At 38.4% G+C, this 106,834-nt stretch overlaps 1 protein-coding gene, 1 long non-coding RNA gene and 1 pseudogene across 6 annotated transcripts; 1 reads left to right on the top strand and 2 right to left on the bottom strand.

The window, feature by feature from the left end:
- Window positions 1–12,884: 12,884 nt before the first annotated feature.
- LOC113109584 (phosphatidylinositol 4-phosphate 5-kinase type-1 beta-like) lies at window positions 12,885–28,054 on the bottom strand. 5 transcript variants are annotated; one of them, XM_026273237.1, is made up of 16 exons: window positions 27,934–28,054; window positions 23,648–23,730; window positions 23,013–23,083; window positions 21,774–21,842; window positions 19,970–20,100; window positions 19,605–19,722; window positions 18,453–18,605; window positions 17,796–18,092; window positions 17,522–17,718; window positions 15,858–15,938; window positions 15,717–15,765; window positions 15,537–15,621; window positions 15,300–15,440; window positions 14,056–14,191; window positions 13,767–13,872; window positions 12,885–13,645 (listed from the first exon to the last, which is right to left on the bottom strand). In XM_026273237.1, the coding sequence occupies exons 3-16, from the start codon at window positions 23,034–23,036 to the stop codon at window positions 13,643–13,645; spliced, it is 1,590 nt and encodes a 529-aa protein (XP_026129022.1). In that variant the 5' UTR covers window positions 23,037–23,083; window positions 23,648–23,730; window positions 27,934–28,054; the 3' UTR covers window positions 12,885–13,642. The 5 variants fall into 5 exon arrangements, with proteins under 5 accessions (XP_026129022.1, XP_026129026.1, XP_026129027.1 ...); XM_026273241.1 differs by having other exon boundaries at window positions 13,784–13,872; XM_026273242.1 differs by having other exon boundaries at window positions 13,803–13,872.
- A 9,913-nt stretch (window positions 28,055–37,967) lies between these two features.
- LOC113110443 (uncharacterized) lies at window positions 37,968–44,812 on the top strand. The gene is made up of 2 exons (XR_003293140.1): window positions 37,968–38,338; window positions 44,261–44,812. It is a non-coding gene; the product is annotated as an uncharacterized LOC113110443 (long non-coding RNA).
- An 8,457-nt stretch (window positions 44,813–53,269) lies between these two features.
- Window positions 53,270–103,731, bottom strand: LOC113109583 (interferon-induced very large GTPase 1-like; annotated as a pseudogene).
- Between the last annotated feature and the right edge of the window lie 3,103 nt (window positions 103,732–106,834).

Here is a 106,834-nt window from a genome sequence, read left to right as displayed (position 1 = left end):
CTGCTGCTCTGAATAGAGTACACTTGATCTCCTTGGCAAGAAAATTGTAATTATTAATGGTGCTGTTTAACATAACTGCTCAGATTATGTTTATGCGGTCTTTGCCAACAAAGTAGCCAGAAGGAATGAACTATTGTTTCAGTAACATGAGTCCTTAGGTTCAAGAAACTGGAACAGCTAATCAAGACTCAAAAATGTTCAAAAGAAAGCTAGTTTTCTGAGTGACATTTCCTGATGAGATGGAGTGGTGCTCATCCCTGAAAAACTTGCCACTGATGTCTGGGTCGGCCTCACTTTGCTTTGATTGTCTTAAGCCTATAGATATGTCAGAGGGCCACACAAATACGCTCTTAGAAAAACAAAAACAGAAGCGGTCACTGGGTGGTACTCTTTCAGAAGGTACTAATATGCACTGCACTATTTAGGTACCAATCTGAACACTTTTGGTGCTTTAACTGTATGAATGTAATTCTGTTGTGCTACATCCCCCATGTTGTCGTTATCATGTGACCTATAGTTCTATATAGCATCAGTTGCGTCACTTTTCTGTTATTTATAAATCCTCTCCAGTGGCTTCATGGGATAGTAAATTTTTTCAACAGATGCACACTCCCGAATCTTGCATGAATATAAGGTCATCTGGATCTACTTTTCACTATGTATTCAACAAAGTCGGACATACTACGTTCATGAACTGCGTGTATCCTACTGTATAGTTGGGAAATTGGGATATTCAGACATAGCCTATAGTATTCTGGAGACTAATATGACTAAAGACACATTGGCTCAATTTCACAATACTATATACATACTTTAAATCTTTGTATGAATAAGTAGGGATTTGCAATTAATATGCCAGTTCCATATTTATTATGTGCCGAAACTGGAGAGAAAGGATCCCCAAACAAACATTCAGTTTGAGTCCTTTTGTGGTTTGACTGAGTTCCCTTTTGATTGTGAACATCAAAAGCACTTGAGGTCAATTACAGCTGGTTCCTTTTCTGATTTGCTTTAACGGAACTGAGTTTCATTAAAAGTGTGCAATATGTAAAAACACCTGTAAAGTGAATCTTTAAAAACTTTAATAATTTCAGAACAGTTCAATGTAATCTTCAGCAAATACTGTAATAAATATACAACATATTGCATGTCATAATTAAGTACTGTGATGCCCCAATTCACTTGTAGCATTTAAAACTACTGATTTTAGTTTTTTTAGCTGTCTCTTTCCCATGTTTGGTACATTTCCAATAGCAATCTTGTGATATGCTATTGAATATATATCAGGCCCTTTCAAGGGGAACATTCTGCACAACTTCTTCTCCAGGCCCTTGCCATTTCTAGGCTGGACTAAGGCTATTCATGCACAATCAAACCTATACAAATGATTTAGAATGCAGCGGCTCGACTGGTCTTTAACGAGCCCAAAAGAGCATTTGTTACACCTCTCTTTATCTCCTTTCACTGGCTTCCAGTTGTGGCTCGCATCAAGTTCAAGACATTGATGCTTGCATATATAGAACATCCTCAGGCTCAGCACCTGCTTATTTCCACTCACTATTACGAATCTACCTCCCCTCCAGAACTCTGAGATCCGCTGGTCTCGTGATACCATCACAGAGAGGCTCAAAATCACTTTCCAGAACATTCTCATTCACCATTCCTGGCTGGTGGAATGATCTTCCCACCCCTATCTGAAGACTGAATCTCTGATTTGTAGATTTTCAAGTGAGAGCTGAAAACTCATCTCTTTCGAAGCTACTTGACTTCATTGTGTATATATATATATATATATATATATATATATATATATATATATATATATATATATATATATATATATATATAAAAGGTTTCTTAAAGCAATTACGCTTTAAGAAGAAACACTTTATGTATCTGCCAATTGTAAGTTGCTTTGGATAAAAGCATCTGCAAAATGACTAAATGTAAAATCTAATCTAAATGTAAAATCTAAATGAATCATAATTATGAATCACAAAGTGTATTGCATGAAGTAAAGTAGATGGTAATACTGAGTGCCCTTTCAATGTTTGTACTGTACTGACAACCAAAAAAACAACAATCCATCTTTCCTAAATGACTATCAACTTGTGGCACTCACATCATCACTAATTATGAAGGTCTTTGAGAGGCTTATCAAGAACACCATCTGCTCCTCTATCTGTAACAGCAGTGACCCACTCCAGTTTGACTATCACCCTAATTGGTCTACTGAGGATGCTGTCTCCCATCTCCTGCAGGCCACTCTCACCCACACTGACAGCAATAAAGGGAATTATGTTAGGCTGCTGTTTATAGAGAATAACTCAGCCTTCAACACTACAGTCCCCCACAAGCTTGTCTCCAAGCTCAGAAACCTCATACTGAAAGCCCCCCTCTGTGACTGGGTTCTTGATTTTCTATCAAGCAGAACTCAGGTAGTGAGGGTGGGTCAGACCACCTCCAACATCATCACCCTGAGTACAGGAGCCCCACAAGGACGTGTTTTAAGCCCGCTGCTCTACTCGCTCTACACATACGACTGAGTGTCCTCTCACACCTCCACTTCTGTCATCAAGTTAGCGGATGATACAGTGGTGATGGGCCTCATCTCCAACAGAAAGACTGACATTTATGGTGCCAAACAAACTGTCTCAATCTGAATGTCAGCAAAACCTAGGAGCTGGTTGTGGACTTCAGGAGGAGGCAGCAGCAGATCTACACCCCACTCATCATTAACGGGACCCCATTGGAGAGAGTGAGCAGCTTCAGATACCTTGGTGTACACATCTCCGAGGACCTGACCTGGACTAATCACATCTAAGCTCAAGTTAAAAAAGCCAGACAACGACTGTACCACCTGAGACTCCTGAGGACATTCAAGGTTTCCCACTGGAATCCTGAAAACTTTCTATATCGGGGCTACAGAAAGTATATTGACTCATGCATTTCATTGTGCTGTGTAAACAGCTCAGCCCAGGATCATAAAACCCTGCAAAGAGTAGTGTGAGCACATCTCCAGAACATCTCTCCCTTCTTTGCAAGACATCCACACCAGGAGATGTAAAGCTAGGGCTGTTAAGATCAAAGACTCAACCCACCCTGCAAACCCACTGTTTCATCTGCTACAGTCAGGCAGACGCTTCCCCAGTCTGATGGTAAAAACAGAGAGGCTCAGAAGGAGCTTCTTCCCTCGCACTATAAGACTGTTAAACAAGACATTAAACACACTGCTCTTTAGAGACTTTTTGAGATGAGCTAGCTATGCAACTCAACCTCACTGCACATTGTTTACATCTCTGCACATCATCTGTGTAGTAGTTTAATATATTGTATATTTAATTTTTGTATTTAATTTTCTGCACAGTCTATAAAGAGTATGCCAGACCTACATTTCGCTCCTTGTTGTATGTCATATAACTTTTATGTGACAAATAAAATCTTGAATGGTTTTTAGTATCTCCTACATAACTCACCCCGAGGGTCTCCACAGCCTCCGGCCGGGGGCAGCAGCTCGCGCTTGTTGAGAGGCGCGATCCCGGCGGCCGCTTGCATGATGGTGATGAATTTCTTGTACTTCATTTCAAAAAGTTCTCTGGTTCTTCTACAGATCTACAGAGGCTCTCAGTGCCACTTAACCTCTCCGTTTACCAACTGTAACATCACGACAAAGCTAAGTATAATCTCATTTAAAGCAGTAAACAGCCATTTTTCTATTAGACGCAACATCTGCAGTAGTGAATCCGTCCTGCTCTGTGGAGCTCATAGATGCCCATTTCGTTCTCCTCGTAGGACACGAGAGGGAAAAGAGAGAGAGGGAAAACAACGACCACGTTGGGCAGAGCGTCACTCTTACATAATTCTGGAGATCTCAAACATTAGTCTAATGAAAATGCTGTGAGGGGGATAATTGTGGTACTAAGCCATGTCAGATCATGGATGCACCCTGGCCTGTTTCTCTGTAATCCCTCGGCCGCCGCTGGCTTAGCCTGCACCCACCATCACGCCTGCATGCACACATATGCACACGATTTGTCTGTTCGCAAACAGACCATCCTAGAGATGATTTTCAGCATGTCACTTTGGTGCAGTGATGGAGTAACCAGGCATCCAGGCCCTTTCCTCCACCCAGTGTCATGAAATTATCATCCAGTGGTTTGTGCACTGGATTATGGGTAGGAGGGGATTGTGCTGCTCTAAAATCCCCTCCACACTAATCCAAATCACCTAAAGCCCCGCAAATGAAACCATCTATTTTTAGGTTTGGTTACAAACGTATGGTTTGTTTAAATGCATAAGGCATTTCTTGACAGGTTGGATTCATCAGTTAGACCTCAGAGCAGGAAGAGGATTATATAGAGACCACAGAGTGTGGTTCTGTCACTGTGTGCTGGCAGACCACCTGCAAAACACTGGAGCTGCCATGATATGGGAAAGTGAAGGCCAACTAAAATGTGGAAACAAATTTCCTAAAATTATTTAAACATTACTTAAACCAAAAAGCCACTGAAAAATAGTTTCTAGATGTTTAACAATTATTTAATAATATTTCTAATACATAATCATTTATAAAAATAAATAAATAAAAAACGAATAAAATGTGGAACACACATTAAAGCACATATTCAGAATGCTACTTAAAGGGATAGTTCACCCAAAAAGGAAATTATGTCATTAATTACCCTCATGCAGTTCCAAACCCGTAAGACCTCCGTTCATTTTCAGAACACAGTTTTTTTGATATTTTAGATTTAGTCAGAGAGCTCTCTGTTCCTCCATTGAAGCTGTGTGTACGGTATACTATCCATTAGGGGTGGGCAATATATCGATATTTAAAATATATCGAGATGTTTTTCTTCTATGTATTATCTTAAATAGTAAATCCCCTTTGTTTACCAAAAAAAAAAGTTTGCTTAATTTTAAATAATTAAAAGATAAATTAAATGAATGTTTTATGCCTTCATTTGTAAACCAGAAAAATGTGAATACACAGAATTTCAGAGGGGAAAAAACATTTGACATATGACTTTTTACAAATTAGGTTGTTTTTATGCATTTAAATAATTACACTTGCTTACACTTGCTTAAACACAGAATTAGGTAACAATAAAACATATGGTGAAGAAAAAAATAAAACATTTCAAAGGGCCTCAAACATGTAGTATTTGGCATATTTGTTTTTACAGTAGTTTTTGTTTTTTGTTTTTTCTGTAAAGATATCGAGATACATATGGTATAGCAAAATATCAAATGAATCATTGGATGTAACCGGATCTTTTTGAACCAGTTCACCAAATAAAACTGAATCGTTTTAAACGGTTCTCGTCTCCAATATGCATTAATCCACAAATGACTTAAGCTGTTAACTTTTTTAATGTGGCTGACACTCCCTCTGAGTTCAAACAAACCAATATCCCGGAGTAATTAATTTACTCAAACAGTACACTGACTGAACTGCTGTGAAGAGAGAACTGAAGATGTAAACCGAGCCGAGCCAGATAATGACTCATTCACGAATCAAATACCGTTTCAGTCAGATGCATCCGATTCGAGACCCAAGGAGCTGATGATACTGCGCATGTGTGATTCAGCGTGAAGCAGACCGACACACAGAGTGTCTGAACCGAACTGATTCTTTTGGTGATTGATTCTGAACTGATTCTGTGCTAGTGTTATGAGCCCAGGCTTGAATCAAGGGCAATCATCACCAATGACGCCATTACGTTGTGACAAGTTGTAAGTTGTAACTGACGAAAACAACCATAATTTTTATCGTTCTGGTCAAATATGCAGCTCAAATATTATTAACATCTTTAATATGTGAATGCTGGCAAATTACCATAGCATAAGCCGGATAATCAATGGCTAGCTGTGCATTAAACAATCAGAATGCACGCCGCTGCGCGTCGGGTGGTTCTTCACCTCCACGGCGTGCATTCAAATCGTTTAATGCACAGCTAGCCGTTAATTATCCCTTACTTGACTTCTAGAGTAAACAAACATGAATAAACGCACCTTCCAATATCAACACAAATGGCGTCTGAATCAGACACTAAATGATACAGTCAGCATTACGCGCTGAAGCTGTTGCAGATGTCAGCAGTGTTATGACCTCGCTCATACAGACAAGCCCACATACAGTTATGTTTGGCAATATGTCAGGCCACTTAGAAAAGTAAAAAAGATAGTGCTTTTCCTCAACAACCTAAGCAATTTGAAGGGACAGTTCATTCAAAAATGATTATTCTGTCTGTTTACTCGTGCTCCTGTTGTCCTAAACCTTTCTGGAACATGGAAGATGACATTTTAAAAATGTCATCTTTTCATCCATGCAATGGAAGTTGAAAAATAAAATTGTTTTTTATATTTTGAAGGGAACTACTTTAATATGTCATTCATACAGCTACATTTTCAGATCAAAGTTTAATACTAAGGATTTAGTGTTCGTTTTAAACACAATATGAAGAATAGTCTTTAGCACGCACCACTAATAATAACGCAGAAATGCACCAGTAATCATATCCTGCTGATTCTGTATTGTGTGGGCTACCTCCAGACTGTTGACCTTCATGAACAAATGACTTTGTCCTCCACTCTGACACAATGTAAAAGCTGCTCGGGCACGTCAGACCCTGCCCAAACGTGAACACGTTCTGTAATACGCCTGAGGAACATTAAATAGCACCACTACTAGAGCTTTTTCCAATAATATGGAAGGCAGACGTATCAAATTACATATTCAGACCAGTCTGATCCTAAACATTATTTTGTAGGAGATACCAAAAATCCACCAGTATTAATAACACCACGCATGAAATAATACGATTCTTAATATCCAGAAACTTTTGCCAGGCTTGTCAGAATATACTTAGATATTTCTAAGAATGCTCATCTAATGAATTTTACAGCATAAAGTTCAGAAAATCCCTAAAGTCAGCTCGAGGGGATTATGAACTCAAATGCATTATGAAACCAGACGTAACAAAAGCGATTGGCTATTTCACTCTTTTCATTCTACTGATTCGGAGGGACTCATGTTAAATACAAGCCAAGAGCATTATGTTTTAAACCTTGTAGAAATGTCAGAAATTCTCATGTACTGTACCTATCGTCCAAATCTTTAATGCCTTTACGTAAGCGGAGCGGGGCAGTGTAAGCCGCAGTCTTTCCCATGTGTTCGGCTCATGCAGAATCACGCCTACATTATGCAATGCACATATGTACTGCCATTCTCTGACAGATGTATACTCAATCCACAGAGAAATCATTTCATATTTCAATCACACCTCAGACAGCAGAACGGAGTAAAAACATATATATACCATATATATATATATATATATATATATATATATATATATATATATAGTTGTTTATTTCAAAATGCTTTGAACAAATTGTACTTTATATACATTTTATCAGGCTTTAAGATTTTAAGGATCATTACTTTTGATGCATGAAAAGGTAAATTATGGTTAGTTGTTATTCTGGGTTTATTTTCCAGAACAGCAGCACTGAAATGGAAACACTTATGTATTTGTGCCTTTCTAAGCACAGCGGTCCTCATGTGAGTAACTCTGAGTCACTGTCCAAGCTATGAGTCCCTCACATTTCACACCTGACAGACAGACACTAGAGGTGTTACATTTACTACAGTTACAGTTCAGAGTTTAGATGAATTGAGATTTTTCCCTCTTTTGTTCACCAAAGCAGCATTCATTTGATTAAAAATGCAGCATTTTTTTTATGCTGATTTGTATATAGATTATAGTTACTCTATTATTAATAATAATTTTTATATTATTACAAATGTTGAATCCCCTCCACGCCATGCCCCGTTTAATATTTGTATGTAAACTGTTTCTTTGATAAAGAGAAATTCTCTTTTGTTAGACTATAAATCTTAATTACCCCACAATTTTTGAATGATTGTGTATTATGGTTTACACAAAAACATTAAGCAATAAATAAAATAAAATAAAATATTTTCAATAAATATGATATAATAATCAGAAATGTTTCTTGAGCAGCAAATCAAAATATCAGAATGATTTCTGAAGGATCATGAAGAGTAATGATGCTGAGAATTCAGCTTTGCATCATAGCAATAAAATTGTATTTTAAAACATATTCAGATTTGATATTTCAAAAATATTTCAAAATATTAGTTTTTACTGTACTTATAATCAAATAAATTTTTACTTTGTCAGAAAAGAGCACATCTTCAAATATAAGCAGTTATTATTATTATTAAGAAAATTGGCCTAATTCAAATTATGTGAAACTACAACAGCTAGAAGCTCTCTTTTTGAATACGTTTTCATTGACTTTTTTGTAAATTTCTCGGTTGTTTAAAATGGAATCAATCAATTAATACTAGAACAGATTTGTTTACACAGAAAACGTGTCAGAATGGCAGCGGATTGATATGAAACTACGCGTGAGTGGAAATCACTGAAGTCTCGTGAGAATCATGAATCAGGACAGAGAACATTAGTTACATATGATTCACATGTAGGCCTGTGTTTTAGCTGCCAGTTCTCACAGGAGAAGACCAAATCAAATTCACTAAAGTTTACAATAACGTGTACGTTACCTAAAAGCAGCAGTTTTATGTTCAAATGACGTTACTGAAGTTTTAATCCGCCGCCTTCCCAAAAAAATAGAACACCGAGACCAGTCAAACGCGACAAAAACAACAAACCTCGTCCAGAGTGAGAGCACGTACCTTCAGAAGAGCTGGAGATGCATGAACTCTGACACACACACGGCGCTCGGTAGGATCTATATCGGACAGGACACCTAATCAGAACGACTGAACAGCCCAATTCTGTGTACAATCCCAGATTTCCTGAATCTTCCAGGTATGGGTGTGTCCACGAGCGCGCAGGTGAGTCCAACAGCGCGTTCCCAAACCACGTGAGCGCGTCCACAACTGACCAGAGGAGTTCATCAAAACATTAGCCTCCATATGTCATCTTTAAAGTCTTATGATGCAGAAGATTTGTGTCGCGATGCTTTCTTCTTTCTGAAATCCAGTGGTCAGTCTTGTAGGAAATATTGTTACCATAAGGGTCAGGATAGAAGATGATAATAGCGAAAAAAACAATACATTTATAAATGTGTTTAAAGATGATTTATGAAGTTAATTATATTACCTGCATTAATGATGTAATATTTGTGAATAATTCAGATGTTAAGGCATGCTTAAAGTGATTTGAAATAAAAACTGTGCTAAAGAGGTATTTATATATATAGCCTATATATATATATATATATATATATATATATATATATATATATATATATATATATATATATATATATATATATATATAACTTTATAGGTAAAATATCTTATCAAATTATATGCCTATGGTGATATTTAGTTTTAGGCATATTTGATTTATATTTAAATTATTTTATAAATTATTTAAAAATCCACATAATTTGAGTTAATTGAATCAACATTCTTATTGTAATATATATATATATATATATATATATATATATATATATATATATATATATATATATGTGTGTGCGTGTGTGTGTGTGTGTGTGTGTGTGTGTGCGTGTGCAGTCAAATGATTAATCACATCCAAAATAAGTTATTGTTTACAAAATATTTGTGTACATAGTTTATATTGAATAAATACACACACATGTATATATTCAAATTAATATAATTTAAATAATGTATGTATATATTTAATATATGAATGTAACATATTTTGAAGTATATACATACACTCAGCTAAAGGATTATTAAGAAAACCTGTTCAAGTTCTCATTAATGCAATTATCTAATCAATCAATCACATGGCAGTTTCTTCAATGCATTTAGGAGTGTGGTCCTGGACAAGACAATCTCCTGAACTCCAAACTGAATGTCAGAATGGGAAAGAAAGGAATTTTGAGCGTGGCATGGTTTTTGGTGCCAGACCTCAGGTCTGAGTATTTCACAATCTGCTCAGTTACTGGGATTTTCACGCACAACCATTTCTAGGGTTTACAAAGGATGGTGTGAAAAGGGAAAAACATCCAGTATGCGGCAGTCCTGTGGGCGAAAATGCCTTGTTGATGCTAGAGGTCAGAGGAGAATGGGCCGACTGATTCAAGCTGATAGAAGAGCAACTTTGACTGAAATAACCACTCGTTACAGAGTCAGAATTTGGCGTAAACAGAATGAGAACATGGATCCATCATGCCTTGTTACCACTGTTCAGGATGGTGGTTGTGGTGTAATGGTGTGGGGGATGTTTTCTTGGCACACCCTTAGTGCCAATTGGGCATCGTTTAAATGCCACAGCCTACCTGAGCATTGTTTCTGACCATGTCCATCCCTTTATGACCACCATGTACCCATCCTCTGATGGCTACTTCCAGCAGGATAATGCACCATGTCACAAAGCTTCAATCATTTCAAATTGGTTTCTTGAACATGACAATGAGTTCAGTGTAGTCAAATGGCCTCCACAGTCACCAGATCTCAACCCAATAGAGCATCTTTGGGATGTGGAGGAACGGGAGCTTCGTGCCCTGGATGTGCATCCCACAAATCTCCATCAACTGCAAGATGCTGTCCTATCAATATGGGCCAACATTTCTAAAGAATGCTTTCAGCACCTTGTTGGATCAATGACACGTAGAATTAAGTTAGTTCTGAAGATGAAAGGGGGTCAAACACAGTATTAGTATGGTCTTCCTATAATAATCCTTTAGTTGAGTGTACGTGTGTGTGTATTTATATATACATTATAAATATACACAGTGCACACACATACAATAATTGTTTATTTTGGATGCGATTAATCGCGATAATTTTTTGACAGCACTAAATATATTCGGTTTGAGACTAAAACATGCAAATTATCCTTTAAAAGGGACTTTACCTCCTTGTAATACTTATATATATATATATATATATATATATATATATATATATATATATATATATATATATTAGTGCTGTCAAAATTAGCGCGTTAACGCATTCGATTAATTTGAAATATTTAACGCGTTAAAAAAAATAACGCAATTAACGCGGTTGAAGTTTTTTTTTTATTTCCAGTTGTGGCCTATGTGTTTTCAACGTGCAAAGAAATATGGTTAAGACCAAGGAAGGACTTTTAGACGGAAAGTTTCAGTATAAAACTCTGCCGGATTACTCTTCAGTCTGCCACAAGAAACATTACTCTTCATTTAGTCTGCCACAAGAAACAGCAACATTAAAATCATGAACTCAAATGTCATTGTTTAAAAAAAACAAAAAAAAAACAATGACTGTAACAGTGCGTAAATCAGACCTTTCTGTAACGCTAACGTTAATAAGCTTAAACGAAAATAACGAAATAATTGTGTAGCGGAGTATTTTTTGTACACAGTGCCGCGAACTGTCAATCACCCCTGTGCGCGTGCATCACTGTCCTCCTCAGCTGCAGCAACTTGCGCTCTCTCTCTTCATCAAGCTTTAAAACAAAAAGGGGACAAAAAGATCATATTGTCTTTGTGCATAGGCTATAGATTAATGAGATAAATATATATCTAAATTTGTGCCTTGCCGTCTACGGTATTTTTTTAGAACTTAGAAAAAAGATGCTGCAGCCAATGAGCAGCCAGCGGGGGCTGCAGGACGACTCAACCTCCGCAGACAGTTTTTAATGTTTATCAGACAATAAATACTCAAGATTTTGCTTTAGTATAACTCACAACGAGTTTCACACACCTTCTCCGGCCACGTTGAGTTGTTGACACTTAACAGTGGGAAAAGCGACACATGCGCTATTCACTTGTATAACTTAAGGGTGAATGGGTAATGTAGTTTCTGCTCTCGGTGGGATGAATTAGGAAGCTTGCATTGTGAAGGGCGCTCTGAAAATCGGCAGTGCAGGTAAAAGATTAAAACCTCTATTAAAACAGATGTCCAAATGAGCGTACCGGTACGCTACAAGCACGTTCTGGGCGCACGGAGAGGTGGCGGTACGCTCAAGAGCTATATTTGGAAGTGACAGTACTGAGTACCAGTGCGTACTGGCCCACTTAAAGCACTGGCAATGACTATACTTTGGAATTTTTTTGCAGTCCACTTAGAATTCAACATGGAAATCATTTTTGTTTTTTATTGGCATTGATCGTTTTGAAATTCAAATGGTACTTACATGCCTGTGTTTTTATTTCTGTAATAAATATGGCTTTCAAGCCAACAGTTAATTTGGAGGATATTGATGGTTTATTGCAGGTATGTTGTTTACATGAGAAAATCTGTGTTACAAGTTAAACAAAAATTCCAATAAACAATCATATTTTAAATTTAAATAGTTTCTTTGTCTTGAGTTTACATTAATTATTTACATTTTAAATTTACATATCCAAAAAGTTTCAGTCTTTTAATTGCGATTAATCGCGATTAATTTAAAAAAATGTGCGATTAATTAGTTAAATTTTTTTTATCGATTGACTGCACTAATATATATATATATATATATATATATATATATATATATATATATATATATATATATATATATAATACAATATATAATTTACATAATATATTGATTTGAAGAAAGCCACTTCTTTACTATATTAAAAAAAAAAAATGCTACAACTCATGATCACAGATCATTTGTCTTACTGAGACAAACAACAATACACCCCTCTAGTGGACTGCACGCGACTATTGCAAACAGTGAAAACACTTAATAGCATTCACTATAGCATGCACTATAATTTTTCACTAACAGATGAAGAGTGCTGCTATCTTTAATTTTGAATAAACATTATAATAGCTTAAAATAAAACTACTGTTGTGTTAATATTTGTGCAGCGCACAGGTTTGCTATCTGTGCATCAGATGCTTGTGAATAACAGACAAAGTGAAGTTCTTGTGTAGATGCAGCATTTAATAGCAACTATAAACATTATACATCAAAGCACATTTAATTCATATATTACTCTAATCACAAAACATTTAAATTTAAATACATTTTATAAAAAGGTTTTAAAGATTGCTGGTTTTTAACATCTTAAGCCCCTGTAAATCTTTACACGAAGTAACATTGACCATGATAACACCCCCCCCCCCCCCCCATGTAATTACATTATACTGATTGTGCGTCAAAATCACATGACCAAACATAATATTCAATCCATGTTCACTAGTGACAATGTTACTAATGTTTGGTACTAGTTACTGTATTGTAATGATCGGGTGAAACTAAATCATTACTCACACTATTCAGAAGTGCTCAGAACATAATTATACCAGGATTATTATAATATAACAAACCTATTTCTCTGTATGACACATGCTTTAATCAGGTAACTCACCTTTAACATGCATACCAACCAGCGTGTTGAGATACAGTTACAGCACACTGGTCTAAAGGGAGTGTAACTATTATTATACAACAATCTTGTGCTTGCAAGTGGGTACAAAGTGCACAGACAGTGTAAGGCACTGCAGTACTATAGTGTGGCAATCGCTCTGCCATTCCTTCAAACATAAGGCCTTTCTCACTCAGTCCATGTGTATTAGCAGCTAGAGATATCCTTTGTGCAAAATGTTGACAGCATGTCCGCTGTTTCTCAGTCTTACAGACGTCTGGATGATCTGGTCCACATCAGAAGGCCTCACGCATCACTAAAACAGAAAACAATATGAGCCACAAACACAGATCCGGAGCGAATGACACAAAAGCGTTTGAGTTCCAGGGGAACTTCAGATCAGGTGTCATTACATGACAACCAGTATCTACACTGACCAAGTAGACGTCCAGACCTGACTCAGGTGTGCTTGCCTGTGAGTCTGAAGCAGGAAGAGTGCTCTCCTCTAATGCAAGAGTCGTGCTGGACGTCCTATAATCATCTCTGAGGACAAACAACACAGTGACGTCAGCCAAACAAGAAGGTGTGTGCCAATCACATCCAGTTTAGAGCAAAATAAAGAAGAAGAGGAAGCTCGGTGAAGAAATATGGAAGTTTACAAAGACCTTTTTAGTTGAACTAATACGTATGTCTGATGGGAAAGTGTGTGTGTTTGTATGTTAGCACCTGTTCTCTGAATCTGTTTGCGGTTCGGTCTTCACATCATCTAGAGAGGAAGCAGAAGACACCGTGGCGGCTGAGATGGCTGGGTTGAGTCTGGTGGAGCTGGGAATTACATCAGGTTTCTGAGAGGGGTGCGTTTCTGTCAAAAAGAAGCATCTTATCTTAGTAAGGTATCTATAGTGAATGTGTAAAAATACAGTTTTGAATGGTATCCCTTGTGAAACAAAACTACACCTTAGCATATGTTTAAAAAGAGTAGTTACTGCAAAAATAATCTATTATAGTTTAAATTTTATGTTTTCAAATTATTAATCGCATCCAAAATAAAGCTTTTTGTTTACATAATCTATGGCTATGTTCTGTGTATAATTATTAGGTTTATATACATACATACACACGCATGCATGTATATATTATTATATTATTATAATATTATTATATTTATATTATTTATATTCATATAAATTATATGAATATAAATATATACATGTGAATATATTCAAAATATATACTGTATATATGTGTATTTATATATAAATAATACATATACACAGTACACACACATATATTATGTAAACAAAAACTTATTTTGGATTTGATTAATCGCGATTCATTATTTTACAGCACTAATTTACATTAAAAGCAATTAGTTGAACGTAGTTAGGGCATCAGTACAACTTAAATATTGACGAATGTACCGACACAAATTTATGACAAACTAAAATATACTTTAATGTCAGTTTTAGAAACTTGTATTCTATTTAATTAAATATATTCAAAATAACATATTTGTAATGATGACGATGCAGTTTAAAATAAATTAACTTGTCATAATTTAGTACTTTACATATGCTTTAGTATGCTAGTCAACAAAAGCACACTTCTTCTTGATCAGTATTTGGCAGAGATACAACTATTTGAAAATCTGGAACCTGAGGCTGTAAAAAAATCGAAATATTTAGAAAATCGCCTTGAAAGTTGTCCAAATGAAGTTCTTAGCAATGCATATTACTAATCAACTACAGTTTTTAAAAATATACTTGTAATATTTGAAGAACTCTACAAGTGCATATTTAATAAAATTATGCACACCTTTTCAGAAGTGACAAAATAGTGTTATTTCAACAAAGAGACTGATTTACAAATTTCATAATATCTCATGCATTTATCATAATAACTGCTCCTTAAAGTAAAAAGAAAAAAGTTTTGTGTGCATTAGCGAATTTCTCTTCAATAGCAGTGAGCACCTGTATCATCGAGGTTTTCGAGGCTTTGTGCCCTCCTTTCTTCTTTACTCTCTTCATTTACAGACGACAGAACTTCCTGTGAGGCCGACCTACACGGCTGGATTGAGTTCTTCTTCCTTCTCGAGGACGCACCACGGAGAGCTAAAAATACAAACAAAGAGGGAAACATGTGAGATGTAGAAGGGCATTTTAAATGATCCTGTTTCACTGGAAATAACAAAGAATCATTAAACTTACGGTGAATCTTTTTAAACACCGTGGTGCCCATGAACTTCAGGAATCTGTCAGCGTAGAAATTTGGTCTATGGACAGATACAGTGTCCTAGAATGCAAAGCAGCAAAGAACCATAAATCATGATAACGTTTAAACAGAAGGATATAAAAATATAGATTTGATGAAAAAAGAAAAATGCATACGCCATCATGCACAAGAGCCTTCCACGAGTGCTCAACCTTCTTTATAAATCTGTATATAAGATGGAAATGTTAAATATTGGAACTTTTTGTCATCTTTAATGGAACAGTAATTATTCTCATATTTTGTCAGCTGATTCATACCTATAGGACTGCAGGATATCAATGATTCCCAGAAAGATCAGCAACTTCTCATCTTTGTGTTTAGCAGGGATGCCACCCATTCTAGAACAAAAACGCATGATTACTTCAAACCGATCCAAAGTCAGTCAGAAAATGTATTGGAAATATTTTAGCAACATGATGGATATTATTACAACTTAAAATAACAGTTTTGTATTTAATATGTATTAAAATATAATTTATTCCTGTGATCAAAGCTGCATTTTCAACATCATTATTCCAGTCTTCAGTGTCACATGATCTTCAGAAATCATTATAATATTCCAATATCATTCTAAAGAAACATTTCCGATGATCAATGTTGAAAACTTTTGTGCGTGCTGCTTCATATTTTTGTGGAAACCATGCTACAGTTTTATTTTCAGGATTCTTTCAAAAAGCAGCATTTATTTGAAACAGAAATATAACAATACAAAAACTGTAACAATTTCTTTACCGCTACCATGTTCCTTTTTGGTTTCAGTTTCGTTTTCATAGACTTTTAGTTTGTATCACCTTGTTTTCATGTGTTTTGTTCTTGTTTCCTTTGACCTGAAGTTTCCACAGTTACTCATCGGTTCATTGATTGTGTTTGCTTGTATCTTATTTACTTCTTTATCAGCCTGTGTGTTTATACGTCCTCCGTTTCCTTCGTTTTTATTTTAGTATCGTCTTTGAATGTTTTGTATAAAGCTGTTGCGCTTCTTCTGCTCCTACAGTACATTATTGAATTGTTCTTTTGTTCTGTTTGTTAATAAAAGTATTTAAGCTTAAATAAAAAAATAAATAAAAACAGAAGACAAATGAACAGTCACTTAAGAATAAGAAAATAATTACAAGCAATATGACACAAAAACTACAGTAGAACAAATAAATAATACATTCTATAAAGTACAGTAATAATATGTATAAAACACTACTTTTCACAATGTAAATTAAAAAAATACAGTAATATGAACGACAGGAATATTAGACTGCTGTCACTTTAAGAGCTGCCTGGATCCAATATTCTCTTACACCTGTTTTTTTTTTTCTTTCTCAGCTGCTTTTACTTAAGGCCTAAATGACTATGTTTATAAGGATACTTGCAAAAACCTGTGTATTTAACCATTCAAGGCCTTCAAAATAACTGTCTGATCACGTCTTGCATCTTGACGTGTGTGCACCTCTCTGATAGCGCTCAGAAACAGTCTCTCAGACAGCTCACGGATATCGCCAAATGAGTCCTCTTTTGCTGCAGATTGCATTGCAAATTCTTAAAATCACTTGTTTTTAAACTGTAATGCTTAAAAATGCATGCAAACTTGAAGTTTTCATGAGCACGTAGCACAGCAACATCACGTGAGCATGTAACCGCGATAGAAACGATAGTCTAGACACATTTCTACCGGTTAATCGTGTTTACCGGTATATCTCCCACCTCTACAAGATAGCAGCCATTTCAATCTATTTAATGCATCCTTACTTGATAAAAATAGTAATTTCTTTCAAAACATATTTCTGAGTCCAAGCATTTGAGCAGTCGTGTGCATATGCAGTAAATATTCAGACTGGCGGATGTGTCTTTGAGAAAGGGCGTGTGGTAAAAGTAAAACTTATTTTTCTTTAATTTCTGTTAACTCTGCAAACGGAGCAGCTCCACTCACGTGTCGTCATCTGCGTCAGGAAGAGGCTCGCCTGCTTTGCCGTCTCCTTGAATGGACTCGAGAGCTGTGGAGTACAGGACCTTCTGTCCACCATGGCGCTTACTGTCCCCAATCCCGCCTCTCCCCCTCAGCTTCCTGTCCAGAACATGGATGCCCAGCAGCAAACTGTAGTCCATGATTTTAAAGCTTTCCAGCACCTGTGGAGCAAAGTGAATGGAAATCACAACCACATATAATCCTGAAGAGCTCTCCGGCGATCAACAGCTCGACTCACCCGACAGTCTCTCTGAAGAGTCTTCATCAAGGCGCTGTATGTGTCTGCATCAAAGTAAAGACCTTCGTGCATCTCCTGGAAGTCCAGATCTTTAAAAGTCGGGGAGGATTTGGCGCGCTCCTTTCGTGACGCTCTGCGTTTGTAAGTAGAGCCCTTTAAGTCATATTTGTAGTGCATTTTCAAAGAGCGAGGCAGAATGTTGTTCATCACCACCAATCGGATATTAACACCTCCACACTGAATACAGTACAGCCCGTAAAACTTGGGCAAGAGGGTCCTCGGGTTCTGATTCAGATTCTGAAATCAGGAAGGACAGAGCAGTTTTTCATCTTGAAAAGAATATTAGAAGAGCTTATTAGTGTTAAAAATGCTGTAAGTTTAGTGGAGGCAAAGTTAAATGCATTATGCTTTAAAAAAAATGCATTAACATTTTAAACTGAGAGGCTGAATATTTAATGTTTTTAATGTGTTTTAATGTGTAGTGTATTTCTACAGCAAACAGGGCTATACCACAGCTGTGAGGTAACAGTGCTGTAAAATGATTATCTGTAGTTGTTTTCCGTATTAATAATTGAATTGTCAATATGAGCAGCTGAGCTGAGATAGCAGTGCATAGTGTAGTTTCTTCCTGGTTATTTTGCTGATTGTGTGGCTCACCATGTAGTAACCTGGAAGCAGCTTCTGCAGAAATTCAGCTTCTTTGTGCTGCACGGTCTTTATGATGAACTCGTCATCACTGGTTAGGTAAAACCATGAACTACTCGCTCCGGGGTTTGACAGCTCTATCAGAGGCTCTTTACAAATAGAGTACTGCAGATGAACAAAAAGAAAATGCATTATTAATGTCGGTTATACAGAAGATACAAAAGCAAGTGCATTCGGATCAGTTTTAAATGGTTTCATTTCAGTGCTGTTATTAACTGCATCCAAAATAAATAACAAATTGTTTACATGATATATGTCGGTGTACTGTGTATATTTATTTTTATTAAAACTTTTATTTTGAATGCAATTAATCTTTTGACAGAACTAACACACATGTGTGTGTGTGTGTATATATATATATATATATATATATATATATATATATATATATATATATATGAAATATATGAAATATGAGTCAAAGTACTAGATTTACTAAAACTGAAATGTATTTAAATAAATGCTAAGTGGAAATATTAATAATATTACATAATAAAATATGAAGTATGACAAGTGAAATATTATAAAAATATTAATAAAATAATATTTCAGTTGTGTCCCCATAACTTTGCCATAATATAGTAATTTTCATGATAATAAACTTTATTTTACAATTCTTATAATTTATTTGATATATTTATAAAATATCCTATATTTTTTTATATTTATACATTTTTAAAGTCCAATTCTGCATGACCATATTTAAGGTCCTTAAATAAACTACCGTACTAACTATTAAAAAGCAGCTAATCAGGAGTTTATTGAGGGAATTTGTATTCCCGACTTCAAAGTATAACTATTTTTTTATATATATATATATTCATAAAGTAATTTTTTTAATCATTAATTATATTTAACATTAATTTTATTTTAATTTTTTTCACCCATTAGCATGTACAAGCCATCATCATTACATTATAACTGAATAATTTTTGCGGTGAATGAGTTCAGCAGTAATTTTTCCAGATGAAACTATATTTTGTCTTCACTGTTTTCCTGAGAATGATCTGCTTACCGTCTAGAATTTCATGATTCTTGACAGTAAATAATTTCATCATCTTTCATGGCTGTTTTAGTAAGTCTCGTGTGGTTTCTTGGTCTTACCAAATAATCGTCTGGTTTAATCCCAAAGAGCTCCCTAAAGTAACGGAAAGCCAAGGGAGCATAATTTTTAAAGCGAAAATCAGGATAATGGTGAGCTGGAGTCAGATTACTGCCTTCACTGAAAGACAAAATGATTTCACACAATATTTAAAAACTGTAAACTCTTATTTCAAATCCTATAGTGGCTCTATTCAGCATTGTGTGGATTCAACCAATCACAAAAGAAGTTCAGCTGTACTAATTAATATTGCAGTAGACATTAAACAAACTACTACAACAGAACTGTTGACATTTGGAACAGAGTCATTGTATCTCAGTGTTTGAATAGTGAGGCTATGGCAACCACACATCACATCTGTCAATACCTCGGGAGAAAGACGCTCTCCACAACATAGAAGTCTTGCATGAGAACATCTCTGTCTGGTTTGGACGTCATGTTTCCGACTGAGTACCCGATGCCGAGCTGGATGGCTCCTCTCAAGGCTTCTGCTGTGGGCTACAGACAAACACACGGAAAACCAATGTAAAACAGCCTCAGATCATGAGCAAACACTGGCACGTACAGGAAAAGCAGAGATAACGCAATCCTTATCAGCGCTAAAAACACACATGGGAGGAAGTTGAAGACAAGGAAGTTGAGGCACACTGTATGGCCAGGTTTGAGGCCTGGTTTTACAAGAAGTAATTTACTGCTAGTGTCACAATGAGAGCAAATAATAAACTGCGATAACTTAGCAACGCCCCGGCAATCACCCACAACGAATTAGGACTGTGAAGTGTAAAAATACTGCAATTATGAAGCAGTTACAATACTAGTCTTCCACAACCTCAATCATTGTCATAAACAAAAATGTGCATTGCGCAATAGTTATCATTTTAATTTCAGTAAATGTTTTAAAAGATCTGAACTATACTTAGTATGAAATAAATGTATTTTAAATATATTACTTTTTCCACTAATGTTAATAATAATATTTTTATATATAATACGAATTATTTGTAATTTTCAGACACTCAAAGTATAATTAATCAACTTTAATTTTCTTTTCTTTTTTTTACTATTTAAAATTATTAATGATTAACAAAAATCATTAATAGACGCTGCTAACCCTAACATGAAAATAATCTCTATAGATTTCTAATTATTATCTAATTATTAATTCTAGTTATTTTTTTATTTGGATGTGAAGATGCTATCTGCTATATGCATACATAAAATATGAATTATTATCCATATTCTGGACAAACTCTTAAACAGTTCTTGTGAGATTTACACAATGTGCACATTTTATTCTTTTCTCTTAAACCTGTGCTTTTTTCTTCTCGCTATTACTTTAAAAGAAATGACAAACAAATATTTAAAGCCTATAAGTCATTTTGTGGGCAAATATCCACTATGTGAATTTCCTAATATCCCTAATATCATGAGCCTCCTGATGCATGGTACACATGGCATGACACACGGGTGCAGTGTGCTCACCGTTACATAACAGTCAGCGGAAAAACAGCATTTCAGAGCACAAATATGACAAATCAGAGTGGGATATGCAAAAATCAAATCCCACTAAATCCCAAAAGAGCTCACAGCACAAACGCCACATTGTGCCACGGAGAAAAATATGCTGGGTTGAGCAAAAATAATCTATTGCACACAAAGGCCTCGAAACTGGACAGAAAACTAAATGAGAAATCATTTCTCCTAAACATTGAACATAAGCACAGAGATGCTTGCCAAAGACTCCTGCTTCTCAGATTTTCCTCTTTATAAGACCTCATGTGTCTCATATGAGTTTCAGAAGAAATATCCAACACTATTATTCATTTTAAAGCTACACTGTATACTTTTATTGTGTGTAAACAGCTGTCTCATTTGCTCCGATGTTATGTTTCTGAGGAACTTTGGTTCCATTAGTACTTTATTTACTTTAGCAATGCATTATTCATTGGGCAGTGTGCATCTGTTTTAGCGATAACTAATATCTAATATAAATGTAAGCTACTAATTAAATGTGTATGTTCTCCTTAAACATCTATGTGTAGCCTAAATACTTGTTCTGCTTCCTTCAGTAATATATCAAATTAGCAGTGGAAATAAACTAAATCAATGCATCAGTTGCATTGTTGATCACTGATACATACAGATAAAAGATTGTGCAGGGTTTTACACACCTTTTTGTGGTCTTTGCCCCCAGTTTTTGGAGGTCTTCCACCTCCGGTCTCATCTGCCGTTGAACTCATCTATTATTTAAAGTAAATATACAAAATGCATAACATTAAAAATTGCAATATGAATGTCTCAAGACCCTCAAAATGATCAAATGAACATGCTAATAGTGTACTATTAAAATAAGAATATGCAAAGGTAACTTCAACTGTGGGCGCTTTGCACATTATCAAACAGGAAATGAAGTCATGTGATGTTCCTGTTCTTGGTAGAAGTCAACGCTGCTGATGCAAGAGATGCAACTCTAAAGCAACTCATTAGAAAGAGACTCGAGTTTCCTCCTGACATGAGTGAAATGATGCAGCATATGCAGGATATAGCTGCAGCTCTGCTCGGTGACAGGATGTTGATGGCAAACAGAGGAGGGAAAACACATGAAAACTGAATACTTGTCTTTTCAAATGAAGCGGTCAATAGCCTCAGGGACCATTAAAGCTGGTTGTCTATATGAGGGAATGTTACTAAACATGTCTGGGTCTCATTTCACCCAAAAGTGGGGATAAAGTACTCAACTGAAAATAAAATAAATACAATAAAATCCTTATGAATCAGTTAATGCATAATGAATGCATTATTATTATTTATAATCCTTTCGAATTAATGCATTATGCATGATTATTATTATTATACAATTATTTATAATCCCTAACAATTAGTTAATGCATAATGCATTAATGCATAATATATATATATATATATATATATATATATATATATATATATATATATATATATATATATATATATATATATATATATACACACACTGTACACACCTGGTTGAGGTGTATGCACCTGGTTGATGACTTCATTTTCTTTATGCAAAATACATTTTCTTGCTTTTTCATTCTGATTTTGGAGTGAAATACAAACGGGTTGTGAGCAGGTTTTGGGAGATATGTAAACACATAAACACATGCTTAACTGTATACACCACTTCGGCCAGTTTTGTGTTCAGACGACACATTTCACTTGTGCAGAAATGTTTCCCCGAAACGTTTCATAGTAGTACCATAAGTACCATATAACTACTGTACTATAAACTACTGATATGCACTAGTTAGGAGTAGATGAAGTACAAAGCTGTCCTTTTAAGTGTACTTCCCCAGTGACACGCTGTTGCAAGCCCTTTAAAGATAAACAGTTAGCACTTTTTTTCTCTGACAGCTTGGCATTTTCCTTACCTTGTAAACCGCTCTGCTGTTCATTAGACGTTAGAGTCGCTGCATATCCAACCCAAAATGACTCCAGGCGTCTAGTGCAGGAGGAATAAATAGAACATGAGTAGGTGTCAGGGGTCTGTCAGTGACTGATACTGAAAGTGAAAGACATTAAGTGCCCAAGCAAAGGAAATCGAGTGCTATAGCGAAAGTAAACAAAGATGGAAAGAACATGTTTATGAGGGAAATGGAATAAATGAGCACTTAAAGCTATTTATACACACGCATTAAACACATGGCAAGCGCTGTGAGAGGTTCGATCGTTCCAGAAATGACAATCACATGCCCACACGACTCCGAATGTTATAAAACAGACTCTGGAAGATATTCAAATCCAACTTATGATGTGCACAGCCTGTTTCCTGTTAAAAATGTAATTGCAGAGCCGCTACACAAACATGTTTCTCACGACGATGAGGAAGCGCTGTGAGGAGAAAGAGTTCATCTCAAAGCATCACACAGCAGTGGGAGAATCATTGCAGGTTTTGATTAGTCTATACAGGCATTATTTGACGTTGAACGCTCCTTCTTTGACGTCAACAGAACTCAAGACCCCTTATTTGGCTTGCTAATAGAAATGAGAAATGAGTTGTACATACCTCAGCGACACTAACTGCTACAAACCACCGCGGCAGCTAGAGGCTTAAAGTTTCTCGTACTGAGCGGCTCCTCGCAGAAAACCCTAATATCACAGAAGACGGATTTGTAATTAATCATGCAATCTTTCCTAAGACGGCCTGGTCCTCAATGTGCCTGCCCACAAAATAAGCAAACAATCGCAGCTGTAAGTATGTAGAGTACATAAGAGTCTGATTCTGGAGGCATGGCCTGCAAGGTGAAGAGGATATTGCTCAAGGCGCTATTGTTTTCATGGTTTTGCTGATTTGCTCATATCTGTCAGCGCTGTGGGTGATCTGATATACAGGGCACAAAGCTATAAACATCGAACTTTATCATACTTTGTGCATTATAAACAATAACCTGAATTTATGACCAATTTCAGACATTTAACATTGCTCAGCACTGAATGCAGGGTTTTAAAATGAATGGCAGGCATAACTAACCATTAGGATATTAAAATGGCGTTCTCTTGAAAACAGTTGGCTACACTGTACACGGTACATACACAATACAAGAATGCTAATAGAATCACAAAAACCATAAATAAATAATAGTAGCAATATAAAAATAGTAATATCAACACAATTATTAGTGTTGCTTTCTACAGACGCAATATGAATGGTGAGTCAGTGCTCTTTTCCATCTGAATATATTAATTATTTCAATTCACACATATAATTACTTCTTCTATTTTTTGTATTTCTTATTAAAAATTTCATAATTCCTTTTTTAATTTTAGGGGACATGACGTTAAACATTTACAAAGCGTTTTACATTTTTTTTTATTATTAATATTATTTACACTAAGTGCAAATAGTGATAGATGATATTTACACTAAATTGATTTTATTTACACTAAGTGAAAATAGCAGTATTTTATATATATAGATAAATAGTAGCATTATTAATGTAGTACATTATAAAACAGTATGCAATAATAAACTATTGAGTGTAAATTATCATATTTTTTATGTCTTATGAAATTATTAAATGGGTCATGACATGAGAAACCAAGTTTCCTTTTATCTTTTGACACAAAAACAGATAAACATGAATTTAGGATTTCGGTGATGGGAGTGAGATTCTTTGATTTTTTTTTATCATTATATAATAACCTAACAACCGTTTAGAACACCTTAGAAACCACACAGCAACACTTCTTTTAAGAAAGTGTAACTTCTGTTTCCTTACAGGCATTACTTAAGTGTTCTCGCAGCTTGTATGAAATGTTATATATAAATCAATGCGTCACAAGCTGTCAAGGGTGATGCAGGGTCATAAACAAGCATTTGCATAATGAGCACAAACTTCTTAAGAATCAGACTAGCCAAAGAAATGTTGCTTTAGATAACAAGAACTAAAAAAAGGTTTAGTAAACCTAAATTTTACTCTCAAATCAAAATGAGAGATCTAATAATATATGGTCAATATTACTGTTCCCAAAAGGTTTATATAGAAATAATTGAAGCTTAGAAATGCCACATGGTTTGAAGCTTTCCTGACCCCTAATTCCAACTCCCATGACCCAATGATTGCATAACTAATCTGACCGGTGCATTATATGTATGGGTGGACTTTAAAAAGCCTATCTATAAATCTCTCACCACAACTGGCTAGATGGACGCATAAATGGACATTTTCCAGGGCAGCCGTTCTAAAACCTGGATGTTCTCAAGCCTCAAGGGTCTAATCGTGTTTTTCAGACAGAGAACAAAGCAGTTGCCAGAAATAAGGATATTTGCAAGCCAAATCACAGGACGACAGGATCAGCAGGGCTGAAATTTCCTCAAATCCAACAAAGTGCAGAATAACCTAATTTTTGTTAAACGATCACATCATGATTTCACCCCTCACACCCGGCCTGGACTGAAACAATAGGTCTTTATCAGCGGGGAGAGGCGTGGAGTCGCACACAGAAGCATAAGGACTGTTTGCATTTGGCGTGGAGTGAGGGGAACGCAAATGACATGAGTCATGACATCAGCGATCACATGACCCGCTCGGATCGCCTCCTGTAAACACGGGGCAGCTTTAAAACAGAGCTCTGGGATCAGCATTAAATGGAGAACAGTGACCAACACAGATGATACTAATGTGAGCAAGAGTCTAATACAGAAATGAGACGGAAACAAAAGCAGATTTTGAACTTCTGAAAGTTGATGTGGAACTATAAATACATTTATTGCATACTAAGTATAGTTCAAATCTATTAACATATTTAAAGGGATATTCCACCCCAAAATCAAAATGTTGTCATTAATCACTTACCCCGATGTCGTTCCAAAACCCATAAAAGCTTTGTTCCTCTTCAGAACACAATTTCATATATTCTGGATGAATATCTCTTGGGTTGTGACTGTCCCGTAGACTGCCAAGTAAATAAAAGTGTCAAGGTCCAGAAAAGTATGAAAGACATCATCAGAATTATCCATCTACTATCAGTAATTCTAATGTTATGAAGCGACAAAAACACCTTTTGTATGCAAATAAAACAAAAATAACAACTTTATTCAAGGATTATTGAGTCAACAGTCTACTGTGTGTCTCTCCACATCACTCAAGCTGCGTACGCCACAAAGATGCACTGTTTCTATGTGTATTTATGCTTTGATTTGATAGAAAACACAGAAGAGCATACACAGCATACAGTGTTATGGAGAGACGGAGGAGATCGCTTCATAACCTTACGGTTGAATCACTGATAGCAGATGGACTATTCTGATCATGTCTTTCATACTTTTCATTTACATTTACTTGGCAGTCTATAGGACAGTCTCAAGCCTCGCAGTTTTCATCCAAAATATCTTAAATTGTGTTCTGAAAATGAACGAACATTTTCATTTTGGGGTGGCTTATCCATTTAAGGACAGATCGCTTGAGACTTACTTTTATAAAAAAATTATAATTACACTATTTGGAGTATGACTTGTGCACAAAGCACATTTCTTTATATTAAACCTCAAATGTGTTTTAATGACACTTATGATGAAGACTGTATGATCTTTGAATCTGTCAATAGCCATGCCTTCTTATTTCACTGTAAAACGTGAAAACATGCAATTGTAACCTACTTGATCTGACCCTGAAAATATTGTTGGAGATCACTAGATGCTGTTAGGGTTGATTCGACCAATTTATTTTAATTTAACTGAATACAGACACTTATTTGGAATGTTATCAGATATATATATATATATATATATTTACAGTAATCCAGTTTCTGCTTTCAAATGTCTTGGTGTGATTTCCAGTGAAATTTGTGTTAAGTTAATGATAAATTATGAAATTTTGTATCCGTCTCTTTGGCTGATTACCAATGAAATGCTGTGAGTACACGGTTCTCTGGAAGCGCTGATTCTGATGATTCTGCTCAGTGGCTTTCTGTGATCAAATACGTTTGTGTAATGACGTTAATGACCACTGTCCTTCTGTGTCCTTCTTTTTCAAATTTCATGTTTATACAGTATATGAGTATTTATTTAATAACCGGAATAATAATAGTAGGCTAATAATATAAAGTAAGTCATTATGACAAAATAAACCCCTTCAGGATGGTTTATTTTGTGTAATAACTGGTTAACTGAAGCATATCCTTGACATTTTGGCCATTTTTGTGCTCATTCTTCCTACTGACAGGAGCCTTACCACTGGATAATATAGTTAATTTTCAATTAATATAGTGTTCATTTAAATATTTAGATATATTATGTAATACACAATGCCAATCATCAGTCACCCTCTACAGATATCTGCAGTGACCATTAAAAAACACTTCAACCTTGTTATTTCCAGCCCATCATTCAGTTATAACATCAGTCTGTGATGTGACAGTCATTTCTTTAAACTTTTAGCTGCATAATATGCAAAGTATGCGAGGCTCGGCGGTGAATGTCGAAGAGCGTTTGAGGAAGCACATCCTTCTCTTCTACTAAACCCGCTCCTCTCAGAACAAAGTGCAGCCCTGCGGTTTACTCATTACACTTTTAACAGACAGTGTTAATATATAAATGCAGAATATGCATGCAAAGCACTATGAAACCCCGTTTAGCCTTTTAACACAAAAACATATTCGGTTTAATGTGTTACTGTTAAACGTTATGAACAAAAATATGATTCTGTTCTCTATGAGCATTAAACCGCAGTGTGTGTGTGTTGCGTGTGAAAGCTTGTGTGTGAAACGTTACTGTCAGCTCGTATAACTACATCAAACAAAGCATTAAGCTGTATGGAATACAAAAGAAAAGAATCGAGATATTGAGCTTACCTTCAGTGTTTATCTTAGAGAAGATGTGACGAAAAAGAAAAAATGTAGCCTGTTAGTAAAAACTGTATTTCATGAAGTCATGGTTTGTTTCTCTGAGACATCTGCGAGCGTGTCAAGCTTCAGTTTGACTGTCTGTCAAACTCTCTCCGCCCACGCGCACGCACGCACGCGCACAGCGCAGCCTACTTGTTGCATATAGCTACATGGCAAAAAATGGTTTCAGTTTAGCGAAGGAAACAAAAAATTGTAATGGACTGAAACAGTTATGTCAGTCGAAGCTAAAAAAAGTGATGTTTAAAGTGATGTTTGATCTGTCTTCTTTTTTTAAGCCATGCACTGAACACTGAATATTTATTTATTATTTGTATTTTTTTTATGAAGGACATTTTCCATTTCTGAATTCTGAATTCTTCTAAACATTCAAATTTTTTTTGTATTATATATGTTGCTAAGAACACGACTTTAATGTTAGAAACATACCAACATACCAGCTAAAAGCTTCTGCACAGGTTTACAGTCATGCTTAATACAGACTGGTAAAGAAGGGTCACCTCAAAATGGTACTGTGGTCAAAAACATAACACCTCCTGTACATCTATAACTAGTGCAATTTCTTGTAAAGAGGTTTGTATACAAAGAATCTGAAAGACAGAAACTGTCACTAAAATTTTGCATTTGGCCTGTCACTGTATACATTTAAATTCAACTTAATAATCTAATTATTAATCATAATGATGATGACGAAGTCATTCAGTCTGAAAAACCTGCATAAACTCCTCAGTCAATCCCACTGAACTCGATTTAACTGAAATATTTCAGAAACAGTTTGCTTATGCTCACCTGAGTTCAGAACAGCATCCACATCATTCAGATGAACCAAATTCTGATGTCAAACGAACCAGTGTGCACAAGAAAAACAAAAGTATTCTGTCTTCTCACAGATCTGACAAAGAAATGCATCCAGCAAGACCCAGATTACTCAAAGTGATTCCTGTTAAGGTCAAATGTTTTGGAAGCATGGGGGCTGTTTAAAAGCATTCTAAAGAGCTTCGTTGGTGGACAGTAATTTCCTCTTTCAACATCAAGTAGTTCCCCATGAATGAGAAAATTTATACAGTATCAATTCAAACAGGTTGTAAAATAGACAACAAAGATGTTTGAAAAATATGATTTACCTGTTTTTTTTTTATTTTTAATCTGACTCTTACCAGAGTTTTATGTTTACCTACTGTACATTTCCCCTTATAGCAAACATCCGTATTGTAGTGAATGACAAAAAGATTTAAATCCCAACTACAGGTTGTACAATAGAGAGCAGAAATTCTTTAACGCACCTGTGCTTTTTTATTTTTAATCTTGTATTCGCCTGTGTTTATTTGATCTCAGTTAACTGGCAGAAGTTCCTCTTGTAATATCCAGGCAGTGAACATCCCTACTGTAATAAATGACAAAAGATGGACAGTATCCGTTAAACTACAGGTAGTACAACAGAGAGCAAATATGACTGAAAAACATTACTCAGCTGTGCTTTTTTATTTCTAATCTGGCATTCACTAGAGTTTATTTGACCTCACTTGACAGGTGACATCTCTTATAACATCCTAGCAGTTGTCATTCCTACTGAATGCTGAATGAGAAAAGTTTTAGTATCAAACCAAACTAAAGGTTGTACAACAGAGAGCAGATTCGCTTGAGAAATATTACTCACCTGTGATTGTTTTCCCTTGTTTGTGTTTAAAGAGCCACACAGATGGGAAATCAAAAATTACCTGTATTACAGTGTATGATGTAGCTGTCCATCAGTGTAAACAATGTGCAAAGTAATTAAACCAAAAAGTACACGATTTATAAAGTTATTGGCTTCTAAAGTAAGGAGTCGACTCTGAATCGCTGAAACGAGTCGTTATAGATTTCAAATCTTTTGCCCATCTCTATGTACGTCACTAGAACACTTTGCATAATAATCTCCGCCTACCGTCTTGGGAGAAACAAAACTCTGACCTGCCCCACCCCTGACACAGACGCTCTGGTTGGTGTGAGAGCATCATGTCGAGGAGACAGTGTGTTTTTAATTGTAAAGGCAAGTTTGTGTTATTTTCACTGCCAAAGAATGAAGATCAGAAGAACCAATGGCTAAAATTCATTTTTACCACAATACCAGAGCAGTACAACAAATCCCTTTTGTTGTGTTCACAACATTTCACTGATGACTGCTTTTCTAATCTCGGTGAGTACAAGGCGGGATTTTCAAAGCGTTTGGCCATAAAAGATGGTTCATTACCAACTTTATTTAGACCAACGAGCATCTCCGAATCACAACGCGAAGTATGATTATGAAGTTATGTGTTTGTTTTCTCCCGAGCGTCTTATCAGTATGTGTGCTGTCTGCAGCCTGTCTGCGCTGATCTTCATGTACAAACACGTCATTAAAATGAAGTGTAACTCTGGGAATACTCAACGAAGAGACATGAGAGAGATGTCTATAGAAAGCTTGACATGTCTACTTTAAAACTAAACCAGTGCTGCCGAAAACAGATATTCTGTGATAAAGTAATCCATATGAAAACAATACGATATCTGTTTTTCATGTCTCCCTTTGTTATATCTAATGTGACCACGCCCCAGCGCTGAACGCGCTATTCAGATTCAAACTGAAGCGCGAGGCTTGAATACACACACGCAGAAGAAAAAGCAGCGAGACTGTTCAAGTTTTTTATTTTACTGTTTGTTTCACGATGAGAGGAATAAGAGATAATTCACCCCAAACAGATGCTAACGCATAGTTTACCGTGGAGGTGTGTGCGGAACAACCAATCAAACCTAAAAATGTTAGTTGACCAATCAGAACACAGTATGCTACCGAAAGGTGGGGTTTAAGGAAACTGAATTTTTTGAACAGCTTCGTGCGAACCGTTTTGGGATCTCTGAGAATTGAGGTAATTTTAAAATGATATTTTGACAAAATGACAATGTTTTTTAACCTTGGATGGATTTAAACTTAATGTACAGGACTTATAAACAGTGATAGGAAGCTTAGAATTTTCATCTTACTGGCTCATTAATCTGTCCCATACCACATTTTTATTTTACCTCAGTGGATAAAAAACTGTGTTTCTTTAAGGGCAGTGAACATCACTTGTGATAAAAAAAAAAAAAAAAAACCAGAGCATTTCTAAGAAATATTACTTACCCACAGTTATCATTTTAATTTTAGGTTTCTCAATCTGTAACATATTTGTTTTCCCCCCCAGAACATGATTCCTCTTGCAACATCCAGGCAGTGAACACATTACATAAATGACAACAAATAAATAAATAAACCATATTGCAGATCTGGAACTTCAACTTGAGAAATATTACTATCCTGTTTTTATTGTGTTTTTAATCTAGCATTCACAAGAGTTATGTTTTCTCAGCTGAAAGGTTGTATTTCCTCTTGTAACATCCAGCCAGTCAACTTCACATTTGTAACTGAATGCAAATAAGATACACAGCACAATTCAAACTTCAGGTTGTACAACAGACCGCAAAAAAACCTTTGCAAAACATTAATCACCTGTGTTTGGTTTAATCTAGCATTTACCAGACTTTCATTCAGTTTTACTCTTTCTTTCTTCAGTTTTCAACATTCAGGCAGTGAACTTAACTATCCTCTATTGAGAAAATAAAGATAAACAGTAGCAAATAAAACTACAGGTTGTACAAAAGAGAATAGAGATGCTTTAAAATATTACTCAACTGTTTTTTTTTCTGCCATTTACCAGAGAATTATATGACCTCAGTTGACTGTCTGCATTTCCTCTTACAACATAAAGACATTTGCGATGTAATGAATGATAATATATACAGTAGCTGTCTTTTTAAACTACAGGTTGTACAATGCAGTAGAGATGCTTGATAAACATTACTCACCTGTGCTTTTCATATTTGAGTTTTTAATCTGACATCCACCAGAGTTTTATTTTACCGGGTGGACAGTAATTTCCTGTTACAACATCAAGTAGATCCCCATGAATGAGAAAATGTATACAGTATCAATTCAAACAGGTTGTAAAATAGACAACAAAGATGAAGATATTTTACCTCACTGTTTCCTCTTGCAACAGCCAGACAGTGGAATGACAAAACAGGATCTGCATCTAGAGCTCAATCGTCATGACAAAACTTCCTTTAGCTCTCTAATCTAAGAAAGTTTATAGATACTGTTCATTAAATAAAAATAATAATAATTCAGTGAGAGTTAGTGAAGTTTTTTCGTTGAATACGGTTGTTGTTGTTTTTTTTTTTCCTGCATACGTTGAAGTAATTCCAACTGTCAGCTCTAGAGGGCCACATGAGTTCTCGTTTATTTCAGGCACTCACTTTCCACGTGAAAGGAGGGAATGTCATGCATTTCCATACACTGAATGAGAAATCATCATCACAGTTCCCTGACCTGGCCCCTGTTTTCCTCATCATGGCTGAGGGGACATGTGGAATAGCTTGTGCAGTGTTATAATAGGTGGGTGAGACATTTAGCATTTCCTCCTTGCTGGCTGATGATGTAGTTACAGGATCTTAGTAGCAGCTAACAGGTTATGCTAACCAGATAAACCAAATTATCAAGTCTTCTAATGATTTTCCAGAGTGAGGGGGTTGTACTGTACAGCTTTGTGCCAGGCCTAAAACTGGTAAAAATCTTAGTTTCTCAATTGATTTAATTGCTTTTCTTTTTTTGATTTTTTATGACTCTTTCCACTTATTAAATGATACATTATTGCATGTGTCCTGTTGTCTGCCTGTTGTTTATTTGACTACAGTCTGTAACGAATTCTGAAGCTCACTTTACGCAAACAATATTTAAAAGTAAAACAACAACAACGACAAAACTTGATTATATTATAAAGCGGATCGTTCCGGTCCTTGATTCTGATTGGTTGAGCTGCGTTCAAAGCTGTTGCAAATTACTCTACAAACAAACACCTTTGTTTACTTCTGTGTGTTGCTCGGCAACCACTTTGTTGGAACCACAACTGTTTCTGAGGAACTACTTTATTGTTTGGTGGAAGTATACTGTTTTTATTAAAGGGGGGGTGAAATGCTATTTCATCACTGATCTATATTATAGATCAGTGTATTTCATAGCCAACGCTACTTTGGCATCATCGAAGGGTAACGCCCCTTTTTGGGGGAAAACAAACGGATTCCTGATACAGAACTTGCACCAGGGACCTTTTGTTTTTCATTGTTTCTGATGTGTACAGGCCTGTCAGACACAATTACAAACATATATTGTATAATATTTATATTGTTTAGTCCTAGCCTGCGAATATTTGAAACTTAAACAGCCAAGGTAGCATGCCTAATGAGAGCTAACGTTAATCACGTAGCTACTAGCAGCTTCGTTTTTTTTAACTACAACAAAACTGTCAATAGCTTAAATCAAGTGAAATATGATCCAAGAAAACCACCGACTCCTCTTGACATGGCCTCATCGTCTAGTTTATCACACTGTGAGTATGTTAATGACAAAAATAGGCTGGTGATTCCAGAGATAATGGTAACATTAGATGTCCATATTTGGCCACTGCGTGGGGTTATTAATCCAGTTTTCGACCATTTCAAAGGGAAACCTCTGTAAACACCGTATCCAGTAGCTTCATTTAATACCTCTCACAGTCCTCTGCCCGCAAAGAGAGTGTGTTTGTTTCTGCCATTTTTGCTATCAAGAAATTAGAGCGAGTTCTGTTCCAAAAATACTCCTTCCGGTTTGTCACAAGTTACGGAAAGTTTTTTTCGAGTATGGCTCTCTGTGACGTTAGATGGAGCGGAATTTCCTTATATGGGTCCTAAGGCACTTCTCCCGGAAGAGCGCGCGCTCCCGTGTAGCAGAGCACTGAGAGCACAACAGACTTCACTGATCAGAGCGAGAGCCCAAATTGTCACAAAAGAAGTGTGTTTTTGGTTGCCAGGGCAAGACAACCCTGCACAGATTACCAAAAAAAAAAAAAAAAAAACAGCATTAAGGGACCAGTGGATGGAGTTTATTTTTTACAGAGCATCAACGGAGTTGTGCAAGTGTTTGTGTTTGTTCCCTGCATTTCGAAGATGCTTGTTTTACAAACAAGGCCCAGGTTGACGCTGGATTTGCACATCGTTTATTTCTTAAGGATAATGCAGTCCCAACGAAAAAGGGTCACGATCGTGTGTTGGAACCACATGCGGTGAGTAAAACTGCTTCAAATATCTCTGTTGTTAACTTAGATATCAGCGCGTAAGCACATCAAGTAAACAACATGCGATGTTGTCATCAAACTGCACTTTCCACATGTACAGCTTAAAAAAATAAATAAAAAAGACGACAAAGTGGAACTTAGTCATTTTCCAAAACCGCTAAACAAATATATACAGTTTCAGTACATACCACATAGAGACGTCCTGCTGTAGTCGTTGCTGATGCTGCTCTTGTTAAATTTCAGCCTCTGGATCTGATTCTGGATCATAAATATACGCTGAATCTGACTGTTAGCCATGGTTTGTTTTGGATGATATTTTTTTTTCTTCACGGTAATGTCACAGCTTCCACACGCTCTCAAAGCAAAAGCTTACTCGCGCTCGTGATTCTTTAGCTCCGTCTTAAACTAAAGACTTTTTGGAGATATGAAGGATGCAGTACTACTCTATAGGTGCTCAAGATTAACAGGATATTGAGTGAAACGAGCATTTCACCCCCCCCCTTTAATATTGTTACACTTTATTTGCTCTGTTTTATTCTGTGGAACCTTACTACGTACATGGAATAACTGTTTTATAATAGCAATAATCCTTGTGAAGCCATGGTTTACAGTGAATTTATAACAGCTTTGCGTTGTTCCTAACTGTTATAAATTCACTGTAAACCACAGCTTCTTGGGGCTTTTTGCTTTATTCTGCACCACCCAAACAAGTGCATAATTTGAACATGAAATCAACATTTAACCCCTTGTGTACTCCTTAGCTTACTTTTAAAAAGAGTAAAAGAGTACTTATATATAACAATATATAAATGCATAGTTACATAAATGCATAAGATTATATATATATGGTGCACTTAAGTCTACTTAATACAATTAAGTTTAAAGTTTAAAGTCTAAAGTTTACCTTATTATGTTATATAAAAAAATTCTATTGGAATGAAATATTAACCAACAGTTTTTAAGCAGATATTGCATGACAAGTGAACTGACTTCACTAAATCAGATAATAGTCCCTTCAATGTCACCATCATTCTTTCGAAGCACCATATTTTCCAGCAATTAAATGTATTGCATGTCTTCAGTTGAACAGAGTGCAAAGGTTGAAAGGGGTTGGTGGCTCTCATTAATCAGACATCTGGACTTTGTTATTTTAATGTGCCAAGTGTTGAAATTGCAGGAAGGTCAGATTGAAGCAGGCGGCCCACATGGCCTATCAAAGCAGAAGAGCAAAGTGGCGGTAGAGTTGGGCGATCTCATTAACTACACTGGGTTTTGCTGCATGCAGACATGCAGAAATGCTCTGTGATCCTCCACATCCAGCCAGAAGCACATATGGACCGCATCCACAGCCGAGCGGCGGCGTTCCTGACGAGTTGAAAACATCTGCGAGGCTCTGTTTCTTTCTCTCCTTCTACATCCATTTCTCTCCCTGCATTGGTCTTTGATATTTATATTTGGGCACGTTGGCCGGCCTTACATGGTCTGGTGTTGGGTCCTTCTAGAAGACGCCCACTGGTCTGCCCTCCGTCTGTGCCAGTGGCAGGATGGGAATACCAGACGTTTGAAGTCATCACTTTAAAGCAATGCATTACCAAGTTTTCATTGTGCTTTGGAGATATTAGTTTATTAGAATGAGATTTATTCCAGTGGCAAACAAACAATCGTAAACAGACTTTGTTCGTAATCAATGCCGTTGCAGTTTACTCATCAAACTTTGAATGTATAAACAATGGTGATTAAATCCGTGTGTGTGATAATCATCATGTACACAAATGAAACTGAAATAACAATGAATGGTTGATGCAGTGGTATGAAGACTGAAAGGACCTATTTGCCTGGATCTCGCTCAGGACAGTTAGAGAGAGACAGAGATCGGCCAGATCTTCCCACACAGGGAGCGGGTGGTGAATGAGACGCATTGTGCCACATAGGACACGGCAACAAATCGCTCATTGAATCGTTGTGGGGTAAGATTAATGCACAAACAGCACAATGCTAACTCATAAAGCCCAATTTAGAGGACGACACGGAGGCGTCAGGCGCCCCATTCTCCATCTGATGGAGTCACTAGGTCAAGGTTTTCCTTATTCATGCTGGATTTCTGGATTCTTTATTAAATCAGCTTTCGAATTTTAATGTGATTTGTCAAGAAGTGGTAAGAACCAGTTTTGTGTTACCTTCTAATGCAAATGAATGATTAATATAGATCTAATGTTCTATAAAAATTATTTGATTGAACTTATTATCACTGTAGATGTAACAAACTCCAAAACTCAAGGGGGCGACAGATTCCTTCAAACGTGTGCACCATTAAAGCAAATGTGTTTTTATTGTTTATCTAGGCTAAGCATGTCAACAGCTTACCTTTAACTTATTTAAAGGTAGTTGACTTTAAAGCGCTCCATAGATGTTCACTGTAATGGATACTAAAGCGAACATTTTATCAGTGCTTTGAGTTACAAATTGCACTATGAAACATTTCACAATGTGTAAATTTGAGCTTGTACATCCAGAAGTGTCAGTTTTCATGACATACATGTCACAATAAAAATTGTTTTCTGATTAGCATTATCAGTTTATTTAAAAATAGGTTACATACAAAAGACAGTGCCTTACAGCTCTTCTGTTATCAAAATGTTTTTCATTTCTGAATGAGCTTTGGTATTTTTTTTAGTGGCATAACATAAAAACAGGGAGGGTGATGATACTGTCTTAAAGTCACGATGAAGTAAAATAAAATATAATTAAATTAGTTGCAAATGAAGAAGTAGTTTGACATAGTATTTATTATAATTATTGTGTTATTGCATAATGACACTTTAACATCAATTTATTTATTTTTTTTTTTGCTGAAAATTATACAGAAATCCATAAAACCATACAAAACCTAGCATTTACATGCATTTTAAACTTATTTTGCAATTTCTATATTTATTGACCCACTTAGATTTGAAATAGTGGTGATATTTACCGCTAACTTCATTCTGCACAGTTTGTGCTAAATATGAATGATACTTCAGATTTTCCAGTTTGTTGAGAAGAGGTTACTTTTCTAACCTGTAAGATATTTATGATGATAAAAAAAGATATTTATGGGAAAAAAGTTCCCATATCCATACACAAGAACATCACAGACACTTGGGTATGGGGTATTTTGCACTTAACAACAACCACCCAGAACACCCTAAATACATAGCAACACCCTTGCAGCCAATCTCAACACCCATGATAGTGGACCTGATGTACACTGGCAAACAAGCTTGGTGATATTAGTGAAATCCCCCTACACTGGCTCTATTGTGATCCACTGCGCTGTCCTCAGGTGATGAACTGAGCTCTGAGGCAGAGCGTGCAATGAATCCGAACACAACAGGATATGATGTTACAGTGTGTCCAAAGCTCTTATTACTCTTTGTGCACAGGATTAAGATCCACACAATGACTACAAAAGTGCGCAGGTTACACATTACACACATGATTAGGCTTCAGGCACACTCTATATAGGTACAATACATAAAGGTACAATATGTTGGTCTCTCCTTAAAGGTAAATCTATTGGATTTGTTCCCAGGTTTTATAATACGCCAGACATACATATATATTGTACATGTATATTGTTAAGTCCATGACTTAGAAACTAATAGCACAGTTTTTGTCAACAGGTAGTATGATGCATCTGTTGCATAAATGGTGCACACCAAAGTTTATTTCGTCAGATTAGGGGTTTGTTTAAATTTGTACCTCTAACCTTCGGAGTGAGAAACATAGAGTAGCAGAGAGCAGCAATGCTTGGCATCCAGCAGAAGAAAGGGTGGGACTGGCAGGAACAACAGCGATGAGTAAAGCTCAAGTTCTCCTTTATGAGCCCCTCATCTAACGACCGCATTTGATTACAGTCAGTCTCAGAGTTGAGGAACTTTTTACAGGATTACTGCCAGTTTCCTCCAGCACACACACACACACACACACACACACACACACTGCTGGATGCTGGAGCGTCTCTGTGAAAGCGGAGTGGGCTGAGGCTATAATGAGAGCGGTATGAAGGGATGATGTTGAAGACTGGCCGAGCCAGACAGGGATAAACAGTGGGGAGTTTCCTTCAGATTCTACCACCGCTCTTCTGGTTTGTCTCTGTTAGGCAGTTCATTCTGCTTTGATCCTGGAGAAGTTAAAAGAGGCTAAAAAAGGTAAGGATTTCTGTTTTTTATGATATACGCAAAGGTTTTTTAAAGAATCTAGTCGTCAGTTATATCTCAGAGGAAAGTAAAGTGTCAAACTGTTAAGTTAGTTGCTTGTGAGAAATTATATTGAGAGCAAACAGATGTTTCTTAAGTTCCATGCTTCTCATATTTCTCTCCTGAGGGAAAAAAAATCAGTGTAATGTCTTAAAAGATTCCAGTGAAAGTATCTCAAAATGTGCTCAAGATCCCAATAATCTGCAGTCAGATAGGAAGTTAAGTCCCTCAGGAAGCAATTTAATTGACTTGCATGTTGTTTTTAACTCGATTGTGTAGTTACAATCATTTCATTTATTATTTGTATTTTTATTTCACATTTTAAGAGAAACATTTAAGACTAAATTGTTGATAAATGTATTTTAAAATGAGATTTTATGGTGCATTGTTCATTTATCTCCTGATAATGAACGTATTTGAATGTGTTTTTAAATCTTATTACAAGCATCCACCATTTCAGTGTGATGTAAACGAAACAATCATTTTCTTCAAAATAGTTTATATGGATATGTGTGTAGTGACAGATGGTTACCATGTTTCTTTAAGGAAACTTTGATTTCATGTATTGATTTTTTATTTTTACAGAAATAATATACTATAAAACAGTTTATGCTTTGAATGTAATGTTTTCACACACTTAATGCATGTTAATTGTAATTGAATGAAATTTGTATTTTTAAATGCAGCTTTAACTGAACTTTCCAGTGAACCGCTTAAGTACATATTTATGTATAGGCTCATTTCAAAATGACTTTTGTCTTTGAAATATATTTAAAGATTACAAGTATTTCTGTTAATGTTAATTCTATTGAAACTTGTATGTCATGTATTTAAATATATTTGTAATTACAGATTTTAATGACGTCGCAATTTTTACTTTAAAATATGCACCTTAAAGTACAGTTTAAATGATATCCAAGTACTTTACATGTGCTTAATAATCAACACATCTAAATAAGTGTACTTCTTTAAAACAAGATACAATTATTAAAACATAATGATTCTAAATGTACTTTAAAATAAAATCTGGCATTATTATAATATGCACTTTTTAGTCACAACAGTGTACTCTTTAAATACCCTTAAAATACCTTTTATTTTATTGATATATTATTCTCAAGTCTTATGAGACGTAGCCGCACCCTTTAAGGCGTAGTCTTAGTCTCGCATGGGTGGCATCCCACAAACAGTTAAACTTACAGCGTTGATTGTTAAGACTTCTTTACCCAGCTCTTAGAGAACATAAAAGCATTGCTGAAGTCATGCTGATTTAAGCAGTCTAATGAGTAATCCAGTCCAGACCAAACACAGTCTGTGTGGGTTAAGAAGACTCGTTCAGGAGGGGGCGAGGTGGAAGTAAGGTGAAGATAGACTGTGCCACACTAAATGTCAAGTGTGAAAGGCTGCGCTCTAATTTAATCTAGCACCCTTGACTCGTGGCCAGTGAGGCAATGTTGAACGAGGGGCCAGGTCCTCTAATCTCAGTTCGCTCACATGATAAGGTTAGACCGGGGTCTGTGTTCAGTATGAGTGGGCTTGATGGAGGAGGATCAGTGCTGTTTTCCTGACTGTACAGAGAGTGCACATTCACGTTAGTAATGGAGGCACTGAGAGACAGGAGCTGTACTTTCTCAGATCATTTCCTACCACTTTGCTTTGGCCTTGGCCCCCCTTGTTCATTAGCAGTCATTAATTCCCAGGAAAGGCCATCAGAAAAACCTTCGGTGAGGCTAGTGAGGGCCGCTGAAAGGCAGAAAAACAGCAGTGAAACAAAGGATCACGTGTAGAGGTCATGGGTGAGATGTTCTGGGGCCCAGTTTGTGTCTCTTATATCCGAAAGCGTGTGTGAACAACTACTCAAACCCTACGGAGACTCACTATCTCAAGAGGTTTCAGTTTTTATTCTGTGTTATTCTGTGTATTATTATTACCATTATTATATTATGTAGAACACAAACTGAGAATTCTCAAAAAATGTTCACGTGGCTTTTGTGACCAAAAATAAATAAATAATAAAAAAAAAAGTGTCAGAAATACAGTTCACTATATTGCATTTCTTCTGAGGTCATGTAATATATAAATATGTTATATTTTTCTAAGTTATAAATATAGCTGTGTTTATTAATACTTCACAAGAAAATATGACTTCTTTCTACAACTTTTCATCTATTAATTGCCTTTGCTTTGTAATTATTTGTGAAATTTAAAAGCTATTTCTGAGTTAAAACGGATTCAAATAAATTACACTATTTTTTATAGTTTTGTGAGAGGATAAGCCTTGAAGAAAGACTGTATAATATAAACTCAACCGTGTCTCAAACTGAACACAACTTTTAATTTTTACCAGATACCAAAGGCTTTTCAGTGTGAACTCAAATATGTACAAATCTTTTTATTTATCTATAATATTCTAGTACATGTTTCATTTGTTGCTGTTTAAGGTACAGTTGATTCTTAACTGAGAGCTTCTGTTTGTCTCTTGAGCAACATTTGAGCAAGAAGACTTTCCTCCAGGACCCTAAACCTTTCTGTTCAAATCTGTGGTTAGTGCAAAAAAAAGTGAAATTGGCAGACAGCTTTCACATGGCTTTATAGTTTCATAAATTCATGGTGACTGACAACTGTAAAAATCGTCTGCAATGCAATTGCTCACAAATCATCTCACATTAAAGCAATTCTCTTGCATCACATTGCACAGCTAAACAAAATATGAGGTAAAGAGTAACCAGTGTTAAAAAAATAAAAATAAAAACCTTACAACAAAGCTGGAACTAGGGACATTATGCTCAGATTTGCAACTAAGTGTAGTTATTAACCTTGCTTGATATTAATTTTCTAAGCGACTGTAAGATTTTAAGCTTGGAGGTTGAATGTACAGTTAAGGAAACCAACCCCATTTTTCTGTGGGCAAAATATATTTTAAATATATGCCAAATATATGCTGTTTAATTAAAGGTCCCGTTATTCGCGCTTTTTTGAAGCTTTGATTGTGTTTAGAGTGTACAATATAACATATAATATATGTACATTATTAAAAAAACAGTATTTTTCACACAATTCACCTATCTGTATACAGCTGTTTTCACTGTCATAAAAACGGGCTGATGACTTCCTTGTTCTATGAAGCCTCTCCTTCAGAAATACGTAATGAGTTGTGATTGGGCCAGCGGTTCCTGTGTTGTGATTCGACAGCAGCTGAGCGCGCGCTGCCCTCCTGGAAATGTGCGATTGGGCTAGAACGCACGTGCTGGAGATGTATTTATAATCACAGGAGCGTTTTTACTGACGAGATGCGCATGAAAATCGCATTCGTTTTTTTTGCACAGTCCTAACATCTAGTTACCAAAGCTAAACAGCGTTGCACCAACTTAAATAATAAAATGCACTTACCGGTTGTGGTCCATAAACAACACCTTCTACAGACAAAGAGGGAACTGCTCCATCTTTCAAGAGTAATCTTGTGCGAATCCGGCATTAAACTGATTGAGATTGAGGAAGCTGTCCTCAGCAAAATGTGCTGCACATAGTTTTACATGTGGATTATAATTTTCGGGAACAGAGTTAAACATAAATTGTAACCATTAATCTCCAAGTACAGCGTCCCTGGGAAGCCCAAACAAAGGTGATTGGACTCCGAGATGAAAATAACAGCGTTTCAACGACATGGCGACAAAAACACAGCTCTTCCTTCTTCTCCGTCGGAGCACAACAAGGCCACGCCCCCCTGTTTGTGAATTCATGTGGGCGGAGGTTAGTCAAAAAACTGTTTTAGTGACGTCATTACTGCAGGAACTAGAGGGCTGTAGTCCAAACGGGTCGTTCGTTGTAGGCGAATTCTGTTAAATCAAATATCTCGCTTGGCATTGAACTTTGAGCTTTAGAATTTTACAGATATTATTTATACTCTAACAACAACATTACACACTAACTAAAGTTTAAAACATGGGATCACGAAGAAGGGGACCTTTAATATATTTTAGAAACAGAAAGTATATTTCGTTTCAACACTAATATACCAAAATAATTGAATATAATTGGCCATTTTTTTATATTTTGAAATGTTTAAATATATATATATATATATATATATATATATATATATATATATATATTTATATATTAATTCCTATGTCATTTCTAAATATAGTCTAAATGTGTATCAAGTACTATACAGAAAGCTATAATCAGTAATGATATTACTAACGATCCTGAAGAGCAGGATCTAGCCGCATGCACAATGTATCACGTAATATAATATTCCTCCTGTCTGCTGAGGACATGAGGCCGTTTCTTCACTCATACCCACATTACTCTACACAACGTGGAGCGGAAGCAGCGTTTGATTAGCTTCTGTAATCAGGGGCTGCTCCAGACACAACAATCACATTATTACAGTATCACAGATTCTTATCAGACAAAGCCCACAGGTCATGTCCTCAAAAACACAATCTGGCCTGCACTCAGAGCCACACAGATCAAGCACACTGCTCCAATATCTGTCAAGAGCACAGAAATAAAAGAGCTGGAACCAGAAGAAGGATCTGGATCAGTGCTTGACTTTCAGAAAATGGTGGCTGTCTGCCACGGGAGGTCAAACAAAAATATTGCATGATCTATTATATAATGAATAGTATCAAATTACTAAAAAAAATTTGGGAGAGGACCTGTCACTTTGAGCAGTATAAACATTTTCCTAACAACCCATCTCATCTGAAAAGCCAACTATATTACAAGTTTCCACTTTAGTATGAATTTTTATGATGTGCATTGTACAAAAACCAATGATTTTTAGAAAAAGGTAAGCATGAAGGTCCACCAGTTAGCCAGCACATAAAATAGTTATGATTACCATGAGATTGTGTAGGCTAATATATTAAAATTTTCGCCTATAATGAAAATTATGCAAGGAATTTGTAACAACACAGCTGCAATTGTAAACATCATGCTGAGATTTTCAATAGTTATTGTAGTTATTATTAGTGTTGGTACTTTCCTAATTGCAATTCAATTATTTTTGCTTGGGAGATGAATATAAAGATGAAAAAAATATATTAATTTCACTGGATAAGTTCATTATTTTACAAATTTTACAATTTGTTTGAATTTGTAAAATGTACAAAAAAAAAATATTTTTTGAAAAAAAAGTCAACCCCATCTGTCACTGTGTGGCGTATGAATCACACAAATAAATATCAATCGTACATACAGTATACATATCCACCAAACATAGCATGCATATTCAATATTTTTTTGCAGATTTAGGACACATTAAGCTATCACATGGCATAATTTAATATAAAAATTTAGAAAATGGTATGAGATTATTTTACTATTTTATTTTATATGATTCACTATTTCATTAAAAACACAACTAAACCTGGTCAAAATTAAAATAAGTATCTATTTTTAGTTATTATTTCCAGTGTTGGGGAAAGTTACTTTTAAAAGTAATGCATTGCAATATTGTGTTACTCCATAAAAAATTTGTTACTTTTTATGGAAAGTAATGTATTACAATATTTTTGCCTTACTTTTTGTCAACTAAGTTCGACTTAGTCATTTTTTGGGCAATTGTTAAGCTCTTTTCACATCAAAAGTGAAATGAATAAGCCTCAGACTCTCAACACAGATTCAGGAGAACTGTCACTGAATAAATGGGAAAACAAAAGATCTTGTGTTACTTATTTAAAAAAGAAACTCAGATCTTTTTCTTTCTTAAGTAATTTCTTACTTTAAAAGTTACTTAAAAAAGTGCTCTGATAATGTAACTTATAATGTGTTACCCCCAACACTGATTATTACCATTTTTATTTTATTTTTAGATTTGAATATGACATTCAGCTCTAATTTCTATATACATATTTTGTTTTGTAGCCTCGCTGGACCCCATGACTATCCTCCTGGCGTGGATCACTGGACATTTCAGAACAGCAAGCAATATTACGACTGGAGAATTACAGTGCTTCTTAGGAGTTTGTGAGGCTTATGGATTTCCCATCACCCCAGACTGCACTTTATTTTGCAAGAATGTGATGCGGTCTGTTTGACCCATCCTTGTTTCAAGAAAATGACTTAATTTAGCGATATGAGAAACATCAGACAGAGAGAAAAGCCAAATGGAGGACGTCATAGGAAATGGGTTTTCATAAAACATCCTTCACAGGCATTTTGACATGATTACACATGACTAATGATTTCTTCAAATGACTTAATCAGGTTCACTCGTCTTGGGAGGCAAGTAAATGCAGAAATGAAGGGTTGCATAGGCCTGCTAAACTGTAAAACCTAAACCAGCCAACATGGAAGTGATTCAGATTGCATGTTTACTGCTACATGTCTTATTACAAAATAGCTATGATTTTCCTGACTTGTACCATGGTAATACTGTGGTATTCTTAAAGTACCATGCAAATGCAATTTATGGTTCTACAGCATGTCTGTATGGTGTTACCATCTGAGAACATCACTATACTCTGACATAGTATTTTTTTTTTTGTGCAAAAGATACAGACCTTCAGATAACAGTCTTTTCCCCAATATAACACGAGACTTTTCACATCTGCCTCACAAAGATCGCAGATTAATCTTATTGGATGCAATAAGTGATGTCAACTGTTCATTTCAAAACTTGCCTTTCTAGAGAGAAAATTGCATCAAGTTTCTCATCTGGGTGCAGTGGATAATTAGGGAAATACCTAGAGTCAAGCCAAGCATGAGAGAAGCAGGAGCTGGGGTGGGACGGCTTGTTGTGACTGTGTGGGTTCCTGGCATGATGATTTGTGACTGTAGTGAAAAATCACATTGCCAGGGATTACCACACTGCCATGGCCTTACCAGCAGTTCAGGAGGACATGGACAAAAAATGGAGGAAATTTGGAAAAAGGTCACTTGACATGACAGAATGAAAAGGGGAACTCCATTAGGGAGGTTAGCAAAGCATTTGTGATGCTGTTCTGAGCGGGTGCAGAGCTTAGCTGATTGGTGAACGTGCACGGTTTGCTTTTTTGTTCACAGTGGCTAAGTTCTTCATCTGAAAAGAAACTGCAGCTTTTTTCTTTTGGAAAGTAAACGTCCTTTATATGTGCTATCATGGCAAAGAAACTGATAATATATGTATATACCCTTGTGACAATTAAGTACACTTTAGCATACTTTCAAAAAGGACACTTATTATGGAAATAATTTATTATGGAAATACATTATTATGGTTTTTAAAATTTATTTTTAAAAGTGCTTAAGAAATAGTCATAGTCAATTAATATTATAATATCTGCAAGTACAGGTTTTTTCCATTTATAAATACCTCACAATTTGAAGTACACCACAAGTACACATTCAACACAATTAAGTGTATATGTGACCCTGGAGCACATAAGCATTCATATAAAGGTCAGTTTTTTGGAAACTGATATTCATACATCAAATGAAATCTGAGGTTGCAAAAAAATCCTTATATATTGAGAAAATCACCTTTAAATTTGTCAAAATGAAGTTCTTCGCAATTCATATTACTAATCAAAAATTACGTTTTAAAACGTTTACGGTAACAAATTAACATAATATCTTCATGGAACATGATCTTTACTTAATATCCTAATTATTTTTTGCATAAAATAAACATCTATAATTTTGACCCATACAATGTATTTTTTGCTATTGTTACAAATATACCAGTTCTACTTCAGACTGCTTTTGTGCTCCAGGGTCACATATCTTTTTCAAAAGGGTTGTATTCCAATAATAGTTGTAAATATACATATATATTCTATATATAAGTTCTGTCGCCACTTATTGTTATATTGTTTGAAATCTGTATGACTTTCTTTGTGTGGAATGCAAAAGGAGATACTTTTAAGAATGTTCATGCTGCTCTTTTCAATACAACTGACCAAAATAATAATAATAAACAAGTGCTTAAAATGTAGTCTACTATAATCCAAATCATTTGGAGCCCTATAAAAGCTTTGTGTGATAAATAGAGTAAAATTGATTAATAACTGAAAACCTTCCAGTCTACTGTAAAACTCAAATATAACTTTTGCTTTTAAATCTTAGTACATAACAAGTGGTTTTAAGATACCCAAAATTAATCTTTGACATAAGCAAAGTGATGTGCATAAATGTGGTTTGAATACATGGAACCAAATGAGATTATGGGCTTGTTCCTCAATCAAAACTAAACATTGAATAATTTGTGGTTCAAATATTTCTCTATATGAAAAGAGCAGCATTAAACTTTAAAGTATCCCCTTCTGTTTCCCACAGTACAGAGAAACCCATGCTTGTGTCAAACAATATAAGGCTGGATGAACTGCTGATAGAATTTTCTCAGCCTGTTTTTCAATTGATAACAAGGAAGGTATTAGCATCACTAACAAACATATCTAAACTGAAGATGATAAATGTGCAATGTCATAATTAAACACACATGTGTAATGATAAATCTTGCTTAAGAATAGAGAAACGTGCCAAAGTTAAAATGGAACACAGCTCCCATGTGACTGAAGCTATCTTTGTGTGAGAAAATCTCTTATTCGAAGCAGATGATCTTTCTTAAAGGTAAAGCATGTAATTTCAGCGCCACTAGAGTCACTGAATAGAATTGCAAAAATAATACTGTTTTTAAACAGGTTTCCCAAGCACCCACTGTCTACCATTGGTGAAACAAACAGATAGCCCCGCCCACTCAGAGTTCTTTAACATGAACCATCAGCTTTAAAGATGCAATTTAACATGATTTAAAGTGTAATAATATAATATGGTAAATGGTGGCAAGAAATCACATTCCAGAAAAGGTAAGAGTTGGCTTTCTAACTAATTTTGTAATTATGTGAAATGGTCATCCGTGAGAGATCAGGACCTGAGCTCCGGTGCCTTCTGAGCTGATATCAGTTGTGTTGATTTACTGGCTCAGTTCAGCAGGAACAGGAGTGTGGCCCGTGCACACAGAACCACACATCCTTTCACAAGCCAAGGGAAAACACTTCAGCAGAACCTATAGACGATACCAAAAGAAACGAGTCTGTGCTTGATGTGTGCTCGTCTCTAAATGAACGTCCTGAAGTGTCTTGACCTTGAATGCACCAGGAGAGCTGGTTTCCCAGACACAGATTAAGCAAAGTCCCACAGTAAAAATAATTTCCAAAGAGAAGGATCAGAGTTCAGAGTGAGAACTTTTTTATCGAAAATAAACTATTTAGTTGTTATTTGACATATCTGATTCTTATTTGCATGACTTTATTTTTCATATCTATAGTGGAAACAAAACAAATTATTAGGCAAATTAATTAAAAGAGTAAAATAGGCAAACAGTTTAACTTTGTTTAACCAAAATCTGGCCTTAATATTATCTCCCAGAGTTTGTACTGTACTAATTATTAAAACATGCATCTGTAAACTGTTTGTTTGTTTTTTTACATTGAGAAAAACTGCAACCAGAAGTTGCATTTGTTTTTTATGGCTCAGTGGAAACAAAAATGGTCTTTACTGTTGAGCTTTACCAATAATACACTGTGTCCAATGTGTCAGTAATACGCCCCCTAGTGTTTAAACTGCAGTCTAACTTGAGGTCAAATACTTATTTACACTGCGTGCAAATTTTTTATTCTGTTAAAAGGCAGAAAAAAAGAAGGAAAAAAAATGTAAACAATTTTAACCTTTGGTGATCTGAAATGTATTTCTACATTTTAATTGTACAGGACTTTGACAGTACAGCAGATGAGGGGGAGGCAATGCATGATGCAAGGTCTTAAGACGGATGCTTAATATTAAAGTTGATATAGCCTACATAATATCAACAGAACAAATAATGCATCCATAATCCTGAATGACTCCTAGAATTGGGACAAATGTGTTTAATCCCAGGCATATAGTCATAATATTAATGTATAACATAATACATAACTCCTTTTTATTCACGTCATATTTCATATTACATTTGACCGTTGCTGCTCTCTCAATTCACGTTCACTTCTTAGATCATATCAATTATATCACAATGATAATGCGTCACTAGGCGGGAGTGATGCATCAGATCAGGAAAGCTTGAAGGACACTGATTGAGCACTGCAAGTGCATTTCACAGAGTATTAGGAAAATTAACATCTATACTCCATGTGTGCTTTCTAAGCTGTTACAATGCTGTCAGGTAGGACAATTTAAGATATATTATGCTCTGGTGTCCTACAAATGACATTATATTCTAGTTAGTAAATTGCAGTCAAAACACAAGACAGTTTTGGGCAGTTTAATTTGATTACTTCTGATAGCTTTTACATTAGACTACTTTTCAACAGTGTTTGGTAACATGTATAATATTTTTGTCATGAAAAAATAAAAGAAAAACATTATCTAATGAGTCACGATTTTGCCACAAATAGAGGAGTGGATAAAAATGTACATGGTGTAAAATATAAAGGGAGTCATGCAGATAAAGCATTTATAATAAAAATGTTTGTAATCTGATTTAATATCATGCATTATGACCCATTATTAATTTATCATCCATTGTAAAATAGAATTAAATAATATGAACATAAAATTCATCTAAAACTAAAAAATCATCACATTTATTCCAATAAATCACAGCATACAGTACAATCCAGTAGAGTTACAGCAATGCATTTGCTGAGAGATCTTTTAAGATTCATGAGAAGCCAAAGGTTTAGAGAAGTTGTGTATCTCTGTGAAGCACCATCCTCTGAGGTGCTTTAAAACTGATTCATGAGCTTCACGTCAAACATGCATCTGAAATCCTGTATTCAGCAAGTCTTCCCCAATCCTTCTGTGAGAAGTGTTTAGTGTGTAAAGTTATCTCAATGTTCCTCTCCTGTTCTAGCAGTATATTAGACTGGTTCACCTGTAGTCTGGAGGAACGGGTTTCTTCTTCGCTGATCTCCATCCGAGAGATGCTTAGCACTTGTTGGCCCTTTTGCCTTCTGTCTGCGGTCCAGCTCACCCCTAAACCATCTGGATTGGGTTCAGGTCCGGTGACTGTGGAGGCCAGGTCATCTGGAGCAGCACCCCATCACTCTCCTTCTTGGTCAAATAGCCCTTAATGCCTTCAGTGTGACTCTACAATTTTCATAGTCATGAAAATAAAGAAAACTCTTTGAATGAGAAGGTGTGTCCAAACTTTTGGTCTGAAAGTGAAAGTGACGTGACATTCAGCCAAGTATGGTGACCCATACTCAGAATTTGTGCTCTGCATTTAACCCATCCAAAGTGCACACACACAGAGCAGTGAACACACACACACTGTGAACACACACCCGGAGCAGTGGGCAGCCATTTTATGCTGTGGTGCCCGGGGAGCAGTTGGGGGTTCATTGCCTTGCTCAAGGGCACTTAAGTCGTGGTATTGAAGATAGAGAGAGAACTGTTCATGCACTCCCCCCACCCACAATTCCTGCCGGCCCAAGACTTGAACTCACAACCTTTCGATTAGGAGTCTGACTCTCTAACCGACTTCCCCCTGTACTGTACTGTCTGTACTTGTAAACCCTGAATTCAAATCAGAAACAAGACACATCTTTTGGAGCTGAAATAGAAGACTTTATTGATTTTAAAAGAATTTATAACTTTGAATGTCATACTCGTTCAAAACACCTACAGCACATTCCTCTAGGGGGCAGTAACACAGTGGAGACTGTATGGAAGGTTGCTTAAGCGATTTTTTGTGTCAATAGCGTGACTTCGGCATCACTTTTGACAATGAAAACTACTGCACAATGTACTATAAGAAATCTGTAAAAACACACAGCCTTTGTAGCTGAGATAGAAGACTGTATTTATTGGAAACTAAATCATGTATTGGGTTTATTTTCAATAGTTTGTGTTCTATTATAGTTCTGTGGATAAAACCACCATCAAAATGTTCTTCTAGGAACCAGTAACATGACAAATCCTTTGAAGATGAGATGGAATACTGTATGTTTTAAAAATAAGTGAGTTAACAGATCCAAATTCAATTCAATAGTATGCATCCTGATTTACATATGATAGTAAAAGATGGCTGTAAATATTGTTCTTTGAATAAATAACAAGACACACCCATTTAAGTTTACATTTCAAATGGTATGCATTCTAAATTAATTTATTTAAATTTCTGAAAGTCAGACTTGGTCAAGACAAGTGCAATATGTTCCTCTAGGGGGCAGTAAATTGCACAATCTTTGTAATGCTTTGCAAGCTTTTCTCAGTCGGTACATTTCAATAACTTTTGTTGTGCTACAGTTCTGTGAATAAAACCAACCAACAGCTAAATGTTCTTTTATGAACACATAATAAGACACACCCCTTTGATTTGAGATTTATTATTCATACATTTCACAAGTGAAGAAGATGGAATAATTGTGCTTTTTTTCTCTTCTTTTTGCACTTTGCAGATAGTCCATTTCCTGCACTTTTACATTATAAGGTCTATTAGTTATAATTCCTTAAGGCAGATTAAAACCAATAAAACAATGTGTGTTCTCTTCTACATTTGAAAACAATTACTACACATTTATGTTTCTTGTTAAATCGTTAAAGAATTATTGAAGATTTCCAAGGCTGAATCTCTTGACAAATTGTCAAACGTCAATCGTCGAACCAACTTTATATCGGTACAAGGTAAGGCAGACCAACCCATTCACTATATTACAATAAATTAAATTTTAACCTTTTTTAAATCGTTATTTATGATCCGCTTGGTTAGTGTAATCTAGCATATCCATGTGATGATACTTAAATTTATTAATGCAGGCGATGCCCGGTAAAAGTGGCTCGAGGAGCATTTGTTTTGCTAACGTTATTTACCATTTCAGACTGATATTTTGAAAATCATACGAGCATATGTTTTTTAAATCATGTTTTCAGAGCAAGGCAGCATGGAGTGCTGGGGATGTTAAAGGCAAAAGATGGCTGGAATATTACAGGCCTAAAGTGAAGTAAGTTAAGTAGAATTCATATTGATTTTATTGATTGGCATAGTGTTATGCAAGATGTAAAACATCACTTTCTGAAAGTTTTTAAAATATATATATTTTCCATTTTTGGATGAATTGCTAGTTTTTCAAGTGAAGCAGCACAAATGTGTTTTCTGAAGCAGTATAATATTTAATAATGAAATCTAAATCTAAACATTGATCAACTCACACACACACACAGGCCAGACAAATTACTGGTTCTTTCACACCACATTAATGACATCATAAAATCCAAGGATCAGTGATGTTTGATGTTTGATACATTGTGTGCAACCATTTTATTCAAACTGTATTGGCAGAATGAATAACACATTTAATTGCATTATAAGAATTATGCTTCAGAAGAATGTAAGTTGGGTCTAGAAACTTCTAGTTATAGTAGGCTTTCTTAATATGGATTACAAAAAAGGTATTTTGTGTCATAGTTCCACTTGCACTTAACTTAAAGTTGCTTTGTGTTTGTATAAAGGTGTGTTGATTTATTATATATTTATTAAATTATACTGCACGCCTATATATTTATATTTATATTTTCACTAGGGTTGTAATGGTATGAGATATTATGGTATGATAATCGTCTCAGAACATATCACGGTTTTATGGTTATCATGGTATATATTAAACAATAATTCTTATCAGCAACAATGACTATTAAAACATCAAGAAAAAGTTATTTGAGTGAACCAATCCTTTATTATTGGGCTGCATGATTAGTGCCGAAGTTTATGTGTTGCTGCTGTTACAAAATGTTTTATATTATTTTTTTTGTTTGTTTTTTCAGTGTTCTTTTTATTTAAAGGTGCACTGTGTAATTTTTAGCAGATTCTAGTGGTGAGGTTGCAAAAACCAACGGCTCAGTCCCCCGCTCAACCCTCCCTTTAGACAATCAACGATGGCCGACACAGGTAGAGATGTTGTCGGTAAAGACGGCAGACAGCAATGAGATTTCTTTACAAAGGTAAATTAAGGAATTGTATTTACTTTATTGAATAAATCGATGTTATTGATAATGTTAATGTACTTGTTCATCATTATGTCAGTATTTTATTCGCAAGAACAACAAAGTAATGAAACGTGCTCAGTAGAGAACTTTGTCTGTTTAGGGCTACTGTAGAAACATGATGGCAACTTCTGTGTAAGGGGACCTGCACTGTATGTAGATATAAATTAATCAATCTAAGTCAGTAAAAAAACATAACGGTTCATTAAGTAAGGTCTTTATATACCTCTGAAAACATAGTTATGTATATTTTATTGCTTTTCTGTAAATAGATCCTTGTAAATATTATACATTGCTCCTTTAAGGACATGGTTGGGGCATTTTATGTTTTGCAAAACAATTTCAGGTTTAAATAATCACTGTTTGTATTGTTAATAATTTGTCTCTGTCTGTAATTGAAGTTGTGTATTTATTAATGACATTGAAAAGTGGATTCAGCAGTGGGAAGAAATTAGCATATCTTTACTCAAAAATAGTACATTTATAGTAAATTGCTTGTGTGTTGCAAAGACACTCATAAATAATTTGTAATGTACTTGTAATACAAAAAAATACTTTAATATCACTAATCAAGCATTTAAATAGATATATACTTAAAGAGTACTAAGTATACTTGAAGTTGTTCCAATTTAGTACAAACAAGTACACTAAATACACTTAAAGTTATACTTTAATATAATTTAACTACAACTACTGTAGAATAAACTTACAGTACAAAAATAGTTGTTTCAAAATAGCACACTTCAAGTTATCTAATCATTAACACAGTTGAAGTATACTGACAATTATTCTGGCTGCAAGTATACTTGGTATACTTTTTTCACCAGGGAAGGGTTGAGCTAACTGACTAAATCACCATTGGTAGCTCAATATATTGTAATGCTTTTTTCCTCAGTTGGTCAAAAAGCTGCAGACGTGTTACTTGTTCAGATTTGAATCATATTCTCCAAGACGTCGGCAGTGCTGGGCAAGCTAATCGGAAAATGTAGTGAGCTAAGCTAACAGTTACTCTTCGTTAAATGAAGCTTCACTACACTAAAGCTACAGCCCTCTGAAATGTTTTTTTTTTTTTTACATTTCATTTTTATATTGAACCAACATCATCCAAGTCAATGCTCTCTCCCTTTGACAGAGTTTATATGGGGCAGATGGTGAATATATTGCATGTACCTTTAAGTTGATTTAATTGTTCTAACTTTAATTGTAAACTTAAAGTTCAAACTGATACATTATGTTGAATTATTTATAATGCACACGTGTTTTAGGCAAACAAAATAAATATTAAATTTAAATATCTCAGGGTTTCTATTTACACTTATGTTAGTGTTGAAAATAACTCCCTTGGTGTTAAACTATTGACGCAACTAGTGTAGCTTTAACTTTAACTTTGTGTAAATGGAGCTTACACGCTAATGGTGTTAATAGTAAACACTTGTGGTGCTTTTTTGACACTTTATGCACGATGTTTTATTTTCATATATTGTTATATGTTTGCTAGTTGTTTGATTTTGGTGACCATGTTGAATTGCAGATGCACAACAGACAATCACATTTAACAATACAATTATCAGAATTTATTCAGGTAACACTGTCTACATGTGATTGGCAAATGAAGTCTCCAGAATTAATTAACCAGTTGATGAAACTTGTCATCACATATTTCCAGTATAGTGAGGCCTTTATGCTGGGGTCTGGATCGATTCGCCAGTCTGGATAGATTTTTTTGTACTCCTTGTATGGATGCCACTGATCATTGGTGTCAAGGCACTTAAAGCATTTGTCACTGTGCACTAATGATGTACAGATGTCTGTCACTAGTTTTTTAGAATCATCAAATCCGTAGCAGCCGAGACCTTTTGGTCTGTGGATTGAGACAAAGTGTTCAGTGTGGGCTCCTCCTCCAGCCTCACATGGTGCTTCACAGAATGGACACGGTTTCCCACAGCCCCACACTCGATTGAACAGCACATCCTCTGGTTTGGTTTGAAGACAATCTATTTTGCTTTGAAAATCTCTTTCTTGAAAACTGGTTTTCAGTGATTTATCCATGTCCTTCACAGAACATTGAAGGGATTCAGTGAATTTTTGCTGATTTGCATTGTTCAGTGTGCTGATTTTGTCCACAACATCCTTGGGGAAAACAAGCTTGATTTCAAGTTCCTTGCAGATGTTTTCAATGATTCCCTTGATGTCATTTTTCTTTGAGTCTTGTTCTGCTTTTTTGATCGCCAGAGTAATTTCCTCTATGACTTCACTGTGGAGCTTTTCCTCAAATGTGATCATTTTGTTCTCTCCTGTAAAGTGATTTTTAACTTTGTAAAAAATTACCTTTTTAACAAACTGTTTATATGACTGAATGAACTTCAAATAGGTTTTAAATTCAGATACATCAAGAAGATTTTTCAAGACTGACTTCTGAAATGACATCCTTGTTCCAAAAACTGAGTTTTCACCAATCAGCATCTCACCTGCCATTTCCATGACCATCTTCTCAGACGTATCTTTCCAAGGCAGGTGTTAGGCAGTTAAACATAAATTCATCCGCTTTCTTCTGACACTGGTCTCGTTAACGGTAAAGGTCAATGAAGTTAGAGTAGTATGAATGTTTAAAGTTCTCCAAGGCTGTTCGCGGGTTATTGTCCTGGATAAATTCATTATGAATATTTTGAAACTCACTGCTTGCAAAGCCACAGATGTGTAATTTAAGGGACAGTTCAAAATCTTCCTTTATCTTAAAACCTTCATGAGCCTTAAGTCTCTCATCAATCATGTTGAGAATTGCCTGCATGTATGTGTCATCATAATCATTCTTACTTTCCCTCTTTGCTTGAACAAATTTCCAACAGTCCACGATAAGGTTGTCTGACATTTCTTGAACAGTCTTGATCCGTTGAGCGTGATACATCTTGTATATAAAGTCACCTTTGTAGAAAACAAAATCTCCATGGCCTACATTATGTAGATTCTTCACTTCGTCTAAGATTTGAGCCATTGAACTTCCTCTGGATTCAAGATTTCTCCTCAAATCAAGAAGAACTCTTGTCATGATATCTTGTTGCTGTAGCCCTGTGTATGACAGTGTGCTGACAGTCTCCTCCCACATCTGTTCAAATGCTTCATCCAGCATGGAGTCTGACATGTCTGATTTGTTCTCACGACAGAATTTCAGCAAGTCCAGCACTTTTTTCTCCATTGTGTCCATGTATGTCTTTTTGATTCCTTCCACCTTCATCATTCCCTTTCGACGTGAAAGAGCTGCATTCAGTTTGTTTGTGATGGAATTTGAAAGCTCTTTCTTCAGAGATATGGCAGAGTTTATAAATCTTTGTCGATAGCTTTCCACAAGTTCAACATGACCTTCTCCTTGTTCATAGTATGATTGGATCTTGTCAATAATTTCATCTTGTCCCTTTGAAAGCTCAGATTCTGCTTCTCGTTGTAAATTATAATAGACGTCTTCAACTGTGAACTCCATAGAGTTAAATTTTCCATAGTTTAAGATCTTTGTTTCAGCCTGTAATGTTCATGTGTGCATCTGCTTTCTCAGTGTCCAGTCCCATGTGTTGTACTCTGTGCACAGTTTCATGTATGCATCAGCCACCAGGCGGTTTCTGAAGTTGAAGATGAATTTCTCAAATTTCACAGCAGTCCACAAGTCTTTGGTCCATCTAATAAATTCATTCAAGTCACTGGACTTGTGACGTCTGAAGATCTCCATTATATGCTTTTTGAGATCATACACAGACTCACTATAGCCGATACTCACTGGTGCCATTGGGGGGTTTCCATGCCACAGTCCAGGGATGTAGTGGTCACCTTTCTCAGTGTCATAGTTCATCACATCGTTAAATTTACTGAACTCCAGTTTGTTCTCCATTTTGGGTGCAGCTTCTGTCATTTCATCCAGTTGCTCCAACAGATATTTACGATATCTAAAGTTTGAATCATGAGCTGAGACATCAGCAACATTCTGGTGTACAAACAAACATGTGTGTTTCTTACCTATTTCCTTCATCCTGAGGAAGGCATGAACAATGATCTGTAAAATGTCTTTCATCTCTGTTGAATTCTCCATGGCAATGTTGACAATTGTTACATCACTCAGTCCAACAACAAGAGTTGCCAACTCATTGTCGTGTCCATAGCTGTTGTCCAGTTGTGCGAGCTCAGGGGATTTCAGTCCTTCAGTGTCTATTATCACTATATAATCACAACTTAATTGTGCTTTACAGTCATCGGTTACTTTAATGAGCTGCAGAAAGGCTCCCCTGGTGCATCTTCCACTGCTCACTGCAAACTGAACTCCAAACATTGTGTTCAGCAGCGTTGACTTTCCTGAACTCTGGACGCCCAAAACAGTGACAACCATAATCTTGTTTTTGGGCTCCACCAGTGTATTTAATTCAGAAAACACACTAGACAGCCATTTTACAGGGACATTTGAAGAATCTCCATCCATAAGTTCAAGTGGAAATCCATCCAGCAGTAGTTCAGCACAGAGTTTAGGTAAACGTGCAAATTGTTTGCAGTAAAGTGCATCTTCTGAGAGTGAGACTGCAGCTTCGTAAATCTGGCTCATTTCTCGAATGAAGTGTTCCACTCCTAAAGAACTGTTTGAAATCTGTTTATCAAGCTCAGCTATTTCTGTCTTGTTCCCACAAGTATCTTGACATTTCTGTTTGTACAGTTCTCTGAGTTGAGGCAGTACTTCATGTGAGCGATTCTCCAAATTGATTCTCAACCATTTTAAGAAATAGGCCCTTTCTGGTGATGATACTGCACTAATAAAACAGCTTATGGCAGCAGACATGCCTTTTCTGGATTGCTCTTGTCTGAGTTTATATTTCTCAATCTGGAGTTCATCTTTGTAGTCCTCAATACTCTTTTCCCCAACTTTCTTCATTCGGCACCTCTCCTTCTCTAATTTTGCCAATTTCATCAATATTTCCCCTTGCAAGGGCAGCTCCTCCTTCTTGAACTGCACTATATCATAAATGTTTGAAGTGATTTCATCTGCCCCTGCTTTGGCACGCTGACATCCTTCAACATCCTCATCCACCAAGATTCCCAGATTTCTTGCAATCTCAGCTAAATTAACAACTGAGGTTTTATGATTATTGTACGTAATTGCATCTTGCAACTTGTTCTGGATTTTGTTGACAAAGTCTGCATCATTTTGCTTATCTTTAAAAATGAAATTACTTTTCTTCAAGTTGAGCTTGCTGACTGTAGCTTTTATGATCTCGTTTTTGGAGTCTCCAACAAAAAATAGCTGAGGATTAGATTTCTGACTGGGGACTGAAATTAAATGTGAATCTAAACGTTGGGGTTCAAAGAACACAAACACAGCAGTTGAAGCCTCACACAGAAAAGTGTACTGTGTTTCAAAGCTCTGAATGTCACCTCTCAAGTTCGCGATTGCTACAGGCTCAGGAAAGACATCTATGTTCTTGTTTCCACAAGGCAGATACCAGGTCATCTCAACCAACCCATTTGATATTTTCTTGTTGATGTTTCCACAATCCATGTTGAAGTGCACAAAAGTATCAGTGTATTGCTGTGGATTGCTGAGCAGCTTATTCAGAATGTCTGATTTGGAAATGTTGCACCTACCAAGTCTCACAAAAGACACTAAAGGTAATTCTGACAGAGCAATCCTTTCTTCCACAAATGCACTTGGATCTGATAATGAGTGTGGTCTGTATTTTTTCACAATATCTCTCATTGCCCAAAGCATAAGAGTGATCTGATCGTTCTCACTGTTTGGAAGCAGCAGAGGAACAGCAAACTGACACATGCACATTTTCACGATCATTTCCTGCTGAAGAAAACTGTCAGAACAAAGAAACACTGCAGTCAAAACGTCTAAAGGATTTACTGACTGAGGACAGTCTGATTCACTCTCCTGATCATCATCACTCTCTGAATCTTCTGTACCGTCTGATGAAGAACACATAACACTCCTCGCTGTTCTCTGTAGCATCATCAGCTTCTTCAAGAATAGCCACGGCAGATCTGAAAGAGACTGAACAGTCACATCTGTGATACTGTTCTTATTGATCTGCAGTACTGTGTGTAGAGTGAGCTTCTTTTTATAGTAATCCGCTAAACCCAAATTGTCCAGGAGTTTCTTCATGATGTTTCCTGTAAATGAAAACAAAATGAGCTTGCCCAGTCAACACAGCATGATTTTAAGAGCAATGCCATAACCTCAAATAATCCACTGGTATACCCTAGTGAAAAATAAATATACTTAAATGTATTTAAAATACATTTATTTCATGCTAAGTATACTACAAATAAATTTTCTGATTTATGCACTTAATAAAATGCCCTGCAATTATACTGTTTATATACTAAACTGGTATACTTAAAGTCTGCTAAATTGGAACAACTAATTAACAACTTAATGCACTTTAATTGTGCAGAAGTAGTGATGAAGTCCAACTAAAGATATACTTAGTATACTGTGCTAAAGTGGAATGTTTTGCATTTAAACACTGATGTTTTGCATTTTGCATTTAACACTTTACACTTAAATCGATATTGGTCTAAACTTTACTGTGTTAAATTACCAATAGCGATATTGGTCTACCCGTTATCATCCTAAATGCATTCGTTGAACACCTTGTGGTACCATCCCCCAGAGGCAAAAAAATAAAATAAAACTATGCTTCCCTTAATTCCGTCCTTTGGAGAACTTTAGATAAAGTAATCTGCTAAATGAATTCATGTAAAATTTACATGTAAATAATAATAATAGTTTTCTGTTTTGAAGACCGAAAACAGAGAGCGTTAACCTGGTATACAGGGTCCTTAACATTTCACACACAAATCAGAATTTTGCTGATGCTCAAATTACAACGTAAAGGGAAGATGTCACACAGAGTAAAGTTATGGCGCTAATCTGGTATTCAAAATCGAATTTATACCTGAAATAAAGTGTAGAACAATGATTAACAAAATTAATTAATTAGAACAAATTAATTAGTTAATAACAAAAATGTATATGATTCTCCACTTTTTCTCTTTCAACAAACATTAGAAACATTAACTGTTTTTTAAATGGTTTCTATTCAGTGAAGTTTAGAAAATAATTTAAGCTTATAATGTTAAGAAATGCTTTATACGTACAATTTAACATTATTTGACACTAACTACTGCTGTATACATATAGTGCTCTTTGTACATACACAATTATGACCTGCATATCAAACAAGATTATAGAAGTAATTTTAACTTACTTTCTTTTGAAAATCGTGATTTCCTTCCCTGTGGAGAAAAAAAAAAAAAGACATTAAAAAAGTGCAATTGCTAATACGGATGTGAACAAATTTAAACATTTCATTTAAAATTTCAGAGCTACTGGTCTTTAAAAGATATTTCATTTACAATTTATTTTAAGGTTTACCTTTAAGTTTAGGTATAGGATCAAAGAATCTAGAAAATATGGTCATGTAGAATCAGTATGTGCTTTATGTAAGCAAGACGTTTTGAGAGGCCGCGCTGTATTGTGAATAAGTCACAGCTGAAAGGTGATGTTAGGCAAGATGCAAAGCAAATCTGATTTTGTGCATGTGAGATGAGTAAGTCCACGTTAATATTAATTTAGAACGACAGTAAGCATCATGTTCACACTATGCCTCTGCACTACCGATTTCTCTCAACATGGGGACAGGAGACCCATCAGTCAGTAAATGAGAAAACAAATTAACTGCTGCTATTTATTTGATAAACTCAGATACTTTCAGGTAAATTAAAAAGTAATACATCACTTTACTAGTTACTTGAAGAAAGTAATCTGACTATGTATCATGCAATACTTGTAATGCGTTAACCCCCATCTCTGTCTAAACTAAAGTGTTACCGATATTTAAAGGGGGGGTGAAATGCTATTTCATGCATACTGAGTTTTTTACACTGTTAAAGAGTTGGATTCCCATGCTAAACATGGACAAAGTTTAAAAAATTAAGTTGTACGTTTGAAGGAGTATTTTTGTTCCCAAAATACTCCTTCTGGTTTGTCACAAGTTTCGGAAAGTTTTTTTCGAGTATGGCTTTGTGTGACGTTAGATGGAGCGGAATTTCCTTATATGGGTCCTAAGGGCGCTTCTGCCGGAAGAGTGCACGCTCCCGTAGAGCAGAGCACTGAGAGAGCACAGACATTCACTGATCAGAGCGAGAGCGTCGCAAAATGTCACAAAAGGAGTGTGTTTTTGGTTGCCAGGGCAAGACAACCCTGCACAGATTACCAAAAAAAATAAAAAAACAGCATTAAGGGACCAGTGGATGGAGTTTATTTTTACAGAGCATCAACGGAGTTGTGCAAGTGTTTGTGTTTGTTCCCTGCATTTCGAAGATGCTTGTTTTACAAACAAGGCCCAGTTTGACGACGGATTTGCGTATCGTTTATTTCTTAAGGATGATGCAATCCCAACGAAAAAGGGTCACGATCGTGTGTTGGAACCGCATGCGGTGAGTAAAACTGCTTCAAATATCTCTGCCTCCTTGTTAGTGCGTCCGCCTCCCATGCCGGAGACCCCGGTTCGAGCCCCGCTCGGAGCGAGTCGTTGCTGCTGCTGCTTTCGTTCAATTTCAGCCTCGGGATCTGATTTTGGATCATTAATAAACGGCTGAATCTGACTGTAAGCCATGGTTTGTTTTGGATGATGGTTTTTCCCTCATGATGTCACAGCTTCCAAACGCTCTCAAAGCAAAAGCCTACTGGTGCTCGTGATTCTTTAGCTCCGCCCACACGCCACGCCTCCAGTCTGTCGTGTTTTTCCTGGAAAAATCGGTACAGACTATCTTTCTCTTATGAATATAATAAAACTAAAGACTTTTTGGAGTTGTGAAGGATGCAGTACTACTCTATAGGTACTCAAGATTAACAGGATATTGAGTGAAAACGAGCATTTCACCCCCCCTTTAATAAAATCTTCATCACTTTTACAAGTACTATAGTGTCTCTGAACAAATTAAGCCCAGTGATTGAATACACTTAAGCAGTAAGAATTTAGTTAAACCAATGTCATAAATTATGAGTTGTGACAGGATGGAGATTATGTGGCCTTGTCATCATACTTTTTTCTGTTTTTCATAGTTTTTCTCTGCATTATTGTAATGTATGTGCTCTTGTTTTTTAGTCTTTCAGTTTGTAGTTTTGCTTCCGCTTCCTCATCTCAATTCACCCAATGTTAAAACTAGAAACTAAAAGACTACAAAACAAGGGCACAAAATACATTGCAATTATTTATGAGAAAGATCTTTTAAGTCCAATTGCTAACCTGTATTTTGAATGATATTGTATTACAGTCAGGGTAAAGGAGGAGTAAAGGAGGGGAACATTTCCGGTAAATTTCCAGAAACTTCTAATGGGTGTGTTTTGGGCATAACGTGCAATAAACCAAATAAAAGTCTCACTTTCAATTCCCATAAAGAGTTTGCGCCATGGTAGATTTGCTATTTACAAGGTAGAATATGCAAAGTGCAAAGACTAAACACAGAGAGGAAATGGAGCTGCTCGTGCACGAGGAAATGGGTATCCTAATTCTGATACATGCTTATACTTATATTTATGTAGGCTATACGATAATAATCTTTTACATTGTAATTATTTAAAAGTTAAGGGGAAGTTGTGGCCAAGTGGTTAGAGAGTTTGACTCCTAACCCTAAGGTTGTGGGTTTGAGTCTCTGGCTGGCAATTCCACATCTGAGGTGCCCCTGAACAAGGCACTGAACCCCATAACTGCTCCCTGGGCGCCGCAGCATAAATTTGTGCATTTATCAGATGACTTACAGAGCACTCAGGATAAAATTTTTTACCTAACGTGTGTTCCCTGGGAATCGAACCCACAACCTTGCACTGCTAACCCAATGCTCTACCACTTGAGGCACAGGAACACTAATAAATGGCTGCCCATTGCTCCAGGTGTGTGTGTGTGTTCACTGCTGTGTGTGTACACTTTGAATGGATTTTATGCAGAGCACAAATTCTGGGAATGGGTGACCATATGTGGCTGTGTGTTACTTCACTTTTGTAAGGTCAAAATGATCAAAGACTTCTGTTTTTCCTGTCCCAAACTATCTTGAGTAACAAAAGGCCCATTTGACATTCCTGATGGCATTAAAGTGATGATATCAATCAAGGCCTGTAGGCCAGCATGTGTTTACATCGGGGGTCTGCTAATTGTCACACCTTTTGCACAATGGGTGAAGCTGTAGTCTGCTGATTGGTCAGGTTGAATGTCTCACATTTGGGTTTCAGTCACATGGTCAAGGAAGGGATAAAAGAAGACTGTGAATGTTGCTCTAGGCTTTTTCTCTCTTCTGGCTTTTCTTTGCTGAATCTTTCCTTTACTGGAGCTCTCTCCCTCTATTTCTCCCTCTCTCTATCTCCCCCTCTCTCTTTCCTTCTCAGGTAATATTTTACATACATGTTGGGTACAATTAACTATATGTTTTACCATCCTTCATCTATTTTGTAACCAATTCAAGTGTAACCATAACAAAATATTGTTATTAAACCATTTTAATTATTAATTATGTGCTAACTAGTCTTGACTCAATATTAACTTTGAAGTGCTACCTATTGCAATACAATATAGTCACTTAATAGCAACGCTCTCCCACATATTTAGCTATTGTAACTGCGCTTATTTCCGTCGTTGGTACAGTGAAGTGACATTCAGCCAAGTATGGTGACCCATACTCAGAATTTGTGCTCTGCATTTAACCCATCCGAAATGCACACACACAGAGCAGTGAACACACACACACTGTGAGCACACACCCGGAGCAGTGGGCAGCCATTTATGCTGCGGCGCCCGGGGAGCAGTTGGGGGTTCGATGCCTTGCTCAAGGGCACCTAAGTCGTGGTATTGAAGGTGGAGAGAGAACTGTACATGCACTCCCCACACCCACAATTCCGTCCGGCCCGAGACTAGAACCCACAACCCTTCGATTGGGAGTCCAACCCTCTAACCATTAGGCCACGACTTCCCTTAAGCGGCAGTGGGTGGTAATAGACTAGAAATGTACAGTTTTATAACATCGTGCTGATAACGTTTCTTTAGTCCTTTCGGCAATCCTACAGCCTGAACCTCTGTAGGCAAACCACCCTTACACTTTTTTTTATATTTGGCATGTTTGTGTGCTGCTGTGTGTCGCTGTATGTGTAATAAGTATGCATGCGAGTATACATGCGTTGTGGACCCACCTGTAGGCGCATATTTACTATCGCACTCTTTGAATAACAAAAAATACAGTGTAGGTGACATACAGCCACATATGGTGACCGATACTCAGAATTCATGCTCTGCAATTAACCCTTCAAAAGTGCACACACACATCAGTGAACACACACCCGGCAGCCATTTATACTGCAGTGACTGGGGAGCAGGTGGGGGTTCAGTGGCTTGCTCAAAGGCACCTCAGTTGTGGTATTACCGCATGGTCGTGAGTGTACAAATGGGTGCAAACGCATTTTTAAACAATGTGGTGCAGGATGTAAAAATGATAACTGCATCGGCCTGAAACCAGCAAAAAACACTTGCATCGCACCTGGCACCGGCTTGTGCTTAGTCTGTGATAGCACTTGTTGCCCATGTCCAGTTCTTTGATTTTTCTGACCATTGTTCATGATCATCAGTGCCTTTGCAGCAGTATACTGTTCCTGGAGAAGATTCATACTTCAAAGAAACTGCAGCCCTATATCATACCTATTACTAAATCACCACATAGTTTGAAGATGTTTAGCAGTCAACGCATATGTATTCCTAAACTCTTTTTAACTCTAAAAACAAATTATAATTTAACAGTTTCTCACACTTCACTGAAAGTATATTGGGGTCTTTAGTTAGACTTGATGACACTTCTGGGTTTCGTACAACTGAAGTGCAAGAGTAAATTACTTTAGTTTTTAAATGCTGTGAAACACAAAACCTGATCTACAAACACTAGATATTTTTCAGATAATAACTTATATAAAATTATTTACTTTATCTCTCTTTCAAAACAAGAATATTTATCATCATCTAAGAAGACCATGGACACTCATGATATTCTTCCATCAGCTTCCTGCTCCACAATTTTTACATGACAGCATGCCAAGACATTTGTCAGTTTTGTTACCTGCCGATTTATCAGACATTTCACAAAATCATTTAAGATGGTTTTAGTGTGCCAGTAGGCAATATCAGTTTTAGATTTGCAAACATTACTTTTGCGAGTATGGCAATCATTTATATATGAAAGTGGTATTAGCTGCGATTAAATAAAGAAGCATCATACCTCTCTGCTTTGGTCTGGGTGTGTAGTAACTCTGATGACATCACTGTCTACGGTGACGTTGAGTTTCCCCACAGCTACACATGTGACCTCATACTCAGTGCGTGGTCTGAGATCTGTCAGAGTAGCTTTGCTTTGTCCCTGTAGCACAGATTGACATATCCAGTTCTTTCCCTCTTTCATTTTGTACAGTATCCTGAGCTCTTCTGTTGCAGGACATGATGAAGACACCTTCAAAACCACTCTATGATCTGTGATCTGCTCAATGACTGGGCAGGATGGTTTTAATGGAGGAGTGAAGCAGGTGGCTTCCTCAGATCCATTTTCATACAGGAGAATGCAGGAACCTGGAAGGTTTTTCATCTCTTTTGATGTAACAATAAATTTAGTTGATTCACATATATTTGATTTGATCAGGTTTTTAAAGATTGTCAGGTTTCTCCTCATATTCATTTTGACGTTAGGAGTGAACATGGTTTTTTGTTCAGGATCAGGTGCACTCCCAACACTGTGGTCTTTTGCTGATAGACTCAGCAAGGCCTTTTGTCTAGAAAGGAGGACATCGGGCCTCTCAAATGATGTGAAAGTGTAGCTAACCACATTTTCAACATCCAGATCCATCAAAATCTCATCCAGATTCTCCTCCACCTTTGCTCCAGAATCATCCAGTTGTCTAAGCAATGCTTTAATTGTGACTGATTCTGTTTCTTTCTCTTTGATCCATTGTTCAAGATCACTTCCTCTGAATGGACATTCATCATGATGACGCAGAAGATCAATCAGGGCTGTTTCCTTTTCAAAGTCCCCACGGATCTTTGGCAACAGAGATCCAAGTTTCTTCATGAGACTCAACTTATAGGAGCAGCAATTTTGCTTCATGTGCATTATTTTATTATGAAATCCTGCAAATGCCAAAGATGGTTTATCATTCAGAAGGTCACTGCATTTCATTTCAGCGATGTTTAAGCACTCAATTACGGATTCAAGATTTCTGATTAGACTTGTGTGGATTTCTTTTTGAAGTTTTGCAGCAGATGAATGTAGTTTGTCCAAGGGGTAAAGCCAAACTCTCAATGGAACTGCAAGTTCTTTGTTGTCTCCCAGTAGTTTTGGAAGATCAGCAACAACCTTCAAAGCATCTTCAAAAGAGGCTGGATTAGATGGTAGCTGGAAGTCACCGTGAAACGTGCAACTGAATTTTTTAATGTCAGTCTTTTGATTTTGATCCATTTTCAGATCAATCTGTGCATCTATTGGAATTCCCTTTAGTTTCTCAAAGGCAGCTTTTACATCTCCTTCTACAATGCTCTTGTCTTCATCTGATGAAACTTCTCTATCAAAAACAAAGCAAGCATTTGCCCCATACAGCACAGCTGTCACCACATGTGTGGCTGTATCATTATCAAACACTTCGTAGTAACCTATATTTCCAGAAGCCAAGTGATTCATGGTCAGGGCTTCAAACTTGGTGGTTGATGAATAATGTAGAGTCAGTCTCTGTTGTTGGAAGGACTTTTTGGTGTCACTAAGATATTTGGCTGCTCCACTTACATTGACGAGTCCACTTAAAAGACTCAACTTTAGACAACCGTCAATGTTCATCAAGTTAGATTTTTCCTCAAAGGAGTCTGAAGCTGTAACACTGAGACCTGTAGTAATTTGAGGATGAGCATGTATACTCTGTTGCAGCTGCTCTTTGTCCCATAGTGTGATTCCTAAAATTGAAAAATATAGGGTTAATACAGCATTAAAAACATTAACAATACATTAACAGATCTTCCAAAAGATGTCATCATCAGTCATTGAAATCACCACCCCAGTTTTGTAATATGTGGGCAGAATGAGTGACTACACAGAATACATATTAGTATGTGAAAGTCTGTAACTAAGTACAAACTGTGATCAGAACAGTGTTTCATTTTTATGTAGTCTGTTTCAAAATTACAGTGCTGGCCAAAATGATTAGAACATAATTTTCACCAGCTAAAAAAGTTTTTTTTTTTTTGCTGAAGTGTGTCAGTAGGAAAATCAGTTTATATTTCCAAACATTCATGCCATTGATTGTAATAATCCAGTGACAGCAGCCAGTGCTCCACACAGAGATCTGATCATCATCAGTCGGTCTCATTTACATGAAGAAACAGAACAAACTGAGACAGACTCAATCCAGAAGAACTATGGCAACTGGCTGTTGTCAGAAAAATCTCTCACTGAATTATTAAAATTAACTGTAAAATGAGTTTTTGGAAATGTAAACTGTTATTTCCCTTCTGACACACTATAGCAAAAGAAAGAAATAACTGTGTAACGTGGGATTTGTTTCAGGTTTAGGTTTTCATGGTTTTTATTTAGATATTTTGCCTTGTTTCATGTTCCTGTCCCTGTGATGTGTTCCTTGCCCCTTATGTGATCACAGGTGTGTCCAACTTCATGCAGCACTGCACAGACCGGCAACAGTAGCTGCTTGCAGTCGGGGGCAGACATGTCAAGTTGGACACTTTCTACTCCTGATAGCAATTCTCTTGCTGTGTTTGCATACTTGCATAAGTGAATAAAAATGCAATATTTTTTCAAATACACAGATGTTTCAGAGACACTTTCCTGAACAACAGAAACACTTTTTATACTGCTTAATACAGCACCATCTAATAAGTAAATTTCAACAATTTAAATAGCAATAAAGTTGGGTAAATATGCTTATATCAGTTTTTTTTGATAAACGTGACTCAATATAACATTACGTCTAGTATAACTGCAATACATATTGTTTCTGTTATCCAACATGTTTTATTATATTTGTTTAATCTATTCATGAATATTGTGTGTTTGTTAATTAGGAACTAAAGTACAGTTGTGTTGCACACAGACACTTTTCAGTTATTTTCAAGTGACCTCATTCCCTCTTGGTTATATGCAGCCAGTGAGGTATGTGTATTACGTTTGTATTTCCCAAATATATGTGTATTTACTTCTTTAAAGGTCCCCTTCTTCGTGATTCCATGTTTTAAACTTTACTTATTGTGTAATGTTGTTGTTAGAGTATAAATAATATCTGTAAAATTCTAAAGCTCAAAGTTCAATGCCAAGCGAGATATTTTAAACTACAAAAAACGACCCGTTTGGACTACAGCCCTCTAGTTCCTGTAGTAATGACATCTCTAAAACAGTTTTTTGACTAACCTCCACCCACATGAATTCACAAAAAGGGGGGCATGGTCTTGTTGCGCTCCGACGGAGAAGGAGGAAGAGCTGCGTTTGTGTTTGTCGCCACGTCATTGAAACGCTGTTATTTTCATCTCGGAGTCCAATCATCTTTGTTTGGGCTTCACAGGGACGCTGTACTTGGAGATTAATGGTTAAAATTTATGTTTAACTCGGTTCCCGAAATGTATAATCCACATGTAAAACTATGTGCAGCAAATTTTGCTGAGGACAGCTTCCTCAATCTCACTCAGTTTAATGCCGGATTCGCACAAAGATTATTCTTGAAAGATGGAGCAGTTCCCTCTTTGTCTGGAGACGGCGTTGTTTATGAACCACCGGTAAGTGTATTTTTTATTAAGTGTAAGTTAGTGCGTTTAACAGTTTCTGTAACTTATTACACAAAGGGCAACACTGTTTGGCTTTGTTAACTAGATGTGAGGGCTGTGCAAAAAAACTAATGCGATTTTCATGCGCATCTTGTCGTCAGTAAAAACTAGCCCAATCGGATTTCCTGGAGGGCCGCGTGCGCTCAGCTGGTGTCGAATCACAACACAGGAACTGCTGGCCCAATCAGAACTCGTTACGTATTTCTGAAGGAGGGACTTTATAGAACATGGGAATTAATCAGCCCGTTTTTATGACAGTGAAAACAGCTGTATACAGATAGGTGAATTGTGTGAAAAATACTGTTTTTTTACACGCGAAACATGAACACGTTATATTGCACAATGTAAACAAAATCAAAGCTTCAAAGAAAATCGCATAAAACGGGACCTTTAAGGTTTATGTGAACGTGTTTCTTTACATTGTCATACTGTAGTTTGATGGTGGATTTTATTGACGATAAATGAGATGGTGGAGATAAGGATGACAAGTGAAATAAATCTATCAGTAACCAGAACCACGGTCTCTTTTATTTCCTGGAGGGAGTGATAGTCAAACTCGGACCTGCATCAATGTTCCCGAATCTGCTTGCGCCCTGCCATTAACTGAACATTAACTGAAAAGGGAAAAAAATTTCAGAAGGATCATCACTTTTCTTTGACAGTATTTATGAACGTTGGAAAGTTTTGACTAAGGTGGCTAAAAATTTTTAATCAAACAAGATCCCAGTGAAATCCTGCAAGAACACACTAAAGAACCTCAAGTGTTCGATGCATTTCGCCCTACAGCCCCGCACCTTCGCTACTGAGGAGTCAAGAGTAGCGTTTACGCTCACATTACTGTCTGGCAAGGCTGCCTTATGGGGGACGGCAGTATGGGAGAATCAACACCTGTGTTGTGCCTCGTTCCACGCCCTCTCCGAGGAGATGAAGAGAGTCTTTGACCGGGCCGCGACCGGCAGGGAGGCTGCCCATCGTCTCTCGGAACTCTGGCAAGGATCTTCTTCCATCACGACTACTCCATCGAGTTCCGAACCCTGGCAGCCACATGCCAGTGGAACAAGGCGGCGCAGTGGGATAGATTCCTGCATGGGTTATCCGACCGTGTTCAGCAGGGGATCTACCTCCTTGAGCTGCCCCCCACTCTCAATGGACTCATAGAACTGGCGTTACGAGTTGACGCAAGGTTTAATCGCCTGGGCCACCAACCCAGTCCTTCTAGATCTACCATCTCTCCTGTTAGGGGGCGTTTGAGTCGAGAGAACACGGTCGGTTCTGTTCCCTGTTAAAAGAGCCAGCACAGTAGTAAACTTGAGGCTACTATCGGGTGGGATCTCGGCTGAGAAGTCCTCACTAACATTATCGACACTCCTTCCGGTGAGACTTTGGTGGAAGAATCAACATCATGAGTGTCAAGCCCTTCTGGACTCCGGAGCCGAAGGTAATTTCATTGATTCTTCACTCGCACATCACCTGAACATTCCTGTCCTTCCTGTGTCTCTCCCCATCCATGTCACTGCACTCAACGGCCAGGAACTGCCTCAAGTCACACACCATACCGAACCCATCACACTGATCACGTCTGGCAACCATCAAGAAACCATATCCTTTTTCCTCATGGACTCCCCTGTTGCTCCCATTGTTTTAAGTCACCCCTGGTTGTCCAAACACAATCCACGAGTGGAATGGGGTTCTAACACGGTCACTTTGTGGAGTGAAAGATGTCATGAGTTTTGTCTGGTTTCTGCTTGTCCTGTTGTTCCTGTTTCTGTCTTTCAGAAGGAGACCATGGTTTTGCCAAACGTGCCCGTTGAGTATCTGGACCTGAAGGAAGTGTTCAGTAAGTCCCGTGCTGCTTCTCTTCCTCTGCATCGTCCCTACGACTGTGGACGACTGTGTACAGGAGTACGTATGGACCCTGACAAAGTTAAGGCTGTGATAGATTGGCCATCTCCAGACTCCCGTAAGGCCCTACAGTGGTTTCTGGGGTTCGCCAATTTCTGTCGACGTTTCATTCGTAATTTCAGCCAACTAGCCTCACCTCTGACAGCCTTGACCTCCCCCAGTACTCCGTTCAAGTGGTCGGACGCAACTGAGGCTGCATTCACTAACCTCAAGAACCACTTCATTTCGGCTCCCATCCTTGTGGCCCCTGATCCCACACGGCAGTTTGTGGTGGAGGTCCATGCGTCAGAGGTGGGGGTAGGAGCAGTGTTGTCCCAACGTGCTGCTTCGGACGATAAGGTACACCCTTGCACGTTTTTTTCACATCGACTATCTCCTGCCGAACGTAATTATGACATTGGCAATAGAGAGTTGTTGGCGGTCAAATTAGCGTTCGAGGAGTGGCGCCACTGGTTGGAGGGTTCAGGGGTTCCCTTTATTGTTTGGACCAATCACAGGAACTTAGAATACATTAGAACTGCCAAAACACTCAATTCCAGGCAGGCTCGGTGGACACTTTTTTTCGGTCGTTTTGAATTTACCCTATCGTACTGCCTGGGTTCCAAAAATGTCAAACCCGATTCTTTGTCACATCTTTTTGATCCCTCCGCCCGTCCCGTGACTCCCGAGTGTATTTTGCCTGAGAAATTAGTGGTCTCAGCACTCAATCGAGTCGAAAGGTCAAGACGGCCTTAGAAGGGGTAACGCCTCCGTCCGGTTGCCCACCAAACCGTTTGTTTGTGCCGGAGGAGTTAAGGTCCGAAGTTGTTCAGTGGGGTCATTGTTCTAATGTGGCTTGTCACCCAGGGATAAGTAGAACTAATGGGTTGGTTAGACAATGATTCTGGTGGCCACGTATGGCTCGCGATGTCAGCGATTTTGTTTTGGCTTGCTCAGTTTGTGCCAGTGGTAAGTCATCTAACCGACCTCCTGATGGGCTTCTTCAACCGCTGTCTGACCTTCGAGACCCTGGTCCCCATATCGCTCTAGATTTTGTTACCACCCTCCCACCCTCTAATGGCATGACGGTCATTTTGACTGTAGTGGACCGGTTCTCGAAGGCGGCACATTTCATTCCCTTGCCCGACAGCCAAGGAGACAGCGGTCACTGTTCTAGATCACGTCTTTCGGCTTCATGGGCTCCCGGTAGACGTGGTTTCGGACAGGGGATCTCAGTTTATATCCAAATTTTGGAAAGAGTTTTGCAAATTGTTAGGAGCGTCAGTTAGCTTGTCATCGGGTTATCATCCCCAAAGCAACGGACAATCTGAGCGAGCCAACCAAGATTTAGAGAGGACGTTGCGATTTTTGGTCTTCAAGAATCCTTCTTCCTGGAGTCAACAACTCTCTATGGTGGAGTACGCCCACAATTCATTGCCAGTGTCAGCTACGGGCCTCTCTCCATTTCAGTGTAGTGTAGGGTACCAGCCACCAGCGTTTCCCAGTCTGGAATCAGAAGTTGCGGTCCCCTCCGCTCACGCATTTGTCCAGAGGTGTCACTGCACCTGGACCAGAGCCCGCGAGACTCTGCTCCGGGTGAGGGAGTGCACTAAGGCCAAGGCCGATCGCCACCGGTCAAAGCCTCCCGTCTACGTCGTGGGTCAAAAAGTGTGGCTTTCTACCAGTAACATTCCTCTACGATCCGTTTCTAATAATTTAGCTCCCAAATTTATAGGCCCGTTCACTATCACCAAGATCATTAGTCCGGTGACAGTCCGCCTCAAACTACCTCCTGCGTACAAGAGGATACTCCCCGCCTTTCATGTGTCCAAAATTAAACCCATGTTTTATGCACGTATTAATCCGCCTATTCCGGTTCCCTCGCCGCCGCGTCTCATAGATGGGGAACCGACATATTCGGTTAATCGTATTCTGGACTCGAGACGGAGGGGACGAGGATTCCAGTATCTGGTGGACTGGGAAGGTTACGGTCCGGAGGAGAGGAGTTGGGTACCTGCTAGAGACATATTGGATCACTCCCTTATTGATGACTACAATCAGCAAGTAGGCCCTTCTGTGAACTCCAGGAGACGTCACTTTAGCCACTACTGAACTTCCAGCCAATCAGCGACACCGGGATACCCCTTTCAACGGGAGTCCCTTTCACAGCAAACGAAGGCAACGTATTCCCAGATGTGTGTTGTGCTGGTGTATCTAATATAATTTTAACCCCATTGAGGAACTCAATGTGAGCGCTAATTACGTGATTGATGGTTGTTCATGTTTATGCAATTTAACATATTACTGTGAACTTGGAATTCCATATTTCCATTCTCTTAAACTCATCTTTCCCTAACTTTCGACCTTCCTGCAACTTGTGTGAATGTGTGAGTGCGTGCGTTTATGTGTTAGATTAGTTTATATGTCTTAGATTTATCTAATAAAGCCTTATTCATATTGAAAAGAGAAGTATCTTGTGTTTTGTGCTTACAAGTTAATGTCTTAAACTGCCGATCTTGTTACTGTGCTAATTGATAGTGTTTTCACTATAGTTTGGATATTAGTATCCAGCGCAGATTTGATGTTAAACGGCTCGTTCACTGAACCGCAGGCGCGTCTCCGTGAACAGCCGTGAAACAGTGATTCTGTTCAAATTCCCTTTAAAATCTTAAATGATTCCCTTTGAGCTAAACTGACCTGTTTCCCTTACATTTATTATGGTGGAGAATGCAGGAAGTTTAATCAAAATTGTGAGCATAAACCAAGTTATTTAATCTTTGATTTTGCTAAAGGAATGAAAGATGAGAAGCTGAGTCGAGATGTGTGTGTGTTTGTGTGACGCGTGACGTAAGCAGCGCGCGCCCCCCTCAAATGAATGAAAGCAGCCAGAGGAGACTGTGTAACTCGACTCCGTATCTCCGTTGTTAACAACAGTAAGTGAACTTAAAAGTAAACATCTGAGATCGTACAATAAGGTAGAAATTGAGCGTGTTCCTCATTTGTGTAATGCCTTGTTTTATAGCTGATTTGATTTCACTGCGTGTTCCAGTGTCTCAAACGCTATCTCAGTCACTGTTTGCTGAACGTAGCTAAACTGTTAGTGTCTCAAAAGGGATACAAATCGGTGAATAAAGAATAGTTTTGAGCGTGTTCCTCAATCTATTTATCAGAGTCTCCGTATTCATATTTCATATTGTCTGATTGCCAGTGCGTGTTCCACTGCCGAATAAAATTTGATATTTGACTCCCCTAAGTTAACGTTAAACATTAGAGAACAATGTTTGCCCATTTGTATCCGTTCACAAAGTGAATGCAATCTCGCGTAACACTGCGTGTGTCCGAGAGTAATTTGAATGGGAGTGTTTAAAAGCTTGATCAAGTAAATTTTAACTGTGTACCAACAGCGAAGGAAACTTTTTTGTGTCCAGAGAAACTAGCACCGAGATTCGGATCTGCAGAAGGTCGCTATCGCTGTGCCCCCCTAACTACAGCAGGAAGCTGCTATATCTGAATTAAGATAAATTTAACTATATACAAACTGAGAGTTTAAGTGCCACATCGCAAAACCAACTGAAAGGCAGTGTTGTTATTTGTACAGTGTTGAAATGAGCCATCATTTCATGTAACACGCTTAACTGTATTTGCAACAATGCAACGATTCATGTGCTAACGTTAATCCAGTGTGTCTTGGTTGCCATAGTGACGACCGTGACCCGGAAGTGGCCTCAAAGAAAGTTAACAAAACATCCACACTCTTGAACTCTGTCAACAAAGACTCAAGGCTTGCACTGGACAACACCCACTGGCTTCACAACACCAGAGTCTTCCATCAAGAGCACAGAGAACGTGACGCCCATATCCACGACCGCTTTCAGCCCAACTGCTGGAAAAATCCATGGGACCAGCCACACTTCTCAAGAAACCAAAAGGATAAGAACATCTGGGAACCTAACCAGATATCCAAAGGTAATCTCCTGACTCATCCAAGAGCAACTCGTGTGGGTAAGCGACAACAAAACCCACCACAGCACCACTCAGACACGCACAGTGCTGAGTATGCACAAGAACATAACCGCTTACCATTAGAAGACACGGAACAAGTCATGGAACAACTAAGAGAGTTCCTTCAAGACAATTTACATGCAGGTGACCACAAATTTGAGTCATGCTTGCTGTGACCAGCGACAGAATGGAAGGCCGGTGATCACCTGGTGCACCACATCAGAGATGACAAGCACCTGTTCAACAACGACCCAGAACGAACAAGTCTATTACGGCCAACTGTTGATGAAAATTCTGAGGTACTAAAGGACATCACCTCAGACACCTAACACAGTCACTAACAAACTGTCAAATTAACTCCAACTCCAAGTACCAAACTCCCTGTCTGTGAAACAGCAACCACCAGAGCACAGAAGGTCTGCTACAGCCAGAAGGCATCACAAGAAGAATGCATCATAGGAGACAAAGTTTTGCAACTCAGCTTCACACAGCCATGCCAAACTGCCTCCGACTGTCTGCCAAAGAACTTCCTGCCTTGCTGGACTGACCCCTCATTAGACCATGGACACGCCCTCATCCAAGCCAAGGATGCAGACAGCCAGTCTTCAGTGACATGCTAGAAAAAGGGGGAGACAACACAGACTTGAACAGATCTGACCACACATGCACTACACCAGTAACACACAACATTACCTACACCCAGAGGTAAACACATCTACTGATAACGCGGTCAACAAACATATTCTTCCCACAGGTAGAATATCCAACTTTTAGTGTAACAAAGTTACACATACCCACCATGAAGAAACGTGCAGCCATCCTCACAATAGGTAGAACACCTGACACTAAGTTAAGGTTCATGACACACTAGCTACACCTGACATCCTAGCTCAATAGTAGTTGTAACCCATGCTAGGAAAACCCACAGCAGCCTTGTTTTGTTTTGTTCTTTTACCTATCCTTCTCCTTCCCCTTTCCTGAGAAGGTGAAACGCCTAGACACCCTGCAAGGGTCGAAGGTCTGAGATTAGGATTGACTCGCAACACCTAATATACGCCAGCCACTCTAAACTGAATGGAAGCCAGAGAGCTCCATGCATGATAGGTCAATTCATTGAATTGAAAATGAAATTACTAGAAAACTAACGGTAAATGTGTAAAGTAAGACAACCTAGAAGAACCAAACAAAGTTAACCACAAATTTGATTGATGAATCAAAATAAAACAACAATTTCCAAAACGATCTAAACTATCCTCAATGTGCTAAACTACATTGACTAATTGAACTTAACCACGTGTACCTAAATAACCTGATGCCTGCACCAGTACAGTAACTGTCATGGAGGTGTTGTCTTGCTGTTTGCTGTGTTTGTCTGCTTCTTCTGCCTTTGTTTCTCCAGCGATCGACGATGTCTTCACCTAAACACCTCGCCGATCGAAAGGGGGATATATGTAGCAGAAATGAGTCGAACCAGACAAATTAAAGAGTCTATCAGAGCTGTGTGCATTGAAACGAGAGCCGAACTCCTCAGGAAGTCATAAATCAGTTCTAGTGCCACAAGAACCAAGCAAGATAACCAACCAACTTGTTCACACAACAGCTTTCAACATTAACACCAATAGAACAATTATTGACAATTTTAATTCGAAGAAGAGATTGTCAAATTTATTGTCCGTGATTGAAATGCAACGCTGGACATCACATGTAAACCCAGGAGATCAAGTTAAATACTTGCATTGACTTCCCCCACCCAGCAGAACCAGACTGAAATTCCTAAGGGGGAAGGGCTTTAAACCTTTTTCTTCACAGAAAAGTCCCTTTGCCAGAGAATGGCAAAGAAACTGCTTTTTGTACATTATATATGGACCAGAATGAACTCAGAAAGACTTATAAATGAATCATTCCATTGCTTAACTCCATATTCATTTATGTGTAACCCACACATTTGACTATCATGTATAATCACTTATTGTGTATGTCTTTTGATAACTATAGGATACATAGTCATGTCTAGTATTGATATAATCAAATTTTCTTGCTTGATGTTGTCCTGACAATCATTTATTTGTAAAATATATCATAATCGTGTTATAGGATTCATGTCCAAAATTAGACCCTATGAGGCAGGAACCACATGCTTGGTAAGATAAACAAATGATTTATGATACCCCCGAGCCAAGACCATATCTGATTGGTCAAGGCAACATTTGAGGGGTGGCCAACAGGGAAGTTGAAATACTTTGGACACCATGAAATTCGGCTTTTAGTTCCAGCCTTGCTCGTGCTTTTAGTCTGCTTTTTAGTTCCAGCCTTGCTCGTGCTATCAGTCATGCTATTAGTCATGCCTGCTCTTAGCTTTTAGCTTGAAGCTTTGCTACCTAGCTTTAGCTTGTAGCATCTAACCATGCGGTTAGTCATCATTGTTCTTTGAGCGCGGTTCCAGCGTGCCTGCCTGCTGCTACTATGCCACGATGAGAAGGAACACAACCTAGTCTCGTCAAACTTTATTTCTTTTCTTTTCCGTTTGAGAGTTTAGTGTTCTGAGTTAAGTTTTGTAACATCGACCTTGTCTGCGCGTTTGAACTCCAACCAGCCACACAACTCCAGCTTCAGCCAACGCCCAAGCACGGGCTACCCAAGACGTCACTTCAGCGACTGAACTTCCAGCCAATCAGCGACACCGGGATACCCCTTTCAATGGGAGTCCCTTTCACAGCAAACGAAGGCAACATATTCCAAGATATGTGTTGTGCTGGTGTATCTAATATAATTTTAACCCCATTGAGGAACTCAATGCGAGCGCTAATTACGTGATTGATGGTTGTTCATGTTTATGCAATTTAACATATTGCTGTGAACTTGGGATTCCATATTTCCATTCTCTTAAACTCATCTTTCCCTAACTTTCGACCTTCCTGCAACTTGTGTGAATGTGTGAGTGCGTGCGTTTATGTGTTAGATTAGTTTATATGTCTTAGATTTATCTAATAAAGCCTTATTCATATTGAAAAGAGAAGTATCTTGTGTTTTGTGCTTACAAGTTAATGTCTTAAACTGCCGATCTTGTTACTGTGCTAATTGATAGTGTTTTCACTATAGTTTGGATATTAGTATCCAGCGCAGATTTGATGTTAAACGGCTCGTTCACTGAACCGCAGGCGCGTCTCCGTGACCAGCCGTGAAACAGTGATTCTGTTCAAATTCCCTTTAAAATCTTAAATGATTCCCTTTGAGCTAAATTGACCGTTACACTGATTTGGGCTGATTTGCACTCAAACAGATGGTAATCATGCAGATACATTCACATTCAACATAAAACACACTCTCACATATATAAAAACTTGTGAAAAATAAAAACAAACAGAAAAAGGCGATGGCTATAAGTTCCGCCTCCATCAGCTGACAGGTGCGTCAGAGTGCATCACGAGGGAGCTCCAAATTCAAATAAACTATCTTTCATTCATTCTTTTTTCCGGTGGATCGCCTCATTCTGTTTGTGACACTGTACGCTGCAAAACCATGCTGTGTTTTTACTACCAAGACGCAGTTTCTGACCGTGAGTTAGTCCATAACGGACGCAAACAGTTCTGTCGCTGAAGAAATGAAATGTAAACAAAGGAATTATGATCCATATTACAACGTTATTGCTTCATTGGACTAAACATGCTCCATTAGATATTGTTCAGTGGACCCTTACCTTTCTAACTAAACCGGGATTTACAGCTGTGGATGTGTTTATGACTCGTTATTACGACAGATCTGGTATGTACAGCATTTCCATTGCTCATGTTTGTATGTGTACTGCTTACACAAATGTAGCAAATACAGTCTTTATAAGCTTTCCATTGAAAAACAGCGATCTGTCGTCGATGCTTGGGGCTTAGATCTTTATAATGATACATAGTTTGTCAAGATTAAATTTGTCCCGTTTCATTTAATCTATTCATAAACCCTGACATGTTCAAGCTGAAAGTCTTTTAGGACGAGGGCGTCGGGGTGCAGGCTAAGAGGTTAATTGTTGGAAATCATTATTTCATACACTTATAGTAGTGGTGGAAATTAAGATTCTTTCAAGAGATTTGTTCATTTTCAGTTCATTCACCAAAATGATTAGTTCAGGTTTGTTCACTGATTCGTTCAGTGACATTTTCTTCATATTACACAAAATATGCCAGCAGGTGGCAAAAAAGAGTGTCTTAAGTCAACGAACGTTTTCACTTGTTACAAAACTGAGTTGGCTTTATTAAAATGTGTTCATAATCGCATTTAGTATATAAAGTCGAAGTTGTTCAGATGAAAAAGCACAAGGGTTTTCTTGCATAAGTAGCATTTTAATTGTTTGGTCAGACAGTTTGAATATTCACATTCATAAATCAGGGATTAAATGTGGAGTTATGTTCTGTATGCTAAATATGAAAACAACCTATAACTGCACAGTACCTATAACTGCACTTTGCATTTTGTGAGATTGACATGCTAAATGGCCAGCTGACCCGGTTTTCGCTCATTCATTTCGTTCTCAAATGAGAAAAGCTATGTACCAGTTAATTTAATTCATGAACGACATGTATCCGTTCATTGAACTCGTTAATGAATGACATGTATACCAGTTCAGTCATTTCATTCATGAACGAAATGTACTAAATCATTCAACTCGTTCACGAACAACATGGGTATCAGAATAGTCATTTCATTCACGAACGACATGTGTCAGTTCATTAAACTCGTTCGCGAACGACATGGGTACCAGTTCAGTCAATTCGTACACAAACGTTATCTCTAGATCTCGTTCAGACTCATATGAAACTCATTCAGTGAAGGGCGTATTCGTTCACTACATTCAACAAATCACATGCTCCGTCACATGTCATCCTCAAAGGCTATTGGCTCGAGGTTGAGTAATACTCGACAGGATGAAACAGTTCACAGAGCTACCAGGTTCCCCGAGCTACACATGCGAAATATGAGTCAGTGGATTACGTGAATAAAAATGATTTGTTCACCTAAAAGATTTGTTCAAAAATAATGATTTGTTCATGAACGACACATCACTAACTTATATAGAGAGAAAGAATATTCCAACCGCAGAGAAAATCTTCTTCCTTCAGAAATATGTCAGAGGAGCTGCAAGAGAAGCCTTAGAAGGTTATTTTCTGGCTGGTTCTGAAGATTCATACAATACAGCATGGGACCTGCCCAATGAAAGATATGGCCAGCCCTTTGTAATTGCCAAGGCTCTCAGAGACAAACTACATTCATAGCCTTAAATATCTTCAAGAGAGAGTGCTGAGTTGAGAAAATTTGTGGACCTTTTATGTAGTTGTGAAAGTGCTATGGCTTCCAATGACAGTCTCCACATTGTTAATAATGGAATTGAGAATCAAAAACTTACTGCCAAGTTCCCTGACTGGTTAAGCTCCGGATGGAACCAACATGACACACAATGTCAGCTTGAACACGGAAGGCTCCCAAATTTCAGTTATTTTGTGATGTTGCTTTCAATGTAGGCTAGCATCACTTGCAACCCCATTACATCCTTCCATGCATTATGGCAAAGTGAGTCTGATAAATGACTTATGACTTCCAAGAACCAAACCGTAGCTGCCAAGAGCTTCACAACAAACACCAGTAAAAGAAAAATAGTCACATGTGTGTTTTGTAAAAAAACACGGCACAGTTTACACAAGTGCTACAAATTAAGAGAGAAGCCAGTTGCTGACCGAAGTGAAAAAATGTGCTTCAACTAAAGAAAGAACAATCTAAGGAAAGAACGCAACCACCAGAAGTCACAAAGGAAACAACCTCTAACAGAGTTGTACAAGATACTAAGAAAAAATAAGGGGCCTATTTTCCTCCAAGTTAACAGTGCCGACAGTCTACACTCGTGACTTCCTCCCTGCCAATTGCGCACACATCCCAGCACCTGAGAAAGCAAAGGCATGACCTCATTTGGAGCATCTTTTGGACCACATTGCGCCTCAAAAGGATTGCGAAATTGGTCTGTTGATTGAATACAATTGCCCAGAAGCTCTAACGCCACGAAAAGTCATTTGTGGAGAGGAAAGCCAGCCATTCATCGTAAAACAAGTCATGCCTGAAGTGAATGCAGTGGTCAAGCTTAAAGGAGATGTCCACTATGTTTGCAATACCCAGGTCAGTGAAATGGTTACTCCAGTTGACATAATTAAGATGTTGGAATCTAATTTGAGTGAGAGAGGTTGGGAAGAGACAACTTTATCTCAAGAAGAGCTTCACTTCTTGGCTAAACTGAAAGATGGTATCAGACAGAAGCAAGACTGTCATTTAGAAATGCCCTTACCTTTCAAACAAGACAGACCAAATCTACCAAATAATAAGTCTACACTGACTACTTGGGGTTTATGAAAGACATCATTGCCTGTGGCTATACAGAAAAGGTCCCTGAAGAAGAGCTTGACTATCATCCATTTTGGTATATTCCCCACCATGGCGTATACCACCCCCAAAAGCCTGGGAAGATACAAGTGGTTTTTGATAGCTCAGCAAGGTTCCAAGATATGTCACTGAATGACCAACTTCTTACTGGTTCAGAGCTTACAAGCACCTTGGTGGGAGTACTTTGTAGGTTTTGCAGGGGCCCGATTGCCATCATGTGTGATGTGGAAAAAATGTTTCACTAGTTCCATTTGAGGGCGGGGGACCAAAACCACCTCAGGTTCTTATCTCAGGTCTTCAAGAACATTTTTGGACTGATTCAAAGGTTGTCCTCGGCTATATAAACAATGATGTTATGGTGGGAGAAGTCTATGATGATGATCCAGAACTTTTAAAGGCCCTGGTGCTCAACACCAAGGTGAGGGAGGAGAGGTCATTGTTAGACTGCCTAACAAAGTTATCTGACTGGAAAAGAGCTGTCAAGGCTATTGCTCTTCTAAAGCGCCATGCTAAGCAGATCAAGGGCATTAATGGTAAAGTAAGTGGAGCTACTGTCACAGTGTCTGGGTTGTATTCTCTGGGAATGCACTAGGTGTCCTCCCTCCGCACGGTGTCTGTCACTATATGAATCACATTTCTCATGTCCTCTGCTTAAATGCATTTAATTCATGCCGTCATTCAGTCTTGCCCTTGCCTTGTGTTCGTGTTTTGTTTTCATGTTTTGGTTATGTTTGGTATCAACCCCTGCCTAGACTGATTATTCTCTGTGGATTAACCCCTAATAAGAGACATACTTGCTATTGGTTCTCTCTCCGTGAATCCTTGTATCACCGGTTGTGACAGAAGGACTCCGTCACACAGAGAACCAGCGGTATGTCTGCTTGTGTCTCCTCCCCAGCCATAGAGCGGGGGAGGAATGGGTTTGAGGGAACTCGCCTGGTGATTTTTTGGGGTACCAGGGGAGGTCGCCAAGGCGGGAGTGGTTGAGAGGAGGCTCAGCATCACTCTCAGCCATGGCCTCCCTTCAACCCGGGGCTTGTGTGGGATGGATCAGAGCTACCGTCTCACCATGGCGGAAGGAGAGGGGAGAAGAAGCGCACGTCCGCCATGCTGGCGCCACTGCCCATGATGACCACTAGACCAGCGCCACAAGGCAGGATGGACGCCAGCACAATGCCACAGCACAAAGTGGTCACCAGTCCAGCGCCACGATGCAAGATGGCCGCCAGCTCAGCGCAACGCCCAAGATGGCCGCTGACACATTGCTGGATTATTTTTCCATGCTTTCAAAGATCCTAGAGACTCCCAAAACTGTTCATGTCATGGCCATTAACCCAGTGCCAATGCCCAAGATGGCCGCCCGTCCAGAGTCATAGCCCAGGATGGCCGCCAATCCAGCGCCACAGCACAAGATGGCCGCTAACCCAGCGCCAATGCCCAAGTTGGCCACCGGTCCAGAGCCACGGTCCAAGATGACCGCCCGTCCAGAGTCATGGTCCAAGAGGGCTGCTTGCCCAGCGCCTCTGCACAGGATGACAGTCACAGCTGACCCTCCAGAGGCGAGTCAGGTTCCGAGTCAGGGCTAGTCGACAATGACCCTCCAGAGTCAGGGCTAGTTACCGATGACCCTCCAGAGTCAGTGCTAGTCACCGATGACCCTTCAGAGTCAGGGCTAGTCACCGCTGACCCTCCAGAGTCAGAGCTAGTCACCAATGACCCTCCAGAGTCAGGGCTAGTCACCAATGACCCTCCAGAGTCAGGGCTAGTCACCGCTGACCTTCCAGAGTCAAGGCTAGTCACCGCTGACCTTCCAGAGTCAGGGTTAGTCACTGCTGACCTTTCAGAGTCAAGTCACTGGTGATCTTCAAGGACAGAGTCAAGTCACTGGTGATCTTCAAGGACTGAGTCAAGTCACCGGTGATCTTCATGAATAAAGGCAAGTCACCATTGATCTTCATGAGCAAATACAAGTCACCAATGATCTTCAAGTACAAATGCAAGTCACCAATAATCTTCATGAGGAGTGTCGAGTCAGCACCGATCTTCTGGAATCCAGTACAAACACCATGGGATTACCAGAGTTTCATCCTCCTGTTGGTCCGACCACATGGTTGTGGTGGTCCTCTGCTCCGCCCTGGGGGCCTTCGGCCTCGTCCACAAGGATGTGGTGGTCTTCTGCTCCGCCCTGGGGGGCTTCCGCCTTGACCACAAGGAGGTGGTGGTCTTCTGCTCCGCCCTGGGGGACTCCGGCCTCGACCACAAGGAGGTGGTGGTCTTCTGCTCCGCCCTGACCACATGGTTGTGGTGGTTTTCTGCTCCGCCCTGGAGGGCTTCCGCCCCAACCACACAGTTGTGGTGGTCTTCTGCTCTGCCCTGGGGGGCTCTAGTCCTGACCACACAGCTGTGAGGGTCTTCTGCTCTGCCCTGGAGGGCTTCCGCCCTGACGAAACGGTTGTGGTGGTCTTCTGCTCCGCCCTAGTTTGGTGCCACGTGATGTCCTTCATGGACTTATGTTTTGTGTTTTTCATTTTCTGTTGTGTTTCCTGTCGGTTCCCCTCTGTTAGCCTGGCCCTCCGTCCCTCCCCCTGATCCTCCTCCGGTCCACCTCCCTCCTGGTCTCCCTGTTTTGTGTTTACACTTCTGGTGTCTGTTTCCCATGTTTCTTTTCTGGCCCTCCGTCCCTCCCCCTGAGCCTCCACCTGTCCGCCTCCCTCCTGGTCTCGGTTTTATGTCTTGTCGTGGAGCGTCTGGGAGCCGCTCCGTAGAGGGCGGTATTGTCACAGTGTCTGGGTTGTATGTCCTCTGCTTAATCACTGGTCGTGACAGATACAAGTATTGAGGAAAGGAAGGAAGGAAGCAGCGCTTTGTAGCGTATGTGACCCGAATCAGACAAATTAAAGAGTCATTCAGAACTGTGGTTGAAACACGAGCCGAATTCCTCAGAAAAGCAACAGGAGGTCATAAATCATTCTGTGCCACAATTCCGAAGCAAGATAAACAACCAGCCAACTCTTTCACAGAACAACTTTCAACATTAACACCACTAGAACAATTATTGACCATTTCAATTCGGAGAAGGGATTGTCAAATTTGGGGCAAGTAATTGAGTTGCCATTGCAGACATCACATGTAAACCCATGATAGTAATAAACAACATCCTTGGATTGACTTCCCCCACCTATCAGAACCAGACTGAAATTCCTAAGGGGGGTCTTTTAACCTCTGGTCTCCAAAGAAATCGTTATGTCAGAGAATGGCACAGAAACAGTCTTTTCTAGATCTAAATGGACCAAAATGAACTCTAAATGAATATCAGTCCGTCGCTTCACTCCATATTAATTTATATGTAACCCACACATTTGCCTATCATGTTTAAAATCATTTATTGTGTATGTCTTTTAATAACTTAAGGATTCATAATCATGTTTGGTATGTTTGTGCTTGAATCTGCTTGCTTGAAACAGTCCAGACCATCAGTTGTTTGTCAAATGTTTCATATTCTTGTTATAGGAATCATGTACAAAAGTAGACCATGCAAGAGCGGGAAAATTTGGACCACGTGCTTGATAAGATAACATATGATTTATGATACCCCCAAGCCAAGACAATATCTGATTGGTCAAGACAACATTTGAGGTGTGGCCAACAGGCCAGTTTAAATACTTAGGACACCATAGAATTTTGCTTTTAGCTTGTAGCTTTGCTTTTGGCTTTTAGCTTTGCTTCTGCTATTAGCAATGCCTTCTTTTAGCTTTTGCTACTAGCCATGCTTTTAGTCATCACTTTTAGCATTCTTTGAGCGCGGTTCCAGCGTGCGTTGGCATGCACGCCTGCTGCTACATAGGCATAGCCACGATGAGAACAAACACCACCTAGTCTCGTCAAAACTTTACTTCTTTTTTTCCGTTTGAGAGTTTTGTGTTTTGAGTTAAGTTTTGTAACGCTGTGTCTCTAAATCTGACCTAGAGTGCCCGTTCAATTTCAATCACAACTCCGCGTCTTCAGGCAACACCCAACCACAGGCTTCCCAAGATGTCACTTCAGCGACTACTGAACTTCTAGCCAATCAGCGACATCAGGAAACCCCTTTTCAACGACAAATTTATACAGGAGACGCAAGTAGTACCTCCGGACATTGTACTGGTGTATCTAATTTAATTTTAACCTCATTGAGGAACTCAATGTGAGGGTTAATTAAGTGATTGATGGCTGTTCATTTCTATGCAATTTCACGTATTGCTGTAAACTTGGGACTACACATTTTCATTCTCTTAAAATCATTCTTTCCTAACTTTCCATCTTCCTGCAACTTGTATGAATGTCTGAGTGCGTGTGCTTATGTGTAAGATTAGTTTATATGTCTTAGAATTATCAAATAAAGCCTTATTCATATTGAAAAGAGAAGTATCTTGTGTTTTGTGCTTACAAGTTAATGTCTAAAACTACTGATCTTGTTACTGTACTAATTAATAGTGTTTTCACTATAGTTCGGATATTACTTTCCAGTGCAGATTTGATGTTAAACGGCTCCATCAGTGAATTGCAGGGCGTCTCAGTGATCAGCCGTGAAACGGTGATTCTGTTCAAATTCCCTTTAAAATCTTAAATGATTCCCTTTGAGCTAAACTGACGTATTCCCCTTAAAGCTTTTTATAATTAGGTTGGTTCAGAGGGAAGCATTCAGCAATGAAATCAGAGGCATAGAGCAAGGCAAGGAAGTAAAAGACAAAGTAAACAAACTACACAAACGGAGTACGTTTATAGATGAGCATGGTGTGCTTAGGGTTGGAGGATGTTTGACAAGATCTGTTCTCCATCCACATGTCAAGCATCCTGCCACTGTGCCAATTAAGAGTCATGTATCATCGTTGCTTATTAAGCACTACCATGAAAGGGTGTATCATCAAGGAAGAGGAATAAGTGCCAATGAATTGCGATCCAATGGAGTATGGGTCATAGGATGCAGCAGTACAGTTGCCTCACATATTTACAAGTGCACAACATGCAGAAAGTACAGAAGGAACACCTAAGATCCAAAAATGGTGGATTTGCCAGAAGAATGGAAATGACAGTGTCATAGATTGCTTTGGACCATTCTATGTGAAGGAAGCAAGAAAGTAACTAAAGAAATATGTTCTTCTTTTCACCTGTATGTGCTCTAGACTAGAGCCATACATATTGAAATGCTTGATGACCTCACTACAGATGCCTTTATCAACGCATTGCGTGGATTCATCACAATACGCGGACATAAAAGACAGTTGAGATGTGATCAAGGCACTAACTTCGTAGGTGCAAGAGTTCTTGAATGCAATGAAGAATTTTGATCATGAACCGTTGAAGGAACATGGATGTGAGTTCATAATGAACTTCCCATCATCGAGCCATATGGGAGGCATTTGGGAGAGACAAATAAGGACTATCAGAAGTGTTTTAACTGCAATCCATGACCAGTCTGCTAAACGACTCGACAGTGCCTTGCTCAGAACCTTTCTATATGAAATGATAGCTATTATATATGGCAGACCTTTGACAATCATTTAAATGACCCAACAAGCCTTGAACGTCTCAGGCCCAATCATATTCTTATGATAAAGTCTAACATAATATTCCCACCTCCAGGTGAATTTGTGAGTCAGGATCTATACTTACGTAAGAGATGGCGTCAGGTACAGTTTTTGGCAAACAAATTTTGGTCAAGGTGGAAAAAGGAGTATCTCCTTAATCTTCAGCAAAGACAAATATGGCAGAAAGAGAAGAGAAATGCAATTGTCATCCTGCAGGAGGATGGTTCTACGCGTAACCAATGGAGATTGGCAAGAGTGACAGAGGTGTATACGAGCACTGTGTATCGAAAGGTGAAACTGTTAATTAGCGAGCGTCCTTAGAAAGCCAGGGAAAATGCATTTCCAAGCCAGTCTACCTTCATAGGCCTGTCCAAAAAACAGTTACTCATGTTTGAGCAAAGAAGATGTTTTTCGTTTTTGCTTTTTGAATCGGTTATTTTCAAGTTAACTCATTCCCTCTTGGTTATATGCAGCCAGTGAGGTATGTGTATTACATTTGTATTTCCCAAATATATGTGTATTTACTTCTTTAAAGGGGGGTGAAATGCTCGTTTTCACTCAATATCCTGTTAATCTTGAGTACCTATAGAGTAGTACTGCATCCTTCACAACTCCAAAAAGGTGTTAGTTTTATTATATTCATAAGAGAAAGATAGTCTGTACCGATTTTTCCCAGAAAAACACGACCTGCTGGAGGCGTGATGTGGGGGCGGAGCTAAAGAATCACGAGCGCCAGTAGGCTTTTGCGTTGAAAGCGTTTGGAAGCTGTGACTTTACCGTGAGGACAAAACCAACCAAAACAAACCATGGCTAACAGTCAGATTCAGCCGTTTATTTATGATCCAGAATCAGATCCCGAGGCTGAAACTGAACGAGAGCAGCAGCAGCAACGACTCGCTCCGAGCGGGGCTCGAACCCGGGTCTCTGCATGGGAGGCGGACGCACTAACAAGAAGGCAGAGATATTTGAAGCAGTTTTACTCACCGCATGCGGTTCCAACACACGATCGTGACCCTTTTCGTTGGGATTGCATCATCCTTAAGAAATAAACGATACGCAAATCCGTCGTCAAACTGGGCCTTGTTTGTAAAACAAGCATCTTCGAAATGCAGGGAACAAACACAAACACTTGCACAACTCCGTTGATGCTCTGTAAAAATAAACTCCATCCACTGGTCCCTTAATGCTGGTTTTTTTTTTTGGTAATCTGTGCAGGGTTGTCTTGCCCTGGCAACCAAAAACACACTTCTTTTGTGACATTTCGCGACGCTCTCGCTCTGATCAGTGAATGCCTCTGCTCTCAGTACTCTGCTATACGGGAGCGCGTGCTCTTCCGGCAGACGTGCCCTAGGACCCATATAATGAAATTCTGCTCCATCTAACGTCACACAGAGCCATACTCGAAAAAAACTTTCCGAAACTTGTGACAAACCAGAAGGAGTATTTTTGGAACAGAAATACTCCTTCAAACGTCCAACTTAATTTTTTAAACTTTGTCCATGTTTAGTATGGGAATCCAACTCTTTACCAGTGTAAAAAAACTCACTATGCATGAAATAGCATTTCACCCCCCCTTTATGTGAACGTTTTTCTTTACATTGTCATACTGTAGTTTGACGGTGGAATTCATTGACAATGAATGAGATGGCTAAGATAAGGATGACAAGTGAAATAAATCCATCAGTAACCAGAACCACGGTCTCTTTTATTTCCTGGAGGGAGTGATATCTACAATAAAAATTTTTTTTAAAAGCTTTAACTGTTCTTGTTGAGGCTATCCTATAAGCCTCGGCATAGATGGCATGGTGTTCTCAACGCGTAGCAGAAAATTCTGAGTCCAAACATTAGCTCTCTTTGGGTGGTGTTACCATTTATTATAAAGGTAAAAAAGGGATCATTTACATAAAATGATACTTCACCCAGTGCTGAATATTAAAGTGCTGTTGGTAACCTGAGTGATACTAAATGATACTTCACCCAGTGCTGAATATTAAAGTGCTGTTGGTAACCTGAGTGCTCACGGCTATGGTAAGAACTGCGTGTTTCTCACCCTTTCCTAACCAATTGCAACACCTGTAAATATATCTACCTCCCAGTGACGTGTCACACAGAGTGCAACACTCCCAACCCATGGCCAGAATAATAGTAGCAATATTAACCTATCCAGACAAGGTGAATATATAAATGGCTCCTACACCATGGCCCCATAATTGTGAATGTTTACTTTAACCACAATTACCCAAATTACAAATTTTAAACTAAAAGGATCCATTTGTGCAATGATAATCTTAAAACATCAGTAGGTAACTTTTGTAAAAATTTATTTTTTACATATTTGTTTAAACCTGTCAATATGTCCTGACTAGAGCCCGACCGATATATCGGCCGGCCGATATTATCGGCCGATATGAGCTTATTGCATTTAAATCGGCATCGGCGTTTATAATGGCCGATTGAACATGAGAAACGGAGTCTCATGCTTTACTCATGTTATGAGTGTTGCATAGTTTACCCACCAGAGGGAGCTCTGCAGCTCCAGAGTTGACAACAGCGCCAGAAATTCACTAGCGAAGAAAGCGATAAGCCAAGCCAGCCACGGAGATTTTTTTTCTGTTTTGACGGTGAGTCTGTCGTTCTTCATGTGAAATGATTTAGTTCATACACTGTATATACAATGATGTGGTAGTTCTAGCTAACGGTCCTATCATTATCACTTATAAATATTCTGTAACATCACTTACAGCCACTAATGCATTGCTATATTAGATTAGCCACGAAGCTAATACCATGTTTATCAGTGGAAGAGTGCGAACGTTAATAAGCTGTCAAACTATAACGTTATCGTTTAACTTATTCTAAATATATCTGCAGTGTTTCCCACATAATGACCGGGTAACTGTGGCAGGGGGGCAATGACTAGAAGTTATGTACAGCGTGCCTCGAAAAAACAACAGCTGTTATGTTATTGAATGAATTCATTAAAAATAGGTCATTGCACTTACATCAAATCACGATATGGACGAATATCTGTAAGTATTAAGCCGGAATAGTCTTTTTAAATATGAATCCTGCATGTTCTGCGCGTCTCTGTTAATGAATGGCGCAGAAGCGCCTCTTCATTCATTAAACACACGTAAGCGCGCATTAAGCTCGCGGTGAATTCAGCGTCCGCTGTCTCACTAAATAATCACGTGAACACATGAACAACATCCCCAGAACTGCTCTGACAGTCACTTCATGAGCATTTGACCGTTTGATTTAAGTAAAAACAGCGCCACATCACATACACAGAACTGTAAATGTACGCCAACCCGTCAAAATAAAAGTCCAGTTAAAGGCTGTTGTTCAGCAGAATGTACAAAAGCCTATCATAGACCCGATTACTAAAATATTCGATATTTACAGCCTTATGTTATTCTAACGCTAATATAGCTTCCTTTTTAGCAGGCCCCTTAAATGCTTGCTATTAACTTGATTGAAGGTGGTTCTTCTCAAAATTGACAGCGGTGTGTTCATGACACTAACGTTAACCATTCAACTTCGAGTAGGTGGGTCAGAAATGATTAACCAGAGGGGACATGTAAATAAATGTGAGCTGAACAAGCGCTTTTTTTTATTTATTTTTATTTTTTACAGATTGTTTCAAAGCAGCTTTAAAGACATAACAGGAAAATGTTGTAATATTGTTAAATAGAAGTAGGTAATAGGTAATACCTATTGGTTGACAAATAAAAAAAATATATATTTCTCATTTTTGCCTATGTAGGAGATCCCTGTTTATTATAATTCTAATGATGACACGAGTAATGATACATGGTGATATTATTAATACACATGCTTATTCTTTCTCTGTCTCTTTCTGGCCTACAGATACCTGAAAAAGGTGAATGCTGTAGCAGCAAAGTGTGGGACTACTTCTGCAAATACTTTAACTTTAGTATTATAATTTATTTACAGAACACACACAGACTGTTAAAACCAGCTTCAACTGGAAGAAAGTAAAAGTGTTTTTTTGACCATTAAAAAATATATACTTTTGATGTGCAATTGTTTAGTCATTGAGACTATAATCTAAGGCTTTTTTTTTTCCATAATCTCTTCTGGAAAATGGTTTATACAGCCCACATACATAGAACAGGCAGATATTTTGCTATTGAATGTTGTGTAAGTGCAGTATATAGGAAATGGGTCTAATATCCAGTTTATTTTCAAAATCAAAATATCGGCTTATAAATCGGCTCTTTTCGAGTTAATATCGGCATCGGCCCCCAAAAATCCATATCGGTTGGGCTCTAGTCCTGACAGTTAAATATGAGACAGATAATCTGTGAAAAAAATCAAGCTCCTCTGGCTCCTCCCAGTGGTCCTATTGCCATTTGCAGAAATACACCGCTCCCGGTAAGAAACAACCAATCAGAGCTGCGGTCTGTAACTTTTTTTGTGCTCAAAATTTACAAAATGTATATAATAAGCGAGTACACCATGAATTCATTTTCCAAACCATGTTTGTAGCCTGTCCTGAATCACTAGGGTACACCTATAATAAGTGTTTATATTCTGACTATTTTAGATTGGTTCGGGGGTACCGCGGCGGAGTAACCCAGTACCTTTGTGATTCTTCAAAAGACAAAAACAGAGAGAAGTAGCTCCGGCTACGATGTTCTTCCGCAGGATGCAAGCAGTTCTGTTTATTAACCGCTAGAGCGTCAAAAGTTACCGACAGCAACTTTAAGTACAATCTTCTTCTCTTGAGCTTAGGACATCTGTAGGCAGATCAGCTAGTCAGGACCTCATCTGTGAAACTTCGACTTCCATCAATAGGCAGATCTTTGTTACTGGCTGTTCCAGCTGACCCGTTTTTTTGTTTTCAGCAGCACCGAGCCAATGAAGCCTTTTTTGTCAGGGTATGTCTGTTCACAAAGAATGGTTTTAACCCTTCATCATCCAGTGTTTGGAGTCTGAACGAGGAAGAAAGGACCCTTTTCACAAGACGAATAAGACGCTCCCAAACCCCTCCATGGTGAGACCCAACTGGAGGGTTAAAGGACCATATCAGACCATTCTGCAGAAAGACATGCTGAATCTTCTGTTGGTCTAACTCAGCAATGGCTTCCCTTAACTCCCGCTCAGCTCCTAAGAAGTTGGTGCCAATATCTGATTTCAGGTGTGTCACCTGACCTCTACGACACATGAAACGGCGAATGGCATTTATGCATGAGTCAGTGTCTAAAGCATAAGCAACTTCGAGATGAACTGCCCTGCTCGCTATGCAGGTAAAGAGAACGCCATAGCACTTTGCTCTGCCCCAGCCCTTCTTCACCTTAATTGGCCCAAAGTAGTTGACTCCCACATTTGTGAAAGCAGGTAAGTCTGGCACAATCCTCTCTATTGGTAGGTCAGCCATTTTTTGTTCCCCCGTCTTTCCATGGAGGCAGCGACAAACTACACACTCAGAGATGACCTTCCTGCAAGCAGAATTGGCATGAGTAATCCAGTATTGCTTCCTAAGAGAAGAGAGCATATGATTTCTACCTGCGTGACCCAGCCTTTGATGGATATACTTTAAGATGAGTTTGGACACATGCTGCTCTTTAGAAAGAATGACAGGATGTTTTTCAATTTCTGGCATTGCATCCCTACTAAGCCTTCCTCCCACATGCAGCAATCCATCCTCCAACACTGGGTCTAATTAGTAGAGGTCACTGTTTCTTTTGACAGATCCTCCGTTTTTCAAAACTGTAATCTCATCGGAAAACCTTTCTTGCTGGGCAAAACAGATGATGGCACGTTCTGCCCTCTCAAGGTCACCTGCAGTCAGTGGCTGTCCATGAAGTGCTAATTTTTCCCTTTGCATTTCGGCATAGAGGTAGTCGCTTCTTCGGCCTCCATTATCGTGGCCAATGCCTTTAGAGGCTTCAAGAACCTTTTTCCTTTTGGACAGGGTTAGAAGCAAATCTCTGAGTCTGAACATCCATGCCACAGATGTTCTCAGCTTCTTAAAATCTGAAAACTAACTTAAAAACACCTTTGTTGCATTCAGTGGACGATAGGATACAAAGGCATTCACCAGTAGATCTTTCTTCACCTCCGGGTCACCCAAAGAGATTAGAGGTTGTTCCATGATGGTCTTAGGCCATTCCACCTCCCCCTCAAGAGAAATTCTGGTCCCTTCAGCCACCGCCTGCATGCAAGAAATTCTTCAGCACTTAGACCCCTGGAGGCCTCATCTGCTGGATTAAGTTTTGTGCCAATGTGTCTCGACTGTGCAACATTCGTTTCATTTCTAAATCACACCCACCCTATTGGCCACAAATGTATGAAACCTACTGATCTCATTTCCAATATACTTTAAAGCAGTTGTACTGTCTGTCCAGAATACTGATGGGTATAAATCCAGCTGCAACTCCCTCTTCAGCATGTTGTCCACCCGGACAGCCAGGACATTAGCAGTCAGCTCAAGGCAAGGAATTGTTTTTTGCTTTAAAGGAGCAACCCTGGCCTTGCCCAAGATAAAAGCAATACTGACATGATTTCTCTTATTCTCCATCCTGAGATATGATGCAGTTTCGTAGCCATACTCACTGGCATCGGAGAAGTGATGCAACTGCAGGTGAGTACAGTAGGTGTTCCAAAATCCTTCGGCTTGATGCACAGTGAGATCGGTGATATGATGGAGATCAGCCAGTCATTTAGACCACTGCTTGGAGAAGACATGAGGTATGTTGGCGTCCCAGCCAATGTTCAAAAGTAAAAAGTCGGTGTGCTCTAGAGTCAACAGCACCTGATGGAACATGGCTTGGATGTCTGCCATCAGCGCTACTCATTCTTGTCTAAACCTAGTAAGTACGCCAAGTAAGGTGCTTTTGAGGTGAGGCCCCTGTAACAGCTGAGAATTCAATGAAATTCCTTTAAACACAGCAGCACAGTCAAAGACAACTCGAAGGGTTTTCTGTTTTGGATGGTATACCCCATGATGGGGAATATACCACACCTTGCCGTCATCTCGCTTCAACTGCTGATGTGGTACAAGCTCAGCATAACCCTTTTCAATGACATCGGAGAGGAAAGCTATATACTCTTGATGATAATCTTTATTCCTCTTGAACTTCCTGCGAAGACTTAAGAGACGCTGCTTTGCAATGCTATAATTATTTGGCAAGATGACATCTTTAGCCTTTATACAGTATGTTCATGACAATACAAAAATAACAATAAAGGGGATACACGGAGCCCCTATTCACGTAATCGTGTCACTACTAAGGTTATATTACATTAGCATGGCACTGTTACAGTATGGCTAATGTTAGTCATCTCAAAACATAACAGAACACTTACCGCAGCAACAGGTGATCCAATTTGTCCTGTCTTTATTATTGATGGGATGGCTGTATCCTTTAGCACACGTTTCATGGTCCGTGTGGCAACTTGCATTTTTTCAAAATAGTCGTCTACAGTAAAATGTTCAGAGCAAACAAAATACTTTGTGATGGTGTTTACAGGTGTGTTTGGAACTATACCCAGAACAAGTAGCCATCGATTCATCAGGTCAGCATTTTTGGTTGGAATTCTATGAAACATCATAGTATTACCTGGTCTCCCCTGTTTATTGTCGCAGCTCTTTACAATACAGTGAATACCCATGATTGTACACTATAAATGTACTATCTAGTAATTGCTGACTCTATTACTCCAACTCTGAGCGAACTCTCTGCTCCTCACCACGGTGCGTCTCGGGTGCTGCGCTAATCACTCCGCCCAAGTAATGTTAGCTGCGCTCCTACGCCTAGTGAGAATATAGTTCCCAGTATTTATACGATTAAAAATGGTCTCTGTCTCATATAGCCTTGTTATTTGTACACGTTGTGACTATACAGATCACAAAAATGTAAATAAGAAAATGTTTGCATTATTTTGTCACTTATTGGGATTACTACTGTATGCTACCATTATCCATTTACATCCAGTCTTTGTGCTAAGCTAGGCTAGCGGTGGGTGCGTCAAATAACACTTACAGAACGCACACAAAAAATGAAAAAAGGTATGTATGGACTTATCTAACTCTGGGGGATACTGTGAATAAGCTAAAGTCCCAAAAAGTCGTAGTGTTCCTTTAAATGGCAAGTCAAAGCAATAGTGTCCTTCATCAAGCTGAATTGAAGAATCCATTATTTGCATAAATCTTTGATCCTCTCTAGAAAGGCAAACATGGTCTGATTTTTCATTGAAATCCTGATTGTATTGGTAAACCAATAAGTCTTGTACCTTGGCGACTGAGATCCTATTGACAGTGACTTCAGGAAGTTCTTTCTTGCCTTGATGCGGCTCACCACCTCTCAGCGGGCCATTCACGACCCACCCCAGTAGAGTCCTGACTGGGAATTGTAATGCCTTTGAGGTATTTCCATCCCTCTAGGTCCTGTTGAGTGAGAATGTTATTTCTGCTCACAGGCATGGTCTTCTGGGTATAAACTTCAGGTAAGTCAAGGAAGTTTTCTTCATTCAAACCAGACACCTCAAGACCACTAAGCAAGAATGTGTCTACAGACCTCTCTTGGCCAAGAGTACGAAGAAGAATGCTAGTCTTGACTCCTGAAAGATTCAGTTTACTCATGAGATGTTGAGTACAGAAAGAAGCTGAACTCCCAGGGTCTAGAAAGGCATAGGTGTTCATAATCTTGCTCTAAGACTTGGCCTTCACCTGTACAGGCACAATAGACAGAACACATTCATCACTTCCGGCCCAAGTATGGCCACATGTCTCCAATGACACAGATGCATTGTTAACTGACACTTCATGTGTTTTAAGTTTAATGTGTTGGACAGTTGGATGTTTGTGTTTACATATATCACAAGTCAAAGGCTTGTCACAGTCCCTGCTCATATGACCTCTCCTCAGACAGCTGAAACACACTCTGCCCACCTTCAAAACCTCCAATTTCTCCCTGTGTGACATCTAATCAAGTTGTGAACACTTCTCCACTGAATGCTGACTCTTACAAAACAGCATGACTCTTCTTCATACCTTTGTGAAGCTGGCCCTCTGTGCTGTTGGTACCAAGCTGCTGATGTAGTTGATCCTAAGGCAGTATTGATGGCAGCAACAGTCGCTTGACCTCTTCCGGTATGTCTACTCTTTTGTTTAAAGGAAGAGTCTGTTGGTGTACCCTGTAGGTCACCGAAGAGAGGATCAGACAGAATCTTTACCTGATGCTCAACGAAGGCCACACAGTCTGGGAACATAGCTCTGTAGCCACGGCGCTCCTGTAGATCCCAAGTGACATACCTCCATTTTTCCCTCAGTTTATATGGCAACTTCATCATTATCAGGTGAAGATTGGATGGCACGTTCAACTGCTCCATATGCTGTAAATCTTCCATAACATTACAACAGTCCCTTAAAAAGATTGAAAAGGACTGCAGAGCATTAATGTCATCAACCCTCATTGTAGGCCACGTCATAGCCTTCTCAATATAAGCTACAGCAATTTCTATTTCTTTTCCGAAGAATTCTTTCAATAGATTCTTTGCTCTCTCATAGCCATGCCCAGGAGACATGTTATAGCAACTCTGAACCAATTCTCTGGGCTGCCCTCTGGTATGTTGTTCAAGATAATAAAGACATTCTTGTTTATCTGTAGTTTTCCCTTCAATTGCTTGCTCAAAACCTCTAATGAAGGCAGCATACTTAAGTGGATCACCATCAAACTCTGGGATAGCTCGTGGCGGAAGAGAGGCTAAGGCTTGGTTCTGTACCAGCTGACCAATTATGTTAGTTTGCTGTTGCATAAGGTCATACAAAGTATGGTGTTTAACATTCTCAAAAGGGGAATGGTGGTGCTACTGTGATTGCATACATGTACTCCCTTGTGAGGTCAGTGGTTGAAACCCTGCTGTTGAAGCGTTGGTGAGTCTGGATCTGTCAGAAGACTGGGCTTGTGGAATATGCGGCCTTTCCCTAGGCCGTACAGCCAATGGCAGAGAATGGTCCCGTTGGAAAGAGACAGTTTTAGGAAGTTGCAAGACAGGAACTGTGTTCGCATAACTTGATGTTTGTGATTTCAAATGAGTATGAAGATAGGCATTCATGGCATCCTCTCCATTCTCATCCACATCTTCACCACCACACACATTTTCAAACACAGACAATCTAACCGTAGCAACAGCCAATTTGGCCTCAAACTCTAGCTGTTCCTTTTTCCTTTTCATCTTTGCTTTTCCATTTGAAGGGCTGCTTCTTTCAGCCTTTGCCTTTAAACGCACATAACTAATACTGGAAGCCTTTGAAAGGACAGAAGAGTGATCTTTATGTTTTGACCCTTTACTTGAGACATTTGAAATACTATCTTCAGGCCTTATATCAACATTTGTTATAGACAGCACATCAAGATTCACTGGCCAAGTCAGATGACAAAAAAAAAGATGGTTGAGAAAAAGGAGATGGTTGAGAAACCTCTAACCATACGATATCCTGCGTCTGGCATGGAGGTCTTAATCTCTGTGACAAGGGCATCAAGCTCTTCATCTTCATGTGCTGTACAAAGCTCTCACAGATAAGTTGTTTTCATTCATCCTCCTGAACAGTGTTGCACGAGACACACCAAGTAAATTTGCAATAGACTGGGTTGGAAGCCCGAGTTCTATTAGATGGGTAAGGTTGATCGTAGAAATTGAAATTCTTGGACGTCCACGTCCCTGTCCTGGTTCCAGCTCCATTGTTACAGATACCTGCTCCAAAGACTCCATATCCCTCAGACGCTGTATAAGGTTGCTCAGATTTGTAAGAGCTACCATTCAGAGATGTATAAAGTACTAGAGAACCATACTTGAGTAAAAGTACAAGTGCTCTATCAAAAAAGTGACTTGAGTAGAAGTAGAAGTGCTCTTTAAGCACCACACTTAAGTAGAAGTACTAAAGTATTCAACATTTTTTGTACTCAAGTATTGCAAGTAGTCTATTTTAAAATTTACTACTCAAGTACTGAAAGTAAAAGTAGAAGTATTGTGTTATGTAGCTATTAAAGAAAGTAGTCAAAAGTTTGAACATTGTTTTTACTATTTCAAATGATTAACCTAAAGGACAATCACAATTCCTTTGACTGTAACTTCTTGTAAACAAAAAAGGGTTACTAGGGTCAGTTAGCCCAATTTGCAAAATGATGTCATTAATAACTTACCCTCATGTTGTTTCAAACCCGTAAGACCTCAGAGGGTCATTTAGAATTTTTTGAAGCATCGAAAATACATTTTGGTCCAAAAATAGCAAAAACTATGACTTTATTCAGCATTGTCTTCTCTTCCGTGTCTGTTGTAAGACAGTTAAAAACAAAGCAGTTTGTGATATCTGGTTCGCGAACGAATCATTCGATGTAACCGGATCTTTTTGAAACAGTTCACCAAATCGAACTGAATCGTTTTAAACAGTTCGCGTCTCCAATATGCATTAATCCACAGATGAATTAAGCTGTTAACTTGTTTAATGTGTCTGACACTCCCGCTGAGTTAAAACAAACCAATATCCCGGAGTAATTCATTGACTCAAACAGTACACTGACTGAACTGATGTGAAGAGAGAACTGAAGATGAACACCGAGCCGAGCCAGATAATGACTCGTTCACGAGTCAAGAACCGTTTCTGTCAGACGCGTCCGATTCGTGAACCGAGGAGCTGATGATACTGCGCATGTGTGATTTAGCATGAAGCAAACCGACACACAGAGCGTCTGAACCGAACTGATTCTTTTGGTGATTGATTCTGAACTGATTCTGTGTTAATGTTATGAGCCCATGTGCAGTCAACGCCAATGACGCTTGCGTCGAGCGCAAAAGAATCGGTGAACTGTTTTCTTCAACTGGTTTATTAAATCGAACTGTCAGAAAGAACTAACGTTACTGGTCATCCGAAAACCGATGCAACCGGTTCTTGACTCGTGAACGAGTCATTATCTGGCTCGGCTCGGTGTTCATCTCTCTCTTCACAGCAGTTCAGTCAGCACGCGCAGTCTTCTTAATCGCTTGTTTCGCTCAATGATGTGGCAGCTTCATCAAATCTGCCATCTACAAATCTGGCAGTGGTTTGTAATGGACTGATTCGTAACATTATTATAATTGTAACGAGTAACGATGCAGCACATAAAAAAAAATATCAGAGTAAAAGTATTAAACTCAGCAAAAATATGTACCGAAGTAAAAGTGGAAGTAGGAGAAAAAAAAATAATACTCTAGTAAAGTACAGATACCGCTTTTTAGTACTTAAGTACAGTAGTGAAATAGTTCTACTTCGTTACTATACATCTCTGCTACCATTACATCCTCTGACATATGTACCATTTCAGCCAGGGCACTAATAAATACTAGTTCCTGTCTGCAAATAAACTCTAGGTAGTCAACGTTCATTGGCTGTCTCTCCAAGACATGAACTAAACGATCATGAAGTCACTGAAGAATATACTGCTTTAGATATTCCTAAATTATAAGAAGAGAAAGATGCATTTCAATGTACAGACAATATATTTACAAATTAAACAATGTTTCTAAATATCTGATGTTGTTTATCCTGATCGAACTACATTGCTTCAACTTAGTGGTTAACAATTACTAGGCTACATGTTTTAAAATGCATTACTGTAAGAAAGTACACACTGACCTAACAGACATCAATTTATAAAACAAGATTATTTAGAATTATAATTTCACAACTCTCAAAATGTTACTTTCTTTTTACTAACCTGATTGCAGTTTAATTTATAATTACTCCTGTTACAACTGTATTTTTTTCTAACTAGTTTTCTAACTAGAAAAACTGTCTTGATTGAATGTGTAAACGATAAAATGTGTAAACTCAGACTTTTATTATATAAACTAAACTCTTAACCGTGCTTCCTGTTCTTCATTCGCCATGCTGGATTACTGATGTAAAGGCTTAATTTCCGTTCTAATTAATCCATATTGCACAAAAGGTGCGCAGAATCATGCTCCTTGAATGCACTCTCAGTGGCTTATGATATGATTGGTTGAATGGTAAGCTCGCATCTGATTGGCTAAAGAGTACGACCGACCCACGAGGTAAGAGAGCTCTGCCAGGAAAGTCTCAAAAACACACATATACAAATCCGAGTGGATTCGTAGTAAATGACGATTTGTACATTCAGACACTCGTACATTTTAAACATTCAACGGTTTTTGTGCACAGTTGTATATCTACGAATTGTGTTTTGCATTTGTGAAATGTATTTTATGAATATATAATTTTATTTTGCGCATGTGAATTGATTTTTGTGAATATATATTTTTTTTCACGCACGTGATTTTTTTTTGAGTGTACGTGAATTAGGTTTCATGCATGTGAAATTGTCTACGCATTTGTGAATCGTGTTTTTTGCGTGAATTATATTTGAGACTAATCTGCTTCCATACTAACCTGCTCTATTCTTGTTTATTCTATCGGTTTTCTTTTTATTTAATATTATTTAAAAGCCTATGCTACATGTTAACCTAACTGAGACTTGTTATAGCACTTATATGTTTGTCTGTAGTGCTGGGCCTAGTTTTTATGTAGGATATTCCAGTTCAACCTCAATGAAACTAATCATATGTGCCATTTTGTGGACATTGCACAAATGAAAATGATACCTAAATAATTGTACAATAATACAATTGTATTTTCTATAGGGCCAGAGAAGGCCCTGCTGACCATGACGGCCCACCACTGATAACTTGGCCTGCCCCCTGCCAATGTTCGAGACATGATTAAGGTCTTGACACATGGGGAGCTATAAGAAGATAACGAGACAAACAAAAATCCGGTTTGAGAAGAGATAAGCAGTGAACAAGGATATGTTTCCAGTGCATTTTTTTCTGTTTGAATAAATTTGTTGCAGTTATTTACTTAATAAAACTGTCGGATTCAATATGTCACACTCCCTTTACAACACATTACTTTGATCTGAGGAAAAGTTGTTAACTGTCAAGTAAAAGGTTTAATTCTGCTTTGATACCTGGTATTAGTGCATCTTTTCTGCAGTCATACAGCATCCCCAGCTGGAAGGGTCTCCCCAGAGCTGCAGTTTCAATAAGATTCACTCCCACTGAATCCATGCTGAAGTTAGGGCCGTCAAGAGGGTGGAACAGGATACCAGTATTACTCTGACCAATCCTGAAAAACAAACATCATGGTCCAATCATGGTCCTGTGGAACGTGTAACTGTGCCATGCAAACTACAACATTTGGATTTTCTTTGAACACTTCCATTACAAATGTGATGCAAAATTAGTTCTATTCTATTAAGTAGGAGTATGAATGTGTAAAAAAAATAAATAAATAACTTCTTGCACCTTATTCCATGCTTCTCCAGAAGAGGTTTATTGTATTACATCAGAGAAGAAATGCCATTTAATAGCAAAAGCAAATGTTCAGATATTGTTTAAAGATTACCAAGACAAACATTTTATTTTCAGCTAATTAACTGATTAACAGCACAGATTAATTGTTCACATCAAGACTAGCAATGTGAGATTGTAAAGTAAAAAAAGTCATGAATGAAATTTTGAATTGATGTGGACTTTAAAGTAACAAAAAAAAAAAAAAAAATCAAAAGTGTTGCAGAAGTGTACATGAAGTTATAAAATAATCTTTATCCTCATAATCTTTCATTAAAACCGTTAACCTCCCTCACAATGAATCCTCTCTTCCAGTCACGGCCTATGGAGCAATGGCGGAGCTACTGGCATGAGAGCTAAACGCTGGGGGGAAAGCTGCTTCACTTTATAGAAATCAATGCACTGACCAGTGCTGATGCAAGCCATGGAGGATTACACTACCCTTAAAAGTTGAACGGATATTAGGATATTACCACAACATTACTCTTAGGACATTGCAAACATTTTTTTGTATTTTTAATAAATACGACTTTACCAGATGGTCATTCAGGCTGTCAGTCTCTCTCTCTCTCTCACACATGCGTGTGTGCACGCTATGCCGTCGATTGTCCACATTGTCATCTTCCTTTAAAAATAAAACATTACTTCATGCTAGGGAGTCACCGGTGAATCCAGTGGAGAGAAATCTCCTCACAACTTACTGCAAACTGGCATTCAGATCTGCCTCCATTTTGTCAGCAATGCCCCAACTTCCTACGATCCAATCAATTCCCAAATAATTAAATCAAGTCCCGCCCTCTCATTTCAAATGCTGTTTCACTAGGATAGACGTCACAGTAGAGAAAAAAAGATAATAGCTACTTCCGTTTCATGCCGACTTTAATAAAATATCTTCAGGAACTCGAGCTGCATCAAGAACGATTGGGGAATGCCCCCAGCATGCCAGCCCGCTTTCGCTGAAAGGTTGTGCTCACTGGATTCGCTTTCGGATCTGCTAGAAAGAATGTAAGACAGGCAAGTCCCTATCTTCTTCCTTAACCACCAGATCCAGCGCCCACTCTTGGGGGTTCGGAAGCCCGCGTTTCTTTCTCCCCGATGAGAGTGTGCGATGCGCTGCCTGTCTTTCTCTGAGGAGATTGATGTGGAAAGGCATCAATGAGCTCGCCAGTTGCACAAGCATCAGTTGCACAAGCACCAGTTACACAAGCATATTGTGCCTAATATTATAATAAGCAGCATCAATGAAGAGTGGAGCTCGCGCAGTCGGCTCTCGGGGGGCTGATTGTGCTTTTCTCGCTGTTAAGCGCTCCGCTCTCACCGGGCACACTCCGTTTCTTCGCCCTCTGAGACAACTCGCTGCTGCTGAATGCTCTCTCACCGGGCACATCATTTAGTTTTTATGCGAGTTGATTCTCTCAGTTACAGCCCAGAAACGTTGCTAGAGGTCTCTAGAGCAGCTAGTATGGTCGTCCCCTGATGGTCCACCGCTTCAGGGCACCGAGCTAGTGGCTCTCGGTTCACCAGAGGCCAGTCTCACGAGACTGGTTCCCTTAGGAGGTCACATGGCGGTTTGGGAGCCCCTACCAAGTGTGCTTCACAGATCCTGTCTAGTCTTCCTAGCAGACGACGACCAATCCAGAGCTCCCTCAATGAGGAAACTGTATGCCTTGAAGTGGAAGCTTTCACTTCTTGGTGCGGAGACTGTCAGCTCGACCCAGTTAACTGTCCCATTGGTACAGTGCTTGAGTTCCTGCAGGCTCTCTGCAGGGTTGACCCACTCCACCCTGAAGGTCTACGAGGCAGCCATGGTGGCCTAACGCGCCCCTCTCGGTGGCCAGTCAGTGTGCAGAAACCCTCTGGTTACATGTTTCCTCCATGGTGCGCCTAGGCTGAGGCCTCCGGCCAGAAGAAGCTTATGCTAAGCGGTGATCAGGATGCTATCCTAAGCCTCGAGTCCTCTGATCTCCCTTCTCCTGGGGGTCAAGACTCACTCCTTCTGAAATTTGGCCATTGGACGGGTTGCCCAAATTTCTGTCAGGCTCCTGTCTCCTTCTCTTGGTTTAGCTGTGCTCTTCCACACTAGGCAGAGATTTGAAAGTCTGGCAGTGTGGGCATTCTCGTTCCCTAATCATTCTTGATGCAGCTCGAGTTCCTGAAGAAGAACGTCTAAGGTTAGGTATGTAACCCTGGTTCCATTATTCAGAGACGTCACGCTGGGGGCATTCCCCAATCATTCTCGATGCAGTGTCTTGTTCCTTCGAGGAACCAGGGTTACATACGTAACCTTAGACGTTCCCTTTCATAGGCCACTTCGATGCTGCGATGACGTCACCATCATGTGATTGTAAGGAAATATTAGCTCATTTATTTTGAGAAGAATCAAATCTAAAGATTCGAATTGCTTTAATTGAACGGAGTCCAAATTAATTTAGTTATACTTCATCAACGGTTCGTCTACCGAACTTAAAATTCAGTATATCCTTAAAATTCTGTTTAAGTTTACTTCATGAACAAGATAATATAAACAGAAAGATAATTTAAATACGCTACAGGCTAGGTAGCACAGGATCTGGGCAAAGTTTAATCTTAAAATACACCACACAAGACAATACTTCTTTATAAATGAAACAAGAATTTATTGAGCTATTCTATAGATTATATGGATCTAAACTAAATGAACACACACACACACACAAACATACATACACATACACACACAGTTGCAACGGATTTATGAGGTGAGTTAATGAGAAAATCTCTACCAAATTCACAGGCGTATCAAGAATCAATAAAAGCAGAGCCCTAGTTTATCTCTACAACTTAATAACGACCTTGCACCATTTCAGCAATAGATAGAGGTTTGTTTGCCTTTACTTGTGGTTGTGCTGCTGGCCGCGGTGTCGTTTCGTCTCCTTGGCTCGCGTTGAGCTGAAAGGGGAATCCCGGCTGGGATTCGTGGTTGCGTAGATGACGTCTGGGGATGCCCTTTGCCTTGATTGGTTGGTTGACTGCCCGGTGATTTTGAGAGATTCAACAGCTCTTGCCTTAACGGTGGACAAAGTTTCTTCCGAGTCCTCTCGTTTATGCGGCGTGAGCTTTGAAGATTCTGTCACGGAAAGTTGAAGCTCTTTATGACTTGCAAGCACGCTGATGGCTAGAAGCCAGGGTTGAAGAGGGGCAAGCAAGCAAACAGCAATTCAGGCATGGTGGTTTTAAAGGGGAAGATTTTGGTCTGTCCCACGACACGATCCTCCAATCAACGGGATGCAAGGCGGAGCGTGCGTATCTAAGCATGACACTTCACTTTAATACCTGGGGACATAACTTTTGTTCGTTTTATTTAAAAACTTCTCTAATGTGTCGTGCAACACATATCATTCAAAATACCATCTTTTCATTCAGTTCATATTCTTGCAAATATCTCTGCCATTCATGCAATACTAAACTTCCCATATCTTACGCACATTTAATAGCACTATCTACTGACAGTTATAAAAACCATACATAAAACATTAATTAAGGTTGCACCGATTACCTTGAGGACATCAAACATATATAAGAAGAACATTATGTGTGAATATAGTTAAACCTTCAGATTTCTTAATGGTTGTCCTTTGGAGGTAGTTTGTGGAAAGGTTCAGTTCGTAGAAAGATTTGCATGCAAGCAGGAAGCAAAGTCATGGGGTGATCCTGTATTGATTCTTTGTGTTGAGGTCCACTAATTATTAACGATTCCTGTGGCGTTTCCATATGTTGAGATCATGTGATGCTTTGATACACAGGGTCCTTGTATCTTGTAAAAAGAGTTAATTAAATCAGCTCCCCTTTAGGGACTCAGGATGTCGATGTCCATTAGTTTCCTCATGAGTGGGGGCATTTTGCAACAGACCTTTTCTCTGTTGTATGATCACTTTATCACTTCGCTTAATGTTGCAAGGTCCTTTAGCCATTTGTTACCCTGACAAAAAGGGGTCCAGACAATCTTGAGCATTGTTTTCCTCAGCTAATCATTAACTGTGTTCAGATCGCAGATGCGAGGAAGTAGGCTCTTATAATTACTTTGGCTGAAGCAGCCGATTCTGCAGTTATTGGTGTGACTGTTCACCAAGGTCTTACATGATGAATGTCTGAGGCCCTGTACCATCCCGCCAATCTTATTGGCCAAATAGCATTTGGCATCACCTTACGCATGCATACACATAGTATACCTTCGTGGTGCACGCTATTTCGCTCAGATTTCTATTCCTTCAGGAAAGCGAATTTTCTGTGCCCTAGGAAAACATCTCGCATTGTCTGTAGCAATAAGCACTTTGCACAATTTCTGAAATTCACATAAGTGGTAAGTGTACATGCAAGACTCAATATTTTCACTTTCTGAAATGTATGGTAAGGGTTTTGCACTCAGCTTCATAACCTTTCTTCAAGCTGGTTAGACCATGGTTCCTTGGGCTTCACTCAACCAGTGTGTTTTTTATTAATATACTTTTAAGCTTTTTAACAAATCTCCAAAGACTGTTTTGATCCCCTCCAAGTGAATAACCTTTTTGAGAATAGATCTGGACTCTCACGCAATGAGGACACACCCCTGCAGGTCTCAGCCCTGCGTTCAGTCATTAATGTCATACCTTCAAAATTTCAAAGCTGGCTGCACAGTGACAGTGAGTTTGTGCCTCAGATTTTGGGTCTAATTGCAGCAGCGTCCCCTGTAATCCATTTACGCTTACTTCACATGCCTCTATTTCAGTGGTAGACAGAAAGCCAAAGGATTTCACCCCGTTGTTATCCGCATCAAACAATTTTGGTGACACAAAGTGTGTTCTGACGATAAAGACTTGGATGTCGGCCAAATTTTTTCCGAAAGGAGCTCGATTAGAGGTCTGTTTTTGCCATGAGACTGTCACAACAGATGCGTCATTGAAAGGTTGGGGGGCTTTTTGTCAAGGACGTCCAGCCCACAGGACTTGGACGGAAGCACAGCAAGGGAGCAACATAAACAGATTGAAACTGCTGGCGGTCTTTCTAGCTCTCCGGTATTTTTAAAAGACTGCTGAATTGTTGTCATGTGTTAATCAGGATGAACAACACAGCATTTATCTCGTATTTGAATCACAAAGGAGGATTACACTCTCGCCTCCCATTCAGGCTGGCGAGGAACATCCTGCTGTGGTCTCAGAACAGATTTCTGTCTATCCAAGTGGTTCACGTCCCCAGACACTTGACCTTCTCCCTACCTTCTTTTTAAGGGGAGCAACACCAGCCACTCTTAAAGTGAACATGGCAGACATATCAGCTAACCATGCAGGGCCGGTGCTAGCCATTTGGGTGCCCTAAGCACAAATGCTTGGCGGTGCCCCCCCACCTCCCCTCCCCAACCACCCACCCACCAACCAACCAAAGAAATAACTACCATTCAGAATTTCTTAGGTTCTCTTTACTTCCAAAATAACTGCTGCAAATGAATAATTGGAACTGAACAATGTAAACACAGAAAGTTAAAAGTGCAAAAAAAGTTTAGTGCAAATAACTGTATAAGTGTATGAATTTTATGAAGTATGAATTTTAAAGTGCACATTTTAAACTGCAAATAAACATGCATAACTACACAGTAGAAATTACTCAACAGAGGCACTACATCTCTATAAAGAGACCATTCTGCTATTCTATAGAACTATATTAAACATTTTCACTACCATCAGTTGTCAGAGGCCCTACAGAGGCACACGCCTACATTTCCTAGCTGCAAAATCAGCTATCAGCGGTGTTGGGAACGTTACTTTAAAAAAGTAATTAGTTAATATTTCTCACTACTTGTTCCAAAAAGTAACTGAGTTAGTAACTGAATTACTCTATAATAAAAGTAACTTGTTACCAGGGAAAGTAACTATTTGCGTTACTGTAAAAAAAAAAAAAAAAAAAAAAAAAGAAAAAGAAAAAAACAAGTTGATACATGTCAGAGAATTTGTACTTTTTTTGCAGTTTTCACAAGTCAGTTGAAATGAGTAGAACAGACAGGTACATAACTTTCAATATTTATTGCATGTCAACAGACAGTAAGAGTTTTATCCGGCACTTCAAGTATTATCTTTGTAAGAAAGGGTGTTTTTGGCCACTAGCTTTGTAGATGCATGTCACACTTTGCATGTACACATTACATGCACGTTCTTGCCTTTGACCACAATGAATTTGAAGTAGTGCTTATAGACCCTTTTACAGTTGGTAAACAAGGTGACGTATTTGTGTGGGCGGGGCTTAGCTGGAGGCAGAAAGATTCCCCTCAACACTTGAACAAACGGTAGCTAGCGAGTTTTCTTAGCTTGTTTTTTTAACAGTGGCTGGAGAAAATCTGAATATATCTGCTTTAT

The sequence above is a fragment of the Carassius auratus genome, chromosome 10, assembly GCF_003368295.1.
Source record: "Carassius auratus strain Wakin chromosome 10, ASM336829v1, whole genome shotgun sequence".
NCBI classification, from domain to species: domain Eukaryota; kingdom Metazoa; phylum Chordata; class Actinopteri; order Cypriniformes; family Cyprinidae; genus Carassius; species Carassius auratus.
Note: the sequence above shows the minus strand (reverse complement) of the source record. Positions and strands in the feature narration are given on the sequence as shown.

What these genes read in the sequence shown, in the direction of transcription:
- LOC113109584 (XM_026273237.1), bottom strand. Translation starts at nt 23,036, where the DNA reads ATGAACAGCAGAGCGGTTTACAAG. An exon ending in CCTGACGCAGATGACGACAC is followed by an intron (nt 15,939 to 17,521) that starts GTGAGTGGAGCT and finishes TTTTTGTTCTAG; the next exon opens with AATGGGTGGCATCCCTGCTA. An exon ending in GATATCCTGCAGTCCTATAG is followed by an intron (nt 15,766 to 15,857) that starts GTATGAATCAGC and finishes TCTTATATACAG; the next exon opens with ATTTATAAAGAAGGTTGAGC.